The sequence below is a fragment of the Pseudorca crassidens genome, chromosome 15 (genome assembly GCF_039906515.1).
Source record: "Pseudorca crassidens isolate mPseCra1 chromosome 15, mPseCra1.hap1, whole genome shotgun sequence".
Classification (NCBI taxonomy): Eukaryota; Metazoa; Chordata; class Mammalia; order Artiodactyla; family Delphinidae; genus Pseudorca; species Pseudorca crassidens.
In genome coordinates this window covers 20,620,822-20,765,000 of record NC_090310.1, presented here as the reverse complement: position 1 = coordinate 20,765,000, position 144,179 = coordinate 20,620,822, and the positions used below count along the sequence as shown (strand labels likewise).

The window sequence follows — 144,179 nt, the reverse complement described above, 5'->3', positions numbered from 1 at the left end:
GAACAAAGAAGAGAAAGGGAAGTCTCTCCATGCACCCTCAGGAGCCGCGGATTTTATCTCCACAATCAACTTGATGTACCTGCATCTGTGGACGACCTGAAGAGACAACAAATCATCCCAAATCGAGGAGGTGAACTTTGGGAGCAAAGATATATATATTTTTTCCCCTTTTCCTCTTTTTGTGACTGTGTATGTGTATGTTTCCATGTGTGATTTTGTCTGTATAGCTTTGTTTTTATCATTTGTCCTAGGGTTCTGTCTGTCCGTTTTTTTTTTGTTGTTGTTGTTTTGTTTTTTTATTACTTAAAAAATTTATTTTTCTTAATAATTATTTTTTATTTTAATAACTTTATTTTATTTTACTTTATTTTATTTAATCTTCTTCTTTCTTTCTTTCTTTTCTCCCTTTTATTCTGAGCCGTGTGGATGACAGACTCTTGGTGCTCCAGCCAGGCATCAGGGCTGTGCCTCTGAGGTGGGAGAGCCGAGTTCAGGACACTGGTCCACAAGAGACCTCCCAGCTCCACGTAATATCAAATGACAAAAATCTCCCAGAGATCTCCATCTCAACGCCAAGACCCAGCTCCACTCAACGACCAGCAAGCTACACTGCTGGACACCCTATGCCAAACAACTAGCAAGACGAGAACACAACACAACCCATTAGCACAGAGGCTGCCTAAAATCATAATAAACTCACAGATACCCCAAAACACACCACCAGATGTGGACCTGCCCAACAGAAAGACAAGATCCAGCCTCATCCACCAGAACACAGGCACTAGTACCCTACACCAAGAAGCCTACACAACCCACTGAACCAACCTTAGCCACTGGGGACAGACACCAAAAACAACAGGAACTACGAAGATGCAGCATGTGAAAGAGAGACCCCAAACACAGAAAGTTAAGCAAAATGAGAAGACAGAGAAACATACAGCAGATGAAGGAGCAAGGCAAAAACCCACCAGACCTAACAAATGAAGAGGAAATAGGCAGTCTACCTGAAAAAGAATACAGAGTAATGATAGTAAAGATGATCCAAAATCTTGGAAACAGAATGGAGAAAATACAAGAAATGTTTAACAAGGACCTGTAAGAACCAAAAAGCAAACAAACAGTGATGAACAACACAATAAATGAAATTAAAAATTCTCTAGAAGGGAACAATAGCAGAATAACTGAGGCAGAAGAACGGGTAAGTGACCTGGAAGACAAAATAGTGAAAATAACTACTGCAGAGCAGAATAAAGAAAAAAGAATGAAAAGAATAGAGGACAGTCTCAGAGACCTCGGGGACAACATTAAATGCACCAACATTCTTCTGGGGTCCCAGAAGAAGAAGAGAAAAAGAAAGGAACTGAGAAAATATTTGAAGAGATTATAGTTGAAAACTTCCCTAATATGGGAAAGGAAATAGTTAATCAAGTCCAGGAAGCACAGAGTCCGATACAGGATAAATCCAAGGAGAAACACGCCAAGACACATAATAATCAAACTACCAAAAATTAAATACAAAGAAAAAATATTAAAAGCAGCAAGAGAAAAACAACAAGTAACACATAAGGGAATCCCCATAAGGTTAACAGCTGATCTTTCAACAGAAACTCTGCAAGCCAGGAGGGAATAGCAGGACATATTTAAAGTGATGAAAGAGAAAAACCTACAAGCAAGATTACTCTACCCAGCAAGGATCTCATTCAGATTTGACAGAGAAATTAAAAGCTTCACAGACAAGCAAAAGTTAAGAGAATTCAGCACCACCAAACCAGCTTTACAACAAATGCTAAAGGAACTTCTCTAGGCAGGAAACACAAGAGAAGGAAAAGGCCTACAAGAATAAACCCAAAACAATTAAGAAAATGGTAATAGGAACATACATATCAATGACTACCTTAAATGTAAATAGATTAAATGCTCCAACCAAAAGATATAGACTGGCTGAATGGATACAAAAACAAGACCTGTATATATGCTGTCTACAAGAGACCCACTTCAGACCTAGAGACACATACAGACTGAAAGTAAGGGGATGGAAAAAGATATTCCATGCAAATGGAAATCAAAAGAAAGCTGGAGTAGCAATTCTCATATCAGAAAAAATAGATTTTAAAACAAAGACTATTACAAGAGACAAAGAAGGACACTACATAATGATCAAGGGATCAATCCAAAAAGAAGATATAACAATTGTAAATATTTAGGCACCCAACATAGGAGCACCTCAATACATAAGGCAAATACTAACAGCCATAAAAGGGGAAATCGACAATAACACAATCATAGTAGGGGATTTTAACACCCCACTTTCACCAATGGACAGATCATCCAAAATGAAAATAAGTAAGGAAACAGAAGCTTTAAATGATACATTAAACAAGATGGACTTAATTGATATTTATAGGACATTCCATCCAAAAACAACAGAATACACATTCTTCTCAAGTGCTCACGGAACATTCTCCAGGATAGATCATACCTTGGGTCACAAATCAAGCCTTGGTAAATTTAAGAAAATTGAAATCGTATCAAGTATCTTTTCCGACCACAACGCTATGAAACTAGTTATCTTTTACAGTAAAAAATCTGTAAGAAATACAAACACATGGAGGCTAAACAACACACTACTTAATAACCAAGAGATCACTGAAGAAATCAGAGGAAATCAAAAAATACCTAGAAACAAATGACAATGAAAACACAACGACACAAAACCTATGGGATGCAGTAAAAGCAGTTCTAAGAGGGAAGTTTATAGCTATACAAGCCTACCTTCAGAAACAAGAAACGTCTCAAATAAAAAACCTAACCTTACACCTAAAGCAATTAGAGAAAGGAGAACAAAAAAAAAAACCCAAAATTAGCAGAAGGAAAGATATCATAAAGATCAGATCAGAAATAAATGAAAAAAATGAAGGAAATAATAGCAAAGATCAATAAAACTAAAAGCTGGTTCTTTGAGAAGACAAACAAAATTGATAAACCATTAGCCAGACTTATCAAGAAAAAAAGGGAGAAGACTCAAATCAATAGAATTAGAAATGAAAAAGGAGAAGTAACAACTGACACTGCAGAAATACAAAGGATCATGAGAGATTACTACAAGCAACTCTATGCCAATAAAATGGACAACCTGGAAGAAATAGACAAATTCTTAGAAATGCACAACCTTCCAAGACTGAACCAGGAAGATATAGAAAATACGAACAGACCAATCACAAGCACTGAAATTGAGACTGTGATTAAAAATCTTACAACAAACAAAAGCCCAGGACCAGATGGCTTCACAGGCAAATTCTATCAAACATTTAGAGAAGAGCTAACGCCTATCCTTCTCAAACTCTTCCAAAATATAGCAGAGGGAGGAACAGTCCCAAACTCATTCTATGAGGCCACCATCACCCTGATACCAAAACCAGACAAAGAGGTCACAAAGAAAGAAAACTATAGGCCAATATCACCGATGAACATAGATGCAAAAATCCTCAACAAAATACTAGTAAACAGAATCCAACAGCACATTGAAAGGATCATACATTATGATCAAGTGGGGTTTATCCGAGGAATGCAAGATTCTTCAATATACACAAATCAATCAATGTGATATACCATATTAGCAAATTGAAGGAGAAAAACCATATGATCATCTCAAGAGACGCAGAGAAAGCTTTCGACAAAATTCAACACCAATTTATGATAGAAACCCATAGAGGGAACTTTTGTCAACATAATAAAGGCCATATATGACAAACCCACAGCCAACATCGTCCTCAATGGTGAAAAACTGAAACCATTTCCACTAAGATCAGGAACAAGACAAGGTTGCTCATTCTCACCACTATTATTCAACATAGTTTTGGAAGTTTTAGCCACCGCCATCAGAGAAGAAAAAGAAATAAAAGGAATCCAAATAGGAAAAGAAGAAGTAAAGCTGTCACTGTTTGCAGATGACACGATACTATACATAGAGAATCCTAAAGATGCTACCAGAAAACTACTAGAGCTAATCAATGAATTTGGTAAAGTAGCATGATACAAAAGTAATGCACAGAAATCTCTTGCATTCCTATACACTAATGATGAAAAATCTGAAAGTGAAATTAAGAAAACATTCCCATTTACCATTGCAACAAAAAGAATAAAATATCTAGGAATAAACCTACCTAAGGAGACAAAAGACCTGTATGCAGAAAACTATAAGACACTGATGAAAGAAATTAAAGATGATACAAGCAGATGGAGAGATATACCATGTTCTTGGAATGGAAGAATCAACATTGTGAAAATTACTCTACTACCCAAAGCGATCTACAGATTCAATGAAATCCCTATCAAACTACCACTGGCATTTTTCACAGAACTAGAACAAAAAATTTCACAATTTGTATGGAAACACAAAAGACCCCGAATAGCAAAAACAATATTGAGAAAGAAAAACAGAGCTGGAGGAATCAGGCTCCCTGACTTCAAACTATACTACAGAACTACAGTAATCAAGACAGTATGGTACTGGCACGAAAACAGAAATATAGATCACTGGAACAGGACAGAAAGCCCAGAGATAAACCCACGCACATATGGTCACCTTATCTTTGATAAAGGAGGCAAGAATATACAGTGGAGAAAAGACAGCCTCTCCAATAAGTGGTGTTGGGAAAACTGGACAGCTACATGTAAAAGAATGCAATTAGAACATTCTCTAACACCATACACAAAAATAAACTCAAAATGGATTAAAGACCTAAATGTAAGGCCAGACACCATCAAACTCTTAGAGGAAAACATAGGCAGAACACTCTATGACATAAATCACAGCAAGATCCTTTTTGACCTACCTCCTAGAGAAATGGAAATAAAAACAAAAATAAACAAATGGCACCTAATGAAACTTAAGAGCTTTTGCACATCAAAGGAAACCATAAACAAGACGAAAAGACAACCCTCAGAATGGGAGAAAATATTTGCAAATGAAGCAACTTACAAAGGATTAATCTCCAAAACATACAAGCAGCTCATGCAGCTCAATACAAAAAACAAACAACCCAATCCAAAAATGGGCAGAAGACCTAAATAGATATTTCTCCAAAGAAGATATACAGATTGCCAACAAACACATGAAAGAATGCTCAACATCATTAATCATTAGAGAAATGCAAATCAAAACTACAATGAGATATCATCTCACACCAGTCAGAATGGCCATCATCAAAAAATCTAGAAACAATAAATGCTGGAGAGGGTGTGGAGAACAGGGAACCCTCTTGCACCGTTGGTGGGAATGTAAATTGATACAGCCACTATGGAGAACAGTGTGGAGGTTCCTTAAAAAACTAAAATTAGAACTACCATATGACCTAGCAATCCCACTACTGGGCATATACCCTGAGAAAACCATAATTCAAAAAGAGTCATGTACCAAAATGTTCATTGCAGCTCTATTTACAATAGCCAGGACATGGAAGCAACCTAAGTGTCCATCAACAGATGAATGGATAAAGAAGATGTGGCACATATATACAATGGAATATTACTCAGCCATAAAAAGGAACGAAACTGAGTTATTTGTAGTGAGGTGGATGGACCTAGAGTCTGTCATACAGAGTGAAGTAAGTCAGAAAGAGAAAAACAACTACCATATGCTAACACATATATATGGAATCTAAAAAAAAAAAGAAAGAAAATGGTCAGAAGAACCTAGGGGCAAGACAGGAATAAAGATACAGACCTACTAGAGAATGGACTTGAGGATACGGGGAGCAGGAAGGGTAAGCTGGGACGAAGTGAGAGAGTGGCATGGACATATATACACTACCAAACGTAAAATAGATCACTAGTGGGAAGCAGCCGCATAGCACAGGGAGATCAGCTCGGTCCTTTGTGATCACCTAGAGGGATGGGGTAGGAAGGGTGGGAGGGAGGGAGATGTAAGAGGGAAGAGATATGGGGACATATGTATATGTATAACTGATTCACTTTGTTATAAAGCAGAAACTGACACACTATCATAAAGCAATTATACTCTAATAAAGATGTTTGAAAAAAAAGAAAAAGATCATAGATCTTTTTCCCCAGTTTTTCCCCAGTGGTAACATCTTGCATAAGTAGAATATAATATCAAAGCCAGGAAACTGACACTGATACAATCCACCAACCTAATTTAGATTTCACTCATTTTACATGCAGTCGTGTGTGTGTTTAGCTCTAAGCAAGTTTATCATGTGTGTAGATCTGTGCGACCACCACCACAGTCAAGATCCATTACCACAAGAATTTCTTGTGCTGTTCTTTCATAGCCAGAGCCACCGGCCTCCCTCCCCTATTCTCTAATCCATGGCAACCTGGAGTCTCCATTTCTATAATTTTGTCCTTTCAAAAATGTTATTTAAATGGAATTTTACAGTTTGTAAACTGTGGGGACTGGCTTTTTTTCCCACTCAGCCTAATTCCCTTGAGATCCATCCAAGTTGTTACATGTATCAATAGCTTGTTCCTTTTTATTACTGACCAGTAATTCATAGTATGGGTGTTCCAGTTTGTTTAACCAGTCACCCATTGAAGGACATTTGGATTACTTCCAATTATTGGTTATTATGAATAAAGCTGCTATGAACATTCATGTACAGGCTTGTGTGTGAATGTTAAGTCTTCATTTCTCTGGGACAAATGCCCGAGTGCAATTGCTGGATTGTATGCTAAGCACATGTTTCATGTCATAAGAAAGTGCCGTATTCTTTGTCGAGAGAGACTGTATCATTTTACATCCCCACCAGCAATGAATGAGTGATCCAGGTCCTCTACATTCTCACCAGCCTTTGGTGTTATCGCTATTTAAAAAGAAAAAAAAATTAACCATCCTGATAGATACATAGTGGTATCTTGTTGTGGTGTTAATTTACATTTCACTAACAGCTAATGATGTGAACGTGTTTTCACATGACCCTCACTGACTTTTACAGGATCAATCTTCAGAAAGTTTTCTCACTTGGTAAATGAAGATAATAATGACAATAGCACTTACCACACAGAGATGCTGTGAAAGTTCTCATGAAGCACCTGAAGAGTGATTGGCACATAAATATTCAAGAAATGTCGGCTGTTACTTTCCTGTAAGAGAGGGGTTAATAGTACAAGCTGCAGAGTCAGATAGAACCTTACTTTACTGTAGCTGAGAATCCTCTCCCTAAGTCTTACTTTATTGCTCTATAAAATGGGAAGAATAACGTTACTTACCTTACAGCGTTGCTGTGAAACTCAGATAAGACATGTAAGGCACTTACTACACTGCCTAACAAGTACTTAACTCTGCTTTTCCCTCAAGAATTCAGTTTATCAGAGGCCCCCATTAAGCCTTGTCTCCTTAACTGACTCTTCATGCCTCTCCCTTCATTGCTTTCCAGTCTACCAGGGTCACTCTGCTGGGGCTGGGGTGGGGGAATACTGGATACAAACTCTCTCTCTGAGGATTATTATTCCACTGGGGCCCTCCACTGCTCCTGAAGAAACAACAGATTTGGCTGGGGAGCTGGGTGAGATCACATTTATCTAAGAAGCTTCCAAATGAAAACTAGCATTTGTACTTATTGCATTGCACCTCCAAATTTGATTACATTTCTCTTCTGCTGTAAATCTGCCTTTCCCTCTGCCAACTTATTATTAAAGCCAGGATGGAATTGGTGGAGCGATACGCAAAATTTCCATCTTGGCTTTGACATTCCAGGAAGTTACAAACCAATTACAGCTGCTGAGCCTCAGGCCCTGATGAATCACAGAGCACAGCAAGGGATGGAAAGGGCCAGGATGGGGACGTTGGGGAGGCAGTGAGCTGGGAATCAAAGGTCAATTAAAATAAAATGGTCCATTTTAATTTGAATGTCTTGCTTATATTCACATCGTTTTCCCATAAATGAGAAAGGAAATGAAGCATTTTCATTTGTGTGGGTGTAGTGTGTATTTTTTGAGGGCAATGACGGGTTTCGAAATGGTTTCAGGGTCTCAAAGACTTGAAATTTTAAATGTCCCAGGGAGAAAAAAATCTGGTGACCTGCCCAAATGTCAGCAGCTGCCTCACAAAGAGCCATCAGCCCAAGCCTTAGGGGTGTGTGGGTCTAATGTCATCAGTTCCAGCTTTGGGAATAAGCACCTCTGTGGTTGGGGCCTGGCTCCACCACTTAATAGCTGTAGGAGCTTAGCCAAAGCATGAGTGCCCCTACTTCCTCATCAGTAAAATGAAGATAACAGTGCCTACCCCTGCTTGTTATTTTAAATATTAAGATAAATAATGTACCCAAAGTGTCAAGCACATTGCCTGTCCAGGTGTTCAACGTTATTTCCTTTCTCCTTGATCGGTGGACCTGAAGCCAAACCAGATGACCTCACACAACAACAGTTTAACTAGATCTTAATTTAGTGGTATTCGCCTTCCTGATGGGGACCTAGGTTTCAGGGCAGTTTTCATTTCCTTCACGTGGGCTTCTTGAACCTGTTCCTGTCCCAGAGGCAAATGGTGGGAGGGGTTCAGCACCGTGGACAGCGGAGGTGCTGCTTGCTAGATTCCCACGGAGTTCGTTCACTGGCTGGCACTTTGGCTCAGGGTTCGAAGACTTGCTGTGAGCTGTACAGCTGCCTCGGTGTTAGGCTGAAGTCTTGTGGCTTTGGCTGTCATGAGTGGGGAACATTTGCTTCCAAGTTCGTATTTCTCTTCTCCGGTTCAGGTCAGGGATTCCTCCAGCAGGAATTCCCAGTCTTTTCTTTGGGGGCTGCTCTGTCTGCAGGCGTGGGTTGCTGGTAAGGGAAGGGTGAGACAAAGGTTACTAGGGAGGACTAGGAATGGGAACTACCCATGATAACCCGGGATAGTGTAGCTCGGGTGGAGAACTAAGAATTTTTTGAGAAGAGCCAAATTCATATGAATCTGAAGGATGAGGAAGAGAGACAAATGGGAGAATGCCTAGCCAATTCAATAGCCGGAAGAGTCAAGTCCACAATAAAGCAAGGAGCAATGCATGGATCAAAGTGGTTCAAGAATAAGACCATGAAGAGCTAGTGGGCGCCAGAATGCCCTTACGAAGTGATGCATAGGATATGCAGAGAAGGTATTCGTTTTCAAGGAGCTAGGTCAGCCTGTTGAAAACAAAAGATAGAGCACCCACCAGGGAAACAGAGACCAGAAATGGAGCCAAGTCCAGATTGGTGGATGAGGGGCAATGCAGTAGCAGTGATTTATTGTCTTTTTCCATCCCTCCATTGACCTTTCCCAGGACACGGAGAAAAATTCTAGCAAATGTGGTGGTGATGGGAATTGCGGGGCGTTTCCAAGAGGGAGACAAGAAGCGTTTTTTTCCCCACTCCTTTCTCATATTCCTCATCAGGCCACAAACCATTGCCTTGGATGAAGAAGACAGCAAAAATGTGTACTTAGGGGCAAGTCCCAAATTAAGTCACAGTATGTACGTGGGGAGAGTTTAATAGCAGCTCTAGCTGGCGAGGATGAGGTCATGGTGTTAGCCTGAGACTGAAGGGAGAAGAAGGTAGAAAACGATATCCACACATAACACACCTCTGCGTGGCAGCAATCAACACCTGTTAATTCATTTGCAAGGTTTGGTTCCTGAAAACACCTGCCCTTCTATTCCCCAAGCATCTGATATTGTCCTTGAAACCAGAATGCCATGTTCCCAGGGAGGAGCAGAGACACCAACAAACACAGCTGGCAGGAGTCACCCAGCTGACCCTCACTCCTCCTTTCAGCCCTGTACCGTTTTATTTATTTATTTTTTTTTTGCGATACGCGTGCCTCCCACTGTTGTGGCCTCTCCCGTTGCGGAGCACAGGCTCCGGATGTGCAGGCTCAGTGGCCATGGCTCACGGGCCCAGCCGCTCCACGGCATGTGGGATCCTCCCACACCGTGGGGAGGATACGGGGCACAAACCCGTATCCCCTGCATCGGCAGGCGGACTGTCAACCAATGCGCCACCAGGGAAGCCCTCAGCCCTGTACCTTTGCTGGTGAGGCCAACCCACAAGCTTCTCCCTCCCTCTGCCCACAGCTAAGACCCACTCTGTAGGAACCCCTGGCGTTCATGTTTGCCAAGGAATCCAGCCACGTTTTACCTGACCCATGCTCTGAGGGATCGGGTGAGGGCTCCAGGCCAACAGAAGGGAAATCAGAGGGGATCCCTCAACCCTCTCCTGGACCCCTGCCTCTCTGTCTTTGACTGTGCTGCTCCCAGATCTGGTTTAGGTCATACTTGAAGAAGGTTTTCTCATTTCTCTCCATATCCGTGGTTCTCAATGTGTGACCACACTTTGGGACCTGCAAACATCACCTGGGAGCTTATATGAAATGCAAATTCTGCGGCTCCACCCCAGACCACAAAAACAAAAACTCTGGGAATGTGGTCCAGCAATCTGCTTGAGCAAGCCCTCCAGAGGATTCTGACGCACACTGACGTTTGAGAACCCTTGTCTACAGGAGTTACGAGAAGAAGATGCCTCAAATTCCATGATGGGCAATTGTTCCACTGTTCACCCCAGTTGGTGAACTCCTGGATTAATTCCAACTTTTTCTTACAACAACAAAAAGTCTCTATCGGACATTCTCTCATATACATCTTCATGGACCCAGGCAAGTATTTCTGTAGGGCACATTCTTAAAATGGATTTACTAGGACAAAGGATGTACACACACTCAAACACTGATAGATATGCCATTTTAGCATAGTTCTTTTTTGGTTATCTCTATTTTCAGCAATCAACATGCATGACTTATATAATAAAAAGAAAGAAAAAAATGCTGGCCCCCTCTTTTCTGCAAAGTGCTTTACAGTCCATGAAGGAGCCAGAGGGAAGTTTTATGGCTGAGTGTAGGGTGACCAACTGTGCAACGGTTTGCAGGGGTGAGAATGGGGGGTTCCTGGGATACAGGACCCTTAGTGCTAAAACTGGGAAAGTCCCAAGCAAACCGGAGTGAGTTGGTCACCTAGTTGGGTGATTTGCTCAGGGCATCGCACAGCAAATCAGCAGCCAGCCTTAGGGGAGGCTCCCAGACCCCTGATCCCCAGTCTAGGGCTCCTCCTTCACCCCAGGCACCTCTTGTGGAGAAACAGAAATAGACATTGGTGTGCTGGGTGACAGGACTTGTCAATCTCACCCAACTAGACAAGAGACCCCTTTTGCTCATTTACTTCTTAAGCCCAGTGTGTATCACAGAGCCTGACAAAGAGTTGGTACCTAGAGTTAGACTAAAGTCATCATCACAGGGTTGAGGAGGGAGAGACTCGACATCGCAGGACAGTCCCACCCTAGAATTTCGATCGCAGTTGTTTTGGGGTTTGAAAGGCCTATTGTCTTCATTGCACTATACCGTTTTATATAAGGGACTTGAGTCTCTGCAGATTTTGTTATCTGTGGGGGCCCCTGGAGCAAATCTCCCATGGATACCGAAGGGTGAATGTGTCCTGATCACAGAAAATTCAAATCTATCCAATGACTTTATAAGGAAATGAAGTTGAAAGACCATGGGTGTCAGACAGATTTGAGTTCTAATCAGCCAAGTCCAATCACTTACAAGCTACACAGCCTTGGAAAACTGCTCTGATCCTCAGTTTTCTCAAATCTAAAATGGAACACAGAATACCTACATCACAGCAGAATGGTTAAGACATGAAGAGGACATGAGGAAGAAAAGGCAAAGAGGGTAGATTATTCTTTCTCTCAAGGTGGGAAGAACCAGCACTGGGGGAGGCTGGCCCAGTTGCCACAAGAGAAGGAGTGGCATCTGCTTCAGGTCTAGGACTGAAATACAGTCCACACTCTCCTCACTACTACACACTCCCTGGCACAGAGCTAAGTGTGCCTGGAGAAAGTCACGTTTCTTCCTAGAAGGAGCCCTCCCCTTCTAACTGTGTGGCCATGGGGCTGTGTCTACCCAGAGGAGACATATTTTGCAATTGCACACAAAGGCACTCTATAGGCTGGCAGCAGCCCTGGTCTGCAGCACCTCTGCTCTTCGTGTCTCTCCATTTCTCCCACCCAGAACATGGAGAATAGTTTCCTCTCCTATGGACCCCAGTGCTGGGTCAGGCTAACCCTGACAGGTCATCTGAGGAGCAGTCTTTTGCTCATTATGAATCATAAATCATTTGCAAAAGAGGACGCTGCCTAAACACTGGCATGAGGCCTCTGTGAACTGCTATGTAGGCAGATGGGGGCCAGTTATGGAGGGACTGGCCATCATAAATTAAGTAGGGCCTCAAATGGGGCTTTGTTCAGCGAGATTCCGGTGCTAAACCCTGACACACCTTTATCCCAGCCTGGCCTCATGTATTTACCGACCCGACAGGAACCCAGCTCTGGATGCTGGGGGATGTCTTTGGGCAGAATACCAATCTTCCCGGCAGCCAGCCCCTGTTCAATTAAGAGAAGAAGAAAAGATGACTGCTAAGTGTTCAGTTTACTTCCATCCCTACAAAGCTCCAACCCAAGGCAGAGGGTAATCTAATATATTCTGAGTGATTTAAACTCATTTAAATAAAACAAAGAATTCTGCAGCAATGAGCTGCAGAGAAAACGGGGGTTTGATGACTCCACCGAACAAGCCAAAAATGTGGCTCAGAAAAGAGAGGAGACCCACAGAGGTGGTCTAAAGTATGACTGCTCAACCAGCTAGCTAACCAGCTAAATGGACAGGCCAACCAGGACAGGAGACGAGCCTGCAACACCGTGAGAAACCAGGATGGACGGGCCTTAGTTCTGCTTTCAGTGATAAACCCGAATGAATTATCCTGGAGGAGGGAGCGCCGCTATCAATTAAACTGAAATTATATGCTGATAAAAGAGCTGTGTGATAATAAAAATTAAGCACATTCATTCGGACGCTACACACACGTCTCACACCCTCCGTTCGAGGCACAGGCTCCGCATCCGTCACATCCGCGTAGACACGGCACCTGCACTCCCTCTGATGCCATCAGATGCAAAACCCCTCTCCCTCAGCCTGCAACACCACTCGCCCGGAGACCACCCAGAGACAGTGACTCCACACATAGATCCCCCCACCCCAATATTCATGCCCCACCCACCCCAGAGCCTCACACGTACCAGTGGCCCGCTACCCACGCCTAACAAGATGACGGGGTTCTGCAGCTCTAGTGGTATCACTCCCCTCCGCAGGAAGGTGCCACCCCGCTGTGGCCTTGTGCGGTCCCTAGCTTAGGTCACAGTGCTGCAAGCACAGCTCTGCCCTCCCGAAGGGGATAAGGACCCTGTCAACCAGGGGCTCCACGTAGGGAGTCGGGGAAATGTAGTCTCTGGCTGGGAGCCTTCAGACTCACTGCGGGGGGTTTGAAATCTTGCGGTTGTCAGCCTCCCATGTCACCCGCGTGGTATCACAGACATTTGTGAATGATGAGTCCTTCCACATCTTGCAAGTTTGGTGGTTGTCATCCACCCAAGCGACCTTCTCAAATATTTGCAGTGTAGACAATCCAAAGAAGAGCTGGACGAGGCAGGGGAGTGTCTAGGGAGGGCAGCCTTCCTGAGTTCCGAAAAGCCTCATGGGGAGGCACTGGCTTTGGTGCATTTCAAAGGTTCACTGTCCAGTTCTCAGTTTCTTAGGCTGAGTCCAGACTCTGACAGTGAACCCCTTTCTCTGAGGTTGACTCACCTGAAACTGAGGCTGGAACATGAGCTATAATTCCGAAGTATTCACTTACAATGAGAGATACAATCGTTCACTCAAGCCTAGTGGCCTGTGCCTTCTTTGCTATAGAGAAGGCTGCATGGGAAGCCAAATTATACTCAAAAGTTTGCCAATTAAAAATAAAGCTGAACAAGGACTTCCCTGGTGGCGCAGTGGTTAAGAATACGCCTTCCAGGGCTTCCCTGGTGGCGCAGTGGTTGAGAGTCCGCCTGCCGATGCAGGGGACACAGGTTCGTGACCCAGTCTGGGAAGATCTCACATGCCGTGGAGCAGCTGGGCCCGTGAGCCATGGCCGCTGAGCCTGCGCGTCCGGAGCCTGTGCTCCGCAACTGGAGAGGCCACAACAGTGAGAGGCCCGCATACCACAAAAAAAAAAAGAATACGCCTTCCAATGCAGGGGATGCGGGTTCGATCCCTGGTCGGGGAACTAAGATTCCCACATGTCGCAGGGGTAACTAAGCCCACGCACTCTGGAGCCCATGCGCTGCAACTACTGAGCTCGCACGCTCTGGAGCCCGCAAGCTACCACTAGAGAAAAGCCTGCACAAAGCAACTAGAGAGCCCCCGCGCTCTGGAACCTGTGCACCACAACTAAAGAAGCCCGCGCGCCACAACGAAAGATCCACATGCCGCAACTAAGACCCGACGCAGCCAAATAATAATAAAATTAAATTAAAAATAATTAAAGCTGAACAAAATCAGTTCGGTCACCTCGCGTGTGATGGCCACGATGAGTTCGGCCAGGACCCGGGGCCTCTGACTTCTCATTCAGCTGCTGGATGCCACCACAGGCTCTCAAGAGAAGGTATGCTCCAGGCAAAAGCACACTTTGCAGAAAGGGTTTTGTCCCAAATCTAAAACTTTTGGCCCATTCCAGAGGCAGGCCAAAGTCCTCCTCCAATGCAAGCCAGTCTTCCTCCCGGGCCGTCCCCCCGTGTTACTGCTTGATCTTGGGTCTTGCAGAAGATCCAGAGATGAGCCACTCAAGTCCCCCTTCAAGAGATGCACGCTGCCCGGCGGCAAGGAGTGTGACTGACTGACAGCCTCCATCAGGCGGCTCCTTCAGGGGCCTCAGGTCACGTTCCTCTTGGGCTGGCCCCTGGCCAGTGACTGAGTAAGGCAGTGGTACCATGGCCTGGCCATTTCTGTTCAATTCAGGGCCCCTCTAATGGGCAACCTGTGCCCCAGAGCACGCCCTGGGCTGGCAGAGACCTTTAAATGTCTGCAGGGTAGTCTCACGGCTCCTCTGGCCCATCCTGCCTTCTCCCGTTTTCTTTACACACATGTTACTCCTGACAAGAGGTTTTGCTTCTAAGTCCACTGCAGCGTCTTGAGGAGCCCAGCCTACAGCCATGCTCTAGATCAGAAGTCAGCAAACTGTGGCCCGGGGCCCCATTCTGGCCTGTGGCCTGTTTTGTAAATAAAGTTTCATTGGCACACAGCCAAACTTGTTTGTTTACTTGTTGTCTGTGGCTGCTTTCGCGTGGCGACGGCCAGGTTGAGCAGTTGCAACAGAGACCCACAAAGCCTAAAATATTTCATATCTGGTCCAGAAAAATCTTTGCCAAACTCTGCTCTAGATATTAGAGTTCTGAGGGCAACCAAAGACTAATGCAATGAAAACTTATGGTCTCTTCCCATGAGCCTGAGACACCCACTCTGTGCCTCATTTTATGTGTGGTTCTCCCTGACTCACAACTGGTCTCAAACAAGACCCTAAAGTAGATAAGGAACTACAAGTCCAGAGTTCAGAGCCTGAAAGATATTGGAAGGTCAAGGGTAGGATCTGTGTCATCTCACCATGTTCAGACTGGCTTCTCCTACTGGCCACTACCTTCCTGACAAAGCTACAAAGCCATCCTGCCATGCCCAGTGTGTGTCTGGCCTTAAAGGGACCTACAAGCTTTTAACCATGACTATGAAAATCAGGAGGCGAGGATGTGGGGTAATCTGTTATTGTTACCCAGCAAACCTCCACCACTTTGGGGAACTGTACTCTGATTTTCCTGGGGGAAACCACCCCTCTCCCACCCATAATCATGTGCTTTCTGTAGAGGCTAATCTCACCTCTGAATCCAAGGATGAACATGTGACCTTAACCTGGCCAATCCGAACGTTCCACTCCTCTGGGCACTGTAACCGGATTAGGGATGGGCACATAGGCCAAGCTGGTCTTTGACTAGAGCTATTAGGAGAAGCGGTTTCTCTATTACCATTGCTGAAAGGCTGATGCACTTCCGGGAGTCATCCTGCCACCACTCAGGGAGAGCTTGTCTGAGAGTGATGCCAACACCTTAGGGGGGCAGAGTCAAGGGTGAGGGGGACGGATTCCTATGGGTGTCATTTTAGCACCTGGATTTAGCCATGCCTGAAGCTAGATCCAGCCTTGGAGTTCTCAGTTACATAAGCCAACAGGTTCTGCATTTTGCTTAAACCAATTTGAGTGGGATTTTCTGTCACTTGCAACCCCAAAGACCTAACTTGTACTAGGACCACCTCCAGATCGTATCCTCATGACACACTGGGTATTCCAGAAAGAAGACTGGAACTCCTAGAGAGAAGGAGGGAGATGTTGAAAGGATACAAGGAAGAGGTGACCTGGGCTTGCACCTCTACATCCCCAGAAGCCTGGGCAGGAGTCCTGGCTGCAGAGACTCAAATCTCAGCAATGGATGGTATCTTTATCTCAAAGCCCTCCGTGGTGATGGTGGTGCCCTTTGCAGGCGTTTTTCCAGTTGCTGTGAAGAAATTCCTTCATGAAACACTCTGAAGTTATTTCCAAATCCTCAAAGCTGGGTAACCAGGGGGATTTTATTAGACGTATTTATTCTATGACCCAGCTTCTCACAAGACATCCAGGAGTTTATTTTTAAGCTGTCTCTCCTCCCTCCCAGACAGAATTCTCATGTTGCTTCTCAGACATTAAAAATAAGATGAAAAAGCCCCTGTCGCTCAGGTCCAAACCAGCTTAGCTGAAAGGCTCCTGCCCCCACCCAGCCAGCTGGTGGACATGCCCACCTTCCACAACCTTCCTGTCTGTGCTGAATCCCTTTGTGGCTGACAGCCTTCACCCACCATGGTCAAACAGACTTTTAGATCCACCAGCCTGAGGAAACAGCTGAAATGAAACACAAAACTACGCTATTTATATTTTCATTTCTATTAGACCTTTATAATGATTTCTTATTGAACTGAAGCTTAAATGGCTCAAGACTGATCGTAATAGAACATTTAATTGTTTGCTTGTCTAACTCTCTCAGCCCTAATTAAATATTGTTTTTCATTGAGCAGCTTACACAGTGATTTTTTTTCCTGTCAATGAATAGAACACGGGGACCGAGGCAGAATTCAGATGAGCCCAGGCTCACTCCGTGCTCTCCTCCTATTCCGTTTTCGTCCAACAATGGGAAGCAGAGCCCTCTGGAGGGAGAATCGCAGAGTTCTCAGGAATAGCTTTTGGAGATGATCTCATGCTGGTCCTCAGAAATGACCAGGGTGGTTAAAAGATGAGTTATAAGAACTCACGTGTTCCTTGTAGCGTTTCCTGTAGAAGATACGGGTTCTTGGCATTAAAATCTGGTGATGGAGCCATTGCTGTTACCTTTCTTTCTCTGAAACCCCCTTCTCAGCAGCACTACCTTTAGGGTCACCAAAATCCAGCCACGTCTCATCACCTCCGTGCCATCATCCAGGTCCAAGCCACCTTCACCTCTCACCCAGATTATTGTAGAAGCCCCTTAACTGTCCTCCTACATTTATCTCAGCCTCGCTACCGTCTGTTCCCACCACAGCATCTGGAGGCCTTCCATGGCCCCCTCCCCACCTCAGGACCCTCCAAAGGCTCCCAGCTCACGCAGAAGAAAGCCCAGGTTCTGACAATGGCCTCCAACCTGCTGTTCCTGTTGACCTTCTCTCCTAATTCTCTCCCCTTTGCTCATTCAGCTCCAGCCCCTCTGACCTCCTTGCTATCTCCTTGAATGCTCTTCACGTGCTTCCTCCTTAGGGCTTTTCACTTGCCATTCCCTCTTCCTGGAATATGTCTCTCCCAGAAAGCTGCATGCTCACTCCCTCACTCCTTCATGTCTTCATCCAAATGTCACCTCTCATTTAGGCCGGGGGGTGGGGGGGTGGGGCGGGGCTCTAACCATCCCCTTTAAAATTCCAACTACCACATACTCCCTATCCGCCATCTTGGTTTTATTTTTCTCCATAGATTTTACTACTGACATACCTTTTTTTTTTTTTCTGACATACCTTTTTAGTTCACCTATTTATTTTGTTTATTGTTTATCTGCCCTACTAGAATGTTAGCTCCAGGAGGACAAGGATTTTTCTCTGTTGGTTTCATTGCTGAATCCCCAGTGACTAGAAAAATGCCCAGCACTAAGTAGGTATGCAAATATTTTTTGAGTGAATGGAGTAAATGAATAAATGTAAACATATATAAATGGATGAATAGTCTGTCACTTGTCTCTGGCCACGAATTCCAATGGCCAGAGTCTACTCTAGGCCAGGAGCCTGGATACATTTGCACTTTGCATCGTAGGATGCTGGGCATTAAAGAAATCTTCCCATGGGAGATGGAGATGCTAAGGGCATCATCCAGTGAGCATCTACAGAGCGAGGTCCAGAGCTCAGAATGAGCCTTAACATTCCAGCCATAAGTGTTTATTTAATCCTGAGGTAAAATGGTGAAAGAGGAGGGAGCTTGAACCTGAGTTCAAAAAGGGCCCTGGTTCATGAGAAGGGACAAGTTGACTCAAGGAGCTTCCCTGGAGGCATCAGAGGTGAGGAGAGCTCAGAGAATATGTAAGGCATTGCTGTGAATACCCACAGAGTTTGTGGGTGCTCTGGGAGCCTGGGGAATGATTTTGTCTGTTAGAGCACCAGGAGAATCCAGGAAAATTTTCTGAAAGGGGAAGAGGGAAGGGAGGCGATATAGCCAGGACCATTCCCTTTGTACAGGAGTCATAGGATCATGGGGTCCTTCTCCAGGTGGCCCAACTCCAGGACCAAAATGATCGAGACACATCCTTCTCCAAAGGCTGATGTACAGGGCATTCCACTTTATCCCCTATTCACCAGGCCCAGGGTCACAAACTTCTTAGAAAAGAGTATTTTTTCATGAGACTTCACATTTGAGAAGCTCATTCAGTTCAATCTAACATTTATTTATTCATCAAATGTTCAACGTATGAACATTTTACATTTTGACAGTTGTGTCAAACCTCTCACCAGAAATGTTGTACCAATTTATACTGTCTTTTTCTCGTACCTCACATTGAGTATCTATCATGTTTTCACCTGCTTTGAGGGGAGTCAAACTTCCCACAGACTTGTCTATTTGATTTATCTTTTCAAAATTCTGGTTGTTGATTTGATTAATCAATTCCCTGACTTTTTGCTTTGTGATTAATGTAGGCTCTTATCTTTATTAATTTCTTCCTCTCACTATTTTGCTATTTGTTTTCCAGCTTCTTATTTTGAATTCTTAATCCAATTATTCTCAATTTTTCAACACTCAAGCATATTTATTTTAGTAATAACAGGTTTAGATTATGGATTTTACTAAGAATAACTTTTGTCATATTCACATATGTACTTTTATACAGTGGTCTCATCATCTTAAATGTCTAAATAGTCTGTCTTTTCAGTATTGATTTCCACTTTGACAGAAAAGCTATTTTTTATTTTGCTTAATTTCCAAATGGCTATCATTTATCTTAATCTAGGCATACTCTTGCTATTCATGTGACCAGGAAATATAGTTTGCAAAATTTTAATTTGGAGATTTGTTGTGGATTTCTTACCTGATACATACATCACATCAGCCAGGATAAATTAGGTTAAGCTGCAGTAACAAACAACTCCCGAGAAATATCAGTGGTTTAAATAATATGGGTAAGCTCAGAGTTCTCATCGCAGTCACTCAGGGACCCAAGCTCCATTTGGACACATGCTTCCATGATCACAGAGACAGAGAAAAGAGCCTGGCTCTTGAAGCCACTTCTGTGCCCATTTCATTGGCCAAAGAAAACTCAGATTCCTGAGTTCAACAGAGCATGGATGTCTTATCCTCTAAAGGGAGGAGCACTGAGTGTTCGTGAATAAACATTTTACCATATGCATTCAACAGATACTTATAAAGGACTATGGGCATACCTCCTACTATACACCAAAGATGGTTATAGACACTGAGATCCTGACAGGTAATTTTTAGTTGGTACCCTGCCTCCTTTCCTCATCCACTCTCCAGCCAGAGGTGACCATGTGACCCAGATATAAATGGAAGTTGGTGAGGTTCCTGGAAAAGATTTTGCTTTTCTGGTATTGGTGCTGCCCTGTCTTCTTCCTCTTTCTCTCTGTCTTGACTGCTAATGTGAGAAAGGCCAAGAGAATCCCAGAAATGTTTGCCTTGACATTGTTGAACATCTGAACCAATGCCAGCAGCAGCAGCCTACCTTCAGATTTCTAATATGAAGAAAAAAATAGACTCATGTTTGTACAAGCCACTGTGGTTGCGTTTCTTGTTACCTGCATCTGAAAGAATTCAGCATATAAACAAGATAGACAATTTCCATCTTAAATGAATGATAATCCTTTGGAAGTATTCTGTTGTAGGATAATATATATATATATATATATATATATATATTTGTCTCTGACCCCTGGTTCCTGCACAGAGCTCCTAAAACCCCTGTAATTTTCTAAGTGATAAGAGCACTAGGAGCATCTTTTGTTCTAATATTTGGTATTTGACCACAGTTCCTGACACAGAGCTCCTAAATCCCTTGGAATTTCCTAGATGATAGCAGTGTCTTTTGTTCTAATGAGGGGACTCTTGGTGGACTGATGGATGGAGGCTGGTCACTAGAAAGACCAAGACATAATTAGAAGCTTGGAATTTTCAGCCCCACCCCACCCCCCATTCTCCAGAGGGGAGAGGGGCTGAAAATGAAATTAATAATTGATCATGCCTATGTGAGAAAGCCTCCATTAAAAAAATCTAATAGTATAGGGTTTGGAGAACATCCAGGTTGGTGAACACATCCACGTACTAGGAGTGTGATGCACCCCAACTCCACAGGGACAGAAGCTTCTGTGTGGGAAGTGTTGCAAGTGTGGTAGTGGTAGTAGAGTGAAAGTTAAGGGCAAAAGACACAAGAGTGATGAGTTTTTCCAATTCATCTGTAGACATCTGAAAACAATGCTAAATACACTTTCTAAATGCAAAAAAGGGACTTCCATGGTGGTGCACTGGTTAAGAATCTGCCTGCCAATTCAGGAGACATGGGTTCGATCCCTGGTCCAGGAAGATCCCACATGCAGCAGAGCAACTAAGCCCATGCACCACAACTACTGAGCCCACACACCCTCAACTACTGAAGCCCACACACCTAGAGCTCTGCAACAAGAGAAGCCAGAAGCCACCACAATGAGAAGCCTGTGCACCACAACGAAGAGTAGCCTCCACTCGCCGCAACTAGAGAAAGCCCACGCACAGCAATGAAGACCAAATGTAGCCCAAAAACATAAAAAATAAAAATAAAAAAATTTTAATTAAAAAATAAAATAAATGCAAAAATGTTTATATGGTTCCAAATGTCAGAAAATTTTTATCCTTAAAAATATGCTGTGATTTTACCATTTATCTTGGGGGTTTGTCTGTTTGTTTGTTGTTTTGGGGGGGTTGGGGGTTTTGTTTTACTTTTTTCTTCTTCCTTTTCTTCGGTTCTGTGTGGCTTGCAGGGTATTGTTGCTCTGGCCCAGGCTTGGGCCTGAGCCTCTGAGGTGGGAGAGCCAAGTCCAGGACACTGCACCACCAGAGAACTCTCAGCCCCATGGAATATTAATCAGTGAGAGCTCTCCCAGAGGTCTCCATCTCAACACTAACACCCAGCTCCATCCAACGGCCAGCAAGCTCCAGTGCCGGATGCCTCACTCCAAACAACTAGCAAGATAGGAACACAATCCACCCACTAGCAGACAGGCTGCCTAAAGTCATACTAAGCTCACAGACGCCCCAAAACACACCACCATATGTGGCCTTGCCCATCAGAGGGACAAGATCCAGCTCCACCCTCCAGAACACAGGCACCAGTCCCCTCCACCAGGAAGCCTACACAAGCCACTGCACCAACCTCACTCACTGGGGACAGACAACAGAAGTAAGAGGAACTATGACCCTGCAGCCTGCAGAAAGGAGACCCCAAACACAGTAAGTTAAACAAAATGAGAAGACAGAGAAATATGCAGCAGATGAAGGAGCAAGGTAAAAACCAAAGACCAGACAAATGAAGAGGAGATGGGCAGTCTACCTGAAAAAGAATTCAGAGTAATGATAGTAAAGATGATCCAGAATCTCAGAAATAGAATGGAGAAAATACAAGAACCATTTAACAAGGACCTAGAAGAACTAAAGAACAAACAGGGATGAACAACACAATAACTGAAATGAAAAATACTCTAGAAGGAATCAATAGCAGAATAACTGAGGCAGAAGAACGGATAAGTGAGCTGGAAGACAGAATGGTGGAAATAACTGCCATGGAGCAGAATAAAGAAAAAAGAATTGAAGACAGTCTCAGAGACCTCGGGGACAACATTAAACACACCAACGTTCAAATTACAGGGGTCCCAGAAAAAAAAGAGAAAAAGAAAGGGCCTGAGAAAATATTTGAAGAGATTATAGTTGAAAAATTCTCAAGCATGGGAAAGGAAACAGTCAATTAAGTTCAGGAAGCACAGAGTACAATACAGGATAAACCCAAGAAGAAACACAATGAGACACATAATAATCAAACTATCAAAAATTAAATACAAAGAAAAAATATTAGAAGCAGCAAGGGAAAACAACAAATAATATACAAGGGAATCCCCATAAGGTTATCAGCTGATTTTTCAGTAGAAACTCTGCAGGCCGGAAGGGAGTGGCACGATATATTTAAAGTGATGAAAGGGAAGAAAATAAAACCAAGATTACTCTACCCAGCAAGGATCGCATTCAGATTGGACAGAGAATTCAAAAGCTTTACAGACAAGCAAAACCTAAGAGAATTCAGCACCACAAAACCAGCTCTACAACAAATGCTAAAGGAGCTTCTCTAAGTGGGCAACACAAGAGAAGAAAATGGCCTACAAAAACAGACACAAAGGACTTTCCTGGTGGCATAGTGGTTAAGAATCCGTCTGCCAATGCAGGGGACAGGGGTTCGAGCCCTGGTCCGGAAAGATCCCACATGCCGCAGAGCAACTAAGCCCATGTGCCACAACCACTGAGCCTGCACTCTAGAGCCTGAAAGCCACAACTACTCAGCCCGCGTGCCACAACTGAAGCCTGCGTGCCTAGAGCTGGTGCACCACAACAAGAGAAGCCACCACAATGAGAAGCCCACGCACCACAATGAAGAGTAGCCCCCGCTCATCACAACTAGAGAAAGCCCGTGAGCAGCAACGGGCCATACAGCCATAAATAAATAAATAAATAAATTTATTTATTAAAAAAACAAACTCAAAATAATTAAGAAAATGGTATTAGGAATATACATATCAATAATTACATTAAATGTGAATGGATTAAACGCTCCAACCAAAAGACACAGAATGGCTGAATGAATACAAAAACAAGACCCATATACTTACTGTCTCCAAGATACCCACTTCAGACCTAGGGACACATACAGACTGAAAGTAAGGGGATGTAAAAAGATATTCCATGCAAATGGAAATCAAAAGAAAGCTGGAGTAGCAATACTGATATCAGACAAAATAGACTTTAAAATAAAGACTATTACAAGAGACAAGGAAGGACACTACATAATGATCAAAGGATCAATCCTAGAAGGTATAACAATTGTAAATACTTATGCACCCAACATAGGAGCACCTCAATACATAAGGCAAATGCTAACAGCCATAAAAGAGGAAATCGACAGTAACACAATAATAGTAGGGGACTTTAACACCCCACTTTCACCAATGGGCAGATCATCCAAACAGAAAATAAATAAGAAACACAAGTTTTAAATGACATATTAGACCTGATGGACTTAATTGATACTTATAAGACATTCCATCCAAAAACAGCAGAATACACTTTCTTCTCAAGTGCACATGGAACATTCTCCATGATAGATCACATCTTGGGTCACAGATTAAGCCTAGGTAAATTTAAGAAAGCTGAAATCATATCAAGGATCTTTTCCAACCAAAACACTATGAGACTAGATATCAATTACAGGGGAAAAAAACTGTAAAAAATACAAACACATGGAGACTAAACAACACACTACTAAATAACTAAGAGATCACTGAAGAAATCAAAGAGGAAATCAAAAAATACCTAGAAACAAATGACAACGAAAACACGACAATCCAAAACCTATGGGATGCAGTAAAAGCAGTTCTAAGAGGGAAGTTTATAGCAATACAATCGTACCTCAAAAAACAAGAAACATCTCAAATAAACAACCTAAACTTACACCTAAAGCAATTAGAGAAAGAAGAACAAAAACCCACAAAGTTAGCAGCAGGAAATAAATCATAAAGATCAGATCAGAAATAAATGAAAAAGAAATGAAGGAAACAATAACAAAGATCAATAAAACTAAAATCTGGTTCTTCAAGAAGATAAACAAAATTGATAAGCCGTTAGCCAGACTCATCAGGAAAAAAAGGGAGAAGACTCAAATCAACAGAACTAGAAACAAAAAAGGAGAAGTAAAAACTGATACTGCAGAAATACAAAGGATCATGAGAGACTACTACAAACAACTATATGCCAACAAAATGGACAACCTGGAAGAACGGGACAAATTCTTAGAAAAGTACAACCTTCCAAGACTGAACCAGGAAGAAATAGAAAATATGAACAGACAAATCACAAGAACTGAACTGTGATTAAAAATCTTCCAGCAGGCGTGGGAAAGGGAGGGTGGGAGGGAGATGCAAGAGGGAGGAGATATGGGGATATGTGTATAGGTATAGCTGATTCACTTTGTTATAAAGCAGAAACTAACACACCATTGTAAAGCAATTATACTCCAATAAAGATGTTAAAAAAAAAATCTTCCAACAAACAAAAGCCCAAGGCCAGTTGGCTTCCCAGGTAAATTCTACCAAACATTTAGAGAAGAGCTAACACCTATCCTTCTCAAACTCTTAGCAGAGGGAGGAACACTCCCAAACTCATTCTATGAGGCCACCATCACCCTGATACCAAAACCAGATAAAGATGTCACAAAGAAAGAAAATTACAGGCCAATATCACTGATGAACATAGGTGCAAAAATCCTCAACAAAATACTAGCAAACAGAATCCAACAGCACATTAAAAGGATCATACACCATGATCAAGTCGGCTTTATCCCAGGAATGCAAGGATTCTTCAATATACGCTAATCAATCAATGTGACACACCATATTAACAAACTGAAGGATAAAAACCATATGGTAATCTCAATAGATACAACAAAAACTTTCAACAAAATTCAATGCCCATTTATGATAAAAGCTCTCCAGAAAGTGGGCATAGAGGAAACCTACCTCAACATAATTAAGGCCATATATGACACCCACAGCCAACATCATTCTCAATGGTGAAAAACTGAAAGCATTTCCTCTAAGATCAGGAACAAGACAAGGTTGCCCACTCTCACCACTATTATTCAACATAGTTTTGGAAGTTTTAGCCATGGCAATCAGAGAAGAAAAAGAAATAAAAGGAATGCAAATTGAAAAAGAAGAAGTAAAACTGTTGCTGTTTGCAAATGACATGATGCTATACATAGAGAATCCTAAAGATGCCACCAGAAAACTACTAGAACTAATCAATGAATTTGGTAAAGTAGCAGGATACAAAATTAATGCACAGATATCTCTTGCATTCCCATATACTAACAACAAAAAATCAGAATGAGAAATTAAGGAAACACTCCCATTTACCATTGCAACAAAAAGAATAAAATACCTAGGAATAAACCTACCTAAGGAGGCCAAAGACCTGTATGCAGAAAACTATAAGACACTGATGAAGGAAATCAAAGATGACACAAACAAATTAGAGATATACCATGTTCTAGGATTGGAAGAATCAACATTGTGAAAATGACTCTACTACCCAAAGCAATCTACAGATTCAATGCAATCCCTATCAAATTACCAATGGCATTCTTCACAGAATTAGAACAAAAACATTTTATAATTTGTATGGAAACACAAAAGACCCTGAATAGCCAAAGCAATCTTGAGGAAGAAAAATGGAGTTGGGGGAACCAGGCTCCCTGACTTTAGACTATATTACAAAGCTACAGTAATCAAGGCCATATGGTACTGACACAGAAATATAGATTAATGCAACAGGATAGAAAGCCCAGAAATAAACCCATGCGCATATGGTCGCCTTATCTTTGACAAAGGAGGCAAGGATATACAATGGAGAAAAGACAGCCTCTTCAATAAGTGGTGCTGGGAAAACTGGACAGCTACTTGTAAAAGAATGAAATTAGAACGCTCCCTAACACCATACACAAAAATAAACTCAAAATGGATTAAAGACCTAAATATAAGGCCGGACACCATAAAACTCTTAGAGGAAAACAGAGGCAGAACAGTCTATGACATAAATCACAGCAAGAACCTTTTTGACCCACCTCCTAGAGTAATGGAAATAAAATAAAAAATAAACAAATGGAACCTAATGAAACTTGAAAGCTTTTGCACAGCAAAGGAAACCATAAACAAGATGAAAAGACAACCCTCAGAATGGGAGAAAATATTTGCAAACAAAGCCACTGACAAAGGATTAATCTCCAAAATATACAAGCAGCTTATGCAGCTCAATCTCAAAAACACAAACAACCCAATACAAAAATGGGTGGAAGACCGAAACAGACATTTCTCCAAAGAAGACATACAGATGGCCAAGAGGCACATGAATAGATGCTCAAAGTCATTAATCATTAAAGAAATGCAAATCAAAACCACAATGAGGTATCACCTCACACCAGTGAGAATGGCCATCATCAAAAAATCTAAAAACAATAAATGCTGGAGAAGGTGTGGAGAAAAGGGAAGCCTCCTGCACTGTTGGTGGGAATGTCAATTGATACAGCTACTGTGGAGAACAGTATGGAGGTTCCTTAAAAAACTAAAAATAGAGGGCTTCCCTGATGGCGCAGTGGTTGAGAGTCCGCCTGCCGATGCAGGGGACGCGGGTTCGTGCCCTGGTCCGGGAAGATCCCACATGCCGCGGAGCGGCTGGGCCCGTGAGCCATGGCCGCTGGGCCCGTGAGCCATGGCCGCTGGGCCTGCACGTCCGGAGCCTGTGCTCTGCAACAGGAGAGGCCACAACAGTGAGAGGCCCGTGTACCGCAAAAAAAAAACACTAAAAATAGAACTACCATACGACCCAGCAATCCCACTACTGGGCATATACTCTGAGAAAACCATAATTCAAAAAGATACATGTACCACAATGTTTGTTGCAGCACTATTTACAATAGCCAGGACATAGAAACAACCTAAATGTCCATTGACAGATGAATGGATAAAGAAAATGTGGCACATATATACAATGGAATAATACTCAGCCATAAAAAGGAATGAAATTGAGTTATTTGTAGTGAGGAGGATGGACTTCGAGTCTGTCATACAGAGTGAAGTAAGTCAGAAAGAGAAAAACAAATACCGTATGCTAATGCATATATATAGCATCTAGAAAAATGGTACTGATGAACCTAGTGGTAGGGTAGGAATAAAGATGCAGACGTTGAGAACGGACTTGAGGACACAGGGGATGAAGGGGACGCTGGGATATAGTAAGAGAGTAGCACTGACATGTATACACTACCAAATGTAAAATAGTTAGCAGGAAGCTGCTGTATGGCACAGGGAGATCAGCTTGGTGCTTTGTGACCACCTAGAGGGGTGGGATAGGGAGGGTGGAAGGGAGGCTCAAGAGGGAGGGGATATGGGGATATATGTATGCATATAGCTGATTCATTTTGTTGAACAGCAGAAACTAACACAACAGTGTAAAGTAATTATACTCCAATAAAGATGTACGGAAAAAAAAAAGAACCAAAAAAAACCAAAAAAAAACAAAAAGCCGTGAAATAAGATTTGCAAAACGTTGATGGCTGTTGTACAAAGAAACTATTTTTTCACAATAAAACATTTTTTAATCAATTATAATAGGCTTAACAACCATACTAACAATTACTTACACAACTTCAGCTTTCACTGTTCTTTTTAATTTTTATTTTATTATTTATTTATTTATTTTTGGCTGCGTTGGGTCTTCATTGCTGTGCACAGGCTTTCTCTAGTTGCGGCGAGCGGGGGCTACTCTTCATTGCAGTGCGCGGGCTTCTCATTGCGGTGGCTTCTCTTGTTGTGGAGCACAGGCTCTAGGCACCCGGGCTTCAGTAGTTGTGGCATGTGGTCTCAGTAGTTGTGGCTTGCAGGCTCAATAGTTGTGGCACACAGGCTTAGTTGCTCCACATCATGTGGGATCTTCCCAAACCAGGGATCGAACCTGTTTCCCATACATTGGCAGGCAGATTCTCAACCACTGTGCCACCAGGGAAGTCCCAGAGTTCACTGTTCTTATTTGCAATAACAGCTTTATTGAGATATAATTTACATATCATATAATTCACCTATTTAAAGTGTACAATTCAATAGATTTTGTCAATAGTATGTTCACAGAATTGGCAACCATCACCACAGTCTATTTTAGAATATTTTCAGCACCCTAACAAGAAACACTGTACCCATTGGAAGTGCTCCCTATTTCACTCCAACATGCCCCACTCCTCTCACCCCTCCTTCACTCCACTCTCATCCCCAGCCCTAGGCAATTACTAATCTATTTTCTGTCTCTATGGATTTGATTGTTCTGGACATTTCATATAAATGGAATGATACATTATGTGGTCTTTTATGACTAGCTTCTTCCACTTACCATGTTTTCACAGTTCATTCATATTGTAGCATGTATCCTGAATCTTATTTCATTGTATGAATAAACCATGTTTTTATTCATTCATTGGTAGATGGACATTTGAATTGTTTCCTTTTTTTTGCTATTATGAATAATGTTGCGATGAATATTCCTATACAAGTTTTTGTTTGAAGACCTGTTTTGGATTATTCTGGATGTATACCTGGGAGTGGAATTGCCGAGTTGTACGTTCATTCAATGTTTAACTTTCTGAGAAACTTCCAAGCTGTTCCCCAAAGTGGCTGCACTGTTTTGCATTCCTACCAACAGTGTATGAGGGTTCCAATTTCTCCACATTCTCTCCAACCCTGTTATTACCTGTCTTTTTTATTTTAGCCCTTGTAGGGAGTATAAAGTAAAATCTCATTGAGGGCTTGATTTGCATTTCTTTGGCAGCTAATGATATTGACTTCTTTTCATATATTTATTGGTCACATGTGTATCTTCTTTGGGGAACTATTTAAATTGTTTGCCCAGGACTTCCCTGGTGGTCCAGTAGTTAAGACTCCGTGCTTCCACTGCAGGGAGCATGGGTTCGATCCCTGGTCGGGGAACTAAGATCCCGCACGCCACGCTGTGTGGTCAATAAATTAATTAATTAATTAATTAATTAATTATCTGCCCACTTTTAAATTGGGTTGTCTTTGTATTGTTGAGTTTTAAGAGTTCTTTATATATATTAGTACAAATTTCTTATCAGAAATATGATTTGCAAAAATTATCTCCCATTCTATAGGCTGTCTTTCCATTTTTTGATAGTGTCCTTCAAAGCACAAAAGTTCTTAATTCTGGTGATGTCAATTATCTATTTTTTTCCCTTCTGTTTGTGCTTTTGGTGTCAAGGTCACAAAGATTTACATCAACACTTTCTTCAAGAATTTAATAGTTTTATCATTTAATTTTAGTCTTTGATCCGTTTTGAATCAATTTTTATACATGGTGTGAGATAGAAGTTCAACTTCATTTTTTTTCATGTAATATCCAGCTGTCCCATCACTATTTGTTGAGAAGACTATTCTTTCTCTCATTGGGTTATCTTGACACACTTGTTAAAAATCAATTGACTGTAAATATGAGGGTCTATTTCTGGATTTTCAATCCTATTCTGTTGACCTATATGTCTATCCTTATTGCAGTACCACACTCTCTTGACTACTACATCTTTCCAATAGTAAGTTTTGAAATCAGGAAGTAAGAATCTTCCAACTTTTTCTTTTTCAAGATTTATTTTTGGCTATTCCAGGTCCCTTAAATTTCCATATGAATTTTACATCAGCTTGTCAATTTCTTCAACAAAGCCAGCTGTGGTTTTGATAGGGATTTCATTGAATCTGTAGGTCAATTTGGGAAGCATTGCCATCTTGACAATATTGTCTTCCAATCCATGAGTATGGGATGTCTTTCTATTTATTTGAATCTTCTTTAATTTCTTTCAATAATGTTTTGTAGTTTTAGTGTACAAGCCTTGCATCTCCTTTGTTAAGTTTATTCCTGAGTATTTTATTTTTTGATGCTATTGTAAATGCAATTGTTTTCTTAATTTCACTTCCAGATTGCTCATTACTAGTGTATAGCACAAGAATTAATTTCTGTGGATTGATCTCGCATCCTGCACACTTACTCAACTTATTAGTTCTAATTGTTTTTTAGTGGATTCCTTTAGAATTTTCTACATACAAGACCGTGTCATCTGCAAATAGAGATAATCTGAGTTCTTCCTTTCCAATCTGGATGACTTTATTGCATTTTCTAGCCTAATTGCCCTGACTAGAACCTCCAGTATGATGTTGAATAGGAGTGATGAGAACAGACATCCTTCTTGTTCCTGATCTTAGGGAGAAATACTCTTTTACCACGAAGTATGATGTTAGCTGTGGGTTTTTCATAGATGCTCTTTATCAGGTTGAGGAAGTTTGCTTCCATTCCTAGGTTGTTGAGTATTTTTTTATAATGAAAGGGTGTTGAATAGTGTCAAATTCCTTTCTTCAGCTATTGGGATGATCATGTGGCTTTTGTCCTTTATTCTATTCCTATTGTGTATTAAATTAATTGACTTTGGGATGTTAAACCAACCTTGCATTGCTGGGATAAATCCCATTTGGTCATTGTGTGTAATCCTTTTTATATATTGCTAGACTTGGCCTAGTTTTTGTTGAGGATTTTTGCATTCATATTCATGAGATATTGGTCTGTACTTTCCTTTTCTTGTGAAGTCCTTATCTTGTTTGGGTATCAGGGTAATACTAGTCTCATAGAATGAGTTGAAAAGTGTTCCCTTTTCTTCAGCTTTTTGGAAGAGTTTAGTATCAATTCTTCTTTAACTATTTGGTAGAATTCACCAATGAAAATTTCTGGGCCTAGGCTTTTCTTGGTGGGTAATTTTGTTTCGTTTTACTAACTCAATCTCTTTACTTGTTAAAAGTCTATTCAGATGTTCTAGTACTTCCTGAGTCCGTTTTGGTAGTTTACATCTTCCTAAGAATTTGTCCATTTTGTCTAAGTCATCTAATTTGTTGGCTACAGTGTTCACAGTATTCTCTTATAATCCTTTTTATTTCTGTAAGGTCAATAGTTATGTTGTAAGGAGAAAAAAAAAAAACTGCTTCTTCTCTCAGATCTCTACTACTATTCTCAGTATTTCATGGCTGACACCCAAATGTGAGAGGGTTTTCTCCACACCAAGCAATTCCCCAAATTTCTGCAGACACCAACTAGATGCCCCACAGTTCAATAGCTCTGACACTGTCTACTGGGGTTAGCATAGACCCCACAGGCAAAGAACTCAGTCCAACAAGATTGTACACACACCCCCACTTCAGACACCAACTGCAAGTCCAGGTTGTTACTTGTGCTTCTGGCTGACTGGCTATAAGTCGTAGGTTCCCATGACCTCCTCTTCTGGTCTGATAATTTGCTAGAATGGCTCACAGAACTCAGGAAACAGTTTATTTACTAAATTACCAGTTTATTATTAAAGGATACAACTCAGGACAGCCATATGGAAGAGATGCATAGGGCAAGCTATGTGGGAATGGGCAAGGAGCTACCATGTCCTCTCCAAGCAAGCCAACCTCCCAGAACCTCTGTGTTCACCAACTGGAAAGCTCTCCAAACTCTGTACTTTAAGGATTTTTATGCAGGCATGACTGATTAAATCATTGGCCATTGGTGATTAACTCAACCTCCAGCCTGTCCCCCCTCCTCCCTGGAAGTTGGGGGTGGGACTGAAAGTTTCAACTCTCTAATCAGTTGGTTGGTTCCCCTGGCAACCAATTCCTCCCTCCCCCAACCCTTAAGAGCTTTCCCAAAGTCACCTCATCAACCTAAACTCAGGTGTGATTGAAAGGGGAGGGTTAGGACTAAGAAAAGACATTGCTTTCATCTTTATCACTGTTATCACTTAGGAAATTCCAAAGGTTGCAGGAACTCTGTGCCAGGAACCTGATGATGACCAAATACATATTTCTTATTATAAATCACAAATGTCCTCTTTTTCATTCTTGATTTTGGTAATGTGAGTCTCCTTTTTTCTTGATCTTTTCTTAACTAAAGATTTGCCAATTTTATTGACCTATTCAAAGCACCAACTTTTTGTTTTGTTAATTTTTCCCTATTTTTCTATGCTCTATTTTATTAATTTCTACTCTAAACTTTGTTTCCTTCTGCTTGCTTTGGGTTTAGTTTGTTCTTTTTCCCATTTCGTTTTTTGTTGCTGTTGTTTTTTGGCTGTGCAGCATGTGGGATTTTAGCTCCCTGACCAGGGATCAAACTCACGCCCCCTCCATTGGAAGGGCGAAGCCTTAACCACAGGACCGCCAGGGAAGTTCCATCTTTTTCCAATTTCTTAGCGTGCAAGGGCATGTTATTGATTTGGGATATTTCTCTCTTTTTTTTTTAATGTATGTGTTTACAGCTATATATTTTTCACTGTTTTAGCTGCTTCCCATAAGTTTTGGTATGTTGTATCTCCCTTTTAATTCACTTCAAAGTATTTTCTAACTCCCTGTGATTTTTTTCTTTTACCCATTGGCTGTTTAGGAGTGTGTTGTTTAATTTCCACAGATTTGTGAATTCTCCAAATTTCTTTCTGTTGTTTTTACTCCATTGTAGTCAGAGAACATTCTTTGTATGATTTCAATACTATTAAATTTATTGTGGCTTGTTCTGTGGCATATCATAAGACCTATCTTGGAGAATGTCCCATGTGTGAACTTGAGAAGAATGAGTATTCTGCTGGTGCTGGGTAGAGTGTTCTATAGGTGTTTGTTAAGTCTAATTCATTTATAGTGTTGAAGTCTCCTTGTTGATCTTCTGCTTAGTTCTACTATCCATCATTGAAAATGGGCTTTTAAAGTCTCCAACTATTACTGTTGAATTATCTATTTTTCCCTCAATTTTATCCATTTCTCTTTTATGTATTTGGGGGCACTATTGTTAGGTGAATATATGTAATTGTCAGATCTTCTTTTTTTTTTTTTTTTTTTTTTTGCGGTACACAGACCTCTCACTGTTGTGGCCTCTCCCGTTGCGGAGCACAGGCTCCAGATGCGCAGGCTCAGCGGCTATGGCTCACGGGCCCAGCCACTCCGCGGCATGTGGAATCTTCCCGGACCGGGGCACGAACCCATGTCCCCTGCATTAGCAGGCAGACTCTCAACCACTGTGCCACCAGGGAAGCCCCCTCTCATATCTTCTTGATGTATCAATCCTTTTATCATTATAAAATGCCCCTCTCTTATCTGTTTTTTGTTTGAAAGTCTATTTTGTCTGGTACTAGTATAACCATTCAGCTTTCTTATGGTTGTTAGTTGCATGCTATTTCTTTTACATCTTTTTACTTCCAAACTACTTCTATCTTTGAGTGTAAAGGGTATCTTCTGTAAATAGCAAATAGTTAGATCTTGTTTTTAAATCCAGTCTGACAATCTTTGCCTTTTGATTAGATTGTTTAATTCATTCACATTTAATGTTATTATGTATATAGTTGGAACCACTGTTTTTTGAATACCAAGTCTTCCTTTTGTTCAGTTCCTTATTTTGAATTTTTCCATTTTGCTGGAAAGCTGCTTCCAGTAAATTTCTTATGGCTATATGTGGATGGTATCTTTTCTGAGTTTTTGAACACCTAAAAATATTTGTCTTTTATTCTTATGCAAAAACAATAGTTTGAAAAGGTATAGAATTATGGGGTCACAATCACTTTTTCTCAGAACTCTGTAAATTTTGCCATTGCCTTCTAATACTCACTGTTGCAGGGGAACAATCTGATGCATCTTTTTTTTTCTGTCCTTTTTTAAAATTTATTGTATTTTGGGCTGTGTTAGGTCCTCATTGCTGTGTGCGGGCTTTCTTTTTTAGTTGCAGTGAGCAGAGGCCACTCCTCTCTGTGGCGTGTGGGCCCCTCACTGCAGTGGCTTCTCTTTGTTGTGGAGCATGGGCTCTAGAGTGCAGGCTTCAGCAGTTGTGGCCCATGGGCTTAGTTGCTCTGTGGCATGTGGGATCCTCCCAGACCAGGGCTCTATCCCGTGTCCCCTGCACTGGCAGGTGGATTCTTAACCACTGTGCCACCAGGGAAAGCCCTCCTGTCCTTTTTAATCATCACATTTTAACCTACCTAACGGACCTTAATATTTTTTTATACCTAGAATTTATAAAAATCCACAAAATATATCCATGTGCAGGTTCTTTTTTCCAGTTAATCCTGAGGATAAATCAGGAAACCCTTTTGACATAAAGATTTAAATATTCAGGTCAAGTAAATTTTCTTCTTTTCTTCAATTATTTCTTCTCTTCCATCTACTTCACTTTGTATTTCTGGAATTTCTTTTACATAAATATCGAATCATTTGATCTAGTTTGACATTGTATTTTGTCGTTCAGGATTTTTGTTTCTTTGTCTTTTACCAAGTTCTAGAGGAGTTTCTTAATAAAGCCTTTTAATTAATTTATTTGATTGTGCTATTCCATTTTTTTCAATCATGCTTTGTAGCTCCAAAAATTCCTTTTGCTTCTCTAATACCTTTTCATCGTATCCTGCTTTTACTTGTATCATTGCCATATCCTCCCAAGTCTCACTGCAGTAATATGGCTTCGCAACATGTCACTTGTTTTGAGTCCTCAGAGACTCACTCTGATGAATTTCTTCATGTGTTTAGAGAGTTTTCTCGGAAATGAGGTGAAGATAGTTCAATGTCAGTAGCTGAGGGAGCTTCATTAATAATTCCTCACGTTGACGAATTGTGAGACCAAAGGAGAAGGAAATTCTACATTAGAATGTCTGTTTATCTAATTGACCTCATTTGCAGAAAGTTGAGATAAACATACCCCTCTGTTTATGGCATATGACCATCTTCAGGCTGTGAAAATCCTTCTTCCCTTATTTTATTTATGCATTTATATAGTTATTCCCCTCATCCTAGAAGTCTGAGTGTGCCAAAGTTAGTGCCAAAGGAAGCATATATTAGTTAGGGTACAGGCTATGCTGTTGAAACAGAGACCTAACAATGCGAAACCTTAAATAAAATAATAGGCTTTTATTTTCTCTCACACAATAGTCCAGAGCTGCCGGATTGCACTGCCCTCCTGACACGTGGCTTCCATTTCTGCTCCAGGTGTTATCATTTTCGGCCAGAAAGAAGGGGGAAAGACAGGAAGTGGAGGGAAACCTGCTTCCTTTTAAAAGATGTGATCTGGACATTGTACATACCACTTCCTCTTACACTCTCCCAGCCAGAAGTTAGTCACATGGCCATACCTACCCTTAGGAGGCTGGGAAATGCAGCCTCTGGCAGCATAGAGAAGACGCGATAATGCAGGACAGTTATCAGTGTCTACTGCAGAGAACAAGACCATCAACGCAGAGAAATAAATTCACTTCTCAACGCCTCTTAGCGCTTGCTTAAGTGTCAACAGAAGTTCATGGGCCAGAGCAGGAAACCGGATGGCCTCCCCAGCCCCAAACCATAGTGAATGATCTACCCCAGAGTATTTCTGAACGCTAGTCATTTTAGGGCCAACTTCACAATTTTTGCCATATTTATCATCTGTGTCCCATGCAAAATCATGTCGTAGCCTTTATACCCGAGGTGCACGCAGCTTCCCGATCTGTCATGATCACTCCTGCAGATGCTCCAGACTCCTTCATCATGTCCTCCCCTGGTTAACAAGGGATTTACTGCATCTGGGAACCACAAAAATACCCTGTCATCCAGGCTTCACCTTAGACCCATCAGATCAGAATCTTAGGTGAGGGTTCTAGACTTCAGACAAATTTTAAAACTCCCCGGGGGATTCTTATGTGCAATGAGGGAAGAGATCCACTGCCTTAACATTTAGGAATAATCCTAAATTTCCACAAAGAGCAGGAAAGCTTTCTTCCTTTTTATTTCTTAAGAAGAGAGAGGCTTCATATATACAATGGAATATTACTCAGGCATAAAAAGAAATGAAATTGAGTTATTTGTAGTGAGGTGGATGGACCTAGAGTCTGTCATAGAGAGTGAAGTAAGTCAGAAAGAGAAAAACAAATACCATATGCTAACACATATATATGGAATCTAAAAAAAGAAAAATTTTTTTAAAGGTTCTGATGAACCTAGGGGCAGGACAGGAATAAAGATGCAGACATAGAGAATGGACTTGAGGGCATGGGGAGGGGGAAGGGTAAGCTGGGACAAAGTGAGAGAGTGGCATGGACATATATACACTACCAAATGTAAAATAGCTAGTGGGAAGCAGCCGCATGGCACAGGGAGATCAGCTCAGTGCTTTGTGACCACCTAGAGGGGTGGGATAGGGAGGGTGGGAGGGAGACGCAAGAGGGAGGGGATATGGGGATATATGTATACATATAGCTGATTCACTTTGTTATACAGCAGAAACTAACACAACATTGTAAAGCAATTATACTCCAATAAAGATGTTTAAAAAAAATTAAAATTATGGTATACCCTCCCCACCACCAAAAAAAGAGAGTGCCTTGCTCAGCCCTGGCTTGGATGAGGGTAATTCATCTTATAAACCTAACATCACATTTAGGTTCATCCTAGGGGGATAAGGGAGGCAAGGGGGATTTTTTTTTTTTTTTTCAGTAGCTCAGGCAGACAGAAGAGGATGTATATTTTCCCACGGCCATTCAGCAGGTCAACAAGCTCCTAACTCCCTCCCCAAAGCTCCAGCCACGGACCTTTCAACATGGCCTAAGCCTAGGTCACTGAGCTCTAGGGCCTTTCCTCATCCACCCTCCTGGATGAAGATCAGCGAAACCGGATCGTTAACCTAATTAACACCAAGCACCAGACATTTTTCTAAGTACTTTACATATGTGACATTGAGGCATAAAAATGTTAAACAATTTGCCTAAGGCCAGAAAGTTAGGAAGTCAAAAGCTGATATGTGAACGCAGGTGGTCTGGCTCCAGAATCCATGATATTAAACTGCTACATTAGACCAACCCTGCTGCAGGAAGGAGGTGGCTACTCCCAGCCCTGTGACCACAGGTCAGAAAGAAGCCAACTTGAGATTCAGAGTGAACAAACCTTTGCTGAGTATTTAAATGTGCGGGGAAACTTCCACTCCACCGCTTGTGGAGGTTCTGCAGCAACAGAACCTTAAGCCTTCCCCTCTTCCTCTCCTTGCCCCCTCGCCCGCCTGTTCCCCAGTTTCTCCCACACTAGAGCACCTCTGGAGCGTCTCTGTCCCAGCCTGCTCTCTGACGACCCTCTGGGGGGCTGCCTTCTCATTCTCTAAGCCCAGGATGGTTCAGCCAAGACGGGTCAACTCGTCACCCAGCTCTGACCACAGCCCCTTCTGCTGCTCCCACTGGGGTGGGGAGGAGGGTCAGCACACTCCAGACACACGGCCTGAGCTACTGCACAGAGGCAGGCTCTCTGCCCTCAGCCTGAAGGGAGGGTCTGGCTGCTGAAGCCCCATGAGTCCAGACACGCAGGCTTGGGAGACGGCAGTCAGGGAACACAAGAGTGGTTGTTCAGTAGAAAGCACCGCGCGTGTCGCCCCTGTTATTCCCTTTCTGCACTGTCACTCTGACAAGCTCTGACACAGGGGCATTAATTTTTCACGCCATCCTGCCGCAGACACACAGATTTGTTTGGAGCGACGACATACGAAATCCAAATGTGGCTGGAAGCCCAGGGCTCAGATGCTGAGACCACAGGTCACACATCCTGCTCCCACCTCATCCACCTGTCCTGCGACACCTGCAGCCGCCGCTTTACATCTGCCACATCCCGTGGCGCCGAGGAACCAAAGGTGACTGGCGAGGAGAGGGAATACAATATTCTCAGTGGGTAGCAGGAAAGTTGATTAAGAAAAATTCACTCCCTCAGTGCGATTTCTGATCTCATGTTTATCTTCATTTGAACCATCCTGGGTAGATGTGTTTTAATTGCAAGCCACTTCCATTCTTTTTCCAGAAGCAGGCAGGGCATAAACTATAAAATAAATAAATGATTAAGGAACATCTAATTATTGTTATTAGTTTCTTACTTGAAGGTACTTCTAAGCTGCTTCTTATTAAAGTCATTCATCAAGGAGCCACTGTGCCCTTTCTGGAGGCGCTGCTCCCAGGACTGACACAAGGCTCGCTGTCTCACAAAACCCGCGCTGCTTAATAAACAAGAGAATATTGATGGCTGTGAATTCTTCCCTCAGCCTAAACTCCAGCTTGATGGATTGATGCTTCCTAAACATGGAGAATATCTCTCCGGCCATTCATCAGCCCCACCACAAATACAGGTGTCAGCACGAACAGACGTCAGCCTCTAACTGTCTCCCGCAGAGCAGACGTGGAGAAAAAGCCTGCATTCCCACAAAGGGATCTCATCAATTTTTCACGTGCTGCAGTCCCTTGACTTATTAAATATTTATAACAATGTCACTATTTACCAAACAAGCTACCAGGCTGTGTCCGAGGCCCCCAGAGCCAGACTCCTTTGTGTACAGAGCAGGGACCACCCTCTGGCTCCCTTCTTCCTTTGGAGAACCTTCTTAGTAGAGGCCGTTGGGTTTGGCAGACAGATTTCTCTGCCTTCCTGCACAAACGCCTCTGTAGGTTCTCCCTAGGCTTTGGTAGAGGGAACTGCGGGGCCGGAGGAGCATCACCCTGCTGGAGACCAAAGCATGAAGAAGCTAAGGTGTCGCGAGTGGGGACTCCCACAGGGGGCCCCCTTGCCATTTTGCCATCCTTGCCACGCTGACCCCACCTTTCCCCTGATCTGCTCCCCATGTCACTCTCTCTATCTGAGGCCACGGTCCAGAGCTCTAATGCTTCCAGGTAATCATGGCAGATTATGTCTCCAGGCAAGAGACAAAGAATTCATTGGCTCCACAGAGATTAACTGAGCACCTGCAGGTGTAGGGCGCTGCCTTGGGAGCTGGGGATGATGCAATGCGGCAGACATGGGGCTATCTCCCCAGTACTCATCCCCCACCAGTTTCTTCTCTGCCAGAGCCCATCCTTCCAACCCCCAACACTGGCTGGAAATGCCAGTTACTCACTTCCTTTGCTTTCCTTGCAACTTGGTCACAGGCAGGTAACCAAGATCCTGGTCGATGGGATCTGAGGGGAGGTTTTCAGAGAGCAGGGGGTCGATCTGAGAAACATTCCCCACCTGGGCAGAGAAAGGCCCTGTCTTTTTCAACTGGATGTCGTCACTGAAGGCCAAATCCGAGGACACAGGCTAACCTGCTGAGAACGGCAGAGGGAAGAGCCTTGGTCCTGGCTGACTCTGTTGAGGCACTGAAAACCCTGCACCTGCCCTGTTTCTGGACTTCCTGTTACGTGAGGTTTTTAAGATGTCTTTTTTTCACCACTAGAATACCCCAGTAATAAAAAAAATTGTTGCAGGCCAGATCCACTACTGGATGCTAAAATTAGTTGGCCAAAGGAGGAGAGACAATATTTGCATGATCTAACATTACCTCCCCAAGACATTTATTAAGTTCATAGGGAAAAATAGTAACTTTACAGTGGAGAAACCCAGAAGACACCACCTTAACCAAATGGCCAAGGTTTTAACATCACCAGTAATAAGACCTATCAATGTCACATTCTCCCTCTGATGCACTGCTTTTGGGATATTCTTGCCGAAAAATGCAAAACCTCAATCTAACCATGACAAAGCATGAACTAAATCCAAACTGAGACACATTCTACATAATAACTGGTTCATACTCTTCAACACTGTCAAGTTCATAAAAGAGGGAGGGGCTGTCAATTTGGAGGACCTAAGGAGACATGTCACTTAAATGTAACGTGGGATCTGGGGTTGGTTTCTGGAACAGAAAAAAAGACATTAGTGGACAAACTGGTAAAATCCAGATAAACTCTGTAGTTTATAGTATTATACCAATGTTGAGTTTTAATCAGTATTATGGTCCTGCAGTATGCTGACATTAGGGGCAGCTGAGCAGAGTACATGGTAATCCTCTGAACTAGTTTTGCAACTTTTCTATAAGTATAAAATTATTTTTTTTAAGTTTCAAAAAATTAAGCCAAGGACACTCTCCTAAATTCTGTTTCCAAAAAGTAGCAATTTCCTTAATTCCTGAATTTGCTGTAGTAAAAAATTACTCAGAGATTACACACAAAACAGGACTTTATACAGTGTAGGATTCCCCTTCTAGTAACTGCATTACTAAATGCAGTTGAATATGTTAATTATTAAATTCCCTTATTTAATATAGTGTAGGGTATTGGAGTAATAATGTAAAAAAACACAGGTTTTGAAGTAGCAGGCCTAGGTTCATATCCAAGATGTACCACTAATGACTGGTGTGATTTTTAGGTAAGTTATTTTCTCTCTCTGCACCTCAGTATACATATGTATAACACTGAAATAGTGGAGCCTACTTTGTTTGGACATTTTGTTCCTTAGAGCTGAGAACACCCAAAATGACTTAAGTAACAGAGCAAAGACAGACAAAGACTCTGATCTCATGGTAACTATGTTTTGATGGGGCAGACTCATGATAAACTAGTGCTAGTGAATAAATAGAGTTTCATAGGTTTGTTTTATATACCTGTGACTATTTCTGTTTTGTGAATAAGTTCATTTGTACTATTTTTTTAGATTCCACATATAAGCAATATCCTATGATATTTATCTTTCTCTGACTTACTTCACTCAGTATGACAATATCTAGGTGCATCCCTGATTGCTGCAAGTGACATTATTTCATTCTTTTTAGGGGGTAAGGAGGGGGAGGGATAAATTGGGAGATGGGGATTGACACATACACACTACTATATATAAAATAGATAACTAATAAGGACCTACTATATAGCACAGGGAATTCCACTCAACACTCTGTAATGGCCTATATGGGAAAAGAATCTAAAAAAGAGTGGATATATGTACATGTATAACTGAATCACTTTGCTGTACACCTGAAACTAACACAACATTGTAAGTCAACTATACTCCAATAAAAATTTTTAAAAGAAAAGAATTTCAGAGACTGAGGAGTGTTATGAAAATACAACAGGGAAATGAAATAAATAATGACTGCAGAGCTCTATTTACAATAGCCAGGACAGGGAAGCAACCTAAGTGTCCATCAACAGATGAACAGATAAAGAAGACGTGGCACATATATACAATGGAATATTACTCAGCCATAAAAAGAAATGAAATTGAGTTATTTGTAGTGAGGTGGATGGACCTAAAGACTGTCATACAGAGTGAAGTAAGTCAGAAAGAGAAAAACAAATACCGTGTGTTAACACATATATATGGAATCTAAAAAAAAAAAAAAATGGTTCTGAAGAACCTAGGGGCAGGACAGGAATAAAGATGCAGACGTAGAGGGCTTCCCTGGTGGTGCAGTGGTTTAAGAGTCCGCCTGCCAGTGCAGGGGACACGGGTTCGAGCCCGGGTCCAGGAAGATCCCACATGTCGCAGAGCAACTAAGCCCATGTGCCACAACTACTGGGCCTGTGCTCTACAGCCCACGAGCCACAACTACTGAAGCCTGCGTGCCACAACTACTGAAGCCCGCGTGCCTAGAGCCCGTGCTCTGCAACGGGGGAGGCCACTGCAATGAGAAGCCCACGCACCGCAATAAGGAGTAGCCCCCAATCACTGCAACTGGAGAAAGCCCGCCCACAGCAACGAGGACCCAACGCAGCCAAAAAAAAAAAAAAATCTTTGAAAAAAAAAAGATGCAGACGTAGAGAATGGACCTGAGGACACGGGGAGGGGGAAGGGTAAGCCAGGACAAAGTGAGAGAGTGGCATGGACATATATACACTACCAAATGTAAAATAGATAGCTAGTGGGAAGCAGCCGCATGGCACAGGGAGATCAGCTCAGTGCTTTGTGACCACCTAGAGGGGTGGGATAGGGAGGGTGGGAGGGAGACGCAAGAGGGAGGGGATATGGGGATATATGTATACATATAGCTGATTCACTTTGTTATACAGCAGAAACTAACACAACATGGTAAAGCAATTATACTCCAATAAAGATGTATACTCCAATAAACAACAACAACAAAAAGTGACTGCAGAGCTGGGCAACGACTCTGGATACGGGGGTCCAGAGAGGACGTCCTGGGGTTCCATTTGAGATGAGAAAGGACTTGCCACATGAACATGCAGGGGAAGAGCATTCCGGGCAGAGGAAACAGCAAGTGCAAGGCCCTGTGGTCAAGACACTCAGGAGGCTTCTGTGCCTGCAGTGAAGGAGAGCGACATAAGATGGGGTTGGAGAAGTGGGCAGATTTATTTAAGAGGCTGATGCAGAAGCCCAGTCAAGATACTACAGAGCCTTGGACTTGACTCAGGTGTCATCAGTGGAAAGAAAGAAAAGTGGGCAGGACATAATTGGGGAAGTAGGCTTGGACAGGGCTTGCAAATGGATTAGATGTAAGGATGGGGGCTGAGAGGAAAAGCAGCGTCAAGGATGGATCCCTGGCTTCTGGACTGAGCGACTAGAGTGGATGGTGATGCCACTTACTGAGCCCTAGAAGGGGATGGAAAAATGGATCAGAAGCAATATTTAAAGAGTTAATGGCTGAAAACTTTCCCAAGACTGATTCATGAAGTGCAGGATAGAAACAAACAAAACAATAACCCCACACTAGGCCCATCATAATGAAACTGATGAAAAACAAAGAGAGGCCTATCTTCAAAGCATTTAGAAAAAATAAAACACCTTCAAAGGAACTGACTTATCAACAGAAATAATAAAAAGCAAAAGACCATGGAATGAAAATGAAAGAAAATAACTTGCAACCTAGAATTCTATTCCCAGTGAAAATACCCTTCAAAGGCAAAATAAAGACATTTCCAATCACCTAAAAACTAAGAGAATGCATCATTAGCACGGGCTTGAAAAAGAAACACTAAAGGGAATTCTTCAGGAAGAAGGAAAATGATCACAGAAGAAATACTGAAATGCAGGAAGGAATGCAGAGCAATGGAAAGTAAATATCTTGTAAAAAAGTAAAAAAATATCTTGTAAAAAAGTAAAAAACTCCATATGAATATTGACTTCTAACATTAATAATAATAATTTAGTTATGACATCTAACATTAATAATAATAATGTTAGTTACATGAGTTATATATACAGTCATCCCTCAGTATCATGGGAGACTGGTTCCAGGACCTCCCACACCCCGTGAAGACCCGAATCCAAGGATGCTCGAGTCCAAGGATGGCATAGTACAGCTGGCCTCCATATCCACGGATTCTGCATACGTGGATTCAACCAACTGTGATATGGAACCTGCAGATAGGGAGGGCTGACTGTATATGTGTGTTAAATACACATAGAATTCGAATACACAACAAACAGCAAATGGCAGAAAGGGTAAAATGGAATTAAAGTGTTCTAAGACTCTGAAGGGGTAAAAATTACTAGTTTTTCTTAGACTCCTATAAATCAAGAATGCATGTTGAAATCACAAGGATAACCACTGAAAGAGGAGGAAAAGAATGAATAACAAACAGAGGTGAAAAACTGGAATTTAAAAAAACGACTGATCTAAAAGAAAGAAGAGAAAAGGAAATATAAAACAGGTGGGATAAATATTAAAGAAACAGTGAGATAGTATTATAGATGAAACTAAATACATTAGTGATTATATAAAATGTAAATAAACCAAGCACCCCAATTAAGCCTCCCAACGATCATATAGATACCATTAGACACACGGAACAGGTGAAGAATTTGAGGCACAGGGAAGTTAAGTAACCTGTCCAAGGTTGCCCGGCTAGGAAGTCATGGTACCAGGCTTCGAACCTAGCAGCCTGCCCTCAGGGCCTCTGTCCACCTAACACTGCTTTAGGTCAGCCCTTCCACCGGGCTCTACCCAGATTCCTGCAATAAGTTCCTAACCAGGGCTCGCTGGTGCCACATCGTTGCCATGGTGACCATGCTACGTCACAAACTGGATCTCATCTCTCTCCCAAATTAAAATCTCTTCCTGGATTCTCATTTACCTCAGGACAAATGTGTAAGGTCAAAAAAGGTCCTTCCAGATGAAGCCTCTGCCAACCTCCCTCTCCCTTCATCCACCAAGTCCTGCCTTCCTGCCCTACGTTCCAGGAAGATTGGACTCCTGGGGTTTCCAGAAAGTACAAGCAGTTTCCCCAGCCTGGAATGTATGAGTCATGCTCCAATGCCCCCTCCTCTGTAGAGCTCCCAGGAAGGTCAGGGTCAGCCCCCCCGGCCCATCCCCTAAGCCCTTTCTCTGTGCCACACACTGTGCTGAATGCTTTACAGGAATCATTCCCATTTAACCCTCACAACTCCATGATGCAAGGACTATCATTCTTTATCTTCTAGATAGGAAGGCAGAAAGGCTAAGTGGATTACCCAAGCAAATCCATTAATCCAGTTAGTAAACATTTACTTAGTAACTACCGTGGGCCTGGCACTCTCCTAGGTGGTGGGAAGAGAGCAGCACGCTGAACAGACAGCCCTGCCCTCCTGTGAGCATATACACCATAGGTGTGTGGTATACATTGCATATATATTGTATAGATGCTGTGGCTGTTGGTACTAAGTGATATGAAGAAAATGAAGTAGGGAGGAGGGAGAGAATGTGAAGCTGGCTGCAGTGTTTTTTTAAAAGGTGGCCAGGGGAGGCCTGAGACGCTGACATCTGAGCAAAGGCACAGGAGAGAGAAGGGAATGAGCCATGGGGCATCTCAGAGACAAGGTTTCCGAGCAGAACAGCTGGAAGTGGCTGCCGGTGGGGTGGGAGATGCCTCGAGGGAGGAGCAGTGAGTGAAAGGCATGGGCAGCACACACTGAAATCCTCATTATCTACCAACCAACCTGACCCCTGACTAGACCGAGAGCCCCGTGGAGCATGGTCCTATCTCCAGACAGGAGGCACTGCTAAACGAAGAAACTTGGACTTTAATTCTGAATAAGACAGTTAAAGGGGCACCTTCCCCAACACAACCTTCTACGGATGTGGAACCCTGAGGCCGGCGCTGACCATCCTTGGGCCACACTGCGCCATTCTCCACCCTGCGCCTTCCCTTCCCCGCTCTCCGAAGGAATCTGACGCTGCGTCCCTATGTCTTGGGGATGGGATCTGTACACTGTGGGTTTCCATGAAATCTTCCTAAACAAAGAAAAGGTACAGAAGGAGAGCCTGCCAGCGTCAGGGAGGCCCGATTCTAACACTGGTTTCGCTCACATTGTCTTCCCACTTTCTTGAAGAAAAACTGAGTTGTTACAAATCCAAAGAGCAAATCAAATTAATGTCACCCCCCTGCACGCTCTAAGAAACAGGGTGCAAGGCTGATGGGTTATGCGGCATCATGCAAAAACCTATCCCTCTGGGAGAGGAGAGCCCTGGTCCTCCGTGTGGCAAATGTTGGCAGGGGGTGAGAAACATGGCTAAGGCCAGGCCAAGTCAAGACTGAATTCCAGAGGGTTCTACAAGAGGAAGAGAGAGGGGACCTCTACCGGATGACCCCTGTGGAGACGCCTGAGACACAGGACAGAGCCACAAAATGAAACACCGCAACATCCACCTGGGAGAATCCAGGAGCCACCTGGGAAAGACAAAGAGGATCCTGGGAAAGACAGAGAGGATCCCGGGAAAGACAGAGAGGATCCTGGGGGTTGGAGGGCAAAGGGGCGGCAACAGGCTTCAAGTCACACCCTGTGGAGTGACAGTGGCCTGGAATGACTCGCAGGACCCAGGGCAAGGGGCTTTTTCAGGCCTTTGCTTCTTCCAGGAAGACCGACAGAGGGAAACGTGTGCAGGGAGACACTGCTCGTTCAAGTATTTGAAAATAATCTTCCAAACTCTAAGGAGACAGAGTGATCCTTCAATACCTGCCTAAAGATTAAATCTATGTATTTTACGGCACGTGAACACTTTCAGACATAAATGACGCCTCTCGAATGATCAGCGTACTACACAGTTACATTCTTGAACACAATATGAAGCACAGTTTTACTACTTAAAACTAGAGAGGTATATAGTGCTGTACCTCGGGTTTTATGCATATGGTTCACACTCATCCTTGGTTCAGAACAGCCTCCCTGCCCCAACCCTAAACCGTAACACTGTGCTGTAGGAAAATAAGATCTGTCCTGTGATCTGTATTCAATTTTTAGGAAAAATGATGGCTGGTGGTACTTATCAAAACTGAAACCCATGCTCACTTTTAATGCTCCTCAACTCGTATTTAATAAGCACTTCCACAGAGGCTAAGAACTCGGAGGCTGGACTTCTTCTAAAATACCTTTGATAATGGTGATCTCTAGTGCCCCCAAGTGGTCATAAGTGATGTGACATCCTCAATAGGGATTCCCGTCCTGAGAGGTGGTAAATTTTTGCCACCTGGAAATTTTTATCAGAACAGGATGGTTGAAAACGAAGATATCAGGGGCAACAGAGGGCCCAGAAAAGAATGGTTCCTTTTATACTATTTCCTCCCATCATAAAAGTTTGGTAGAAGAGGGGAATAATACAAAGCCCATTGGAATTGAGTTAGAATGTGAGTTCTTGTCCAGTTCCATGGCCCAGGACAAATTGCATCTTGGAGAAAATGGCTATATTAATCCTTGGTTGTGAAAATTAAATAAGCACGGATGTGATTTTTTTGCTTTAAAATTTTACTTACAGAGTATCTGTATGTATCCTTCTGTAACTTGTTTTCACTTAACACTACAATTTTAAAGCATTTTGTATTCATCAGTGTAGTACAAGTATCTGCTTAATTTCCAAGGTTAATCAACACCAAAAATACAGAGGTTGGCAAGGGGGAGAAAGAGGAATATGGCTTGAAGAGGGCATCATGTAATAAATTTATTATATTTTGTTACATTTTCCACTTTTCTCTTAATTCCAACTGTATACTATATAATCAACTGCTGTTCCAGAAATAAAACGTTTTAAACATAAAAATATAAATTCTGCTTCTTAAAAGTGCATACACTTTGAATAATAAAACATACAAATAAATAACAGAAGTCAGTGACACATCCATGCACTTGTTCTAAAATAATTTAAAATGTATGATACACTTTGTTTCCAGCCTCAAGGAAAGACATCTTGCCTTCCATATTACTGTACAACTAAAGAAAATTATACACAAATCACTATGAATGGTGCATAAACACCACCAAAGCATTTTGTATACAGTGATATGACATGCAGCTTTTAAGACAACTATAGAAATTCCAGTGTAAAAACTTAAGAGTTCAATCAAGAAACTATTTTTGTAATGGGGCTTGAATTCAATTTTAACCAGTGGTGAGAGGCACAGTTGGTGAGCAAAACTATAGGGAACATAAATGCATATTTAAAAGGCCTACAAAGAGAACTTCAGCTTCAGAAACACTGCCTTCCCCATTTGGTATAATAACACCTCACCGTTTAGAATAGCACCTAGGAAATTTCATATTGCGTTTTCACCATTACAACAGGTATCACTGCTCCAGGCGGCCCTTCTAAAGGAGCATTTCCAACTTGATTTTTATTTATATATTATTCCTTGAAATGTTGAAAACACCAGGTAAATTCTTTTTTTTGTAGGCAGCGACATGCTCAACAGGAAGAAACCACCTGAGAAGCACAGCAGCTTATTTTGAAGATGTTGTAGTGCATTCAGCTCACCACAGATTAAAATTAAATTTCATTTGCCTCCACAGGTAACATGTACTGCCAAATTTTTGGATGAATATTATTTGATTTTTTAATTACATGAAAAAATACCGAGGGTTACCTGAAAAAACCCCAAATAAAATGCTTCACATTCATTTTTAAACTAAAAAAAAAAAAATTCCTGAAACTACATTCTGGATAGTAGAGAGTGAGCTAAATAGGAAATTGGGCAGCAGCCTAGGGTTTGCTACTATAATTACAAGGTGACAATCGGTCTATCAAAATCAGGGACAGGTTTTTCAAAGCCATTGAAGGCTTTACTTCAGCATTTTCTAACTCAGAGTGACCGCCCTGCTCCCCCAAGGGTCTGGCCCTGCTGTGGCATCCAGGGGGAAGGGCTCTGGGAAGGAGGCAAACCCATGGGGCACTCTGCCTGCTTCAGCAAACTAAGGACCACCGGTTCCCACCAGACGGCCAGTGCTGAGGCACACACAAAGCTCCAAGCTCCTCACATCAGAAAGGCCCCCCTGATTTCAAACAGGAGGTTGATCAGTAGCTCTCAATCTCTTTTTTTTTTTCTTTTCTCTCCAAAGCAACAGAGAAGTCTGAGTCACTCCTGAGTACTTCATACGGCAGTGATTCTCGCCATAGTTCTCAGCAAAGGAAGGGTGTATCACAGTGGTTCTCAATTCTGACTGCAAATTAGAAATATCTCGGAGCTTTCAATATAAATATGGTAACTCCTGGGACCTGCCCCTACACTAAGTATATCAAAAGCTTGGGAGTGGGACCCAGGCATTTTTAAAAGTTCCCTAGAAGAGTCTAGCGAACACTGGCTATCAGAATCTCAGACGAGTCATTCCGAAGAGGCTTGACAGAATCCTGGGGAGAGTACGCGTGGGAGATTTGAAAAAGCCTCCCCAGTCTGCTATGGATCTCCCTTCTCCCCCAAACTGGGAAACACGGGTCTTAGACGAATGTGAGATGGCTCTAGAACCTACCCCACTGTCAATGCTACTGTAAACTCCACAGCTTAGTCTCACTGTGACCAGCAGCTGGGAAGCTCCAAAGCTTTCCAGAACAGCTCAAGTCTCTACAAAAGTGTTTTAAAATTGTTAGCAGTTTTAGAAGCCACATTCTTCCCTTGTGACCACAATGGAACCCTAGAAGATATAAAAAATTAAGATCTATAGAAAATGGCAGGTTATTTTTAGAACAAAATACTTCAGGAAAGTCTTCAGACTAAATACGGTATATAAACCAATGAGTGTTCAACATACCCATTTCCACTCCTGCTTGCACAATACTTAGTTTACATACAATTTTGCCAATGATCAAAAAAAAAAAAAAAAGAAAAACCGGCAAAGAGAAACACGTGCAAAGCAAGATATCACATTCATGTTCTTTGATACTGATTAAGCCACATTTTAAAAATTACAAATTCAAAAATAGAGCTCCATAATCTAAGAATTGTGTTGTGTGGGTTTTTTTTTTAAACTTATGTTGAGTGTTAAATAGTCTGTATTTTTTTATTAGTTGCTTGCATAGGCAGTAAGAGCATGCTTTCTGGGTTAGATGGAGGCCATGCAAAATTATTTTCATTATTTGGGGGAAAAATGATTGGTCATGCTTAAAATGCAGCTGCAAAAAACACTTTGGGAGTTGATCAAAAGGCAGTATGAGACTGAGTGTTCATTTAAATAAAAGCATGGGATTCCCCCCCAAAATATGTAGTCAGGTTTAGCAACAACATACCCTTTGTGAAATTGCAGACAGACAGCCTGTACAGTAACAGCTATTTTCTGTGTTTATGTTTATGTTTATGATATAGGCACTGGTTTGTCAGCAAGTTTTGCTCTTCTCAATTCCAAATAATACAAAGTTCAACACACCTCACAGAATACGTTTTATTGAAACTGTGCTTATGGTTTGCATACTATCTCAAAAATCCAACCCGGAGACACTAATTATCTTTGCATCCAATAATTATTATAACCTACACAGGAAACAGTATCTTCAGCTGTTCGGTAATTTGTCAGAATGAAATTTAACGTCGGATGTCAATCTACTTTTTAAAGCATGTTTATTTGAAAAAAATGAGCTTTGTTCACTGCTCTTCTCTGTTCCTTTTTTCCTAAAGGCTGCCACCTGTTTCCTTCACGTTCTGCTCCTGTTTTTTCATGACAGGTACTTTAGAGGGATGACAATTTCTCTCCCCACCCACCCTCCAAAATCCCCACATCCAGCTCATACAAATGCGGACGACCGAATTCTAATGAAAAGTGACTCTGTCATGGATTTCCACATCCCTAAGTAGTAGAGACAGCACAGTCTGAAAAAGAGGATGTGACAATAAAATGTCTCCAAAGATGAAGAAGGCCACTTTTGGTTTCCAGAACAGAACAGACTTGCTCACGAGGCCCACAGGCTCAGCTGATCACCAGGATCCACTTGATCTTTCTGTCGGGAGGACTGTCGCTCCATCTAGGACATCACTGGCATCCTCTGGTTCATCAGCTGTGCTCCCAGGGCTCCTCAGCTACAGCAAACTCTCGAAGCTCTCAGCTTGCCTTTACAAGCAAAGCAGGCCCTCAACGAATGTTTGCAGAATGAATAAATGAACGAATGAATGACGAAAGAATGATTACAGAAGAGGTCAGAGCAGCCTCACAGACGTTAACAATATTTTACCATGTCACAAATACTCCCACATCTCTATTGGTCCAGAGGAGCATTACTTACTTTCAGTTAGGCTGCTTTTAGGATAAGAAAATACAAAAAAGGTGGGAGATGGTCTTGAGATGATATGAGCTTAACAGTTTCTTTGTGCTTCCACATTATATAAGGGATTACAAAGGCAAGGTGTAGGGCTGTCCTACGGAATGATACAGACTCAGTGCACTCGATGTTTATAGGAAAAGAAATCAAGAATAAAGTTTTTTAACAGCAAACAAACATTACAGATGCAACGCTACTGTTGGTGATTATTTTGTGCCTACCAGGAAATGACTACTCTCATCAGGCCCACCTGGTTGTCAACCAGGAACCCAGGTCTACCATCCTCAGCAGGTGATTTTTAACCCCAAAACACATACAAGCTCATTGTACCAAACATCACTGGGAAAAGAAAAAACAAAACACCAAGTCACTAACTCTACCAAAGAACTGAACTGAACCAAGTCATAATTTTCCCATAGGGTACTTCACACCACAAAGAGCACCTCCAAACTTTGGGGCAAAATATCCTTTTCTGTGGCTTAAAGGTTGCAACCTAATAATTAAGAATGAAGTTTTCACTGTTTACCAAGCACAGAAATATAATAGTCTAAAGATGCCTAAACAGTGCCATAATATTTCCTGATTTTTTTTCCATTTAAATCTGAAACAAGAACTAAACTCCATAGACATAAGTTTATAGATACGGAAAATTTATTTCTAGATCCCATGGAAATTTAATGGAGTTCGTAGAGTTGTTGTGTTTTTTCTCTTAAAGACACTAGACATAACAGAAAATCCATTCCTGGAGGACTCAAAGAGTAAAAATACTTACCACTGTGAAAATTAAACTAGATTCTAATTAATGCTTAACTGTTTACAGCCCCCAAAAAAGTGTTATTAAAACACTCTGTGTAGTCAAACTATGATTCTAAGACTGTTTCAGAGCTTCAGATAGGAGATTTCAAACGAGATTTACCTATTAAAGAAAGATGAGAGAGTCAGACAAACACTCAATTCCGGATATTGACAACCCCACATTTGGTGCATCTTTTTAGGAAATAAAAGTGATACAGGAAAACTCGAAGTGGCTATACATGGATCAGGCTGTCAATGTGCCGTTGGACGCAACAACAAGATCGAAGGCAGTCACAGCCCAGCAGGGGAGAGTAAGGCTGCTTTGGGAAACCAGACGTCTGTACGGTGAAACGAGGACACCAAGCAAAGTGGTGAGTCAGGATCGAGTGCAATGGGCGACAGGCTCACAGTAAGTGCATTTCATGGAGCACTAGTGTAACTCTCACAAGGCTGAACGTGTAGGTCTTAAACACTGCAAGGGTCTAAAATTCCAGCGACCCTCAACATAAATGGCCTCCAGACCTGCAAGTTACCTGCTAATGCTCAAATTAGCAGCAAAATAAAGTTAAGTAACTTACTGGAAACATTTCCCAAGAGGTATTCATAGAAAAGAAAGGAAAAAAAAGACAGGGCAGTGCAGAATTCATAGCTAAGCATGTAATATGTGTTATAGTCACTTCACACAGCAATACTGAAAAGGGAGATTATAAATGGATCTGTGCACAGAGTTCAGGAAGAACCTGAAGAGTCCATGACTTAAAAAAAAAGTTAATATGTAAAAGCATATAAACTTAGCATGCTGTATTTCATGGCAAAGTGACAAATGCTATTCAAAGAGAATTGGAACTATGACTCTCTTGACATTTAAAAAAAGTGAAAAAGAAAAAAAAAAGCACAAAATTCCAGAATACCTCCTAAAAGCCTGAAATTTTATATATATATATATATAATTTTGCTTATCTTTGGATTTCTGTGAGGTTCCCTTTTTTTGCTAAACAAGAAATGCAACTTGCACTGACAATGCCAGATGGAACATGCTCCATCCTGCTTGTGAGTTTCTGGGTAAGAGATTAAATCTTCAGCACAAAGAAGAAATAAATGAGTTCCTGAAAAACAGTCACAACTAAGACTGACAGGCAGGACCAGAAGTGTGCATATAACACTTTGTCACACATCGTTCTAACATACCATCACTAACTGCTGGCATTAGGCAACTTCTTTCCTCTCCAAATTACAAGATGAGGAAACAAAGGCATGCACACATGGTGCAGCGTGGAGCTTTCAACTTCTAACATGGAAAAAAGCAACACCAGAGAAGGAAAATGGCAGATTTATGCATTCAGTTTAGAATCCATTTTTTTTCTCCAGGACTCTTTCAAAGGTATTAACTGCTCTACTACACTTCAAAATCCCAATGACCTCAGCTCGCAAATTGACAAGGAAAAAAAAGAATTTAACGACTAGCGACTGGCTTTCCAGCTATCCAGTTTGCCACCTCTTAGGACATACCCCAAGGGTCAAGACAGCTTATGGTACAGACATCTTTGCAGATATGAAGGTGGTGAAGGACTTCATTTCTACCTCTAAAAACTTCTATCTGTGGCAGTAGGAGAAATGACAGCCACCCACAGGCCACCTTCTTCTTCGATCCTTTCACTGATGTGCGCACCCATCCTAGACTAGCTGAGTATATACCTGAGAAACATTAGTGTTAAAATATTGCCCTTTACAAAGACTGGTAGATGGGGCCAAAGTGCAGAAAGCGACAGTCTTCCCTCGGTTTGTTTCACTGTTAGTGTCACAGTTTTTAGAGCTTCCGGTGCCACACGACAATCCGCACGCGGTGAGGACAAATTCCGCTCAGATGAGACCCAAGTCAAATAATTCATCCTTCTACAGAGCACGCTAACGACAGCTTAACTGGGTCACAGGTTTCAATTCCCTAGTGTCCAACGAAAGTCATTAGAGTTCTCTAGAAAGAAATATGTACAGTTGCTAAAGGGACCGTCCAGGGTATCGTCTGCAATTATTCCAGTTAACTGGGTATCAATGCTTTGCCTATGGCTGTTATTTGGTTCAATGGCAGAATAAGGCGATGCTTTTAACAATTTGCAGTTGAATTCTACACACACACACACACACACACACACACACACACACACACACGTACGTACGTCAGGCACGTGACCCAAAAAATACAAAACAAAAGCATAGAGGGCTTTGGTGGGAGGGAAGGGGTTCTAAATAAATTAACATCTTTACAGATAAAACACTTGGATTGCAGAAATATCACTGAGGTTTTTGAGAAGGCCGTGCATTGGTTTGCATGCTAGAAGGTAACTTTTTTGAGGATTTCTCAGCAGACTGCCTGCAACCAGGAGACGAGGGCACTCCAGAATCTAGCTGGGAAGACTTGGATTTGCGAGCGGACAGCAGGGAATGTTTAGCAGAAGCAGGGTCCTTGGAGGCAAGCTGCTCTTTTCCAACTGCATTCACATTTGGCTGCTGGGAGCCTAGCGCCTGGGAGCCTTTCTCTGCCTTGTCATCCACTGCACTCTTAGAGACGGACTTGACTGAGCTCCCGCCCACCTTCTTGGACAACAAGGTTGTCTTGCCAAGATCCGTTGACCGCCGGGTTTCCTTCTGTCTCAAGGCTGACTTGAAGAAGGACAGCCCCTTGTCCTCCGACTTGCTGTCCCTCTTCAGACCGGCCTTCATGTTCATGCTGGGGGAGCGCAGGCTGGCCATGGAGGAGCTGCGGACGTGCTTTCCGTCCCCCCTGCCGTCCCCGGCTCTGGCCTGGCTCACGCGAGGCGAACTGGGTTTGGGGCTGGAGGTGACGCTGGCTCTGTCGGAAACCAGGCTCTGTCTGGAGCCCTCTCTGCTTAAGCTCCTGTCTGAAGTCCTGCTCTTCCCAGGAGGGAAGGGGCCCCTCGGGGCAGGGCCTGAGGCTTTTTTGGCGGATGAGGAGGAAGCACTGTCAGTGAGGGAAGAAGCTGACTTCTGCTTCTGGAGCAAAGGAGATGACACGGAGTCCTGGGACTTGGGGGAGGACTCCTTTTGGCGGGCAGGGGAGGAATGCCGTCCACTGGCCCTGGAAGAAGAATCGGCTTTGCTTCGGGAGCGGGAGGGCTTTACAGAAACTTTTACAGGAACAGGAGAAGGGGATGTACTGGAAAGAGATGATTCCTGGCTGGCCAAGACTGGCCTCCCCTTCCGCAAGCTTCTGTTTGGCTCAGGAGCGCCTCTGGAGCCAGGGGATCTGCTGGCTGTGCTCTCCGATTTCTTTGCGAGGGAGTCTGGCTGGCTTGGAGGTTTCACCTCTTTGACTGGAGAGCTGTCTACAGAATCGCTCTGATCCACATAAGCAATCTGGTTATTGTTATCAAATGGACCCGATATGGGGGGCAATGGATCCCCTTGTACTGAGCTTTTGCTCTGTGTGTCTACAACACTGGAGTTCAACTTGCGGGTGTCTGACTCGTCTTTGAACACACCTTCCATGACAGCCAGAGGGGCCCGACCCACAGCCTTGTGCTCCCGTCGACTGTGACTATCGCTTGAGTCCTGGTAACTGCTGGACAGGTTCCTCAAGCTACCAAAGCAAGAGATGGAAACCTTGTCGTCCACTGCTTCCCCGATCTTCTCCAAGGTGGAGGCGGAGGTGTGAATCGGAGAGTCCCCTGAGAAGCGGGAAGGGGAACTGGAACGCATCTGCAGCTTAGCAGACAGGGACCAGGAAGGTCTGATGCAATTTTCATTGACGGCCAAGGGGCTGGTGACAGAAGATCTGGATGACAAGCTCTGGCGCTGGACGCTTCTCACGAACGGTCGAGTTGAGAAACCTCCTGAATGCAGCAAAGAGAGTGTCGTTAAGCTAAACCTACCAAATGTCCTTACTAGGACATCCATCTAAGACAGTAGGAAATCAAGGGGTCTGGGGTCAAGGAGTAGTCATGTGAGTTTAACTCTTCTGAGCCCAGTTCCTTTACCTTGAAATATGGGCATTCTAACTTGGGGATCAGCAAACCACCTTCTTGCTCGACATCAGGGGTCAGCAGACTTTTCCTCTAAAGGCCCAGACAGTAAATATTTTAGGCTTTGTGGGCCAGCTGCTCAACTCTGCCACCCTAGTGCGAAAGCAGCCGCAGGCAACACAAACAAATGGGCGTGGCTGTGTTCCAATAAAACTTTTTTTTTTTTTACACAAATAAAGGCAGGGGCCATATTTGGCCTGTGGGCTATAGTCTGCTGACCCTTGTTGTAACTCACAGAGCTACTATGAGAATTAAATAAAATCTTAAAAGTCCTGTGCCCAGCAAGGCACCTGGCACTGCACAGCTGCTCAATAAATGTGAGCTACTTCATTTACAGCTTCTTCATCCTATTAAGAACACTGGGGCCCACAGCAGTGCAGTCCTTGCCCAAGATCACACAAACAGAGGCAGAGCTAACAACAGAACCGCAACCCCTTCCCCCCCAACTCAATGCCACAGGTAGGCTGGCCTGTAATCGTTGACTATGAAAGCAATCAGTGGAAAGCCTCCAAGGAAAATATTCATAATTAGAACACTATACTCCTATTTTAAGTGACTTAAAACTTCCACAGAAAATATTCTAAATTAAGTTCTCCACACACTTGATGCTGTAGCTGTGGTATTAATAAAACTCTGTCTGGATGAGATCCTAAGAGATAGGCCCTGTTCTGTGGGCACCACCCAGCACCACTGCACGATGATGGTGCTGATATCGATTTCGCCAACTACACCGTTTAAAAACAGACCGGAGCCAAACCATATCTAGGCTTACTGTTAAAACAACAGTGAATTCTAGGTTTAAAGGTTGTGTTGAAAATAACCTCTAAATAATTAACAAGCCAAGGTTCACTGGTCAGTTTTTCATAAAATGTCAGGAGCTACAGACAGGAGCTTCACAGTTACAGCCCAAGACTCTTTTTCTACAAAAAAAAGAAGCAACAGCCAGAAGCAGGGGTAGAGCTGGAGCTGCGACAGAGCTCTCGTCTGGCCTTCCTCTTCCAGCCTCCTGAGCGCCACTAGGAGCGGCTACTGGACGTGATGGAACTGCTGACCACAGAATGAGGCTTGCTGGGGGATGAGTCACTGTCCTCGTTATAGAAGCTGAGCTCACTCTCCCCTGCTCCTCCCAGCTCTCAGGGCTCTGGCTGCCCGACCCTCCCCACACCACCTGGGGTCCCCGTGAGAACCGAGGGCTGTTCCGCCACTACTCAAGCGGCAGCTGAAGGCAAAACACTGGAGCTCAATTTTTATCAGATTTTCAAAGCTTTTATACTGTGACTATCTTCAAAATTCCTAAAAACTACCTTTATGCAAAGGCAACAGCTTTTGTTCTAGATGCTCTGCACCCACAAGGGCACACCACAGATCCCTCCAGGGGAGACAGCGTGGTGGGAAGGCGAGAAGCTGAGCGAGTCAGGAGCCTCCACGCCAGGCCCCGCACACCAGGCAGCCCTCGGCAAACCACAACCTCGCTGAGTCCCCTCACAGCTGCTCTGAAGACTTTAAACAGCGCTTTGAAAAAAAAACATACATTACTGTACAGAGTTAAAGCCCCAGCCTCCACATTAGACCTTAAAAGTGGAAAACAATGGAGTGGAAAGAAGAAGTGCTAGGTCACAGAGGAAGAGCAAATGACCCTGTTATATAAAATGCTCCTCGACATGAGGGAGCCCGTGCTGTGTCCGTGAGTTGCCATTTTGGAAATCTGTCACCGAAACCCAGACCCACCATCATCTTCACTCCTTTCCCCAGTCATCTCCACAGACTCAGACAGCGAGGCTAGGGAGGTGCGTCTGGAGGAAGCTGCAGAGGTCACGCTGGCCTGCTTGCTCCCCGGGAGACGGCTCACCCAGTGTTCACACAAGGAGGAACTTGTGGAGCCTGCAGGAAAGGAAGTGGGCGCCGAGGTCAGGCCAGAATCCTGCCTGTGCCACACACGCCCTCACCAAGGGCTGCTGCCCGGGCGGCGGGGGACCTCACCGCCAGGTCAGCACTAACTCCCAGGCCCACGCTGTGCCCGCTCGAACGTCGCCTGTTGGGATGAAAAGGACAGACGCTCACACACGTTTGCAGTAATAAAATCCAAGTACAGGGATGGCTACTTCAGAACGCAAAGTCCGAGTCTTAGTGCTGGCAACAGAATGGAACAGATACAATCGTGCATATACTCATCTATTCTACAAACATTTATTAAGCACTACACCCCAGGCACTGTTCTAAGCACTTGCAGGAATACTTCTGACACAGAGGGAAAAAAAGCAAGCAGCGGTGTACTGTTATCTTCTAGGCCTGTGTGGTGGAATTTTTAAATCATTTTCACAATATTAATATATAAACACACACACACATGCACACACAAGGCCACGTGCCATTGTGTCCTGTCTGTTCCAGGGAGGCCCTTAAATATATACTGGAGCAACAGAAACTGCTCTTGAAATGGAGAACATGAAGACACATGACTTTCTAGAGTAGATCTCAAGAGGGTGTCATTTCTGAGCCTATCTCAGACTCTGGAAAGCACTGAGGGACGGCACTAGAGCCCTGGAGTTCCCACCTTCTGGGAACTAAGAGCGGCTACGGACAGACGGCTGTACTGGGTGGGGTTTGACTGCAGCAGGGCTCACTCTGCTTCCATGATGCTTCCTTTTAGCGGCTTCCAACTTAGCCCTCGCACGCTTCAAGGGGAGCAGGGATTAATAACTGATCACACACTGCCATGTCCCAATCCTCTGTCCTATTCTCCAAACTCCAACCCTGCATTAGGAGGCATTCGTCCCCCTGTTCGGATTGTGTGTGGCTGCACCGACGTCACGCGTGGGTACTGGTTCCTGCATTTACTAATAAGCACAACAGGCTAGATCCCGTCAAACTAAATCCAAGCCATCTAATATTTTTACAGCCTCCCCTAACAGAATAGGCCAACCTTAGTGGAAAAAAGAACGATTTCTAATGGTGCTTTACCCTTTACCAAAGGATTTAATGCACATTTACCTAATCTGTTTCACACAACGAACCCATGAGGCAGGTAGGATCAGTACACCCATATTACAGATGACACATATGTGGCTTGGGTGGGACATGCTCGAAGATAACCCGACCAAAATGTGGCAAAGCCAAGTCTTAGTTCTATTTCCAGTCCCTCGACTCTGAGAGCAGTGTGCTGCGCTGCTTCTTAGCTCCCTCACTCGTTTATTTACTCCGTAAGTAAACACCACGAGCGTGCTTTGAGCCAGGCTCCACTCCACCTCCACGGGAACTCCTGGTTCACAGCTGCTGGCACATTCCACCCCCATTTCCTTTAACTGCAACCATTCTGGTTTCCAGATTAAATGCAAACCTGAGAATTAATCTGATCCAACCAACAGAATCATGAGACCTCCTGGAGAAGTTCTCTGGACCATCAACTGCAATTTTCTGCTCTCAAAACAAACCACCCAAGAGTAGAGTGGCCTTACCTGCCACCGAGCTGTTGGCCGACCATGACGGTATAGCTGTCCGCCTCTGGTAGAAGAGGATGTACGCCGTCTGCGTGCAGACCTCGTCTTCCGACAGCTGCTGCACGTCACTGTCGTCGAAGCAGTACCAGAGGCCGTCCACGGAGTTCTTGCAGTATGCTGCCAAAAAGAGCCCATCAGCGATCAGCACCAGGGCGGCCGCAACGGCCACTCCACTTGACCCACAGACACCATGTCTTTGGCTCATGTAATTAATTCAAGAACTTTTTAAGGCTGCAGATAGTAATACAGAAAGAGGTAAGAAATCCAAATTCTAAATCACACTCAGGCAAAATGTTTCAAGAAATTCCAAACTATTCCAAATGGATGAAATTCTATTTAATTTTAGAAAACACAATATACTTCTTTAAACCAGTGGATTTCAACCAGAGATGATTTTGCCCCAGGGGACACATTTTTGACTGTCACAACTGGGGGTGGGGGCGTGGGGAGGGTAGGATGCTAGTGCAATCTAGTGGGTAGAGACCAGGGGGCGCCACTACACGTCCCACCATGCGCGGGACAGTCCCCACAATGCAGAATTACCCAGCAAAAATGTTACTGTACCAGTATGCAGAAACCCTGTTTCAAGCATGTTGTAACAGTTTAGTGTTTCTTAGAGTCAGAAAACAACAGAACTAGAAATGATGATATTAATGAGAGCAGTAGCTAACATTTGTTTAGCACTTATTATGTGCATCTCATTTGATCCTATGAAATTTGTTCTATTATCATTGCCATTTTACAGAGGCTCAAAAAGATTAACCAGCTTGCCCAAGGTCATGCAGCTGGTGAAGGGCAGGGGCCAGCTCATTACAGGATTATCTAGTCTCTGAGCTTAAAGCCTTATCCCACCCTGCCTCCCTCAGAGGTAGCACAAACGATGCCTGCTGGAAGGCCCCTGGCAAACTGAGAACACTGGAGCTCATGAATGCATGCGGCCTTCCCTCCAGTCCAAACTCTAAGCTGAGATAAAAATAAAGAGCACTCAAGTACCAGCGAGGACACAGCTCAGCGTTCCTGGAGACACATCATCCTGTGAATCATCAAGGAGTGTGATAAGCTTGATCCAGAAACGTACACGTTTACAATTCTTTCTAAAAAGACCCATTTATTGGGGTGAAAATAAACGAGTGCTGGAATATTTAGCTGAACGCTGGAACAGGCTCAGTAGGGCCCCAGGGGCAGGACACATAAGGCCCCGAGTGGCACCAGGAGTGACTCCCTCGACAGGCCACAACCACTTTGCTAAGTATGGACTCCTAGGAGACGAAAGGGACCCGGAAGAGGAAGGGCTATACTTCTGCTCTTCTTTTTCCCGAAAAAGAAGAGCAGAAGAAGAACCTTTGACTGTAGGGAGGAAAGTCGTCTGCAGCTGTGGACTCACTGGAACCAGACGGCAGAGAAAGGGAGACACAAGCAGCAAATGCAGCTGGTAAAACAGCGACTGCTTGGTCAGTGGTGTCATCAGGCTTGCCGGATGAACGACCCAGCCGGTGAGGGGCTGCTATTCGGGAGTGGGAGTGGGAGGTCTGTAAGGGGGAACGCGCCCGAGAGGAGGTGACGGAGCAGCCTGTACCAGCTTCAGTCCGTTTCTCCTCAGGATGGTCTGTCCTCCGTCACGGTGTGGAAACTAAGGCAGCACAGGGACTCATGAATGGGTCAATGACGTATTTATAAAATAATTCTATGTGCTTTTCTTCCCAGCGCTATTTTCTGAAGTATTTCCTAGACCAGTGCTACTCAAATTGTGGCTCACAGACCGGTGCCAGTCCATGAGATAAGCACCACAACGAGGTAAGCATTTAAAAACATTCATAGCAATCTGATACTGTATGATACTTTTATTGTGTTTTTGCAAAAGTACTGGTTCATGAAGAATTGGACATTTTAAAAAAAGGTTTAAGAAATTTTTTTAAAGGTTCCTCATCACAGATGGTTTGAGAAGCACTGTTCTAGACTCCTTACACAAGTCAGCCATACATGTACCATGTAATTATAGTTAGAACCAGTGCAAAATAAAAGAACACATTAAAATAAACACTCCAAATGAAAGCTTAAAAACAAGGTATCTTTAACTCAACAATGCTGAGGTACTTAAAATGTTCTCATCAGAAAAGCAGCCGTATGGCCTAAGCACGGGAAAGGGATGCTTACCACGAGCCCCTCGTTGGTAACAGGCCCCAGGAGGCAGGCACGAGCACTTCTGCCTCCCTCACATGGTCGCCAGGTTTGAATAAGGTTACCCACCTAAGGTCACAGAGCTAGGAACACGTGTCTAGCTTCTAACCCATACTCCTCTCCCTAATTTGTACTGCCTCCAAGGCAGTTATGGGTTTCCGGGCACTTTCCAGAGTCTATGCTATACAAAGAGCAACATGACAGGTGAAAATCTGGCACTGTCCGATTTTCCTCAACAATTTCTTGCTAGAAACCACACAACGTGCTCACCCATATTTTCCTGAGAAACACTGTTACACACAGGAGATTCTCTACCAAAGCTGAAGCTACGTGAACACCAACCAGTGACGCTGGCAAAGGCACTGCTTCACCAGCTAATCAGTGAAATTAAATTCCCTCTAAGTCCCTTTCAAGTCTCAGAGTCCCTGAGTATATAACTCTGTGACTCAGTATGGAAGAATGCAGATATGACCGGGAATGCCACAAAAGCAAAAATCCAACTAGAAACACAACACTTATCATACAAGTGGCCCCCCAAAATATAAATATAACATATGTAAGACACAAAATACAGTATTAAAATTTGGCTTAAACCAAAACACGAGGTAAAACATACTTAAGCATTTAATTAATATTAACTTTGTCTTCTACGGACTTTTCAATAGATCCTCTGTCCCCTTTTTCTCCTTCAAGTACTTCCGAGGGCAAGTAGAGGCCATCCAAACGGCTCCACTACGAGATACGCTCCAGGTCGGGATGATTCCTCTCACAAGTGACTGCTGCCGGCAGCGTACTGAAAGAACTAGAACTAAACAGGTTTCGAGAACAAAAGATTGTTGTGTCCAGTCACACTCCACGTCCCCTGTCTCCCGAGGAAGAGCAGGTTGAGAGAGTAACTGTGCTGGGCCAAGGAGGGGGTCTGGGGCCCGAGAGGCTCCTTCACCATGTTGCAGGGGTCTCAGGGTTAACTGCCGGGGAACAGTCTCAGAGAGACTGAAACACCAACTGGCACAGCCTACCCTCCTCTACCTCCCCCTACCTTTATGAATCACTAGCACCCTGGGGTCTTGCTGCAGAAACCACTGAACTGCAGAAACAAAAAGTCCCAGAGAAGTGTTCATGCCAAATAGGCTGAGTGAGAAGGACGCAGAAATCTGAGTCCTGGCCACCTATACAGTAGGAGGACCCTCACATCAAGTCCCCCGACATACAGATGTCCAAGCAAGAAGCCCCCAAATCTACCTGCCTCCCCAGCATGCATGAATGCCCTTAACCCAATAATTCCATTTCTGAGACTCAATCTCAAGGAAATACAGAATTAAAGTACAGAAAAGGTGACTACACACAAATATGTCCATCAGTTATCTTCAAAGTTAAAAACCAGAAACAATATCTGTGTTCAACAATGGGGAATGGTTATATCACATTAGAGTTCCATCAACTGAATATTCTTTGGTCATTAAAAATAATATTTACAAAAATTAAGCGTCTGTTGGGACTTCCCTGGTGGCACAGTGGTTAAGAATCCGCCTGCCAATGCAGGGGACACAGGTTCAAGCCCTGGTCCGGGAAGATCCCACATGCCGCGGAGCAGCTAAGCCTGTTCGCCACAACTACTGAGCCTGCGCGCTAGAGCCCATGAGCCACAACTACTGAGCCCACATGCCACACTACTGAAGCCCGCGCGCCTAGAGCCCATGCTCCGCAACAAGACAAGCCACTGCAATGAGAAGCTCGTGCACTGCAACAAAGAGTAGCCCCTGCTCGCCGCAACTAGAGAAAGCCCGTGCAGCAACGAAGACCCAACGCAGCCAAAAATAAAATAAATAAAAATAAAAACAAACAAATAAATTTATTTTAAAAAAAAATTAAGCGTCTGCCCCATTAGCCCATAAGGGCCTCACGTGTAGGCAGCAGGTTACTAATCCCAATAGCTTCTCCTGACCCTCCAGGAGGAGGCTGCTCTGACCACTCTCTCCTCCAGCCCCTGCTCTGTTCACACTTCAACCACAGGACCTAATACACATCCTGCTCTTTCATTTTAAGTGTACCTACACCGCCTCAACCACTTGATTACTCTCTTGGAAGACAGACGTCGAGATCTTTTCATTTCCAGTGTGTCTCTGATGTGACACAGCCCAGTGCAAGCAGGACGTAGAGGAGGTGTTCCATAAAGGTTCACCTGAACAGAGCATTGGACATTTAAAAAAAAGGCCAATCAGGCCAATCACAACAGTATAAAATAATGGCCAGAACGTACAGAAAAACACTGGAAGGAAACACCACATATCAAAATGTCACCTACATACAATGCGATATTATCAGCCTTAAAAAGAGGAAATTCTGACAGACGATGCGAAGTGGGTGAATCTTGACTGCATTATGCTAAGTGAAATAAGCCAGACACAAAAGGACAAATACTGTATGATTCCACTTACATGTGGTACCTAGAGCAGTCAGATTCATAGAAAGAATGGTGGCTGCCAGGGGATGGGCGAGGAGTAAACAGGAAGTTACTGTTTAATGGATGCAGAGTTTCAATTTGGGAAGATGAAAGAAACTCTGGAGATGGACAGTGGTGATGGTTGCACAAAGATACGAACGTACTTAATGACACTGAACCGTATGCTTAAAAATGGTTAAAACGGTAAATTTTGTTGTGTATATTTTACCACAGTTTCTAAAAATGTTCCCATTTTTTGAGCACTAATCTCATGGGTTATTTCTGAGTGATAATCTCGTGGGTTGATAGCACCGTTCCGTCTGTCTCTCTCTAGTCTAAATTTCATATGATGAGCACGATTGCTTTGACAAATGAAAAAGTAAATTTAACCATACAGCAAAAAGAAACCCCCTTCCAAGTCACTCTAAAGACACTATAAAAGTGGTTCACAACCACTCCAAATAAAAGAGATGTTAGGTCCTCAAGGAAGCAGAGCAAAACCTTAAACGGGGCATGCAGGTGAGGTCAAGAAAGCAAGTCCAGGGTGAGCCAGACGATGTCACCCATCTGCACACACCATTCCCTGCTTGGGTCAGAGCCCGACCAGACGATCTAACTCAGGGCAGAGAACCAAAGGATGAAAACTGCCCTCACGGTTGGCACACTGCCTGCTGGAAGAGAAAGCGAGGTTCTGAAGCAAAGCAACCCTGTCACAAGCAAAACATGTCGGGAGGAATCGTCAGCACAGGCGCCCGGCCTCTCGCGCTGCAGACCTGTGTAGTGCCCCCCTTGCATGGTGCCGTGATGATTGCACACAGCATACAGGTCATAGATGTAGTCCTCAGGGTCCCGCCCGAGTCCGTAGGGCCGTCTCCATGGAGACCAATGGGATGGCAAACTCCAGCTGCTCTGGCTTCTCTTAACCACGTGAGGTGTCATGTCCAGGCCAGTCAGAGGGAACTTCACCATGTTCTGAAGTTTCATACGCTTGTCTCCTTCCTGTGGCAAGAAGAAAAACAAGTTCTGATGATATTTTCGTGCAAGCAGATGGTAGATCAGTTTAGCGTGAAAGGCAGACCCTATCAACTGAAGTAGGGTTGAGTTACCTATCTGATGTTTCCAAAGACACATACAACACAGGGAAACAGATTAACAGTTTTATCTAACTGGAGGAACAGGTTTTAATATCACCAAAAATGGAACCAGCGATGATCTACATATAAGGGTTAATGAGCCTTCATTGCCTTACCTGATAAAGGGTTCATCCTGAAACCTCTATCACGAAAGAGGCATGAAAAGTAATGGAATAACAACATATGTGAAGGGAAAGCACAGTGCTGGCACAGAACAGCCATTCACAGAACAGGGACTCTTTCCTCCCCAACTCCTCCGACAAATTAACAGTTAACAGTGACTTAACTTAATATAGTCATTTAGCTGACAATCTTGGGCAATCTGTATTTCCCATTAAGCCCACTGGGAAATCCAACCATCAGTTGAGTAGATATTTACCGAATGTTTCCTGTGTCTATGGGAGCTTTAAAAAATTAATCGGGCACAGATAATTCCCATCCCAAGGAACTATGGACCTACTAAGGGAAGAAAAATGTTCCTAAGAGAAAGGTAGGATGGGTCTTGCATGGTCAGGAAGGTCAGGCTAAAGAACCTGGACCTTGTCCTGCAGTCAAGGGAGAAGCACTGAGGCTTTGAGGGAGGAGGTGATGCCATCAGAGCTGTCATTAAGTAGTGCCCAAAACATGGTAGAAAGGGAAGAGCAGTGTAGGTTACGAAACCAATGAAAAGACACTGCAACTGCAACCAGCTCGGAAGTATCAGAAGTTGGAACTGGCAGGATGACAGCAAGAATGGGGAGAAGGGGACACGTACAGGAGGCAGTGGAGAGGCACAACCAGGCCGAAGAGGTGACTGCCTAGGTGACAGGGAAAGAAGAGTCAAAGATGACACTGCAGTTTTGAGTTGGGGCGCTGGAAGGGTGATGATATGGCTTCAAAAGAAACAGAAAGCAAAGGAAGCCAGTCTGTGTGTATGGAAAGAGACAGAGAAGCTGGGTTCAAACCCTCAACTGGCTGTCCCCCTGAAAGATCCCAATGGAAGCGTACAGCTGGGACACTCAGGGCAAGTGCCCACTCCTCACTACTACAGGAGCTGGACCCCAAACCTGTGTGTGAAAGGCCACCCTGGGGACCATGTGCACGCCCCCGACACAGTCACTTCATCAGCCAGCCCTAGACATCTCTCAAGTCTATCCAGGTCTCTCCATCTCCACTGCCGCAACTCCACTGCGAGCCATCTGCCGGCCCCGCCCCCGCGGTGACTGCAAAGGCCTCCTTCAGGTCTCCCTGTCTTCACCCTTGTAGCCTCTAATTCTCCAAGCACAAATTTGGTCATGCTGCTTCCCTGCTTCAGAATCCCACTCTGCCTACAAGGACTGCTTGGACGACCAGCCCCTGCCTGCTCTTCTACCTCAACGTACGCCTTTCTCCCCCCGACCCCCCGGAGCTGCAGCCACACTGGCCTCAGCTTTCAGCCTCCTGCACACGCTCTGCACCCGCTGCTCCCTCAGCCACTAGACATGTGCAGCCCCGCTCCCAGCCCACCCGGTACAGGCCTCCTCCTAATCTTTCAGATGCAAACTTTCTTACGCCAGGCTCAGACTCCTCCAGCGTTTACCTCTCATTTACCTCTCTTACAAGGGGGCTGCCCAGGACAACTCTAACCTTAGGAAGAGAGAGCCTCTGTGGGGAAACTGACTCACAAAGCAACACAACTCAAAGCAGATTTTCTTTGTATATATTTATGACTCATCTCCACAACTGTACAACTGCTCCTTGGAAGCAGGATAACACCCGTTATTACTTTAGGCAGAAATAGAATTCTACCCACCCCCAAGAAAGGCGCTCAACTTTTCTTTAACCCCAAAGCGCACTTACTTGAGCACAACATTTACAAATCTAAAGCAGACCCTCAGGAACAGGGTAAAATACCTGCAGTATGAACTACAATGGTGAGGATTTAAAGGGCCACAGGACGCGCAAACTGCTCTGGGAAAGAGCAGAACACACGGCCCCGAACGCAGCGGCAGATGTGTGTCTGCGACCACAGGATCACAGGACCAAACAGGGACACCAAAGAGCTCCCCGCCCAACAGCCCACCAGGAAGGGGCGTAAGAAACTTGGTCACAGCTTTTTTCCCTAGGACAGAGGGTTTCCTTACCTGTCGAAATCTCTTTAGATGTATAATGAGCACATCAGGCAGAGTCCAGAGGCTTAAGGTAATGCTCCCCTGCTGCAGCTGCTTACAGTGCGGGCAACGCCAGGCGTCATCTGGGGCAAGCTGAAAACAAGGAGCACGACTTCTGTTAAGAGCCGCTTCAGGCAAGACTTTGCTACAGGAGACGGCCAGACACTTCCCGGCCAGGGCGCGGCACGGCGCTGGATCTCCCCAAACCATGTCCGATGGGAGCCGACAGAAAAACACAATTAAGAGTGGCGCCTGGCTAGAGCTGGCACCCGAACATTTGCTGAACAGACTACCTCTCCAAAAGGAATGACCAACCAGGTAAATACTGCACAGAGATGTTAGATGCCACAGAAGCACCTCATGCTCAGCACACTCCCAAGCTCAACTCGTCGCCTTTCCATCAATATAGCTCCCTTTTCTCCTCCTCCTGTATGTCCTACCCCAGCAAATACCACAACCACCCGTCAAGAGCAGAACACGGGGGGTTAACCCAAAGCCTCAAACCCTTCCCTCTTCCTCTGCTCCACGTCCATCTGAGGTAACACTCTCTGCCATTCCTCACACCCGTCTCCTCCTCTCCATCCACCGTAATTCAAAGTCCTCACTCGCTCTTACCTGGACTTCCTCAAGTCTCTTAATTGTCCTCTCTCCCCCAAGCATCAAACTGCTCCGAACAACCCTCCCCATCCTGCTACCAACAAGATCTTCCTCAACATCCATCTGAGCCCTCGAATCCACGTACGTCACCTCTGCAGGCAAGGGTTTCAGGATGACAGCACAAAGGTACTAACAGAGCAGGTCTGGTAAGAGAGATTTTTAAAATCTCCTCTGGATTTCAGAAGATGCGTCAGATCTGGGACCATCAACACAATGAGGTAAGGGAAGCCACGGAAACAGATGGCAATGCCCACTCAGATGGAAGAGAAAGAAGCCAAGGACAGAATCTTGCAGAAGGCCGATTTTTAAGGGAAACACAAAGGTCGAGAAACCACCAGAACCTGAGGCTGCACAGTCAGAAAAATAGGCAAATCAGAAGCATTCCTTTTATGCACACCAAGAAAAGAGAGTGGCAAGAACAGGGTGGTTATCAGTACCATAGCCCACGGAGAGGTCAAATGCAGACTGAGCAGAGGCCACTGAACTGAGCAAACTATGGGCCCCGAGAACTTCGGAGAGCAATGTCAGAAACGCAAGTCAGACAGATGACAAGAGTTTGGAAGGGAGGAAAGGGAAAGACCTGAAATCACTAAATGGTAAAGTTACACAGAAAAGAAGAGAAAGACCAGCACAGTAGTTTGAAAGGGAAGCAGAAGTGAGGGAGTTATTTTTCCTGAGAGGGAGATCCTGTCATGTGTGTAGGAAAGATGGGGGGAGACAGAAGTCTGGGTGGATAGCAGTGAATCAGAAAGTTAGGCAGGCACAGCACAGGGAGATCAGCTCAGTGCTTTGTGACCACCTAGAGAGGTGGGGAGGGAGACGCAAGAGGGAAGAGATATGGGGATATATGTATATGCAGAGCTGATTCACTTTGTTATAAAGCAGAAACTAACACACCATTGTAAAGCAATTATACTCCAATAAAGATGTTAAAAAAAAAAAATAGAAAGAAAGTTAGGCGGGAGGAACCTAACTGTCATCTGGCATGTCCACATCTGTGCTAACACGCTGTCTACAGATGTGGCCATCAGCCCAGTGCTCGCGGTAAAGGAACAGGTTGTTGTTTATTTGTTTTTTAATTTCCAATACATCATAAACAGATACTCTTTGATAAGATACAGTAAGAATGTCAAGACAATGTCTGGCAGCTTTGACAGTTTCTACAACACTGCTCGACTTCTGTACTTATCTCGTTGTAAACTGCCACAAAGAGCTGCTAGGCCTGCAGAGCACCCTTGGAGCGTGGCCAGCCTCGCTAACTGCCCAGCAAGGAAGACGACTAGCCCCAGAGGCAGCTGTTCCACTTTCAGGCAGTCTGTTACAAAGTTCTTCCTCTTATTAAGACAAAATCACTCTCCCTGTAATTTCCAATCTCTAATTCTGCTTTTTAGATACAATTAAGTCCAACCCCTTATCCACAGGATGGCCCTCGAAGTATGTGAAAATAACTATCAGATCCTCACTTAAGGTCTCCTTCGTCAAGATACACTCAGCCGCGCCATCCCCTATCCACACTCTCTGCTTGTGCCCCGGGATGTCAGTCTCTTAACAGTGAACATTTAAGGTAATGAGAAGAGCAGTGCTATCACCATCTGAGTTCTGGACACTGTTTCTAAAGCATCCTTAGGTAGCCAACAGCGGCTGACACCCACATGACACTGCTGATCATACTGAGCTTGAAGACAACGCGACCCCAAAGTGATCGTCACACAGCCCACTGCTAAGTCTGACCTCCTCCTCTTCCATATCTGGACTGTTATTTTTGGACCCAGTGACTGAGCTCCCCAAGGAACACTCACTCATTCGTTCACTGTGGCATAGATTTGCTGAATGCCTTCCATGGGCCGGACACTGCTAGGCATGCTGGGGTTATTTTACGACCAGGATGGATTCTCTCACCTGCTGTGCCCCAGCCACAGTGGCCTCATTTCTTTTCTCAACCTTCCTCTGTCTTGGTCCCTGCTATATTCCCAGTTCCTAGCACAGTACCTGGCACATAGTGTGTACTCAACAGACATGGATTGAATGAACAAAGCCCTATTAAAATGTATCTGGCTAGCTTGAAAGATCAGCGAGATGTTCTGATCTGATCAGATGTTCTGATCAATGTTATCATCTAGTAGATCTGCTCACCTTTAAGCTTTGTGACATTCTCAGACATCTCCCAAATCAATTTAAGAAAAAAAAAAGCTAAATAGGATAAGGTGCTACATACAGCATGTGATCAACCAGTTTCAAAGCCAATTATTTATATAAGCCCAAGATTGGAAAAATACGTCTAATGAAAAACTATTAAAGGAATTAGCTGTTAACTGCTTGGGGGAGAAAAGACTTAGAAGATGAAAACTATTTTCAAATATTTGAAGGACAAACAAGTAGAAGAAAATGAAGACCTGTCCTCTGTTCTTGACGACCTGAGAGTTCACCTGCTGGCTGTAGCAACCAGGGACATATTTCAGGTTAACGTCAGTCACCATCAGAGATACCCTAAGAGAAAATGGTGTCTCTGAAAAACAGCGGCTGGATAATCACCTATTTGAAATTAGGCAGAACTCAACCATTAGAAAAAAGAAATTTTAAAGCCCCCTCTGACCCTGAAATTGCATGATTCCCTATATGCAAGAGTGAGCAGTAAGAATCAGTAGCCAGAATTATGATCCTAAACATCAACTCAAAATCAGATGAACTCCAAGAGCTCTCGTCAAGGTTTCTCAAGGCGCCTGAACCTGGAGAGGTTTAAAAAGCACAAAGGACCATATGATCATCTCAATAGATGCAGAGAAAGCTTTTGACAAAATTCAACACCCATTTATGATAAAAACCCTGCAGAAAGTAGGCATAGAGGGAACTTTCCTCAACATAATAAAGGCCATATATGACAAGCCCACAGCAAACATCATCCTCAATGGTGAAAAACTGAAAGCATTTCCACTAAGATCAGGAACAAGACAAGGTTGCCCACTCTCACCACTCTTATTCAACATTGTTTTGGAAGTTTTAGCCACAGCAATCAGAGAAGAAAAGGAAATAAAAGGAATCCAAATCGGAAAAGAAGAAGTAAAGCTGTCACTGTTTGCAGATGACATGATCCTATACATAGAGAACCCTAAAGATGCTACCAGAAAACTACTAGAGCTAATCAATGAATTTGGTAAAGTGGCAGGATACAAAATTAATGCACAGAAATCTCTGGCATTCCTATATACTAATGATGAAAAATCTGAAAGTGAAATCAAGAAAACACTCCCATTTACCATTGCAACAAAAAGAATAAAATATCTAGGAATAAACCTACCTAAGGAGACAAAAGACCTGTATGCAGAAAATTATAAGACACTGATGAAAGAAATTAAAGATGATATAAATAGATGGAGAGATATACCATGTTCTTGGATTGGAAGAATCAACATTGTGAAAATTACTCTACTACCCAAAGCAATCTATAGATTCAATGCCATCCCTATCAAACTACCACTGGCATTTTTCACAGAACTAGAACAAAAAATTTCACAATTTGTATGGAAACACAAAAGACCCCGAATAGCCAAAGCAATCTTGAGAACGAAAGAAGGAACTGGAGGAATCAGGCTCCCTGACTTCAGACTATACTACAAAGCTACAGTCATCAAGACGGTATGGTACTGGCACAAAAACAGAAAGATAGATCAATGGAACAGGATAGAAAGCCCAGAGATAAACCCATGCACATATGGACACCTTATCTTTGATAAAGGTGGCAGTAATGTACAATGGAGAAAGGACAGCCTCTTCAATAAGTGGTGCTGGGAAAACTGGACAGGTACATGTAAAAGTATGAGATTAGATCACTCCCTAACACCATACACAAAAATAAGCTCAAAATGGATTAAAGAACTAAATGTAAGGCCAGAAACTATCAAACTCTTAGAGGAAAACATAGGCAGAACACTCTATGACATAAATCAAAGCAAGATCCTTTCTGACCCACCTCCTAGAGTAATGGAAATAAAAACAAAAATAAACAAATGGGACCTAATGAAACTTCAAAGCTTTTGCACAGCAAAGGAAACCATAAACAAGACCAAAAGACAACCCTCAGAATGGGAGAAAATATTTGCAAATGAAGCAACCGACAAAGGATTAATCTCCAAAATTTACAAGCAGCTCATGCAGCTCAATAACAAGAAAACAAACAACCCAATCCAAAAATGGGCAGAAGACCTAAATAGACATTTCTCCAAAGAAGATATACAGACTGCCAACAAACACATGAAAGAATGCTCAACATCATTAATCATTAGAGAAATGCAAATCAAAACTACAATGAGATATCATCTCACACCAGTCAGAATGGCCATCATCAAAAAATCTAGAAACAATAAATGCTGGAGAGGGTGTGGAGAAAAGGGAACACTCTTGCACTGCTGGTGGGAATGTGAATTGGTTCAGCCACTATGGAGAACAGTATGGAGGTTCCTTAAAAAACTACAAATAGAACTACCATATGACCCAGCAATCCCACTACTGGGCATATACCCTGAGAAAACCATAATTCAAAAAGAGTCATGTACCAAAATGTTCATTGCAGCTCTATTTACAATAGCCCGGAGATGGAAACAACCTAAGTGCCCGTCATCGGATGAATGGATAAAGAAGATGTGGCACATATATACAATGGAATATTACTCAGCCATAAAAAGAAACGAAATTGAGCTATTTGTAATGAGGTGGATAGACCTAGAGTCTGTCATACAGAGTGAAGTAAGTCAGAAAGAAAAAGACAAATACCGTATGCTAACACATATATATGGAATTTAAGAAAAAAATGTCATGAAGAACCTAGGGGTAAAGCAGGAATAAAGACGCAGACCTCTTAGAGAACGGACTTGAGGTTATGGGGAGGGGGAAGGGTGAGCTGTGACAGGGCGAGAGAGAGTCATGGGCATATACACACTAACAAACGCAGTAAGGTAGATAGCTAGTGGGAAGCAGCCGCATGGCACAGGGATATTGGCTCGGTGCTTTGTGACAGCCTGGAGGGGTGGGATGGGGAGGGTGGGAGGGAGGGAGACGCAACAGGGAAGACATATGGGAACATATGTTTATGTATGACTGATTCACTTTGTTATAAAGCAGAAACTAACACACCATTGTAAAGCAATTATACCCCAATAAAGATGTTAAAAAAAAAAAAAAAAAAAGCACAAAGGCCTGTTGCCAGTGAACACCAGGAGTGCCTTAGTTCCTTGGTTTCAGCTCTGTGCTAGAGCAATGTCTGTTCTTTTCCTCTACACTGAAAGCTTATTTATCCTTTGTAAAGTATTCAGAAAGTCAGCACATCATATTAGTTGTATTAAAGGGTATGAATGATCCAGAACATCCTTCCATAAATCTGCTTTATCACGAACTATAGTTGCATCTAACTGAAGATCTCTAGTATTAGTGGTGGTTTTGTAACCATGTGTTTGTTATAGGATCTTCATCTCAAAATAATAACAGAAGGATTTGAAGCTGCAAAGAAAAAGGCACTTCAGTTTTGGCAACTAGTCAAAATATGCAAAGAGATGAACAGTGAAAAAACACTTACAGACGTGGCCAGAACATCTCTACATACTAAAATTCATGCTAAACTTGCTGACGTTTTAACAGATGCTGTAGTGGACTCCATTTTGGCCATTAAAAAACAAGATGAACGTAGTGACCCCTTCATGGTTGAGATCACAGGGATGAAACATAAATCTGAAACCTATACAAGCTTAATCAGAGGTCTTGTTTTGGATCATGGGACATGGCATCCTGATATGAAAAAAAAAGTAGAAGATGCATACATCTTCATATGAAATGTGCCATTAGAATATGAAAAAACAAGTGAATTCTGGCTTTTTTTTAAATAAGCGTGCAGAAGAGAGAAATTAGTGAAGACTGAAAGAAAATTCGCTGAAGATGGAGTTAAAAAAATAATAGAACTTTGAAAGAAAGTGTGGTGGTGATTCAGATAAAGGATTTGTTGTTATTAATCAAAAGGGAATTGACCCCTTTGCCTTAGATGCTCTTGCAAAAGAAGGACCTAAGAGAAATGTGGAAAGGCTGACACTTGCTCGTGGTGGGGTAGCTCTAAATTCTATTGATGACCTAAACCCTGATTGTTTGGGAAATGCAGGACTTGTCTATGACTACACACTGGGAGAAGAGAAGTTTGACTTAATTGAGAAACGTAACGTCCATCACATTACTGGTCAAAGGACCAAATAAGTACACACTCATGCAAATCAAAGATGCAATCAAAGGTGGCTTGACAGCTGTTAAAAATGTTATTGATGATGGCTGTGTCATTCCAGGTACTGGTGCAGTGCAAGTGGCAATGGAAGAAGCCCTGATTAAATAAAAGCCCAGTCAGTGTAAAGGGCAGGGCCCAACTTGGGAGTTCAAGTATTTGCTAACGCAGTGCTCACTATTCACAAGGCTCTTGCTCAGAACTCTGGTTTGGACCTTCAGGAAACACTAGTTTGAGTCCAAGCAGAACATTCAGGTCAGCTTGTGGGTGTGGACCTGAACCCAGGTAAGCCAATGGGAGGCATATGGGAACACTACTATGTAAAGAAACAGCTTCTTCACTCCTGCACTGTAACTGCCACCAATATTCTCCTGGTTGGTGAGATCATGAAAGCTGGAATATCTTCTCCGAAAGGAAGGCTGAACTGAAGCTTCCCTTGTATCACCTGAATCATGAAGACTCTCCAGAGTGATATGAAGAATATAGCTATAGAATTTTGCTCCAAGCTTCAAATGATTTTCAAAGGCATTTTCTTTTCCCATATGAAAAAAGGACAGAATACTGGCACCTATTCAAATTCTGAAGTTCTGAAATTATATTTACAGTATTTTTTTAATTGCACTGCAGTGTACACACGTACAGCAGGCCATATTTATCCAATAACAGGATGTTTAGCTTTAGCTTCAGTTATATAAAAATATATGTTAGATAAACATGTTATCTACCTTGTTATTAAATATTCCTGTTGAAAAAAAAAAAAACACATAGGCAAGGGTCCTATCCACTATTTGTCCATCCATTCATTCAAATATTTACTGAGTACCTACGATCTGCAAACACTATGCTAAGTAGTCTAAAGCATTGTCCAAGAGAACTTTATGTCTATATCTACACTGTCCGATACGAGTCACTAGCCACATGTGTCTCCTGAGCCCTTGAAATGTGGCTAATGCAACTAAGGAACTGAATTTTTAATTTTAATTAATTTTAATTAAAATGGCACCTATGTTCTTAGTTCCAAAAAGTTGAGAACCACTGATCTAGTTACTAAGGAAAATAATTTAAAATCTCTAAATTGAAACAAAAATATAACTTTATCATTAACCATTAAAAAGTAAAAAGAAAAAAAAAAAAAGGAACTATACAAAGGTTCACATCTAGAGCATTTCATTTAATCAAGGTTTTCCAGAAATTTAAACTACTTTTTGTTAAAATCCTAAGAGGAATAACACTAAGATGCACATCACATGTGCAAAACCTATGTAAATGCAAAAATCCTTGGGGAGTTTTCTGGTGCATAATTTGTTTCCCCACTGTCATCTTGCCCTGGGCCCTCCCTACTACCCTCACCACCCAACAAATGCTGCCCAACCCTTACCCGCTCCTCTTTGGTGTAGAGTTGGAAACACTGGGATAAAGTGCAAGTTTGAGGCTGATGGTGACGCTCCCTTTGCAGCCGGACACTTTCTGCATCAGGGATATACTCATCTTCGGTATTTACAAACAAGCTGCAGTCGGGGGAGAAAAAGCACGTATTAGAGAATGTCTTGGAAAACTGATACAAAATACAATTAACAGCTTCACAACGTGGCTGTAAATTCATAACCAAAAAGGTCAATATATAAGAAAGTAAAAGTGGCAATCCAACTTTTCTATGTTCCAAAATGTCGTGAGACGTTCTCTATCTATAACGTTATTTTCAAGAAATAACTTGGAATTGTTTTTTCTGGGATTGGGCACAAACTGTACTGATTAATCATATATCCTTGTCCTCTGTATCAAAGGGCATGCATTTGGCATAACTTGCTAGAGTTAATGGGTCTGTAATAAAAGAAGTAATTTGACCTACACAGTAGTTAATGAATATATAGCTTCTGTCTCATTAGCAGCAAACAAACGTTCTAAGGTTTGGGGATCCAGATGACAGAATGTGTAGGAGAGAAATAATAAATTACTTAAATAAAGGATCAGCAACACACTTGGATACTTAGCTAAAGAAAACAGAGGTTTGTGTTTCAGCTAATTTGAAAGATCAAAGGTATGCTATTATAGTGATAATTAAGACAATGACTCTACAAACACTAAGTAAAAAAAAATACTTACAAATCTTTTGTCTCCTTGTCCCATTCTACCACTAATTTCACATGAGCAGTGCCACCTGGTCCACAAGATTTTAGTGCCCTATAGGATGGGGAAGGAAGTCACATATTACTTTCTAAATAAATGATTTTAATTAAATATACATCCTATCTGAAATCTGAAATCATAGTGTGATTGCTGAAAATCTTCATCATCGTTCCCCATCAGAAAAGGTTTCTGACCATTATAAACTCTTATTTAATAACTTGATTACAACTGGACTGAAAAATCCTTAAATTAAAATATTCAATATGGAAATAAAGATATTGGAATAAATTTAGTACCACACTATAAGGTCATCCACAATAACTCTTAAGATGTTATGATCTTTCCAATTTTTGTCCAATATCTCACCAAATCAATAGAGACTGGACGGGACGATAGTCTCTCTGGGAACAAACTCTGCTCCTGCATCTCTCCACCTGCCCCCATAGGCCACGCTTGGTCCCTGGACCATGCCCACACCAATGTAAACTGTGCCTTCCTACAAGGCACCCCTCAAGTTTCACCTCACTTATTTCCCCTGAGCTCCTTGGCTCCTTGGCCATCTCCTGAGATACTCAGCATTAACAGTCAGTATTACCCATCAAATAGTTTTTAAGTTTTGCAATGTTTTGGATCATTATCTAATCTATTAACTCTAATCTCTAAAACCAAACAGTGAGTTGCTTTCAAACAGAACCATGTTGTATACTTTTTTGGAATCCTGAAATGCAGGGCACTACGATATTTGTTGAAAAAGTCATTATAATAAAAACAATAATGTGTTTTTATATTTATATGTATCCACATATGTATCGTGTGTCTATATACACATATCTCTATTACTTTATTAATAACAGAAGTATGTAGAAGCACAGACATAGCAGAGGGAGAAGATAATTCTAAGGGGGAGAGGAGGGACAGTGTGAAGAGAGGCTCAGAAGGAATGAATTATCAACAGAGGAAACTACACGTGCAAAGGCACACATAAAACCATATTGTGCGTTCAAACAACCCTCAGTACTTTGATGCTGCTGAATGTTTAATATAGTGGGGAGAAGAAAGAGGCCTGACAGAAGGGAAGTAGTCAGGGTTCAAACTGTGGAGAACTTCACATACTGTGGAAACTGGGCTTTATCTTTGAGGCCACGGGTTACCATTTAAGGATTTCAAGAAGGAAAGTGTTATGATTAGAATCCTACTTTGGAAAACTTTTATCTTGATGAATATGAAAGTGCAATTCATCTGCGGTCCTGAGACCAATCAATTTACTTAGTACTCTAGGCTTTCCCGATTCCAAAAAAGATCATAAAACATACCCTACTCAAATATGAATCAAAATTAAAATAAGTGTTTACTTTCTAAGTGAGCCTGGAGGACCCACCACACTTACGTGGAAATTACATCAGACATCACTAGAAATTACACACAAACATATATGAAAGTCTAGAAGGTGATTTTTTTTTTTTTTACCTTTCTACTGTTGGGTGGCACAGGGGCTGCTCCTCCTGGGGCAGCAAGTATGTTATTCCCACGACACTGACCACTCGCAAACTGAATGGACACACCTGCAACAAATGGCAAAGGTAAATCAGGCTGAGTTTCTCTTCGAGGGCATGTGGTTCACCGGGGCATTTCCAAAACAGATTAGAGCGAGAGCAAACTGTTTTGCAAAATGCTTCTCTACAACATTCTGGGAGGCTGTTGAGCCACTCTAATACACTTTAAGTATGATTGCCCCAAATGCAATTAACATATCAAATATGTTACGCAAGACAAGTAATATGTTACTTTAGCTGAACATTAATATAAGTTTTCCACGGATACCTTAACAAAGAAATCATAATTTTGAAAATATATAGATAGTCTACAAAATCTCTCCAAGCCGATCACGTGCTAAACTTTATTAGACAAACATTATAAAGGAACACCCGGCAGTGCATGGAAAACCGTGCAGTGGTCAGCTCCCTTCATAAAATGAGGGACAGTCCTCATTCTGGGAAACCTGAACACAGCAGATTTTACTATGCAGCTTTTCTCCAGGGCTCCCCAGCATTCCAGCTCAGTGTCTGGTCTTCCCTAAGGGCAAAGGTCTGAACTTCCAGTCTCACTGTAATCACTTTCTTCACTGGGTACACACATGCTATGCTGGAGTACCAAAAGGCTTACACACCTGAATGCCAACTGTGGGCCTCAAGAAATACTTCATCTTCTCCAAGATTTCCCTCTGCAGAAGGTCCCATGCTATTGTCTTCTCTAAGTGCAGCACAAAAGGTAGTCCAAATCTAGCACACATAAATATTATAATCACCTTAAAAGGTATGACAATTCCTTTAATACTGTAACTCCTTATTCATGACCTTTTTAAATGGAATCACAATACAATTAGTTTTAGGACAGTTCTCAAAATAAAACAAACAGGAAATTGAATACTCTCATAAGTGGATGAAACAGTCAGAAGGGAAACTGAGATTTCTAAATGAAATTTAACAACTCATACACCAAAATGGCTTTTAACAGAGTATGGTGCCAGGTAATAAGATGACAGGATTAGTGGAGATGGGGAGGAAAGCAGGTGGGAGTGGACACGAGTCTAGCAAGCAGCATGGGTCAAACATATAAGGGGTTAGGTGCCAGAGGAAAAGACAGGGCTGGAAGGTCTAGCAGGGAGGCAGCCACATCCAGGTGGCCTGACAACAAGGAAGGCACTGGCAAGTGACTGACACTAAAAGTCAGCTCCTAGCCTAGGGCAGAAGTCACATGGCCCCTGCCAGGTTTCCTATCCAGTGCTGAGCTCACAGGTGTTAGAGAATCAGAGGCAGAGCCATGGTTCTCAGCAGTGGCTGCAGGCTGAAATCAGCCAGGGAACTTTAAAACACAATGATTCCCCCGAGATTCTGCTGCAATCCCTCTGGTCTGTGGCTGGAGCACTAAGGCTGTTTGAGGAGCTCCCCAGGTGATTCTAATATGCAGCCAACGTGGAGGAGCACTGGCCTAGCCTTAACTCTCACCCAAGCCCCAGCCATTCAGACCTGCATGCTGTGCTCTGAATGCGTCCGACTCACACCGCCAACGTACAGCCAATTCCCTCAGTCTGGACTACCCTTCTCACTCTTCGTTTAAGCTATTTCCTACTCGTCCGCAGAAGGAGCCACTGGCACCCTGTTGATCTGTTCCCTGAGCTCGGCTGCACTACAAATACTGCCTGCTTATTCTGCTGCCTCCACCAACAGACTGTGTTACCTGACAGCAGGAACTGTGACCGACTTATCTTCCTAGCCCAAACAGCCATACCTAGACAACAGTAGATGCTGAATGAATGAATGAACAAGTGAATAAACAAACAGATAAACCCTGACTCAGGCCAAAGCGGGGGTGCTAAGGTCACCAAGAAACCCGCTCCTAACAAGTACCAGTTTACTCACAGTAGTACTCAAGAGTGAGCCTACCTTCCTAAAGACAACTGTGATGCGAAATAAGTTACAAGCACGATGTGTAAATCAGTAGGCCATATTTTTCACACGACGATGCCCTCACTTTTAAGAGACTAGCATCATGAAAGGGATTTCATAATTTCTTTATTTTATATAAATACGATGAGCTGCCTTTTCTTCTGTCCCTTAAACATGTCAAGCTCCTTCTAACCTCAGCAACTTTTTTTCTTTTTAATTTTCATTGGAGTATAGTTGATTTACAATGTTGTGTTAGTTTCAGGTGTACAGCAAAGTGAATCAGTTCTACATATACATATATCCACTCTTTTTTAGATTCTTTTCCCACATAGGGGATTACAGAGTACTGAGTAGAATTCCCTGTGCTATACAAGTAGGTCCTCATTAGTTATCTATTTTATATATAGTAGTATGTATATGTCAATCCCAATCTCCCAATTTATCCCTTGCCCCCTTTCCCCCGGTAATATCCAGAGAAAACCGTAATCCGAAAAGATACCTGCACCCCAATGTTCACAGCAGCACTATTTACAGGAATCAAGACGTGGAAGCACCCTAAACGTCCATCAGCAGAGGACTGGATAAAGATGTGGTACATATATACAACAGAATATTACTCAGCCATAATCTCAGCATCTTTGTACTCGATGTCCCCTCTTCACGGGATCCCTTCCCAAGAGGCTCACACAGTTCGCACCTTCCCACTCGGCTCAGCCCAGCTGCTGCGTCCTCAGGGAGGCCCCCCTCGCCTCCCTCTCTAATACGGTTTTGCTAGAGACCCCCCCAGCACGTTCTATCACACCCGCATGTTTTAACATCTTGTCTTTAGTGGCTCTGTCCTAACTAGGATGCAAGCTCCATGAGAACACACAGATCCTGCTGTATCCCTAGTGTTCAGAATAGTGGCCAACACACTGTAAACACTAAAGGAGCTGCTAGTGAACGTCACAAACATACAAACCAACACATTTTGCTTCTACATTATTTACCATTCTTAAACAAGAAACTTATTTCAAAGCAACATTTTAAAAAGTTAATATAAATGCTACTCTGACAAATATTAGAAACACAGTATCCTTCCTCCCTGAGACACATCCATATCTTGTTATTACTCAAGTTACATTACTATTGTGATAAAGTTACTTTAAAAGTAACTCCCATACAGAAACTAACGTAACATTGTAAAGCAAGTATACGCCAATAAAGATGTTTAGGAAAAAAAAAAAGAAAAGTAACTCCCATAAATTCTTACAGAAGGAAACAGATTTGAGAGAGATTTCTAACTCCCAAATGTCTGACTACATGCAGCTGAATACTGGTGCCATTTGCCAAGCCAGGAAATACTGGAGGGTCAGGTTTATAGGGAAACACAATGGGTTCAGTTTGGAACACAAGACTGAGGTGCACGTGCCATCCAAGTAGATTTGTTAAGAATTAATAGAAGAAAAAATGCTGTAAAGAAAGTAGCTGGATATAGGTCTATAGGTCTAGATACCCAGGAGGATCTTGAGCTGAAAATACACAAGAGAAATGTGCCTTTAAAAACTACATGAGCTTGGGAGCCATTCTAACGCAGATCTTATCATCCTAATTTTATCTTCTCCCCCTCCCAACCCCTCAAATCAGGTCAATTTACACACATGCTCTTTCTAAATATCAGAATCAACAATTAACTACTAAAAGTAAGGATTTTTTTTATCCCTACTTTTTAAAACATTTGAAAATATTAGACTTTTAAAGTCTCAATATTTATTGGAAAATAAGTTGGTCTTCACCTTTTCCCTTGCTGCCCAGTGCAGGCTCGGTTACACACTAACAGAACAATCTTGTCGCTTCCTGCTGTCGTGGGGGTTAAGTCCGCTCTCCCCTGCTTTGCTGCTGCTTGTGTAGAAGAAGACAGTCTATAATGATCCAAGCCAAATTTCAAGTGGTTTAGGTTGTTGTTTAAGTGGATTCCTAAAACAAAATGAAAACTTACTTTATCTCTTCAAAATTTTTTATTCTTTCATTACAAAAAATTTACCCATTAGGGAAATTAAGAAGTTGTCATTATGTTATTTAAGCTGCAATTGAAAAAAGGAACAAATGACCTACTTTGAGATTACTCATCTAGTCATAAGAAAATTTTTTGCATCCATTATTTCATTTAAACTCGCCTTACCTACCTACTACCTTAAAAACTGAAAATTAAAACTCTTCACTTCAATGAATATTAGTTTTAGAATGGCAAGTTTGCAGAGATGACCCACCAAGACAAACTTAAAGTGAGACCATACAAGCAGCAACCAAATAAAAAGATTTTAATAAAAAATAAAGACTAGTACATGTAGAATGATCTTCAATATTCCAGTAGCAGCTTCTTTCCCCCACTTTAGACCCAGACTTGTAAGAAACTCACAGCCATTACGGAACTTTAATACAATCAACTAGCCTGGATTGACCTACAGTAAAGTGAACAAAAATGTATGTTTGACAGGCACAGTGCTGGTTGCTAAAAACCAGGTCTTCAGACATGCCCCAAAGCAGCGCTATCTGTCAGTCAGAGGTACTTAGCAATTCAGCACCTAGCACAAGGTCCTGCACTTAGTAGGAACTCAATAAATGCTTGACTAAATAATTGATCATTTCTTTAATCCTTTGGAAGTATAGCCTAAGGAAATGATACCCCAAACTGGAGAACAGAAGAAGCCCTCCACCACTACCACACCAAAGAAATAATAACAGTATCACCAAAAGGGGAATAAAATAAAAGGTGGTTTACACAAAAGTATCCATAGCAAAACTCCAGCAATAACCTAAATATCCAGCAATAGGAGATTTGCTGAACCTATTAACATACAGAGTTAATACTCAAATAAATTCCAGATTAATTAGAGTTTAGAAACGAGAACACAGAAACTAGAAATAAGGAAGAACTGAATCTTCACCAAGCTATTAGAGGGAAGAAAACTTTTTAAGCTTAAATACCATAGAGAAATCACAAAAAAGCAGCAGATTTCACTTCACAACCACCTTAAACTTTGGTATGAGAAAAATAAATAGAAGTCTGAATCTGAGACAATTAACAGGCTCATTTCCCAGGTTCTTGGCAGAAGTAAGGCTGGGAAGACCAGTTCTGCTAAAAGTGATCAGGATTCCCAATGAGATGAGAGGATACCACTCAACTGCTCAGAAGTCAAGCTCCGCATTCATAGTCCAGGCCCGTCACTACCCACTGTGTGACCTGGGCCCGTGACCTAACCTCTCTAAGTCTCAGCTCCCTCGCCGGTGAACTGGGGAAGACAGTAGCCTCATATGCACCAACAAAATATCGATGAGGCCTTTGTGAAGAACAGAGGCTTATGCATATTCACTAGTGGTATATTCTTCCAACAAAGGCGCTCTCTGGATAGACTATATAACCTTGGACCTCACCAAATTCATTTATAAATAGAAACTTAGTGTTAACCGTAAGCAATTGGGGTATGAAGGGGGACTGGGGGAAATTTTCAGTTAAACAAACGTTAACTGGGCTCTCGCTGTGTATTACGAAGTACACTAAACTGCTAGGTGCAGAAAGATAAAGCAAAGTGTAGTCCCAACTGCAGAGAATTTCACAGTTTGGTAGGAAGGATAGAGAACAGAGCATTTCCATACAACGTGCCAGTGTCAGAGATGAGCAGAAGCTACACTGGAACACAGGAGAGCAGAAGTCAGTCAGCCAGTCTGGGGTGGGGGAAGTGAGGAAAGGTTTTCTGGACAAGGTGATGATTGGCTATTGTTTACTATAATGCAACTAAAATTAGAAAACAATTTAAACAAACAAAAGCACATGCCTGAAAACACAACAACTAGAAAATAAACAAAAAAGCTCCCAAGTCAAAGAATGACAACTGAAATAAGACTCAAAAAAATAATAATGTAAATATGAGTAGACCAGAGAAAACTGAATCCTAAGCTGGCAGTGCAGAAAGCCGACCAACCCAAAATACAGAATTACCAAAGGTTCAGAGACTAGAGGCACCAGAGACCTCTAGAAGTAGAGGTGAAGGAAAAGAGGAACTAAAATAAGAACTTTCAACAGGGGTACCAAGGCCATTCAATGAGGAAAGAATAATCTCTTCAACAATGGTGCTGGGACTACTGAATATTCACATGCAGAAGAATGGAGTTGAACTCCTACTTCACACCACACGCAAAGATTAACTCAAAATGCATCAAAGACCCAAATGTAAGAGCTAAAACTATAAAACTCTTAGAAGAAAACACAGGTAAACCTCATGGCCTTGGATTTGGTGGTGGATTCTTGGATATGACTTCATAAAATTAAGAACTTCTGTGCATCAAAAAACACTACCAAGGAAGTAAAAAGATAGCCCACAGAATGAGAGAAAATATTTGCAAGTCATATATCTGATACAGGTCTAGTATCCAGCAGATATAAAGAACTCTTACAACTCAAAAACAAAAAGACAAGCAACACAATTTTGAAGTAGGTAAAGGACTTGAACAGACATTTCTCTAAAGAAGATACACAAATGGCCAAAAACCACATGAAAAGATGATCAACATGATCTGTCATTAGGAAAATGCAAATAAAAATCACAATGACATACCACTTTGCACCCACTAGGATGGCTATAATCAAAAAGACAGAAAATAACAAACATTGGCAAGAATGTGGAGAAATTATAACCCTCATATATTGTTGGTGGGAATGAAAAATGATGCAGTTGCTATGGAAAACAGTCTGGCAACTCCTCAGAAAGTTAAACATAGAATTACCATATGACCCAGCACTTCCACTCCTAGGTACATACCTACAAAGGAACTGAAAATAGGTATTCAAACAAATACTTGTACATGAATGGTCATAGCAGCAGTATTTCATAATAGCCAAAAGGTGGAAACAACTCAAATGTCCATCAGCAGATGAATGGATAAACAAAATGTGGTGTATACATATAATGGAATAATACTCAGCCATAAAAAGGAATGAAGGACTGATATATGCTACAATGTGGATGAACCTTGAAACACTATGCTAAGCAAAGAAACAAGTCACAAAAGGCCACTTATTATACGATTCCATTCATATCGAAGTCTAGACTAGGGAAGTCTATAGAGACAGAAAGTAGAATAACGACTGCTTAGGACTGGGTGGGATGGGGAGATTGGGAGGTGTCCTTAGGGGAGACAAAGTAGGAGCTAATGAGACGGGACCTGGAGGAATGAATTTTTAGCAAAGCGAACAGTAGGGAAAGTATAAAAGCATGTGGCATGTTCCAGAAATAAAGAGTAACTTGGATAGGGTACATGGGGAAGAAAATGGAATATAGTAGAGGCTGAAAAAAAGGCAAGGACCAAATCATGAGGGGCCATGCATTCTTCCCAGGTATTCAGATTTAATCGCAGACAAAAGGGAAGCACTGGTAAATCAGTAAGCACGTAACGTGGTCAGAACTGTACGTCAGAATAAGTCTGGTGGTGCTGTGAAGAAATAACTGAACGGGAGAAAGCCCAGGGATAAAGAAGTTACTAGAAAAGCCCAGTTGAGACTGGTCTGCACTGTGTCAGTCGCAGTAGAATGCAGAGGAAAACTTCAGTTGTGAATTTAAGTCAAAATCTGAGGGAGAAGTGTTTGGGTCCAGCTTGGGTGAAGAGAAGGATGGTGATGCCGCATTTCACGGAAGAAACGCAAGAGGAGCTAAGAAAGAAACGCTCAGTGTAAGATACCTGTAGGACCATAAATAGAGTTTCCAGTGGACAGCTGGAAGTCAGGGAATGGAACCAGAAGAAAAGTGGGGGCTAGTGGAGAGTTTAGCTCTAAAAATCACCAGTAGAAAATACTGGCAAGACTGGGTAGAGCAGCGGTTCTCAAACTTTCACATGCATCAGAATCACCTGTTAAAAACAGATTGCTGGGCTCTGCCCCCAGCGTTTCTGTTCAGCAGGTCTCGAGTGGCACCTAAGAATTTGCATTTCTAATCAGTTCCCAGGAGACACTGATGTTTTGACAACACTGGAGTACAGCAAACAGAATAGAAGCCCTAGGATCTTGAAGAACACTAAGGCCAGGAACAAAGTTTTTTCCAAGAACTGCCTTCTGCCAGGGAAATATGTTACCTAAAATTTATACCATCATAAAAAGATGTGTTATGTGTATTTTACCACAATTTAAAAAAATTATACCATCATATAATCTAAGAGGGTAGACATTTGTTAGACCTGCAAACCCAGGTGGTATTATGGAAACAGATACTCATTTACCTCTTTGACTGAGAATTCCTTCAGGCCTAAATATTTCTGGAGTCTCAAAGGCAAAAATGCAGTCGCTTTCATGGACTGTTTCCAGGTCGTCTGTGTCACAAAAGGAACGATGGAACCCATCATAGTACATTTCTGTTAACACAATCTAAAAATGGGAAAAATGTAAATAGTTGGATAACTGGAAAGTCAATATGAATTGATCTCCCAATCCAGCTGTGAACGTCTCCAGACCAGCAGGACTGCAGTGATCTGAGGGCTTGGAAACACCTCATCAAGCCGATGTGATTTGCCTTTAATAAGAGAGTCTTGGAAGCACAATATCTTCTATGATTGTATAACAACATACTCTGATTTCAGAGTGCTGTGGCACTAAATCCAGAGTTTCCTCTAAGTTTTGGTGAAGAGACTCAGCAGATACAAAGTCTAAGGCCCTTCTTTCACAGGGGGAAGAAACTAAAGAGAGACGGAGTGACTTGCCTAAGGTTATACAACTACTCAGCCTCGTAGCGAGGATAGAGTCCACATCTGACTCCGAGACTTTCTCCTACCATTAAATTTTCTTCTTTTCAGATTAAAAAATGTCAAATAATCATGGACATTTGTGTTGGAAAAAAAATGAAATCAACTCAAATGTCCAACAAAAGAAACTAGCTAACTATACTATAGTTCTACTGGAATTATAAAGCGCTTCCAAAGAATGAGCTGCATATATTTGCACTAACGTGGAAAGATCTCCTAAGTAAATATTAAAAGTAGGGAAAGAAAAATGTGACTACACGGTTCCATTTTCATAAAATATTAATATAGTACATGCACAGGAAAAAATATGAATGAATATACAACACAGTATTAAAGTTAGTAACCCTTAGTTCTTAAGATACTTAGTACAAGATACTTTCACTTCTAAGTTAAGTTTCTGAAATGGTTGAGTATTTTGTAATGAAAGAAAAACAAAAGATGGGGAAAAAGACAATGGAGACATTTAGAGACCTCATTACATGCTCAGCAGCACCCTCTAGTGAAAAAGCACTGGACTGAGCTTGAAGAAGTTCCAATTCTGGCCTGCCACTGCCAACCAGCCCTGTGATCTTGAACAAGTCACATGGTTTCTCTGGGCCTCCTTCAAATGAGGGGGTTGGACTGGACCCCTAAGGTCCCCTCTACTATCACAAACATACTATGAGTTGATGAGGTGAAAGGAGCTTGGTGGCATATTCCACAAACAGTCCAAGAAAAATATTTCTGGCCCTTTTTTCTTCTAATGATTTTAATGACCGTATTGTTTTCCTGAAGGTGAACATGCAAGTATAATTCACTTTCTCCAGCAAGCTGAGGTCAAAAACAAACTTGTAATTACATCACTCATTTAAACAATGCAAAAAGAGCCAGACAGCACTGGAAGATTTAAAGATACAGACAGATCTGCCTCGGACACACACCTAAGCCTCCCTCTTTCTGTCTTTTCCCTCACCTTGAATTTAAAATAAATAAATAAGTAAATAAATCAATGAGCACCTCAAAGTAAGGAAAAATGTGAACATTTTATCAATCTGCCAGTACTTGGCCTATGAAAATATGAGATATTTGCTATATCAGGGCAACACTGCTGGTTGTTTTTGTTTTACTGTGGTAACTTCTCAAATGAGGTCACAGGAGGCCAAAGTACAAAACACCTTTATTAGTCACATGATTACACAGCAGCTTCCAGAAGTTATCTAGGGAAAGCTATTCAGCCACTGGATCATCTTTCCTTGGTAAATTTTAAATAGGGAATTTTTTTCCAAATAAAACCCCAACAGTGAATTGAGTAAAAGAGTATGCAAAAGTATGTCAAGTCACAAACAGGCCAAAATTATTTTCGGTCAATATAACTACTTATCAAAAATTTACCCAAAAAAGAAAGGGAGGAGATACAACTTTCCTTTCTCTTCTCTAAGCAAGGTAAGAGACTCTAGCCTAGCTTTAATCAGAAAATAAACCAAACTGAGCACCTATATGTACTGTACTAGAAACAGGCCCATTCTTATCACCATAATGGGAAGGGATTTTCAAGAGCCACTGGTTGAGTTTTCTGAGCCTCTCTGACCTTCAAATACCACAGGATGCTCTTCCTATTGCCCACATGAGCACCCACAGAATGATTTAAGAGGTGTTAACTAATTATACTTTATAAACAAAGCTGAAAGAAGGTCTTGGTGTAAAGTCATAGCTTTTCCTTTTAAATATATATATACAATTAAATGAAGCATGAGAAGTTTTTGTGTATATTTTTCTCCTTTGGATCCTAATTTTTCATTTTTTCCCTCAACACTAGAAACAACTGGTTTTAAATTTCTCTCCAACCACGTTTGGCTGAGAACTGTTACAAAATTCCAGAAGAAAAGAAAGCAACACTTTTGTGGCCCGTGTGTAATCGGTCTTAGCAAGCTTATTACCTGATCAGTGGGGATCTTTGTTTCCATAGACACTGCTTCCCGAAGTCTGGCGACAGTCCCAGACAGAGGCACGGCCACACCAATCCGCATGCAGTGAGAACATTTCCCTTGATACACTACAGTGACATACAGAGGCCTGTACAGATCAAAGTCAGATATTCTTATTAGTCACTTACTTCAACTAAAATATAGAAGCAGGACAACCCTGACCTGGAATCAACAAAACTAAAGCTAACCCACACCTTTAATTGGACCTAAGTAGAACTATCAAACAACAATCAAGAACTCTTTGGAAAAGGCAATACAGCATAATAATAAAGGCAGCACAACAAAAATACAGCATATCAATACTTGGTTCTGTGCTTTGTATTTTCTTTATAACAGCGTAACTCCTAGAAATTTCAAGGAACAGTTCAAATAAAGCAGCTAATTCAAAGTGGAACGTAAGGTCTCTAGAGGCTCTAGAAGGCATTCAGCAACCTTCTCCGGCCCCAATACTATAGGTGGATGACCTATAGGCGGAACAGACTACAACCAGACCAACCAAAAAGACTTGCTTGCCCCATGCACCTGCTCACCCTGCAAACTCAGAAAGGCATTTATAAATTTCTATAAGGCCTTAACAATGCCTGTATCAATTTATCACTAAGCCTATTACTTGTTTAAATATGCAAGAAGCCCCAACAGGAGCCTACAGAGGAAAAGGAACATATAGGAATATAGTCTTAATTTTATTAACTCTGTTCTTACCTTGTGTGGGGTAGTGGAATTGGCAAAGAAATGCAGAGGAAAGGATCAAAAGTGTTGCTCTGCTTCTGGCAATGAGGACATGTCAAAGAAGATCTGCAAAAATAAAAATGTAAGACACTCACATTAAGATCACCTAGAACTACATAAGCACACAACATAAGGGAAATTTTAATTTGCTCGTACCTGTACTGGGCTTGAAAAAGTTCTTGTACGAAAGTGCTACAGACAGGAAAAGATGGTCCCTCGGGCATCATATCAGTCTCTGATGGTGGCTAAAAAAAAATAAAGTACAATTTCACAGACTAAAAGTGCCAGCTCTTGATTAAAGATGAGCCTAAAAATGTCACAGATGTCCTTGACCTCCTTTCCAAGATCTGCATCAGATCCAGATGTTTCAGGGAAAGACATCTGCTAAAGGGACCAGAACACAGATGCCGGGGTGTGGATCACATGGACTCATCGCCTCACAGGCTCTCCCAGACACAGTGCTTATCCGTCTCTCCACCCCATCCAGGCAGTCGGGCAGTCCTTCCCCAGAGCGCTCCAATCCCCCTCCAACTCTCAAAGGGCCCCCTCCAACCTCTTCCAGGAAGTAATCCCAACTATTCAGAAGTGCCCATTCCTCCCCTGCCTAAAGAGAATGTTTTGTCTGGCACGTATTACCTCTGCTGCTTATCTGGGCCTAATATTTCTACTTCACATTTTACTTAACCTTTTCATGTCCCTCCCCCTTACAGTTACTGAGCATCAGCTACCACGTGCAGAGAGCAATGCAAAGGGCATTAAGATACAAAGATAATGAGACACAGTGCCTGCCCTTGAGTACGTCTCAATCTGGTGGGAAAGTCAGCCGCAAGCATATAGTCATATGAGAGTACAGAATGTTCAGGCACAAAGGACCCTGAATCAGAATACTTCAACAACTTACCAAAACTAGAAATTTAAAACTTGAGGTATATACAATGTTCACTGCAGCACTATTTACAATCGCCAGGACATGGAAGCAACCTAAATGTCCATCGACAGATGAATGGATACAGAAGATGTGGCACATATACACAATGGAATATTACTCAGCCATAAAAAGGAACAAAATTGAGTTATTTGTAAAGAGATGGATGGACCTAGAGTCTGTCATACTGAGTGAAGTAAGTCAGAAAGAGAAAAACAACTACCGTATGCTAACAAATATATATGGAATCTAAAAAAGTGGTACTGATGAACCTAGTGGCAGGGCAGGAATAAAGATGCAGACATAGAGAACGGATTTGAGGACACGGGGGTGGGGGGAAGGGGAAGCTGGGACGAAGTGAGAGAGTAGCACTGACATATATACACTACCAAATGTAAAATAGATAGCTAGTGGGAAGCTGCCGCATAGCACAGGGAGATCAGCTCAGTGCTTTGTGATGACCTAGAGAGGTGGGATGGGGAGGGTGGGAGGGAGGCTCAAGAAGGAGGGGATATGGGGGTATATGTATACGTATGGCTGATTCACTTTGTTGTACAGCAGAAACTAACACAACATTGTAAAGCAATTATACTCCAATAAAGATATAAAAATAAATAAATAAAATAAAATAAAATTTGAGGTACAGAAAAGAATTATCAAAAATTTTTAAAGCTGTGAGAGAACACTTTATTTGCATTATATAAATCATTTTACCCATCATACTAAGATTACATAAATAAAAATTGAGAATGAATCACTGTTTCTCAGTAAGTATATTCTAAGGGTTCAGTTCCTACACTCAAATCGAATCCTAACAGCAGAGACATCAATACATTTCCTTTTTGATTGTGTATTCACATTCCAATGATCTACAGACTATGTCTCATTGGAATAGAAAGCAAATTTCTGCTTTAAAAACAGTTTAGCGAGATGGAATCCGTTAATGTCAGTCTAAAGGTAGTCATACATGCAAATGTGTCCCCTCTCATGAGAGTGTAAGCTCCTATCTGACACTGCCAGCACAGTGGTAAACAGAGGAAATAGTCCCTAAGTATCCATGAATTTTATACTCACCCAGAGCTTAGTCAATTTTACTATATTAACTAACTGCAAACTGCAACAACTCCTCAGAGGAGGTTTGGAAGAAGAATCTATACTCACTCCTCACTAGTTCACCGGTTCACCGGTGGCCTGTGCTGCAGCCACTCACTGCTCCCTGACTGCCCTGAGGGCGCGCCCTTACCTTCAGAGGAGGCTGGCCGCTCTGCTTCACAGCATGATTGAGGTCTTCATGAACTCGGTCCAAAAGCCACAGCAGAAACTCCTGGGCATCATGCTGGGAATTCCCCCGATATTGCAGTGCATTCTTTGACACAATACTCTACACAGGTAAATAAATCAGCATGAAGAGTTGTGAGTTCCTGGCTTTAAACATTAACTATTCATAATCCCAAAGAGGAACGCAAGATCTCAAGGGTGTTAGAGAGTACTTCCTGGAAAGACAGCAAATATGAAAACAGATGCTCAATGTAAAAACCTCACCCATGTACCAAAAACTTTTAAATGCACCTACCCAACAATCCTACTTTTAGGAATATATGTAAAGGAAACCATCAACACAGCATGCCAAGACTTCTAAGATATTCATTCACTAATAGCAAAAAACTGGTAATAACTTGAACATCTTAAAAATGAGAATTGTTATAAATATCAAATCATTATGTTGTTAACCTGAAACTAATGTTATGTGTCAATTATACCTCAATTTTTTAAAAAGTAAAAGAAAAAAAATGAGAATTGGTTAAATAAGTATCACAGTATTTGATTATAAACCAAAGTATAAAATAACCAAGTCTATGTAAGGTAAATGACTGAGTGAATAAATAAGTGGGAAGAGATAAATCTTCCTTAAAGAAGAATTCTGAATAATTTATGTCAATAATCCAGGAGTTGGATCTTAACCCCCCAACCCCTCCCCACAACCTTGAATATAGACTGTGACAGTGACTTGCTTCCAAACTAGAGTATGCAAAGAGGGGTGGCCATGAATGGCTGTAGGTGAACTGGTTAATTAAAATTAAGATTATGGGCTCTGGAGCATATAGCCTGAATTCAGATCTCTCTGTCCTACCACTATTTGTGAGGCCTGGCCTACTCTGCTCCAAAGTAAAAAGGATAATAATGGTTTAGTGTGATGGTCAAGTGAGAATGCATATAAAATATTTCACATGTAAATGATATATAATAAGCACTCAAATTTTAGCTATGAATATTGGATTTGGAAGTAGGGAGAAAGGAGGGGAGACAACTGCACAAAGAGAGAGCAGTTAGGAGACAAATGAAACCATCAGGCAAGAAACAATAAGGGTCTAAACTAAGTCCGTGAGGGCAAATTTGAGAGAGATTTCAAAATTGGGGCAGTAGAATCAATAGGATTTGTGACCTAATGAATGTGGAAAGTGAGGATGGAGGCATTAATGTCATTCAGGTGTCTTATCTGGATGATGGGCCACTGGTGGTTCCCTTCATCAAGACAAAATAAAAAAGGAAGAAGTCTGGAAAAGAGGATGATGAGTTCCCATTAGAATCCACTATCTCTGAAGTTCTGTGGAACCTCCAAATGGAAGTACCTGGCAAACAACTAAAAAAAAAAAACAGATCTGGCACTCAGCAGAAGAGTCTGCGCTCAGGACAAAGGTTTGGGGGTCAACAGATGGGTGGCACTTGAAATCACGAGTATGGCTAAGACTGCCCAGACAAGATCATGAGAGATCAAGCCAGAGGACAGAATCCAGAGGACTTCTATATTTAGGGGGCCCTAAAAGAAGACTAAGAAAAGGCCATCAAAGATGTGGCAAGAAAATCAAGAGAATGGAGTCCCAAGAGTCAAGAGAAGAGAGCTACGAAGGAGAGAGTGATCAATTGTATTAAAAGTTGAAGAATGACAAAGTAAGCCAAAGAACTAATAACTGTCCATTGTATTTTCCAATTAATGATAACAGAGATGAAAAGAGGGGATACATTTTTAATTATGAAGAAGAACCATCACAACATGATGATCAATTAGATGTGAATAACAAAAAGATGATCTACAAAATTCGAAGTTAAGGAGGAAAAAATCAAAGCAATGCAAATGAGAATATACAAGTGTCACTGGCAAAACTCACTAACTGAACGAAGTGAACAAGGGAGAGAAAGGACCCTGGTAACAAACAAGATTTCAAGTGACTGGAAGGATACCACTTGGGTGCCACCTCAGAAACAGGTACACAAAAGGCGGAGTGAGTGTGGGGAAAAGTCTTCACTACACTACAAAACTTACCCCAGAGGTCAGACGCCACCCACATCACCAAATCTAATTTCTTCTTTCTCAGTCTTCACGTTTTTCATTCTCCCTGTAGCATTTTATATACTTGACATCTTACTCCATCTTGAAAAGGTTTGGCTTGCGGCCATGATTATGTTCTCATTTAGGAGAACCAAAACTAAAGCCACTGGCATGAAGAGCAAAAGAAAGTGAGCTACAGAAGACAGAGACCTCCTAGCAAAGAAAAATGAATCAGTAAAAAAAAACATCAGCAGCACTAGCAGGTAAACCTGTGGCTGATTCAGGATGGAAGAGAAAGAGATGACTGGTGACACTATATTGAGTGATATAAAGAAGAAATCGGGGATGACACCAAGGTTTTTAGTTTCGGGCTTCGGTGCATAACGAAATCGGGAACTGAGGAAGAGACTGGGGACTGCAGAGCTTTGAACATGTTGAGTTTGAGGTACCTACAGGATCTCAAGTGAGGTTAGGTCTGGTGCTCAGGAAAGAGATCTGAGCTGGAAAGTTAAATCAGAGCACATACACCTATCATATGAGCATAGAGGAAATAAGGAACATTTAATGAGAAAAGGAGGCAGCTGGGGCAGAATCTTATAGAAGGGACAAGTCACAGAAAAGAAGCCCAAGAAGAAGATAAGAGGTAGCAGCCAGAAGAGAGTGGCATCACACAAGCTGACGGAGAAGAAACCTCCAAGGAGATGGAAACGACGTAAACCACCACAGAAAAGTCAAGTAAGACAAGCACAGAGACGGGTCCTTTGGAATTGCAAATTAAGAGATTGACTGCCTGTGCAATTTCAGTGACACTGATCAGAGAGGCTAAAGGAGAAGAAAAGGTACTGACACTGAATGGTTACAAGAAGACCACTCTTCACATACAAGAAGCTTGGTTATAAAAGGCAGGAAGAAAGATGCCGTAACTCTCTGGAAGGGGCACCTACAGGACAGAGGGACTTAGTGCTGAGGGAAGAAGCTAACAGAAAGGAGATACCTGAAGAAAGAGGATTCTTCAGTAAGGGGAGAAGGAAGGATTCAGAAAAGAGGTAGAGGAACTATCTTAAACAGGAGGTAAGAGAGAAGAGAAGGAGGTAAGGATAGTTATGGATTCAGAGAAGTTATAGACAGGAAGGCAGGGAAGCTTTGTTCGTTTTGTGGAGGAAGCAGAGGCCAATTGCCGAGAGGAAGTTTTAGGTTCAGCAAGGGTAAAGACAAATCTCATGGCATATAGTTGGGGCACACAAAATGCTAGAAGCATAACAAGCTTCTGTTCAGGACCCTCTCCCTTATTTACTCCCAACGGGGAGGGAGAGGTAGTTCTCAGTATATGTATCCTAAGAAACAAATTAGCTGAAATCAAATGCTTCTTTTTGTGTCAAAGCAGATATTTTATGCACGGTGGCCACCAGAGTGGAGACAACATTCAGTTCTTTATCAGGATTGCATTAAATCTGATTCATGCTTCCTGCCACTATCACGTCAACCCATCCAGCATTTATCCTCCAATCACTCTGTAAAAGGTGCTGTGCTGAAGCTGCTCAACAAGATTTTTGTTGGGCACGACTAAACAAGCAACAGGCCTTCTACAACCCTCTGTAACTACGGCCAAAACTGCTCTGGGTCAACCCCGCCCTAAATCACTATATCCCAAACTAAATGAAATTTTAAAGGAAACCTCACTGAACATACACAACACAAAGGCTCCTTTTTCCCTTCACAACGGTGACTTCTTCCCACTGCAGAGACCCAAGGGACTATTTATTTTACTTCTTCCCCAGAGAAACCATAACACAGAATAACCTCGTAACCATCCTTTAGCGTGTGTTACAGAAGGAAGAAACATAGTAGGAGTCAAGAAACCTGGGCTCGGTCTTCCCTGGTGGCGCAGTGGTTGGGAGTCTGCCTGCCGATGCAGGGGACGCAGGTTCGTGCCCCGGTCCGGGAAGATCCCACATGCCACGGAGCGGCTGGGCCCGTGAACCATGGCCGCTGGGCCTGCGTGTCTGGAGCCTGTGCTCCACAATGGGAGAGGCCACAACAGTGAGAGGCCTGCGTACCGCAAAAAAAAAAAAAAAAAAAAAGAAACCTGGGCTCAAGCATGGCTCTGCCACACACGGATGATTATCTTAGGTAACTCACCAAACCTGATTCCTGGTCATACAATGAAGCAGTTGAGCTGGACCACCACAGAGACCCTGGCATCCCATTATCTTCACCCAAGCTCTGCCCCTAGAGTCCCAGCAAGTGATTTGGTTTTTCTTTTGGGCCATATCTGACACTGCTTTGGTTTGTCTTTTATGATTTTTTCTTCCTAATAAATTTTGGTTTATTTGATGTCCTAAAATTAATACTTCCGTATTTTTGCAGTTTTTTAAAAAGTTGATTATCACTAGAATATGTCATCTGTAAATATAAGCATTGCTACAATCTGAGAAACCATTTAAAATTAAATTTGATACTTCTATGAAAAATAGAGAAGAACCTTCTTAAAATTAACCTTACACATCTGTGTCTATTTTATAGAATTTGGGTATGATTCTGGTTTGTAAAAACATTAAACTGAATCTGTTGCTTTAAATCCTTTACATCCTATTACAAATAAATGTAACCATCATTCTAATTTTCCATTCAGGATGATCCCTAACATCTAGTTACTATAAAGTAAAAGTCAAACACATTTGTAGGGCCTTCAAGCCTCATAAAATTCCTTCTTACCCTTCAAATAAAACCTTAAGGACTAGAACTACAGAGAACTTTTTTTTCCCTTAAAGGGGAAAAAAAATGAGTTGGAAGCATGGTCCAGAAAAGGAAAAGAATGAAGTCTATCCAACTGGAGCTATAAAACTAGACATGAGGTTCTTTCTTTCCACAGAGCCCTAGTACAGAAGCAGCAGAATCCTGGGCTCCAGCAAAAAGACAGTAATTGGTTCAAGACATCATTTACCTGACTCCAAGAAGATGACAAAGTAATGGCTATTGGTGATTGCCTCCCATGGGGAATGGACATGGCAGTACCGGTCTGACATGACTGATCAGGAGTTGGCTTACTCTTTTGGGGAAAAGGTGGCTTGCCAAAACTCATCAAACCAAATCATCACTCACTTTCCTTGATTCTATGCCAGAAGGAACGTAGAATTTATTTTCAGTGATTCTGGGAAAGAACAGAAGAACTTGGGAGGACAATATATTTACATCTTAAGAGAAAGATGAAGTGTAAAAAAAAAAAAAAAAAAGTTGGGTTCATAGATGGTATCTAAAAGTGAAACTTGGTTTCTGGACTGTGCTGGAAAGAACAGAATGATAAGCACTTGTCTTGAGAAAAGCTTCATCTCTTGTATTTGACTTTCTGGACACCTAAGCTGATGAAGAATAATTAACTAAAAACATCGTGGATGAAATTGGTACAAATGGATGAACACTGTAAAACCAGATATGACCCATAAAAAACAGTGATAAAGTGTCCATACAACAGAATTCCATGCCAGGGTACAGAACACAGCCACACTCAACGGGGCTCTCTGTGACCTTCATTCAGCCTTTCCTCCTTTTATTGTCACCTCTGGTGGGGAGGTCTGTTCACATAATAGTACATATGAGGCAGAGAGGCCCTCAGTACTAGCCAGCCGTGGCAACTATGGGCCCTTGAAAGAGACCGTAAGGCCTCCAGACTTTCACACACTTTCCCTACGCCTGGAATGCCCTCCACTCCCATCTCCCAAATGCACTGCCCCCGCCTCCTTCCTCAGCAAGATGGAGCTGGGACCCTGGTGGGAGAGGAGAAAGACAGAAGAGGAAGGAAGCAATGGGAAAGGAGTTTCCTTCCAGGATGGAAAGACAACTCGGGAAGAATAGTAGAGAACACCACACACAACCTGTTCATGTGTTCATGTCTGGCCACAGGGAAAAGTGAGTTATTCTGATACAGAGCTCCTTGATCCTTCCAGACAGAGAACTGAACAAAGGTTACCTCAAGTACAGGTGTCCCTTATATCCAAGTTCTCAAGATCCAAACTCAGGAACTAAAACAGATTTGGACAACAACGGATATTTGCAGTTGTAAGATTAGTTTTCAGTATTAAACAAAACTTATATATACCACAAAGACTTGGTGGCAGGGACTCACCACTGAAATAAAATACAGGAAAGGGTATATTCTTTTATAAAAGAAAAAACTGTAAAAAAAAAGGATTGAAAAATAGCTACTGCATTTCAAGAAATTATAGCTGAGGGTGGAAGTATGGTCAAGAGCATTAGAGCCAGAATAAAAGGAAGAAATATAAAAAGAAATACACAAGTGGTTCAGCCAGATGAACAATGAGCAAAGATTTCTCAACAGATCATAAAGCTGTATCAGCAGAAAACGTAGCAGCAAGAGAAGACCTTTAAGTATTTAAACAGTGGTTGGAAGTTTCTGCTAGAAAGGCAACAGAAACAGAAAGACTGGATTCTGAATACCTTGGTTTAAGTCTACTCTTTACTTAAGGTGTAGTTTTTCTGAGCTTCGGCTATCTTTTCTGCAAAATGGGGATGATAATACTTTTCTAAATTTATAATTGTGAGGCTTTAATGAGATCATAAAAGCATTTTAAACTCTAAACACCTGCCGTTATGTAAGTTTCAAAAGTCAAGTAAAAAGCAAGGAATTACCCTATGGTGTAGTATAATCCTGGAAAACACCAGAGCAAAAGAGAAGAAAGTATCTAAAGCATTGGCTCTTGACCCTTGGCTGCACATTAGAACCACCTGGGGAAATTTTTTTTTTTTAATAAAAACCATGCACGGCAGCAGCCCAGAGATGCTGATTTAATTAGGTCTATGGTGGGACCTGATCATCACTAGTTTTTTGTCAAATGTGATTTTCTTTTTTCACAATTCTATTTCTAATGTGAAGCTGCGACTGAGAAAGAGCATGCTACACCGGAAAAACTCTGAAGTTTCAGTTCCAAAAGCATTAAAACTTATGGGAGGCTCTTTTGTCGTAACTGTATTATATCAGTTATTACAATTTATTCAAATCACCAGAATATATAATCTCACATCTGTCTCCACCACTAGACAGTGATCAGGAATGTCTTATTGAATATTATTTCCCCCAAGCCTAGTGAATAAAATACTTGACACAAAGAATAACAATAAGTTAATATTTGAGTGCCTGTAATGTATCAGGCTTTATACTAATTGTTTATAGGCGTTATTTCCTATAAAATGAATCCCCAGAAATTCCCTAGGCTGTTAAGTATTAACATCACTATTTACAGATAAAAAACCTTGGGCTCAGTAAAGTGAAGTAACTTGTCTATAGTTACCTCTATTCTTCAACCTCATCTGATTAAAACGGCCTTAAAATATTTTTGCCCATAATCATTTTGTTCAATAAACGATTTTTTCCCTTCGAGAACTCAGGATCCTGTTGGGCTTGAGGTTCCTCATTCTGGACGCCATTCTCAATGCAGACACAAAACATGTGTTGGAGACTGAACTACAGCTGCACCAAGCCTGAGGCTTCTGGGAGTTTATTTGCTTTTAAATAAATCCTCGTTAATCAGTTTTGTTATAATTTGCATTTTTTCCTATGACTGAAACATGGCCCAGAAAGAAAAATGCAGTTTATCTAATTGAAATGTTATTATTCGAGAAATAAGGAGGAATTCGGACTATGTCAGAAAATCAAGGTGCAGCATGTGAAGAACTATAACCTGCCTGAGTGTCCCAGGATGCTAGAGAAAGGAAACCAGAGAGAGTCGACCACCACCCCTCGGAGAGCTGCATCTGTCTCTCATCAACAAATGTAAAGGGGAGTGTTCACCTTATAATGGTCAAGCTGTTCTGCTGGTGGAGATGATTCTGATGCCGTCCGTCCCTCCCAGAGCACTCTAACAGGCCAAGCCTAGCCAACTCCAAAGTCAGCTTGGGTCACCAAAATGTGTTTATGTATACAATCCAGTAACTCAAGAGTGTCTTCTTTTTAGTCTCCTTGACATTTTCCTACACAATCTAAGATTCTTCCCAACTATAGTAAAATAATGCTTTTTAAAAGCTTTTCTTTTTTTTAAAATGGGGAATTTTGGCTAACTACCAACACAATCAAAAAAGCAAACACCCAGCCCTGATGTGACTAAAAGGTCATCATACAGGAAGTGTAATAATCTTCAGCAGTTAAAACTCAAAACAGAAAAACTGGAAAAGCCATCTAAATATCTAAGAAATTATTACATATTCCTACCATGGAACATTACAAATGTTTGAGAGTTTTAGAAAATTCAAAGAAATAAATACATAATAAAATTAAGTGGAAAGAAGATAACAAAACTACGTATGAACTTGATTTCAAACTTTTAAAAAACATTTTAAAAGACCTTTTTGTTTTTTATCCCTGTAAATATACACCAAAACATTAACAGTCATTATCTTAAAGTAGCATATTTTGGGTGAGTTTTCTTTTTCTTCTTTACACATTTCAGTATTTTCCACGTTTTCTCAAATGAATTTGTTGATAATGATAACCAAGTGGTACGTAAGGGTGATCTTATGATAGCATACCCTAGTATTTCTGACCAAGGAACCCAAATCCTATGCAAAGAAAACAGGGCTGACAGAAACAAACCAACAAAAACAGACCTTATTTCTAGCTGAAGTTTTGGCCCCAAATCCCTGAGAGTCAGGATGCACTATGCTAAGAATTTTTTTCTCTGCTAGACAGACCTAGGGAGCCTTAAATCAAAGTCTTCTGCCTATATTAATCCTAAAACCAAAGCCCAAATCAATCTTTGGATCTTACCAACTGGGGGAAAAAGCAGCCAGCATCAAAGAAAAATTAGGGAAAGAGAAAGAAAAGAATTTATGCCTATAGCCACCCATTAGGGGCCTTTTTAAAAGGCCTCCCTGGCTTGCCGGGTGGGAGGGGGAAGCTTAACCCTAGTAAGAGAAAAAAAGAATAGCAGCATCAGCTTCTTGATCAAGTGGAGGGAAGAGGAGGGGGGACGTGGGCTTGGCTTATGAACTCAGCACATGGCTCTGCTCACCAGCACAGGGGCCAATGATGCTCCTGGCTGAGTGTCATTCCTCTCTGGGGTGGAAGGAAAGGGACCTACACGTCATCGGAGGTGAAAGAGGGTGGGAAAGACAAGGAGTGGGGTAGGCATGAAGCCTTGAACTACTCCAAGGCCAAACGTGCATTTACTTCTTCCATAATCAGTGTGTTTACGTCCACTGGCAAAGTATACATCCTCTTGATTTTGAATATATTGGAAATTTGATGATGAACAGATCTAAAATGTTTTTGACCAAATTGACAATTTTATAAAGGGATTCAAAGTATTCTGGAAATAATCTTGCTTTGAATCAGTATTCTGTTATTGCATTTTGATAACTAAAGCATCAATTAGTAGTAATCAAGAGATGTTATTCATAAGCAGATAGAGATACAGCAAGTTTCTCTATAAATTATGCATTCATACTGCCATAAACCCAGAGCACTCCAAATAAATTTTAACTGGCTAAAGAAGCATTCAAGTCATGGGCCTGCTCATGGGCCTCACTCTTCTCCATACCCAGCACTGTGCATGTCTGATAGTTAAGCCAGGCGGACTAGTAAACTACACACAGGTGTAGTCTCCAAATCAGGCCTGGCCTCCACCAGTTCTTTCAACCCTCACCACAAGAATCAGGTAGCAGGGACTTCCCCGGTGGCACAGTGATTAGGAATCCGCCTATCAACACAGGGGACATGGGTTTGAGCCCTGGCCTAAGAAAATCCCACATGCCACAGAGCAACTAAGCCCATGTGCCACAACTACTGAGCCTGCACTCTAGAGCCTGCAAGCCACAACTACTGAGGCTGCGTGCCACAACTACTGAAGCCTGGGTGCCTAGAGCCTGAGCTCCACAAGAGAAGTCACCACTATGAGAAGCCTGCACACCACAACGAAGAGAGTAGACCCCATTCATCGCAACTAGAGAAAGCCCGTGCCCAGCAACGAAGACCCAATGCAGCCCCAAAAAATCAATTTTTTTTTAATTGAAAAAAAAGAATCAGGTAGCGGACAACTAGCACAGGTGCAAGCCTCCAGCTTATCCTGGCTCCAGGCTTTTCCTAGCAAAGTGCAACTTAGAACCTTCCCAGTCTAGACCTGGTCGGACTGCCCCAATCTCAGCCAATGTTAGTTGGTACAGGTCTTGTTCATCTGCCTGTAGAATGTGAAAGCTAACTGGAAGGGTATGTGTGAAAACACAGAGAGCACACAAGAGAAATCTGTGAAATCAAAACAGAGTAATTCCCTAAATTATCGAAATGTTACTCTCATATAGATATCCTCCCACTTTAAAGAACAGATGAAGCTGTCCTACCTCACTATCAACAAAAAAATGCAAATAAAACAATAAAATGCTCTTTTCCATTTATCAACTTAAGGGTTTCTTTTTTGCAACAGTGGGGTATGACAGACGTTCTTACACTGCTAATGGCACAACCCTTCTGTAAAATAAACTAACTATGATTTAAGAACCTTCAAAATAGATAAACAATGACCAAGGAATTTCACTTCTAAATATCCAAAAGATATAGTCAAAATGAAAGATTTATGTAAAAAATATGTTCACTGCAACCAGAAACCATCCAAAAAAAGGTTTACAGTACCTTCATACAGTGATCTAAAGAGTTTTTGTGAAAAAAATGACTAATACAATATGAAAAGACAATCACATAATGCAAAACTGTATAGTTTGATCCCAATTATGTTAAAGCATACACAAAAAGGAAAAAATACATTTTCAATTTTCCTCATTCAACTTTTACATATTTTCCAAGTTTTCTACAATATTTTACATATTACTCTTATCCAAATAGATGTTACTCATAATGAATTTTGACAAAAGAAACCAGACACAAAAGATTCCTTACTGCAAATAAAAACCACAATGAGATACCACTCCACACCCACTAAGATGGCTATAACAGAAGACAGACAATAACAACTGCTGACAAGGATGTAGAGAAACTGGAACCCTCACACACAGCTGGTGGAAAAGGAAAACGGTGCAGCCGCTGTGGAAAACTGTTGGACAGTTGCTCAAAAAGTTAAACATGGAGTCACCATATGACCCTGCAATTTTACTCCTAGGTATACACCCAAGAGAAATAAAAACATATTTCCACACAAAAATTTGTAGATGAATGTTTACAGCAGCATTACTCATAACAGCCAAAAAGCAGAGACAATCCAAATGTCAATCAACAAATGAATGGATAAACAAAATATGGTATATTCATATAATGGAATATTTTTCAGCCATAAAGGGGAATGATACATGGTATGACATGACGAGCCTTGAAAAACATCATGCTAAGTGAAAGAAGCCAAATGCAAGAGGCCATGTGTTGTATGATTCCATTTATATGAAATGTTCAGAATAGGAAAATCTACAGAAACAGGAAGTAAATTAATGGACATCTGGCACTGGGAGGTTGGGGGCAATGAACAATGACTGCTAATGGATATGGGGCTTCTCTGGGGATAATAAAAATGTCTAAAATTGTGATGATGGAGGCACCACTCTGTGAATATACTAAAAACCACTGAATTACACACTTTAAATGTGTGAAGTATATGGTATGTAAATTGTATCCCAATAAAGCTCTCTTTAAAAAGAACATATACTTTTACTTCATTCATAATAAAACTCAAAACCAAGCAAAACGAATCAATGGTGTTAGAAGCCAGGCAAGTGGTTACCTTCGGGTAGAAGGGAGAGGGTAGGGTTTGGGAGGGGGCAAAAGAGGAAGCTTCTGAAGTGCTAATGACAACCCATTTCTTGATCTGGGTGATACAATATCACATTAGGATTTAGTATTCATTGAGCTGTACACTAATGATGTTATGCATTTTTCTGTATGTAGGCCATACTTTATTTTGAAGCTCTTAAAAATTGACCTCAAAAAGGAAAACCCTAAAGTTTCTTAATTTAGCCAGACTCTCAGGCCCTAACTCAGCATATTTAGTTTTATTTGAGCCAATTCTATTTATCTGGTTATTTAACTAGAAGCAGATTAGAAACTGCAAAATGCAGGAATGAGGAGGTAGGAGGTACAGGCTCCCAGGATAAAGTAAAACAGGATGAAGCAAGAGAAAACGAAGGAAGGACCTTGAGGGACGATTGTAGGGAGCAAGAAGGAGTATTACAAAAAGTAGAAATAAGAATTCAAACAATACAGCAAGCCAGGACCCTTCACTAAGTCCTACGTAGTCCCACTAGCCCCAAAGAAACCTCCACAGTACAGAAGAAGAGTGCAATAGATCGTGCTCATGATAAAGACTAAATCACCAAAGCGTAAAGTATGCCCGGGATTCCCTCCCTGAGAAAGCGAGTGTGTAAGATATGCTATATCAAGCCATCTATCCAAAACAAAAGTTAAACTTTTAAAGACTTGATATTTAAATAAATAATTATCTAGGAAATAACTTATATGAAAGACTTACTCCCTCAAAAAGCCAGATGAATGGGTTATTACTGTGTTACTCAAGAAAGATCATACAGGGGCTTCCAAAAGCAGCCATAAATAAACAAATAAATATTAACAAAAAAAAAGAAAGATCATACAATGACAACAAAATGGCACAGAATATATCATAGTGAGAGATACCCTCCTGGGGGACAGACGCCTCAGTGAGTCAGTCCTCTAGCACTGTTACACTGGAGATTTAAATACCACCCTTTCAAAAACAGTCTACAACTCAAGAGGTCAGCACACATGCATGAAAGGTGAGCTCCAAACAATTACAGTCACAAGGCCATACCCAGAGAAAATCTGGGGTGGAACACATTTCTCTCTCTTCAGCACTTAGCTGTGGTGTAGGATCCTCCACATCTTCTTCCTACCAGGGTCCCTTTCCTATGTTCTAGGCTTACTTTCACAGGCTGGGTTGGTGGGTTTTTCCTGCTAAAGTGTTTCCACCACTCAGGTGTAAAGGAACCAGTGGTTACTCAACACCACAGTCTGTGAGGCTGACATTACCACAGGGCAATGAAAAGGAAAATAAGGAAACTGAGGCTCAGTGACCACCCCAAGATCTCAGCCATACCAGGATTCTAACTAAATTCAAAATTCATAGGTTCACAGATTTTCAAAAGGAAAGGAGCAGACCTGCACCCTGGCTGCCCCATCCTCCTCCCAGCACTATCCTCTGATGCTGACAACCTGAAGTCTGAGAGAGAATTGGGTATCACCAGGAAGTGGGTGGGGCAGTTACTACAGCCTAACCAGCTGCCTGATGTCACAACAGAGCCTCAGAGGGTAACGACCAACAGGCCTCCAACCTAGCTAACCCTTCCTCCTGCTGGATATAAGATAAAAAGCTGCCAATGCTCCTCTTTCTCTCCTGCCTGCAGGGAAATGAGGCTACCCTCCTTCCTTCCTGTCACTATTAAAATCCTGAAATCATTAACTAGTAGCTATTTCCCATGAGCTACTGCTTTTAAAGGAGTTTGTCTTTTCTTTAGCTATCCTACTTTATCATAACTTCAGTGGAATAAAGACTCTAAAATGAGGGAGATTTACCAAGCTGTCACTGCACTGTCAAAAAGGGACTCTTATTTTAGGGTAACATTAAAGAATGTTCCAAGTTAACGTATCTTTGTAATTGCTGGTCAGGAAAAAGGTTCTTTCTACTATGCGTTCTTCTCCAGCTATAGAGAGCTATGGACCTCAAAGAAAAGGTTGAATCTCCTTTCCTACAGTTTAAAAACAGCCTTTCTCTGCTCCCATCGTTGCTCAAAGTAAAGCAGTTACAAAAGTGAGGTCCTGCTCATTCATTCACTCATGAACAAGCACACAAAGGACAGGACCAGATACTATGGGGAATAATGGAAATCAGAGAATTAAAGGTCTGTAGAAATGCCTCTGTTTCTTCATCTGTAAAACAGAAATAATAATATGTATATCTACCTTACAATGTTATAAGGAATACATAAAATAATCCACTGTGCAGGGCATATGGTAAGCACTCACATATTATCTATAGGAAAAAAGCAAGATGAAGAAAATCATGTACGGATGGTGTGCTACTATTTATCTGAATAAGAGGAAGATTATGAATACATGTATTTGCTTATATTAAAACAATGAAAGAATAAATCATAAAATTTAACGAGAAAGGGAATAGCATATAGGAATCAGAGACAGAAACTAGACTTCTTTGAACAGATCTTGTTTTGTAGATTTGACTTCAGGCAAATGAATTTTATTTTTTACATAATTATGCAACAAAGCTACATTTTAAAAAACGACTCTTCAAAACCAAAAGCAAAAAGAAACAAATCAATTTAACTGTATACCACATTGGTGACAAAGCCACACTGAGAACTATTCCAAGTGACTTTAAAACATAATAATATGACTATACAGTCCTAGTAGGACATATCCTATGGAGAAAAATAAATAAATGAATAAATAAATCTTAAACCTTTTTCAAATACTCATCCTGTTGGTGGTAGTATTGGATTATTCTGAGACTTATGAATGCACTGTGAGATAATGTAAATGAGAATGTACACTAGTGTTAAGAACAGGATTTTCAGCATGGAAGAAAGGAAAAACAGATGTAAGATCAATGAGGTTAAATAAAAACCCTGAAATCCTGAATGGAACTATCAATATGAATTCTTGATTTAATACACCTTTAAAACAAATCACACATTTCCTAGCTCTGCCTACTTAGACACAGAGAAACCAAGTACACCCCTAATGCCCAGACTGTGGTGTCTTAGTACCATCTGCCACCAAAAGGAACTTGGGCTCCTTGAAGAAATGACTGATTCCAGATCTGGAGCAGGAAACATATAAGATGAGCCTTGAAAATCTTAACTTCCTGCATTTTGGTTTGACATCACAGACTACTAGCAGTATTGTGTCAAAAGGACTTGGTAGCCAACTTGTCCCAATGGCCAAAATAGGGACAAGTTGGGCATAATAAGGTTAATAACTGTAATTGACTGAAACACATCAAATATGCATTTAAATCCATTAATTCATACAGTTACAACAAAAAAAACTCACTAACTACATTTGGAAATCAAGTAATTATTTTGAAATCCAGAAAATAAAGGGAAAAAAACACCACGTATTTATTTTGCCTTTCTTCTCCAAATTTACTTTGGGATAACCAAACAACCGACAAGGGCGAGAGTCTCTATAGAAGTTCTCCAGCTAATAAGTGAAAAGGAATGTTAAAAGTAAAACATCACCATTTTTCAACCCTTATTGAACTAATGGATCAAGGACTAACCATTGACGACTACTAACACTGCAAGAGACACGACCAGACAAGATAGGCTTCCTGATGGAAGTTTATAACACCTCCCACAAACTAGTTTTACCAAAAAAAAAAAAGAAGAAGAGGGCTTAAAAAAACCCTCAAACCTGAATCTCATTAAGCCTCTAGATCTAACTACCATTTTACAAGAAAAGCAAAGACAGAAAAACATTTTCATTGAAACTATGGGAATAAACAGACAAAATCAGACCATGGGAAGCTGCACAGCAGTGCTCTTCAAAGTATGATCCACAGGTAGGTGCCTGTCTGTGAACTTTTTTAACCAGTCCATGATGAGATAAGTACAGAAATCAGAGTAAGCATCAGTAACATTTAGAGCAAATTAACAGTAATTGTGTGTCTATTGAATCTAACCATTATTTTTAATGGGGCTGGTTTTATGCATGCCTTTTTTATTTTATTTTTCCGGAAAAGTTTAAATGCCAAGCTAAGAAATTTATACCACATTTTGTATATAAAAGAAAAAGTAAAGGCAATTTTTGAGAAGAGAAATAATGTAGTTACAGATAAGCTGTAAGACTACTCTGGCAGCAAGAAAAACTGCCAATAGGACAGAGTTGAGAAATGGGGACGGGTACTCAGGCGGCCACAGACTTGGAATGAGCACCTTCCTCATCACCACCTTCCATTTCTGGAATACTTACCATGTGCAAGTTTCTGTACTAAACCCTTAATTATATCTTCTCCTTTAACCTCATAAAAACCATGCAAGGTTGGAGTTCTGGCTCTGCTACTTATCAAGTACTAGCACTGAAGCCCTATATCCTAATCGTTTAAATGGAATAGCAATGCTCCTTTCACGGGCTGTTGGGAAGATTAAATGAAAAAGTTGTATATGAATGTACAGTGTAAATGATCTGGCTCCAGGGACTTCCCTGGTGGTCCAATGGTTAAGAATCCACCTTTCAATGCAGGGGACACAGGCTCAATGCCTGGTCAGGGAACTAAGATCCCACATGCCACAGAGCAACTAAGCCTGCACACTCCAGAGCCCGCATGCCACAACTAGAGAGAATACCGCTCACCACAACGAAAGATCCCACATGTCACAACTAAGACCCGACGCAGCCAAATAAATTTTTTAAAAAGAAGGTTAAAAATAAATAAATGGGGCTTCCCTGGTAGCACAGTGGCCCCAGTCCGGGAGGATCCCACATGCCGCGGAGCGGCTGGGCCCGTGAGCCATGGCCGCTGGGCCTGTGCTCCGCAACGAGAGAGGCCACAATAGTGAGAGGCCCGCGTACCGCAATCAATCAATCAATCAATCATCTGGCTCCACACAAATAAATGGTATTTTCATTATGATTATTATTATTTCTTAAATCTCCTGAGAATCAGACAGCTCTGCCTTGCTCTTAAAGATGAGAAGACCAAGAGTTAAAGTCAAGGAATTTAAAAAAAAAACAGAAGAAGAATTTACTAAGCTGGTGATGAGCTTACAAAGGTTCCTGACAGTAGAAGCAACAAAGGCATTTCCTGACCAGTCCTATGCAATCTTCTAATGCGTGAACTGTTTCTTTGTGGACACACTGTTTGCTACCATCCAAGCTCAACAACTGGAGGGAAGAAGCAACAGATGTTGGGTGACTGGCCAATTCCTCTAGGAACTGCCACAGTCCGTGGCAGAAAACAATGATTTCTAAATAGAGAAAGATCACAATCAAATGAAAGACAAGATATCCCGATGTGCTCCACTGCAAAAATGTTGTTTGTTAAACATAAAAGGTCATTTGAGGAACAGCCAATTAACAGAGCAAACAAGAATATTTTTGAAGGAAAAAGCTGCAGAGGACAGAATTTTAAATTACTCAGTTTTCAATGATTTCTTTTCCATGACTATATATAAAAGGCTTTTTTTGTGGAAACCATGAGGTCATTGTTTTCCTGAGTCTTCACTATAGGAAACAGCTGTGGGGAACTACACAAACAGAGAACACTGCCCTATTTAGCAGCCCCTCATTGTGACAAGTGTATAGATGGGGACAGGAAAAATGCACCAAACCACACACTAATAACAAAACAAAAGGGGCAGAGTCAAACTAAAAACTTCAAGCCACACAAAGGAAGATGTAAAACACCTAACTCAGGATAAGCATCTGTAACTCAGCACAAGCATCTTTATTACTACATCTGTATCAGTTTAAGAGAGATTTCCACATTTTGACCAGATCGGCACATTTCTACATGGCTCACCAAAAACTTAAAACGATTCACTTTACACAGTGCCTGCCTGACATATGAGAGACATTCAACAAATATAATAACAACAACAAACAAGTTTTCCTAGGGCTCTTATGTTCAAATACTATGTGAGCTCTCTAAAACTGAACTTATCCACTCACCTCCAGAATCGTTTTCCATTCTGTGCTTCCAGGCGTGAAGAACACCATCCCAAGACACCCTGTTTCAAAACCTCGAAGTTATTTTCACCTCCTCATCTTATCCACCCTTCACGTAAAGCTGCCAAACACTGTCAACTCTGCTTCAAATGTACATTTTTTATATGTTCAAAAGTCAGAGGAAAGGAGCAGGAGACAAGGAAAGGGAAAGAAATAAACTGAATCCAGTCCAATTTATTATGGGGTGTGTAACTCTCCTTTACAATACTACCCAGGGCTCTGCTTCAACTTGTCCAAAGATAAAAATACTCAGGTGAGGCATCTCATTCCATTTTCAGACAACATGCTCAAAAAATTCTGTTACTGAGGCATGCCACCCATCTCCAGTTTCCCTCCTCCTCTTGCAAGGCTTAAAGCCTAAGCGTGATCACAGTCCTCAAGTGAGGTCTGACCCATGTGTACAAGAGAAGTGGCCCATCATCAGCACATCTACATTTACAACTGAGGCTGGTCTGCAAGCTGTCCTTCCTTGCTTGTGGCATCTTCAGTTCAGATGGACCAATACATTGTGCACCTCCAACAAAACAATGCTGAATAAGACAGACTCACTGCCCTCGAGGGCCTCGCAGTGGAATGGAGGAGACAGACATGAACAGGTTTAGGAAACAGAATCCTTTTGCCTCGGAGAGGAAATTTTTCTACACTTTTGACAGTCATACAACATGGGGATTATCTGATCCTTGGAAAAATGTACGAATAAATCCATCCAATTCTGTAATCTTTGGGGGGAACAGGCAGTTCTTTTAATAACTCTTGCAATTTCTTCCTCACTTATCAGTCAACCAGGTTTTCTTACTGTAACATTATTATTAGTTTATGGTTTGTTTAAAGTTATGAATTTTATCAGTGACAGGCAGACATTCAGCAAAGATGGTTATCTGTCCCAAACTAATGTAGATATTTAACACTAAAATTCACACAGGATTGGTTTTTGAAACCTGACAAAATGATTCTAAAATTTGTCTGGAGAACTTTAAAAGAACAGCAAGATAGCTCATCTCTTACCCAAGGTACTGAGTACTTTTCTGCACTGGTTTTAATCAGAAGAAAATATTGCAGAAGAAAAATAAATGTTTCACAGTGGGGGGAAAAAAGAATAGCATGAAAAGAACAGGCAACAACAATGCCATGTGGTACCAATAAAAGTACTGATGAAACAGAACACACAATTCAGAAATAGACCATAAAATTCTAAATATGGAGAAGACTTTTACAAATAAGCAGTGTGATAACAAGGCTGGGTAACAATACCAGTTAACACTCACTTAGCACTGACGGTATGCCAGTCCCTTAGCCAAGTTTTTCTCTTCTTTTTAAAACAACCAAATGAGGTAGATATAGTCTTATCCCCATTTTACAAATGAGGAAACTAAGCCCAGAGAATTAAGTGCCCAAGGACCTATAGCTAATAAGTGCTGCAGCTAGGATTGGAACACAGGCTGTCTGGCTCCCCAGTCCAGGTTCTCAACCACTCAATGTACTATACAAGATGGGAAATCTCAAACCTTAAAATAAATCCCCACTTTACAGTTGCACTATACTAAACCAAACTCCAAATTATTGGAAAGAGAAATATTTTAGAACATAAAAGAAAAAACTAACAAAAAATAAAAGAGAAAAATTATCCTATATGAAAGCCTAACTTTTCAGCTATACATAACAAAAAATAAGGCAAAGGTACAGGTTCGAAAACATTAAAACCTTCTGTAATACATAAAAGTTAACAAAACTAAAAGAGCAAGAGTCTGAGAGAAGTATCTATATCAAATGTATCAAGGCTTAATGAAGGTGTTACCTTACATCTACACTCTATAAAGAGCTATTATAAAGTTTTTTAAAAAAGAAAAGAAACTTCAAAATCCCAAGAAAAAAAAAAAAAAATCCCAAGAGACACCATGACCAAGTAGGATTTATTTCTGGAATGAAAAGGGGTTCAACATATGAAAATCAATCAATGTAATATGCCACATTAATAGAATGAAAGAAAACTACCACACGATCATCTCAATTAATTCAGAAAAAGCACTTGACAAAATTCATCATTCTTTCATGATAAAGACACTCAACAAACTAGGAAAAGAAGAAAACTTCCTCAACATGATAAAGACCATATCCGAAAAGCTCACAGCTAACATCATACTCAATGGTGAAACACTGAAAGCTTTTCCCCTAAGATGAAGAAACAAGACAAGGATGCCCATTTTCACCACTTCTATTCAACAGAATATTGGAATTTCTAGCCAGAACTAGGCGAGAAAGGGGAAGGGTGGGAGAATAAATTTAAGAGTTTGGGATTAGCAAATACAAACTACTATATATAAAATAAATAAACAACAAGGTCCTTCTGTATAGCACAGGGAATTATATTCAATATCTTTTAATAAACTATAATGGAAAAGAATATATATATATGAATATATATAACTGAATCACTTTGCTGTACACCAGAAACTAATACAACATTGTATACCGACTATGCTTTATCTAAAAAAAAAAAAAGTATCCTAACTGGAAAGGAAGATGTAAAATTATCTCTGTTTGCAGATAATATGATCTTATATGTAGAAAACTCTGAGGACTCACACACAAAAAAAAACTGTTAGAGCTAACAGATGAATTCAGCCAAGTGCAGGATACAATATCAACACACAAAAACCAGTTCCATTTCTATACACTAGCAATGAACAATCCAAAAAAGGAAATTAAGAAAATAGTTCCATGTATAACATCAAAAAGAATAAAATACTTAGGAATAATCATTTAACAAAGGAGGTGAAAAACCTGTACATTGAAAACTACAAAACTTAAGCGAAGGAAATTAAAGACAACATAAATATTAAAAAAGACATTCCATGTTCATGGATTGGAAGACAATATTGTTACAATGACAATTCTACCCAAAACAATCTACAGATTTCAGTGCAATCCCTATAAAAATCCCATTTTCTGCAGAAAGAAAAGCCTATTCTGAAATTCATATAGAATCTCCAGGAACTCCAAAGACAAAACCATCTTGAAAAAGAAGAACAAATTGGAAGGACTCAAACTTCTGATTTCAAAACTTACTACACAGCTACAGTAATCAAAACAGTGTGGTGCTGAAACAAAGACAGGCATATAGATCAATGGAATAGAATAAAGAGCCCAGAAATAAACCCACACATATACAGTCAATTGATTTTTGACAGGGGCACCAAAACCATTCAACAAAGAAAGAACAGTAGTCTTTTCAACAACAGTGCTGAGAAAACTAAATATCCACATGCAAAAGAATGAAGTTGTAACCTTACCTTACACCATACATCAATACAAGAGTTAACTCAAAATGGATGAAAGACCTATATATAAGAGCTAAAACTATAAAATTTTTAGTAAAAAACAAAGACGGAAAACTTCATGACATTAAATTTGGCAATGATTTCTTGGATATGATACCAAAAGCACAGACAACAGAAGAAGAAAAATAGACAAACTGGACTTCATCACAGTTATCAAGAGAGTGAAACAACCACCCACGGAATGAGAGAAAATACTTGCTAATCATATATCTGATAAAGGATTAATATCCAGAATATATAAAGAACTCCTACAACTCAGCATCAACAACAAAAAAATCCAATTCAAAAATGAGGAAAGTATTTGGATAGACATTTCTCCAAAGAAGATATACAAACAGGCAATAAGCCTATTGCTTGAAAAGATAGTCCAAGACATCAGTTAAGTCATTAATGACTAATGGTCATTAGAGAAATGCAAATCAAAACCACAATAACCACACACGCTAGGATGGCTATTATTTGAAAACAAAAATGGAAAATAACAAGTGCTGGCAAGGATGTGGAGAAACTGGAACCCTCATGCATTGCTGGTGGAAATGTACAATGGTGCAGCCACTGTGGAAAAGTTTGACAGTTTCTCAAAAAGTTAAACACAGAATTACTACATGACCCAAAAGAATTAAAAACAGGAACACACATAGATACTTGAATGCCTATGTTCATAGTATCATTATTCACAAGAGCCAAAAAGCAGAAACAATGCAGTTGTCCATCAACAGATGAATGGATAAACAAAATGTAGTACATACGTATAAAGGAATATTATTCTGCCATCAAAAGAAATGAAATTCTGCAACATACTACAACACAGATGAATATTGAAAACATTATTCTAAATGACACAAACCAGACACAAAAGGATTTTGTGTATTGTACTGTGTAATTCTACTTATATGAGATACCTAGAATAGGCAAATTCATAGAGACAGAAAGTAGAACACTGGTTACCAGGGACTAGACGGGAGTGATTGCTTAATGCATACAGAGTTCCTGGTTGGGACGATGAAAAAGTTCTGGAAATGGACAGTGGTTGATGGTTGCACAACAGTGAAGGTACTTAATGCCACTGAGCTGTACTTAAAAGCAACTAAAAGGGTAAATTTTATGTTACGTGTATTTTACCACAACAAAAAATTGGAAAAAATGACAACAGACAAATGAGCAAAGAATGAATATAAACTGACAATAACAAATTTAAATTATAAAATCCAACTCATTCCAAAAATGGTTTGTGAGCATCCAACATGCACCATTCACTGGGCTGGGTGAAGCTTATGATCAAACTAGCAGCGCTGTAATTTCTGTAATAAGAAGTCAAAAAGATGTCCATAAGCTTCTGATGCTCTGAGAACATGTTTGGAAACTTATCCTAAATAAATAACATGACAAAACAAAAAGCTATACACATGATTCATGTTCATTATAATAAAAAAGAGTATGGGGGAAATTGCCCAATAAAAGAGGACTGGAGGGCTTTCCTGGTGGCGCAGTGGTTGAGAGTCCTCCTGCTGATGCAGCGGACGCGGGTTCGTGCCCCGGTCCGGTAAGATCCCACATGCCGTGGAGCGGCTGGGCCCGTGAGCCATGGCCGCTGAGCCTGTGCGTCTGGAGCCTGTGCTCCGCAACGGGAGAGGCCACAACAGTGAGAGGCCCGCGTACCGTTAAAAAAAAAAAAAAAAAAAAAAAAGAGGACTGGATGATTAAATTATCACTTAGCAATATGATACCATATGTATCAGTAAACATTAAACAGTATTATGAGTACTATTTAGAAAGATGGAAAAATGTTTTGTAAGTTGCATGAAAAAAAATTATAATACAAAATGGCCTGGCCAGGATAATAGCAACTACGTAAAATATGTATGTATGTGGACAAGTACAAAAATGTAAACTGATGGCACTTCAAGGCAATGTGTTCAGTACAGTAAGAGCATAAATGTTATCATCACACTGCCCTGAGTTCAAGTTGAAGCTCTGCCCCTGCAAATGTGTAAAGAACCTAACTAGATCAAATCAAAATAACAGATTTAGTGCTAGTTTATGTTGCTGGTTTGAAAGATATTTTTAAAAACTCAGAAGGGGAGTTTAATAACAAATAAAAATCTCTAGCCGAAACTCTAGCCTACACTACTGAATATTTTCCTCCATGAGTTACCATGGGACCTCAAATACAACATGCCTAAAGTGGAATTCAGCACCTCTGAAAAGTTTTATGCTGCCTCAGTTTCCCAAATGTAACCAGGCTCAAAGAGGCTAAGATATATTCTGTTCTCCCTGAACCCCCCAGTTCTGCCCCTGCCCTCTCTCATCATCACCTCCCCATCCTCAATGTCCCTGGCCTCTGAGTGATCATTCTTTGAAAAATAATAAAAGAAAAAGACAATGATACCACAAGCCTGTCTGAAATTCCTTGGTGCTGCCCTCACAAGATGCTATTCTCTGACATGGCACCCAAAGAACAAAGCCAGAGACCTAACCTCGCCCAAAGCATCACTCAGTGACCTCCTCCCCAACCCATCCACCACCCTGCCCTTCTGCTCCAACCACACTAGACCTTGAAATTTTCTGAATAAGCCAAGTTGTTTGAGGTTCTGAGCCTTTGCACTTGATGGGTTTTCTGCCCTGGAAAGGCCTTTCCCACCTCTCCCCTTACCCACCTAGAGGATTCCGACCAAATCCTTCCAGACTCCAGTCCCCCCACAACCCTCCCTTCCCTCCCTGGGGTCTACACAGCACTTCTATACATACCTCTATCACAGCACTCATCCTACCCTTCTGCAATTGTTTCTTAACCCCTGCCTTCCCTTCTAGACCCTGCATTCCTTAAGGGCATGGACCATCTCAGTCATGCTGGCACAGCTCAGTGCCTCCCAACACAGGACCAGCACAAAAATATGCTCGATAAATCTGCAGACTTAACGAATCATGACTACAATATATCAACCTGAATTTGATTCTTAATGGGTATATAGCATTTTTTTAAATTTATTTATCTATTTATTTATTTTATTTTTGGCTGCGTAGGGTCTTCGTTGCTGTGAGCGGGCGTTCTCTAGTTGCAGCAAGCGGGGGCTACTCTTCGTTGCGGTGCGCGGGCTTCTCGTTGCAGTGGCTTCTCGTTGCGAAGCACGGGCTCTAGACGCGCGGGCTTCAGTAGTTGTGGCGCACGGGCTTAGTTGCTCCACAGCATGTGGGATCTTCCCAGACCAGGGCTCGAACCCGTGTCCCCTGCATTGGCAGGCAGATTCTTAACCACTGCACCACCAGGGAAGCCCCTCTTACTGGGTATAAACTGACGTTTCTGCAGCTCTACACTGTACTCAGGGCTAAGAGCAGGAAGTCAACCTAAATAAGCCAGGTTTCCTGACTCTGCTTTCCTGGTTTTCCGCCTATCTCTCTGCCCCTTTAACAAGTCCAAGAAGTCCCTCGCTCCTCCTATCCTTTTATTTTTAGTTTCCCCCAAGGGCTTGGCCTTGGGCTTCTGACTACACACTCAATGCTCCTGGATTCAATTATCACCTCTATGCAGCTGAATCCAAGTCTACACAGCTAGTTCTAAATCGCACCATATTTCCAACTATTAAGACTCTCCTTAGATATCCTATGACCCCCAACCCCACATGTTCAAATTATCTTCATGATCTTCTCTGCCCTTAGTGCCCTTTTTGGACTGCTCCACCTCTGTCAGATATCCCCTTATTTTCTCCATCACCCAGGTCTGAAACCTCGGTGTTTCCTTTACTCTCCATCTCTTGGAGTCTCTTTAATGATGTCACGATGTCCTCCAAAATGTCTCTTGGATTCACCCTTTCCTCCTCCTTTTCCTCATGTCACACCTGTGACTGCCCTTTCCACGCACTTACTTTCTCCTCCACCTGATTCGTTTTTGCTCACCATCAGAACCATTTTTCTAAAACATCTTTTTTCATCAAATCAGAGTCTGCACAGCTCAAAAAGCCGCAATTGAATCACTACTGATTGCAGCCTCAAGGCTAAATTGTTGTGACAGACTTTCAAGGGCACCCATAATCTGTCCCCTCTCATCTCCTCAGCCATCTACATATATTTGCCCTTCTCTCCACATCACTGGTTCTCAACCAGGGGCAATCTTGCCCGCCAGGGGACATGTGGCAATGTCTGGAGACAGTTTTGATTATCATGACTGGGGTGGGTGCAGGGGAGTACTACCAGCACCTAGTGGGTAGAGGACAGGGACACTGCTCAATATCCTAATACACCAGGACAGCCTCCCACAGCAAAGACTCATCTAGCCAATAATGCCAGGTATGTCAACAGTGCCAAGGCTGAAAAAAACTTCTGCAAATCAATTGCACACAGCAGACAGCCCAGTGGCCTCCCTGACCCTAGACAATGTGCCATGGCTGTGCCTTTGCTCTGAATATTTCCCCAACAATATGGAATGGCATCTCTCTTTCCCTTAACTATCCAAGCCTTATTTATCTTCAAATCCCATTCCAAGCAATATGTCACAGTTTTAAATACCACCTATCGACCAAGGAGTCCCATATCTTTATCTCTAGTCAGTCCCAATCTTCTGAACTCCAGACTTCCTTATCCAGCTGCCAACCAGATATCTCATGAGTGTCCTATTTAATACATCTGAAACTGAACTCCCGACCCCCCCAGAACTGCTGCTCCTCAAGTAAGTGCACAGCACCAGTAATCACTCTCTTGCTCAAAACAAACACCGGGGCGTTATTCTGGCTGCTCCCCTCTGCCTCAGTGCCTTCCCCAGAATCAATCCTTCAGCAAGTCCTGTCGAGTCTACCTCCAGATACATATCAAATCTATCCGCTTCTCCATCCCATCCACCACCTTCGCAAAACCTCCGAACTGGCCTCCCTGCTTCCAGTCTATAGTCACTATTCAGACTCAGAATGATCACTTCACATTTCAAGGAAATCATGCCAGAACTCTGCTTAAAACCTGCACCAGCTCCCCACTGCTCTTAGAACCAAATCTAAACCCCTAATCTTGGTCTACAAGGGGGTCCTACAGGACCCGCCTCTGCCTACCTGACCTCCTTTTCCAGCCTCATCTATCCCACACCCCTCCTAGCTCTCTAAGCCATGAAAAAGGCCTGTCAGACTTTCAAATGGACCCCCAGCCCTGTCCCCTGCAGAGCCTTTTGAATACATTTTATCACTCCTGCCTGGCCACACCATCATTCTCTCTCATACACCTTATCTTTTCCTTCTTAGCTCTAATAATTTTAAATTTCACATTTACCAGTGTGTGTTTAACATCTGCCTCCCCTGTAACAATAAAAGTTCCAAGAAGGAATGGATCACGGGACCTGGCACCATTTTTTTACATTACCATACCGTTTTGTTTACCCCATATACCCAAGGACTAGCACAGCACGTGGCGTAGAGTTACGAGCTCCATAAATTCATAAATTTGTAGAAGCTTAACTGCCAACAATGAATGAATGAATCTTCTACTTGCACTTCAGCTCACAATGATTTCACCCTTCTCTGAACTCCCACTGAACTTTCCCAGTCAATACAATTTTTTTTAATTTCCCTATAAAACTGGTAAGTTCTCTGAGGGCAAGAACTTTGTCCTATAATTGTCATACTTAATCCTCTATTCCCAACCCTCTCCCCTAAACTAGTCCCTTTATACACAATAATTGCTCAGTAAATGTGGTTTAAGTCAGCAAACATGAAAGTCCATAATTGTCCTGTGTATTTTTATTCCCCAACTAGTCCTCTTCAATGCTTTTCTTGCACTTTCTCATGAGTCCCCTTTACCACCTGATAAGAAGCTGCACACATCAGGTGGACATGTCTGGAAAGAGAGACATACACGTTTAAGAAGAGTGGAGAATAGGCATACCTAGAGGAACAAAACTGACCTACGTGAAAGAAAATAAGTTTGAAAACTGAAGAATAGGGCAGTCACTTGAAAGAGGAAGCACGTGTCAGCAGCGAGGCCCTAGCATGCAGCGTGGATGGGTCAGAGTCTTGTCCTACTCGGGCTTTTGCTGGGCAGTCTGGTGAGGTGCATCCACAGTGTAAATGCACGTTCCCTCTGACTCAGCAACGCCACAGCTAAGACCCACTCCTTAGAAAAGGAGACTTGATATATGTTGAAGGATTGGCTATAATGGTTAAAAATTTTATACAACCAAAACACCCATCAGTGGGCTTCCATACAACTGTTAAAAAGAATGAGGTGGACTTGGATGTATTAACAAAAAACAATGAAAGCTATGGCTACCTGTGATATATTTTGAAGTCCAGTATAGGGGCATAAGGGAAAGCAAGTTACAGAACTCTATGGAGAGTATAAGCCCATCAATGTAAAAGATGTGTTTATATATGCATTTAAATGGTCTGAAAGGATAATTTTTTAAGGAAGTCTTCCAAAAGTGCCTACGTCTCAGGAGCAATAGCACATATATAAAGCTAGCTGCAGCTGACCTTATTTTCACTACGATTTAGCACCGCAAACTTAGAGGAAAAAAATGCTACATGTTTCAGCACGTCCACCTTCCCTGTTTATGTTTTATGTTGAGACCTGTCGCTTCAGTGGTTGTGCTAATAAGACGACCTCAGAACCAGGGCTCAGTGCGTGCATCGGCATGCGGGGGGTGGTCAGAACTCTGGTTCTGCTCCCTCAGCCTCTAGCCAGCAGGTGAACCTTAGTTTCCGCATCCAGAAAGGCTGAGGGCCACTCACATTTCACCCACATCTCCTTCCAAGTCTAAAATTTGATGATTCTCTCACAGCCCTTCTTCAAAGATGTGGAACTTCACTAAAACAGAACTGACAGCATTTGACAGACAAGAGAACAGACCAGGAGGACACATACTTTCTATTTAATACCATCACAAATCTGAATGTGACCGCCACTATTTCATTTTTTTTTTCCTATTTTTCAAATTAATTTGAGGGACACCCTAAAATCAGATCACTTCTTGGGAACCACTGTGAAATGTCAACATACTAAACAGCTTCATACAAACGAGGAAAACTTTCATCATAGGTCTGCAGCATAAAATCAGAGCTCCCCAGCATGAGTCCATGACACAGTAAGGTGTGAAACTGAGCCAGCGGAAGCCCCTGGTTGCTGGCTTGTCTGCCACTACTCATTTACACACATATACTCCCTTTGTAACCCAAGAACTCTCACTAATAAATAAGCACCACCAGGCACCAAAGTTCAAGGAAAAACATGTGGGAGAGAAAATCTGATTCATCAATTACTTTTTGTTTTCCTGCAAATTTGAAAGGAGTCCCCACATTTCTTTTATCAGTAGATCACTCTGTTCTAGTCGTTCTCTGGAAGCACAGTTTGAAAACTGCTGCTATAAAACCCATCTTTGTTACTTGAAAGATGACCTTCCGTCTTTCACTTGCTGCAAAAGGGCACTGAGTACTAGAAATCAGAAAGCATCTGTACGAACCTGGAGCACCCAAGCTAGCATCCTGTTAAAGTTAGGACAATAGGCTTATTTCCTCTTACAACAGCATACTGAGCATTCAGGTTTCAAAATGATTTACTTACTGTCATAGTTTTACTAAGACAGGGATCCAAGGATCCTGCCAGTAAAGTCCAACCTTTACTCTAGTGCCGCAGCAAACAAAGAAGAAAAAGTAACAAGATAACCATTAAAAGCTGGGAAAGTAAGGAAAACTTGCACTAAGGAAGTTCAAAACATTCCTCCAACAGTTTCTTAACCTCAGCACTACTGACATTTGGGGCTGGGTTATCCTTTTTGAGGGATACTGTCCTGCATGTTGTATGACACTTAGCCCCAAACCTGGAGTCTCCCCACTAGTTGCCAGTAGCACCCCACCCCAGTTGTGACACCCAAGTATGTGTCTCCAGACATCACCAAATGTCCCCAGAAGTGAGGGGGTAGGGGAGGCAAAAGTGCCCTGGTTGACAACCGCTACTCTATCAGCAGGAGAAAAAGGACTGCACAAAAAAAGAAAAAGATATAAGTGGCAGCTAGAGAAGTTTCTTAAAGCTTACCAAGATTGGACCAGTCAACGTCTTTCATTCTGGAAAACGAAAATCCAACCATAACAACCATCTAGCTCATCCAAAACCAAAACTCCGTTTACCTGGCAAGCTCCTAAAGCTGAAATCAATGTGGTTAGAATCCGAATTGAAAATCTTACAAACAAAATTGTTAGGAACTTAAAGAAGTTTTAGGACGATAAAAGTACATGCAAAGACATACTAAGTGCTTTCTGAGACCTCAAGGCAAATTATCTCAACATGGCAAATTGGTTTTATCTCCTCTGCCAACTGGTAGTGGCTGTTCAACAGGCTGTTCAACAGGATTCTGAGGCTGAATGTGAGCTCAAGAAGAGCAGAGAAGAGTATCTGCCTCGAATATCAAATCACCAGCAGGTGAGGGGGGCGTGGTGACTGGTGCATCCTCTTGCCTGGTGCTTCAACTTCCTTTGTGCTTCACAGGCAGGCGCAGTGTCTTCCCCACGTGACAGTGCCTGGCACGTGGTAGGCGAAGCACTTTGGTGGGCTGCCTACAAGGCAATCCCCTCCTTTACTCATCTCTTCTATTAAGGCAGGAAAACCCAAACACCACCTTCCTGCCTCCACGGCAGCCAGGGTGGTCAAGCGACATGATTATAGTTAATGAGATGTAAGTAGAAGCCTGTTGAGGGGGCTTCTGGAAGAACTTTTATTTCCCTAATGACTTCCTGGCTTGACTGGGTAGAAAACCCTGAGGTGACAAACATTAAGGACAAAAGGCCACTGATAGCTAAGGACAACAGAATGGAAACACAGAAATGGTCTGGGTCCTAGCTGGGCCCATAAAGCCACTGCACCACCTTAGAACCACCTACCTCCAGACTTCTTACAGGTGAGCTAATTCAACATCTTTATTGCTTAAGGCACCATCATTAGGGCTGCTTCTTTCTGGTGCGGAACGCATTCCTAACTGACTGAATAAACCTTCAACAGAGGGAGGTGAATGAATGAATGAATGCAAAGTGAAATCTACTAACGGTTCAGAAGATTACATTTTTTAAAAACAAGGCCTCAGGGTAGGGGTGGTGGTGTGATGAATTGGGAGATTGGGATTGACATATATACACTAATATGTATCAAATGGATAACTAATAAGAACCTGCTGTATAAAAAAATAAATAAAATAAAATTCAGGGAAAAAAAGGCCTCTAAGAACCTGTTCAACTTTGCCAAAGCATGCTTTTCTAGAATTATTGACCCAATTCTGTTACAGCTTTTTAATTGATAAAAAAGTAAACACAATCTCTTAAAAAGCAATGGAAATGTTCACATACAAAAATGCTGTAGAAATTGATTTTCACATTTTGGAAAAGAATGGAAAACCAAACTGAAAACACTAGGCTGTGACCTTGAAAAGTCTGCAACTGCTGTGGCTACCTGCAGGCACGTATAGGCAAAAAGAAAAAGACCAATAGTAGCTGGCTGGCTGCCATTCCCTCCTACTTTCTTATTTTGAGATCTCTGACATGAATCTCTTTTTTTCCAGTCCCTATCCCAGTCAAGTATTTCCATTCAAATTTCCAAGATCAAACAACAACCATTTTTTTCTTTTTGAGAAAAACAGGGTAGAACATAAATAAATATAAATAACATGTAAGTAAAATGTATTAAAAGGAGAGGAGTGGACCTTGGCAGTGTTGTTCCTCAGCAAGACAGTAGGTCCTCAACCAAGCTGATTCCCTTAGATAGCTGACCAATTTATATTTTAATCAAATCATTTACTCATACTTAAATAAGTGTATTTTAGAAAGAAACTTCATAGCACCAATGGACTGCCAGTACCATTTGCCATAAACAGAAGACAGGGCTTCCCTGGTGGTGCAGTGGTTAAGAATCCGCCTGCCAATGCAAAGGGTTCGAGCCCTGGTCCGGGAAGATCCCACGTGCTGCAGAGCAATTAAGCCCATGAGCCACAACTACTGAGCCTGTGCTCTAGAGCCCGCACCTGCGAGCCACAACTACTGAGCCTGCGTGCCACAACTACTGAAGCCTGTGCAACTAGAGCCTGTGCTCCACAACAAGAGAAGCCCACGCACCGCAACAAAGAGTAGCCCCTGCTCGCTGCAACTAGAGAAAGCCCACATGCAGCAACAAAGACCCAACGCAGCCAAAAATAAATAAATAAATTTATTTTAGAAAAGACAAATCCAATGAAGACATAACCTTATTAAATTCTAGCTACTGTTACCTATTCAGATCTCTAAACTTGAAGCTTATTCTCTATTTAAAAAAAAAAAAAAAGGGGGGGCTTCCCTGGTGGCACAGTGGTTAAGAATCTGTCCGCCAATGCAAGGGACACGGGTTCGAGCCCTGGCCCGGGAAGATCCCACATGCCATGGAACAACTAAGCCCGTGCGCCACAACTACGGAGCCTGCGTGCCGCAACTACTGAAGCCTGTGCGCCTAGAGCCCATGCTCCACAACAAGAGAAGCCACTGCAATGGGAAGCCCACGCACTGCAACAAAGAGTAGCCCCCGCTCGCCGCAACTAGAGAAAGCCCGTGCACAGCAGGGGCAACCCAACACAGCCAAAAAATACATAAATAAAATAAATAAACAAATAAAAAAAAAAAGGTGGGGGAGTGAGCAAGAGGTGTTAAAGACAAGCTAACCACCAAGCTGAGACTTTCTCTTGGGCATGATCAGGAGAGAAAGAGAACAGAAAAGGAATTAACTTTCTTATTGTGTGATTTCATTCTATTTAGTTCTATCTATATCCATTTTCCACCTAAAAGTATCCCTTATACAATCTCAAATCATCTTCCCCTTTTGCTTAGAGTAAGAGCCCGTTTCCTTAGTACTACAGCCTAAATTTATGATCCTACACCACCTGGCCCCAGCCCACCACTCACACTCCTCCCTCAGCTCTCACGCACTCACAAGGACCCAAGGCCACATCTAGCCCACTGCCTGTTTCTATACGGCCTGTGAGCTACGAATGATTTGGAGAGATGAATGCTTGTAATCAATTTGACAACAGGGAACATTAATTTTGAACTCCAATTAAGTTAAACTTTGTACTCTCCAAAAAAGGAGTCCCATGCTTCTCCTTAGTAGACCTGTATTACAAAATATTGTACTCAATTATTATAACATTTTTATTTTAGGCAATAATGTGTAGAAATGTGTCTTTTCTTGTTATATACGTATCTACTTAATAGCCTCGAGTTTGCATCTTGAACAGCAGAGCCTAAAACATTTGCTATGCAGCCCTTTACAGAAAGAGTTTGCCCATCCCGGAGCTACATTGCGGGTCAAGTACACCAGGCTCTTTCCCGTCTCAAGGTGTCCACACTTGCCTTACACCTGGGAACCGCTTTCCCCTGAGCTCCTCAAGGCTGGCCCTCCCTGTGGTTACTCAAGTCTCAGAACATCACCTCCTCCGAGAAGTCACCCTAACCCATGTAACGTACCCTACCAGCACAACAGTCACATCACCAGGTTTTACTTCCTTCAAACCACTGTCTGGTACCACCTCTTCAACTTGTTAAAGTTTTTAATACTAAAAATAATAATGGCAGCAAATACTCATAGCACTGCACACAATGGAAGCATTTTACATACCAGGTTGAACGCCATAAAAATGCCAATCTGTAAGTCAGAACGGTCAACAGTGGGTAACTTCATAGGGTTCAACCCAACATATCAACTTGTTAGCAGCTCACAATCACCTATGAGGTAGGTACCAGATGAGGAAATTGTGGCACAGAGAGGTAGAGTAACCTGCCCGAGGTCACACCGCTAGTAAGTGGCAGAACAAGGATTTGAACCCAAGCTCAACACTCCCACCCCCAAGAATGTAAGTTCCAGGATGGCAGACGGTCTTGCCCATTGTCCCATCCCTCCCCTGTGCCCATCAAAGGGCCCGCCACGTAGCAAGCCCTTCCAAATGCCCGATGCATGAATGAGTGAATGACTGTTCCTCGCAATCAGCGCCATCTGCCCGGACTCGAGGCCCGCTCCTCTTTCATTAGGCAACCAGAGCATCAGTCCTCTGGCCGCGACGGAAGCGGAGAAGGAAGCTCTGGGCAGGCGGGTGCCCCAGGGGCTCACCTTGAAGTCGCGGCTGTGCTGCGGGGTGTACTCCAGGGTCCAGAGGGCCCGCACCAGGTGCGCCAGCTGCTCGGTGACCTCACCCTGGCCCTGCGCGCCGCGCCCCGCAGGCTGCTCGGGGTCAGGCGAGGGCTCGGGCCGCCCCGCCCGGTACTGGCCGAGCGCCAGGTACTCGGCGAAGAGCTCGGTGTTGCTGAGGCACTGAAGCGTGGCGTTCATGAAGCACGTGTTGCCGTGGTTCCGGAGCCCCGCCACCCCGGGCACCGGCTCCGCGGCGCAGGCGGGCGGCGCGGGCGAGGCGGGCGGCGGCGGGCACGGCGGCGGCGTGGGCGCGGCCGTGGGCCCGGGCGGGAAGCAGCTGCGGAGGCCGCCGCGGTCCGGGGCGGCGCCCTCGGAGCTAAGGTGCGAGAGCGTGGACAGCGTCTTGAGGACGCGGCTCATGAAGCTACCCACCGAGCGCGCCGACGAGGGCGAGGAGGGCGCGGCCGGCCCGGGGCCCCCAGCGCCGCCGCCGCCGCCCGCGCGGCCGCTCCGGAACAGCCGCTTGCTGAAGGAGCGCTTCTCCTTCCCGCCCGCTGCCGCCGCCGGCGGCCCGGGCCCGGGCGCCGTTACCTTGGACATGGCGGTGGCCGCTGACGCTCATCACCGCGTCCGCCCGCCCGGCCCGCGTCCCCGCCACGGCCGCCGCCGCATCCCGCCGCGCCGCGCCGCGCCTCACCGGGACGGGGGGCTCGATGCCCCGCACACCTCAGAGCGCCGCGGAGCTAGCAAGCGAGCGGCGGCCGGCGGGGCGGGCGGGAGCGCGCGAGATCCGCCCAGCTGGGCCGCTCACGTGACCCGCCTCCCAGCTCCCCCGCCCCGCGCTGAAGCCGCCGCGGCCGCCATGTTGATTCCGGGAACGGAGCTGCCTCCCCAGCCAGACGCGATGACTGGCGGCCCCGGGCGCGGTACTGCTCCGTGAAGCCCGAGGGAGGCCATGTCTAGTGTGGTCAAGGTCCAGGCGCCGCGGGGTATCGCTGGGCTAGCGCTGGGTAGTGGATGCCCCGGCGTAGGACTCCGTCTTGACCTATCTGATGGTGGAGGCCTTGGGAAAGTGTAGGAATCAGGACGCCCCCTTACCATACTCTGGAAGAGGTGATGGACATGGCCCTGACCGATCCTGGGCAAGCCAGCCCCGCCAGGCTCCCGAGGGACCCCGATGGTCTGCTTGCCCACTAGAGCGCCATCGCAGAGCCTGGCACGTTTCGGCCAGGCTTGTCTTCCAGGCGGCACTTTGGGGTCGCGGTGAAACTATATTATCAGAATACCTTCCTTTTCAGACCCCCTGAGCTCTAGCATCATTCATTCATTCATTCAACAGTTACTGTTAGTGCCAAGCACGGTCCTAGACGCTGGGAGTTAAGACGAAGTGTGAAACTAACAGGGTTTCTGCGTGCTCTCTTGTTAGTGGATGCTGGTAATAGCCGCCGTTACAAGCATTGCGTTAAGCATGCAATCTCTCCTTCAATCTTCCATTCAATTTCTTTGAGATTGGTAGACTCTTACCCATTTCAAACCCTAGTATGTTTCAAAGCCCCTAGACTTGCCTTCTAAACAAAAGGTCACAGACCCACAAATATCAGGTGGTCCTATCAGCGAATGAAGAATTCTGGTGTTTCAATCATACTATTATTACTTTAAGTGACTTAGTGTTGCGGAGAATATAAGGAATGGCAGGGACTCTGGCAAATTGCAAATCAACATCCTTTTAAAGGGGGTGGCTGCCACTCAGCTCCAGCCAATTGTTCCCATGCAGAAATGAGGGCTCAGATCATCTGATTCTTTAAGAGAAGGTGGAAATCCTATTTTTAAATGTTGGTTCAATTAAAAAAGAAGAAAATAGTGCAAAAAAGTACATCTTTGTGCTGCCAAATCCACTGGTTTATGACCTCCTCTCTGTAGATTCTCCTCTTTGCTAACCCTTCGCCTGAGTCCTGGTTACTGCAGAACGGAGAAATCAGGGAAAGGAGAGCCTTTCCTCTTTTCAAAACATAAATCCCACCTTACACCGTATTTCAAAGTAAATGGCTTTTGCCTCTGACCTCCCACCCCGTAGTAAGCAGGACCCTTATGCTGACACCCAGTGGATTCTTTGCACTAGTCCCCAAATCACCTTGCAGACGTGTTTAAATTTTTTCAAATATGAAATTGTGGCGGAGGAAGGGACAAGAAAAGGAAGAGCTTTTGGTGAAATTTCAAACAGTTTGACAACATTTTATCACAATATTCAGCCATTATGCTGAAAGTTGGTTTGTTTTCTTGCTTGCTTGTTTCTAGTATATGGGAAGGGTCTTGGGGCTGTGGTCTCTCTGTAGATTTCAATCTGACTTGGGAGTTAGCCCCCAAGGTTTGCTTCCCGATGCTGCCTTTATTTATTTATTTATTTATTTTAGCACTGCTCCATTTTGGACTCATGTCCATAGCACCAGTCACACTTGCTCAAAATCCTCAAAAGACTGTCAGCTCTTAAGGCAGAGATTAGCTCTCTTTTGCTGACCATAGATGCCCAGCACTGACCATGGCTCTAATAAATGTTTGGTTGAATGAATAAACTGTCTTAGAAGGAAACTGAGCATAGCAACAGCTTTTCATCCCTCACGTCTTATGCCCTGAGCCTATCTACAATTTCAGCCTCAGCTATAAACTGTGTAAGTCATTGCTGTGTGGCAGCCACCCACCACACCCCCACACACCCCCGCCACTTCAAAAGCCTGCTGTTTCTTTGCTTTTCTGCTTGAGGACTCTCCCTAATGCCAGGGAACTCAGTAGGTGGAGTGGAATTAATAAGCCCCCTCCCCTAAGCAGGGGCAACCTACAACCAGTGGGAAGTATCAGCTGGTGGAAAAACATCCCAGCCTCCCGTCCTTTGGATGGACAACTGTGGGGTGCATCCAACAGAGTTCTTCACAGATTCTCCAGCAAGACTGAGCCCCAGTTGCCCTCCATAGTAACCAGTTCAATAATGCACCCTTTTCTAGATTTCTTTACTTCCCTGTCTCAGTCTTCTTACTCCCTCAGTCCTGCTTCCAGGATCACCTCCCAAACAGACTATCTGCACCCAGGTCTTTGTCTCAGGCTCTGATCTAAGGGGAACCCAAACTGAGACATTGAGTCACTTTAATTAGAACTGGGGAATTCAAACCCAGGACAGATCTGGGATTGGTTGAGATGGGGTTTTCTTTTAGCTGCTGCAAACAATCCTTGGCCTTCTCCACCAATGCACCTTGTCCACGTGACTGTCCTGACAGCTGCTTTCCAGAACATCATTCCTTCCTTTACATGCATGCCTGGAAGACAGTGGGTATTAACAAGAGTTCTTTTTTTTAAATTTTAAAACGGAGAGTGGTCAAAGACCAGTGGAAATTTACCATCCTGCTCTCGTCTTTATACTGGAGCCTTAGGCAAAATATGACCACATTGCCTGGGCCCTCCTTTCCATTTTCCTCGCTTGTCCGAGCCAGCTACTCAGCATCCCGTGGCTATCACGTGCTTTGAAGAAATTAGGGCACCTTAGCACCTCCTTAGCACCACCACACAGCAGGGGCAAGCTATGGTTCACCACGCCCCTTTGAACATTGCCCCCTCCCCTAGCCCAGTACCACCTGGTTGTCACTCCCACCTTTTCCCACCAGCACGTAGCTGAAATCCAAAATGTAGTTGCTATAGTTCAGCAGTAATTGGAGGCTGGTTTCCTTGGTCACCAAAGTCCAGTAAAATACGGTTCCCTCTGATGTTACTCACATGGGAGTATCCTCCAATCACTGCTTCTAGTCCAGCATTATGGAATGTCTTGTTCTTCCCCCACACTCTCAGGCAATTTGATCCAGACCCATGGGCCTTTGCTCAAGATATATTCTCTAGGCCAGACACCTTTCCCTGGGCACTCCCCATCCTTAGAGTCTTATCTTAAGTGTCACCTGCTCCAGGAGGTGTCCCTTCTGCAGGCTCTCTTGGCACCTCTCAGTCATGACACTAATTTTACCATATTGGAAGTCAGCTTACAATCTGTCACTTGCCCTAAGGTATAGACTTCAACCCAACAGACGCTCCTCTTACCCATTACTGGATAATTAGTAAGGTAGCCATTGTATAGCATATTGATTATTTGGCAGCAGTATAAACAACATCTGAAATCCTTAATAAGACATATGAACCCTCTTCCAAATCGGGCCCCTTTTACCATTCCACTCCAGGCTTATTGGTCCCCAAAGGGCTCCAAAGCCATCCTCTCCCAGCTTGACCAGAACAGGCTTGGAAAAGGATTCCTAGTTGGAGCGCTCAGATGGTCTTTCTTTAAGACCCACCCCAAACAACATTCTATAGTAAATCTTCTGCTCTCTATACCCACCCCTTACCCCCAAACTAGGGAAACGCAAATTAGAAACAACAGTGCAGTGAGTAGTGTCGTGATGTAAATTTGGTCCATCCCTGCAACTATCTCCTTAAGCTGACACCTTGGGCCAAAGGGTATGCAAATTTCATATTTTGACACCTGTTGTGTCAAGCTCACCTCCAGAAAGGTTTTATCCTGTCAACGATGAATGGGGTGTGCACATTACCCAAACCCTAGACAGTACTGAGTTTTTCAGTCTTTTTCACATTGGCAAATACAATGAAAAAAAGATGGCGTATTAATGTACTTTTATCTGTAGGAGTGAAGTTGAACAACATGTTCTGGTCTTCTACCATCCAACATCTAAACAGACTTCCTTTTTGAAGAGGATACAAAATTAGGCAGGGCAATTCAAACTCTATTATGAAAACGGAGCAGGGGAGGGGGAGAAAGTATTTGCCTTCCCACCCCTGGAAGCTAGAGCCCAGGAAGATCACCTAAGAAAGACCAGTCAGATGCTCCCACCTGGACCTTGGCTCTGGGTGTATAGATACAAGCTTAGTTGGAGATAATTAGTGAATCTAGTGGCTCTATACTCAGCAGAAGGTCCAGTGGTGGCGGTGCCAGTGATGGTGGCAGTGAGTGTCCAGCTGGCTGCTCTAGTGGCAAGTTCTTACTGGTGTCTGCCTGCCTGTGTTTCTGTCCAAGCCTGTTTCTCCAGCTCTGTTTATTCTGCGAGCTAACCTAATAGGCTTCCTATACATTTCTTTATTGCTGAAACTAACCAGTGTCAGTTTCCGTTGTTTGCAATCAAGAAAATGACTAGTAATGCCTTTTAGTTAGCAATTTGTATTTTTGCTGCTGTGATTTACCTGTACACATCATTTGCTTATTTTTTCTTTGGTGTGTTTCTTTTATAAATATTGATCAGTGAAAGTACTTTGTATATGAGTTATTCCTTGGTCTATGCAATTTCATTTGGTTATTTACCTTTCACCATATTTGCAGTATTTTTATATCAAGTAGAGAATTTAAATTATTTTATATAGTCAGATTGATCAATTTTTTCTATAAAGATTTCTTTCTTTTTTTATTTATTTATTTTTTTAACATGCTTAGGAACTCCAAGATCATAAGAATACTCATCTGGGCTTCCCTGGTGGTGCAGTGGTTAAGAATCTGCCTGCCAATTCAGGGGACACGGGTTCGAGCCCTGGTCCAGGAAGATCACACGTACCGTGGAGCAACTAAGCCTGTGAGCCACAACTACTGAAGCCTGCGCACCTAGAGCCTGTGCTCTGCAACAAGAGAAGCCACCGCAATGAGGAGCCTGTGCACCGCAACGAAGAGTAGCCCCCGCTCGCCGCAACTAGAGAAAGCCCGCGCACAGCAACGAAGACCCAACTCAGCCAAAAAACAAATAAATAAATTTATATATTAAAAAAAAAAGAATACTCATCTGTTTTTTCATTTAGTACTGTTATGGTTTGTATTTTTTTCTTTTTCTTACTGTTAATGTTGGTTCCACCTGGAATTTATTTTTGTGAAGGAAATGAGGTAAGGATCTTGCCTTTTTCCCCACTCACATGGCTAGCTAGTTGTCCCAGCACCTTTTTTTTTTCTAATCTAACCTTCTTCCACTGCTTCAAAAATACCACTTTTTATCACATATTAAACTCCACATACATTTAGCGTTTTTAAAAATTCTCTTCTCATTGATGTGTCTTTATATTCCATGATAATATATAGAATATATTGAAATGTTTGGTAGGGCAATGCCTCCTAGTATTTTATTGGCTGTTCACTTATTCTCTCAGATGAATTTAATTATTGGGGGGATTATTTATATAGATTACTTTAAGGACAATTGACATCATCATAATATTTATCTTCTTACCTGAGAATAAAGTATATATTTTAAAAATTAGAAAACGGCTCTCCACGTCCCTCAGAGTACTACAGTTTCCTTCCATCGGTTTGTGTAACATTAATAAGTTTGTTCCTGTTTTTTGCTATTATGAATGGGATATTTTTGTGCTGTTATATTTTCTGTTGTTTATCTCTAGGACAAAATTATTTTTGTAACCAACCACCTTGATGTACTTTAGTTGTTTCTCATAATTTTCAGTTAATTCTCTTGTGTTTTTCAGGAATTAATATCAATGCATGAAATAGTAACCTGGCCTCTTCCTTTAAAATATTCGTACCTCATTTTTTCCTTTCTCTTGTCTAATTGCCCTTCTAGAACTCTGTTAAGCAATAGCAGTGAGAGTGGGAAAGCCTGCGCTGTTCCTGACATTATGCTTCACCATTAAGCATGCTGCTTACTTTTGGTTTGAGATATATATTATTTATTGCATTAAAGTAGTATCCATTTATTTCTACTTCAGAAAGTGTTATTATCAGAAATGGATCTTGAATCTTATCAGATGCCTCTGGGCACCAACAGAAATGAGCATATGCTTTTATATCCTTTGACCTGTATACTCATCGCAAGTTCTTGGTAGCAAACAATATAAACTACTTTCAGCTAACTTAAACAGAAAGGGAGTTTATTGGAAGGATGGATATCAAACAGCTCACAGAACTGTCAGAAGAGCTTCAGAATCAGACTTGGGAAACCAAGGAAGACAGTACATAGTCAGGACCCTGCACCAGAAGATGCTGCCTTAAACATCGTACATGTCATCGTTGGCACCACTGGTGAAGCTAGACACACTGCTGCCACCAAAGCTGGCACCGCCATTGAACAGTGGCAGCCATACTTCTGGACCCTTGGTTCTGCTATACCAGATGTTAATAATCTTGAATAATTTCTGGTTGCCTTGAACTTTTGCTATCATACCTTCAAAATTCTAAGCCCAAAGTGAAAGCATCCATTTGGTTGGGCTAAATCCTAGATCTGATTACTAGCTGCTGGGAATTAGGAAGACAGAGGACCACATAGTGGGAGAAAGAGCTGCCTCCCATTCATCTTGAGATTCCCTCCAAAAGGAAGACTACTCAAAGCTGGGCAGCCAAAAATGACAAATGTCCACTGCAACCTGCTCACGTGACGTGTCTTGTTGATAGCGTTAAATGTATTGCTTTATCTACTTGCTACCATTTCACATAGAATTTTAAATCTATTTTTATAAGAAAGCCAGCTTGCAGTCTGTGTGTGTGTGCACACTACCCTCGGCAGATTTCAGCTTTACCAGATTTTTAAAAGCAAGGGCCACCCCAGGAGACATAAGGGACATTATGCTTTTTAAAAGCGTCCCTATTTTCCTCAGGTTCTGGAACAATTTAAATAACGTGTTTTCAAAGGTTGTAAGAATTCTCCCATTTACTGTCTGGATCTGGTAGGGCAGGGAGTTCTTTGAAATAGTTTGTAATTTCCATCCATTAATATTGGTCTGTCTAGATGAATGGTTAAAGAAAATGTGGTACATATATATAGTGGGGTACTATTCAGCCATTAAAAAGAACGAGATAATGCCATTTGCAGCAACGTGGATACAACTAGAGATTATCATACTAAGTGAAGTAAGTCAGAAAGAGAAGGTCAAGTACCATATGATATCACTTACATGTGGAATCTAAAATATGATGCAAATGAACCTACCTATGAAACAGAAACAGAATGGACATAGAGAACAGACAGGTGGTTGCCAAGGGGGAGGGGGTTGGGGGAGGGATGGAGTGGGAGGTTGGGATTTGCAGATGTAAGCTATTATATACAGAATGGATAAACAACAAGGTCCTACTGTAGAGCACAGGGAACTATATTCAACATACTTGGATAAACCATAATGAAAAGAATATTTTAAAAAAGAATATATATATATATATGACTGAATGACTTTGCTGTACAGAGGTAATTAACACAACATAGTAAATCAAATATACTTCAATAAAAAGTTTTTTAATATTGGTCTGTCTAAATTTTCTCCTCTTGATTAATTTCAGTCATGTTATTTTGCTAGAAAATCACCCATGTTTTCCAATTTGCTAGCACAATCTTACAAGGATTATCTTAAGATTCTATTTTCTTTTTTTGACTCAGAACCATTGAAGTGAGTTAAATATATTCTTCCATTGTGACTCTCTTATCATTAGGAAGATATGATATCTTCAGCAAGATATGGCAACGGCCTCCCCTCTCCCCCAGTCCTTCCTTCTTTGTAAGGACATTCACTAGGCTCCAGGATTTGGCCGACACTGTTGGTGCCCCACCTAGATGCATGGGATCCTTTACCCTTTCTGTGTGCCAGCCCTCCAGCTGTGTGCTTTGCTTTGAATGGCTGCACCTGTGACTCTCTTCTGACAGCTGTCTTTGGGCTACTGGCACTGCCTCATTTACACACGCAGAGAGTGGAAGTGCTGGGGGCTTGTGTCTCCTGGGGTGGCCCTTGGCCAACGATGGTTGCGTGCAAGAGTATGGAAGCCAATTTCTCCACCTTCATCATCACAAATTTTGAGACATAACTTACAGTCAAGAGCTCCCTGCAGGATTAGGATGAAAGTTCCCTTTCCAAGACCCTGCTCCAAATTCCATCTTTGCTTGACAGCTTCCTTTTCCATTATCTGCTCCCCACACCCCTTATGAGTTTCTTGTAAGAGCTCTTCCTTAAAAACCACTTACACATGAGTTCTCATCTTGGGGTCTGGTTCTGGGGAATTGGTCTAAAGCAAAGATGATTTAACTTAGTCCCTGCCCTCAAAGACTGACATACCATCCAATGAATTACACTGTAACACCTGGACATTGCCATAGAAATACAAATGAAATCTGGTGACAGTACAGAGAGGAAGTTAATACCTCAATGGGGAGGAGATAGTGAACACTGCGTTTAGAAAGTGTTAGTCAATCTGGGTTTTTAAGGATGAATAGGAGTTGACTGGATAGGAAATGTAGTATGGAGATGAGGTGTTATAGGCAGAGATAAAATGGCCAAAAACTTACAATTACAAATAACATGTGGCTCCTATGTTTTAAGAATTCAAAATGTAGTGAGTTAAGTTGGGAAGCCTAATGGCTCTCAGAGAAATTATAATGCAAGGGTAAAATAAGGGCTAGAATAAACAAGATGTTGTTCTTGCCTCAGAGGGTGAAGCTGGGTTTGGAAGAAAGAAAATAAGTTTTCTAGGCAAAGAAAGGAGTAAAGGAAATTTAAGAAGAGAAAATCACATGTGTAATGACACAGGACATGAAAAAGCTTCACATGTCAAGGAAGCGCAAGTTCAGTGTAGCTATATAGACTCATACATACATTATAAGCAAAGTATGTTCCTGTCATTCATTTCCTTGTGAAAGGAAAAGTCTCAGTGTGGTGCTAGTATGTTTTGTAAACCTCTCCACCACTTGCTAATCTCTTTCTTTCTCTCCTTTTTTAAACAAGTTCAGAGCCTTCAGCAGCAGGAGTAATGGCCTAGTTTGTAGTTCTTATTCCACATGCTCTTTGAGGACCTTGCTACTCCCCATCAAGACCATCAAAAATAGAATCTACATCCCCTCCCTTTTGAAACTTAGTGAGCTTCTGTGACTGCCTTGACTAATAGAATTCAGCAAAAGTGAAACTATGTGACTCTGAGGCCATATCATAAAAGGTATATACCTTCCATTTGTCTCTCTCTCAGAATGTTCACCCTAGGAACCCAGCCACCATGCTGTGAGGAAGCCCAAGCCACACTGAGAGGGTCACATGGAAAGGGATCAAGCCTGAAGCTCTGGGCCCTGGGCCCTGACTGAGCTCCAGCTGACAACCAGCACCAACTTGCCGGCCATGCAAGTGAGTAGTCTTGGAAGAGGGTCCCCCAGCCTTCAGTCAATCCACCCCAGTGATGTCCATGGAGTAAGGACAAGTCTTCCCTGACAAGCCCTGCCCAGACTGCAGATTCACAGGCAAAATAAATTGTTGTATAGTTTTAACCCATTAAGTTGTGGGGTAATTTGTTATGATTAGATAACTGAACAAGTATCTAGATAGATTTTAATAATATTGTTTTGTTTTCCTCTATTCATTTTTACATTCACCCTCTATTTTAGCAACACTGATTCTTACTTGCTGCAATGATAAGAGGTTTTATTTTTAAATACATTTACCCCTTGAGTGTGGGCTAGACTTCATGACTTGCTTCCAAAGAACAAAGTGTGGGAAGGGGGAAATAGTAAATTTGTGATGGAGCAGACACTCCCTAAACCAAGTGATGATGAAGGCTGACGTCACTCAGAGATAAGTCATGTTGATATCAAGTGATATCACTAACACTAACCCTTTGTGTTAGTCAGGGTTCTACAGAGAAACAGATCCAGTAGGTAAGATGTGTGTGTGTGTGTGTGTGTGTGTGTGTGTGTGTGTGTGTGTGAGAGAGAGAGAGAGAAAGAGAGAGAAAATAAAAGAATAAAAAAGATATAAATCTACAAAAGAGAGATTAAGAAAGGAGAATACAGCCAATGAAAGATTGTGTAAATCAAAGTTCTATCAAAACAGAAGCCACTCTGTGTGCTTTGATTAGGAAGGGGAAATGTAGGGCTCACCCCACCAATGTAAAGCTGGGGAAAGCAGGGCAGGCCGGTCACTGTCACCAGTCTCACCCCGCAGCACCAAAGCGAGAGAATCTCCGAGCAACCTGGCAGCTCTGTGCCTACCAAGGGCAGGGCCAGGTATAGGGTGAGACTAGTGAGGCAGTCACCTTCGATACAGACTTTAAGAGGATACCAAAACACTCATGTGCTAGGGGGTCTCCAGAGAGACAGAACTAACAGAGTAGATGTGTATATATGTATTATAGGACTTGCCTCACATGGTTGTAAAGGCTGAGAAGTCCTGCAATCTGCTGTCTGTGAGCCAGAGAACCAGGAAGGCTGGTGGTATAATTCATTCTGACTCCGAAGACCTGAGAATGGGGCCAATGGTGTAACTCCCAGTCTGAGTCTGAAGGCCCAAGAACGAGGGTGATGATGTCCAAGGGCAGGAGAAGATGAATGGCCCAACTCAAGCAAAAAAAATCAAATTTACCCTTCCTCCGCCTTTTTGTTCTATTCAGGTCTTCAGTGGAGTGGGTGATGCCCAGCTGCACTTGTGAGGGTGGATCTTCTGTACTCAGTCTACTCATTCAAATGCTAATCTCCTCCAGAAACACCCTCACAGACACACCTAGGAATCATGTTTTACCAGCTATCCGGGCATCTCTTAGCCCAGTCAAGTTGACACTTAAAATTAACCATCACAACTCACTTATCAAAATAAAGAATATTTTAACACAATATTTTTTTAAAAGCAAACAATGCAAAAAAAATCTATGGTGAAAAAAATGCCAGAATTTTAAAACAGAATTTTTTAATTAAAAAAAATTTAATTTAAAAATTTTAAACAGGAAACAGTCTGATCGTGCATTTGCACGACCCTACCTTGCTCACCTCACCCTAATCCCAGCCCTGCTCAGTAGCTCTGGGAGAACCTATGGTCTTCCCAGCTAACGGTAGAATTAAAAGGAGTGATTTATAGTCCTTGACTGGGAGATACTGAGAACTTCAAGTTTACTGTCTGCTCACCCACCTGCCCACAATAGCTACCAGAGAATAACAATTTCTCTTTTATCTTCTGAATTCTTTGTGGGTACCTCTCATTAGCAAACACTAAGAAAGAGATTCTTGGAAATGTACTTCTAGGCTTCTTCCCTGTGACACAGAGGGAACTATAAAAGAGAGGTAATGCTGTCAAGTTAATAACAGGTAATCCAACAGAGAGATGTCAAGACTGTTTCAAAAGCTGGAAATCAGGTAAAGATATTACCAGAACTGAGAAATATGAATATCAAATAGTCACAGAGAGGAGGAAAACAACAAGCAAACTAAGTTGTTGAATCTCTAAAAGCTCAGTGTTATGGGTTGAGTTGCATCCTGCCTCTCCCCTCAAATTCCTGTGGTGAAGTCCTAACCCCAGTACTTCAGAATGTGACTGTATTTGGAGATAGGATCTTTAAAAAAGGTAATTAAGTTAAAACGAGGTCATTAGGGTGGGCCCTAGTCCAATACAGCTGATATCCTTGTAAGAAGAGGAGATTAGTACAGAGACACACACGAAGGGAAGACCATGTGAAGACACAGAGAGAAAACAGCCATCTTCCAAGGAGAGAGGCCTCAGAAGAAAACAACAATGCCAACACCTTGATCTCAGACTTCCAGCATCCAGAAATGTGAGAAAATAAAAGTGTGTTGTTCAAGCCCTCCAATCTGAGGTAGTTTTTTATCCCAGCCCTAGCAAACTAATACAGTCAGGAATTAGAAGCATCAGATGCAGTAAAAGATGGGGTAAAGCATGGGTCTTAAAATAGGGAGCCTGGTTGAAAGTCTATATATTTAGACGCTTAGGTACCCTCACTTATCACACACATCCAAGGCAAAGATGCTTCTAGCTCCAACATCCAACATGAAGTATATTCGACAAAGACATTAAACTAGAAAGTTTCCAACTTCGGAGAGTTTCCAAATTTAAAGCCCTAGTAAAGGACAGGCAAGAGGAACTATTGTGAAAAGTAGGGAACCAAGTAAGAGACTAGCACCTAAAGATCGCGAAACCATCCCTGACCCAACCCTCTTTTGCCATTTGGTCCCAACCGGTACAGAGGACCATCAGCAGGAAATCGGCATTCTTTTCTAGAGAAAAGGGGCTCTGAAAAAGGTCTGCACAGGGCTTCCCTGGTAGCGCAGTGGTTGGGAGTCCTCCTGCCGATGCAGGGGAAGCAGGTTCGTGCCCCGGTCCGGGAGGATCCCGCATGCCGCGGAGAGGCTGGGCCCGTGAGCCATGGCCGCTGAGCCTGCGCATCCGGAGCCTGTGCCCCGCAACGGGAGCGGCCACAACAGTGAGAGACCCGCGTACCGCAAGAAAAAAAAAAAAAGGTCTGCACACCGTGACATTTGGGAGTCTGACACAAATGGCTGGATTCCTTCTGAACATTGAGGCCCTCTGAGTTGAAAAGTCACACCTAGTGAAGTAAGTCAGAAAGAGGAAAACAAATATCGTATATTAATGCATATATGTGGAATCTAGAAAAATGGTACAGATGAACCTATTTGCAAAGCAGAAACACAGAGACACAGGTGTAGAGAACAAACATATGGACACCAAGGGGGGAAAGTGGGGGGGATGAATTGGGAGATTGAGATTGACATATATACAATACTACGTATAAAACTGTTAACTAATGAGAACCTGCTGTATAGCACAGGGAACTCTACTTAGTGCTCTGTGGTGACCTAAATGGGAAGGAGATCCAAAAACAAGGGGGTATATGTGTACATATAGCTGATTCACTTTGCTGTACAGCAGAAACTAACACAACATTGTAAAGCAACGATACCCCAATTAAAAAAAAAGAAAAGTCACACCTCATATCCACAGCTTTTTAATGCTCACTGTTAAAGATAAATAGCTCAGGATCATCAGACATTAAGTAAGACATTTTCCTTCCTTTGGAGGAAATTGAGACAAAGCAGAGAGCTAAAGGAACGTTTTTAAAAATTGTACTTAACATGTTCAAAGAGATAAGAAAAGATATTGCATCTATAAAGCAATAACATGATTTTTTTTAAATAAGAATATAAATGACTTTTGGGAATTAAAGTTTTTTTACATTTTTTTTTTTTTTTTTTTTTTTTGCTGTATGCAGCCCTCTCACTGTTGTGGCCTCTCCCGTTGTGGAGCAGAGGCTCCGGACGCACAGGCTCTGCGGCCATGGCTCACGGGCCCAGCCGCTCCGTGGCATGTGGGATCCTCCCGGACTGGGGCACGAACCTACGTCCCCTGCATCGGCAGGCAGACTCTCAACCAGTGCGCCACCACGGAAGCCCGGAATTAAAGTTTCGATAGAAGAAATTTAAAATTGAACAAAAGAGTTGGAAGATAAAGTTGCAGAAATCTCCTAGAAAGTAGAACTGTAACCAAGCAAGACCCTATGGGGCCTTCCCGGGACACACTCCTCCTCATATCCTCTACTTACCTCCTCTTTGAAGTACCTGGATAATAGTATCTGATGCACATTTCCAGAGTCATTTTACAGTTGCTAAAACCCCCACCAAATGGAAGATGTTAACTGCTTGATGACCATGAACACATAGCCTCCTGGAGTCTAAGGACTGATAATGTTAACCCCTGTGACACCACCTGTTATTTCACCATCAGAGAATTGTGCACGAGCTGATCGCAGACCCTGGGGTGCCACTCCTTCACCTGTCCTTTAAAATGCTTGCTGAAACCCTTTGGGGAGTTCGGGGTTTTGGGGGATATGAGCCACCCATTCTCCTTGCATGGCCCTGCAATAAACCTTTCTCTGCTCCAAACTCTGATGTTTCAGTATTGTTTGACCTCACTGTGAGTTGGGCACAGAAACTTGCATTCGGTAACAGAATTAAAAAGAAAACAGATGGGAAAGAGGAAAGAAAAGATAATGAGAAATAATTCATTGACGTTCAATACTCAACTGACAGTAATTCTACCAAGAGAGCAGTAATTTCCAGCAGGCAGTAATAGAAGAAAATGTCCAGGACTGAAGAACATGAGCGTCTAGATTAAAAGTATACAGCAGAGCTTCCCTGGTGGTGCAGTGGTTGAGAGTCCGCCTGCCGATGCAGGGGACACGGGTTCCTGCCCCGGTCCGGGAAGATCCCACATGCCGCGGAGCGGCTGGGCCCGTGAGCCATGGCCGCTGAGCCTGCGCGTCCGGAGCCTATGCTCCACAACGGGAGAGGCCACAACAGTGAGAGGCCCGCGTACCGCAGTAAAAATAAATAAATAAATAAAAAATAATAAAAAATAAAGTATACAGCACATTGTATTTGAAAAAGATCCCCACCAAGGCATGTAATTGGGAAATTTAGAATCCCAAGAACAAAAATACCATAAAAACTTTCATAGTGAAAAAATAGGACACAGTCACAAAAAGAAAAAGGGAAAAAAAGTGGAAATCAGAATCTCATCAGACTTTCAAAAGCAAAATGAGAAGCTAAACACAATGAAGTAATGCCTTCAAAATAATGAGGGATTATTTCTAATCTATAATTCTATTCCCAGACAAACTATACTTGAATCAAGTGTGAGGATGGAACAAAGGTAATGCCTCAGAAAATATACTTCCCATGACTTTTTTGTCAGGGCTATTAGAAAATACAGTCAACAAAAATGAGGGGTTAAACCATTAAGACCGACAGAAAACCCAACACAAGGAGAGGCTAAAGAAAATTCCAGAATGCTAGTGAACAACCAGTTCAGGAGGAGTAAGATTACAGAAGACTCCAGGAAAGATGTGGGAAAAAGGGAAACTTGATGTGTCTGACTACATAAAAAATATTTTTCAAGTGAAATTTCGCAATTCTGTTGGAGAGTTTAGAAAGAGTTAGAGACAGTGACATAGAAAACTAAGCAAACAAAAACAAGAAGCCACAACCCCAAGGAAAACACAAAAGTTGACCAAGGGAGGAAATTAGTCAGAGTACATGACACAGATCAGTATGGAGTAATATTTACATAAGTCAAATAACATGAAACACTGAATTAAATAAAAACTGTCCCTTAGCCATATTGAGAGGTTGGTAAGGGTACATGGTGCTATGAAGGTGATAAATCCTTTTCTGCACTGTGGCTGTCAGTGCTAGTTGCCCGCCTAATATCTATTCTCCCCTTATGATTTAACAACAGAACTCTGATTTTTGTTTGGGGCAGCAATGAACCCGGTTTAAAAATTCCATTTTTACCTCCCCTGTATCTAGGAGTTGCCAGACAGAGTTCTAGTCCCTGACATCTCTGTAGAGATTTCTTGGAAAGTTTTTCTTTCCCAGTCTAGGTGCTAACCCTTCCACCTTGTCACTTGCTTCTTCCTCCCAGGAAAGATATTCCAGACCAAGGGATGAAGAGGTCAGCTTGTGACCCTGAGATGCAAAGGACGGTGGAGCAAAAGAAAACAGGAGACTGGACCTTGACATCCTTGAGCAGCTGCATTAACTTCTAGCATCTGGTAACACAAGCAGAAAATGAAATTAAAAATGAAATCATTTATGACAACGCCAAAACCCATTGAATATCTGGGAATAAATCTCACAAGAAACATAAGACCTCTACACTAAAAACTATGAAATATTGCTGAAAGAAATTAAGCAAACCCAAATAAATGAAAGGATATACCATATTCATGGTTAGAAGACTCAGTATTGTAAAGACAATATTGTAATGTCAGTTCTCATAAAATTGGTCTATAGATTCAATACATTCCCTATCAAAATCACAGCAAGCTTTTTGGTAGAATCTGACAAGCTAATTCTAAACTTTATAAGAACATGCAAAAGACCTAGAATAACCAACATAATCTGGAAGAATGAGGACTTATACTACCAGACATCAAGACTATATAATTAACTTATCTGTATTACTTTGTTGTTATCTGCTCTTATCATTTCCTTCCTTCTACTTTCTTTGGGTTTTATTTTGCTGTTCTTGTTCTAGCTTCTTGAGATGGTAGCTTAGAGGGTCGATTTTCAAATATTCTTTAAAATTTGTTTAACTTTTTATTTTGAAATAATACAGGACTCACAAGGAGTTGCAAAACTAGTACATAGAGTTCCTTGAACCCTTCAGCCAACTTCTACCTATGATGATGTCTTATATAACTGATGTGCAATATCAAAGCCAGGGAACTGACATTAGTACAACATCGTTGAATGACTACAATTATTTAGTTTTCACCAGTTTCAAATGTACTCATTTGTATATGTGAGAGGAGGGAATTCTGTGCAGTTTAGTCCCATGGATAGATTTATGTGACCACACTACAGTCAAGATACAGAACTGGTCTATCACCACAAAGCAACTCCCTCCTGCTGCCCCTCTCTATTCCCACTCACCCTCTCTTACCCTCATCCCTGTCCCTTAGCAACCATCAATCTGTCCTCCATCTCCATAGTTTTGTCAATTTGAGAAGTTATATAAATGGAATCCTCTAGAGTATGACCTTTTGAAATTAGCTATTAGCACTTTACATAATGCCCTTGAGATCCACCCATGTTGTTACATTTATCCACATTCATTCTTTTTATTGCTGAGTGGTATTCCACTGCATGAATGCATCAGTTTGTTTAACCATTCACTTACTGAAGAACTTCTGAGTTATTCCCAGTTTTTGACTTTTACAAATAAAGCTGTTATGAACATTCACATAAAGATATTTGTCTGAATATAAGTTTTCGTGTCTGGGGAAAATGCCCAAGGATGTGATATGATTGCTAAGTTTTATAGTAAGTGCGTGTTTGGTTTTTCGGTTTGGTTTGGTTTGGTTTGGTTTGGGTTGGGGTTTTTTTCGGGTTTGGTCTTATAAGGAACAGCTAAACTGCTTTCCAGAGTACCAGTTTACATTCCCACCAGCAAGGTAGGAGAGATCCAGTTTCTCTGCATCCTTGCCAAGAAATATTCTTTTAAAATATGTGCATTCAAGTTATAAATTTCCATCTGAGCACTGCTTTAGTTGTGTTCTCTACACTCATTGTTTAAGCCACTGTGAATCAGGGCTTCTAATACTTGGAGCAGAATGAAATCTTAGTCAGTTGTGTCCTTTACAACTCCAGAGGGTCACCATTAACATCATGGTATAGAGTTTTGTGAAACAAAATTTGAAAGCTTCTATTAGGTATCTTGAATTCAGTTAGGGGGAATAAACCTAATTTAAATAGAGTGGTCATGAAAGACTTGTTGGAAAGGTGACTTTTGAGAAAGGATCTGGAGGAGATCTTGAACTAGGCAAAAATTAGGAAGAAGGGCATTCCAGGCAGAGGGTAGCCCAAAAGCCTGGGTTGGGACTTCCCTAGTGGTCCAGTGGTTAAGACTCCACGCTCCCAATGCAGGGAGACCGGTTTTGATCCCTGGTCAGGGTACTAGATCCCGCATGCCACAACAAAGACCAGTGCAGCCAAATAAATAAATAAATTTTTTTAAAAAAACCATAAAACATGCCTGGGTTGTTTGAGAAAAAGTGATGAGGCCAGTGTGGAGGTGAGTAAATAATGGGCAAGTAGTAGGATATGAGGTTAGTGTGGTAACTGGTTTAATGGCACTAAATCATGTAGGGCTCCAGGACAGACTGTATGGTAGGCCATAAAGCAGGCCTCAGTACATTTAAAAGGATTGAAATCATACATCATATGTTCTCCGACCACAATTGAGTGAAATTAGAAATCAGTAACAGAAAGAAATGTGGGAAATTCACAAATATGTGGAAATGAAACAAGATACTTCTAAATAACCAATGGTCAAACAAGAAAGCACAAGGGAAATTAGAAAATACTTTGACATGAGTGAAAATGAAGACACAACATTGCAAAGTTTATGGGATGTAGCTCAAGCAGTTCTTAGAAGGAAATTTATAGCCTTAAATACCTATATTAAAAAAGAAGAAAGATATCAAATCAATAACCTAATCTTCCACCCTAACACACAGAAAACGAAGAGCAAGTTAAATCATGGAGGACCATATAGGATTTGGGTTCTATAACTTCTGAGTACCTTTTGTATCCTGTTAATTTTACATGTCAAGGTGACTGGGCTAAGGGATGCCCACATAGCTGGTAAAACGCTATTTCTGAGTGCTTCTGTGAAGGTTTCTGAGAGATTCACATTTGGAACACTACTGAGCAAAGAAGATCATCCTCACTAGTGTAGGCAGGCATCATCTAATCTTTCCAAGTAGAAGGAAAAGGTAGAGGAGGAGCAAATTTTCTCTCTCTCTTCTTGAGCCGGGATGTCCATCTTTTCTGCCTTTTTGTTTGAGCTCTCATGCTATATTTTTACAGCCTATTTAGTGCCATTCTCTCATATTTTTGTGCCTTTTTTTGGTGGTTTTGCTGTTTAAAACGGCCCTCAATTGTAGTGCTTATGTGCTGTCCAGTGTTCCCATGCACAAGAAGGCTGTGATGTGCCTTTCAGAGAAAATATGTGCATTAGATAAGCTTCGTCAGTGCATGAGTCATCATGCCATTGGTCGTTCAATGCTGATGAACCAACAGTAAGGTATTTTTAAACAGAAACGCACATTCTAAAAGTTATGTATTTATCAGTTGATGAATACGTTGTGACCAGAGGCTCGCAGGAAACTAACTCTCTATTTCTCCTAAGAGAAATGGTTCAGTATTCACTAATTCGGTGTTTGTGTGACTTCATAGAACATAACTACTGCAAGAGTAAATATCAGGGATCGACTGTACATTTTTAGTTCTAAAGGCAATCTGAGTGTGACATCTCTTATCTGTCACCTGTGCTGATTGAACAACCTCGCTGGAGGAGGTCACCTTCACTCTTTCATCCTTCCTGCAGTATCCATCTCAGATCTTCTAGTGGCATTTTGTGGGAGAGGAACATACCATTAGAGACCTCCTGGAAATGGGAGAACCCACAACGGCATCCATGGCTGCTGTCCACGGTGCTGATCATCTAAAGAGACATTCCTGCAAGAGAAGGAGCATCAGAAAAATCATGAAATTCACACAAGTGAACCTACGGATCCTGTTCCCTGTTCCCCAGTGATCAAAGACAGTAGGTTTCCAAAACTGGTCAGTGAGCATGCATGAAGAGAGAGTCTTGATCTCATCCTTGTAACATCAAGTTAACATCCCCAAGAACAGAGGGATATTATTCTAGAG

General features: G+C 42.1%; 1 protein-coding gene and 1 pseudogene across 2 annotated transcripts; one reads left to right on the top strand and one right to left on the bottom strand.

The window, feature by feature from the left end:
• Positions 1-49,868: 49,868 nt before the first annotated feature.
• Positions 49,869-124,922, bottom strand: USP31 (ubiquitin specific peptidase 31). 2 transcript variants are annotated; one of them, XM_067706400.1, is made up of 16 exons: positions 124,144-124,922; positions 90,907-91,044; positions 88,895-88,983; positions 88,712-88,804; positions 87,962-88,097; positions 85,527-85,671; positions 81,053-81,233; positions 77,999-78,110; positions 77,299-77,393; positions 75,808-75,885; positions 75,083-75,212; positions 66,768-66,887; positions 64,306-64,531; positions 58,870-59,028; positions 57,143-57,295; positions 49,869-55,225 (listed from the first exon to the last, which is right to left on the bottom strand). In XM_067706400.1, the coding sequence occupies exons 1-16, from the start codon at positions 124,762-124,764 to the stop codon at positions 53,667-53,669; spliced, it is 4,035 nt and encodes a 1,344-aa protein (XP_067562501.1). In that variant the 5' UTR covers positions 124,765-124,922; the 3' UTR covers positions 49,869-53,666. The 2 variants fall into 2 exon arrangements, with proteins under 2 accessions (XP_067562501.1, XP_067562502.1); XM_067706401.1 differs by lacking the exon at positions 66,768-66,887.
• LOC137206487 (T-complex protein 1 subunit zeta-like) lies at positions 67,637-74,132 on the top strand (annotated as a pseudogene).
• Positions 124,923-144,179: the final 19,257 nt, after the last annotated feature.

Excerpts from the sequence above, each read along its gene's own strand:
- USP31 (XM_067706400.1), bottom strand. The coding sequence starts at position 124,764 with ATGTCCAAGGTAACGGCGCCCGGGCCCGGGCCGCCGGCGGCGGCAGCG. Across the intron at positions 88,098-88,711 it reads ATTCCACTACCCCACACAAG|GCCTCTGTATGTCACTGTAG; the intron begins GTAAGAACAGAG and ends TGATCTGTACAG. Across the intron at positions 77,394-77,998 it reads GGCCCACAGTTGGCATTCAG|GTGTGTCCATTCAGTTTGCG; the intron begins GTGTGTAAGCCT and ends CATTTGTTGCAG.